The 144,179-nt window shown below is 41.5% G+C and overlaps 2 protein-coding genes and 1 pseudogene across 6 annotated transcripts; all 3 read right to left on the minus strand.

Annotated features, from left to right (window-relative positions):
• LOC100521431 (zinc finger protein 791-like) lies at positions 3,658-59,460 on the minus strand. 5 transcript variants are annotated; one of them, XM_021083733.1, is made up of 5 exons: positions 59,400-59,460; positions 34,657-34,766; positions 8,035-8,161; positions 7,787-7,847; positions 3,658-7,144 (listed from the first exon to the last, which is right to left on the minus strand). In XM_021083733.1, the coding sequence occupies exons 3-5, from the start codon at positions 8,066-8,068 to the stop codon at positions 5,494-5,496; spliced, it is 1,746 nt and encodes a 581-aa protein (XP_020939392.1). In that variant the 5' UTR covers positions 8,069-8,161; positions 34,657-34,766; positions 59,400-59,460; the 3' UTR covers positions 3,658-5,493. The 5 variants fall into 5 exon arrangements, with proteins under 5 accessions (XP_020939392.1, XP_020939391.1, XP_020939393.1 ...); XM_021083732.1 differs by lacking the exon at positions 59,400-59,460 and adding an exon at positions 46,157-47,336; XM_021083734.1 differs by lacking the exon at positions 34,657-34,766 and having other exon boundaries at positions 59,400-59,459.
• On the minus strand, positions 56,361-72,808 carry LOC110259337 (annotated as a pseudogene).
• Positions 86,770-106,613, minus strand: LOC100521069 (zinc finger protein 709-like). The gene is made up of 4 exons (XM_003354092.4): positions 106,279-106,613; positions 92,142-92,268; positions 91,880-91,940; positions 86,770-91,484 (listed from the first exon to the last, which is right to left on the minus strand). Exons 1-4 carry the CDS (start codon positions 106,279-106,281, stop codon positions 90,104-90,106), a joined length of 1,572 nt encoding a protein of 523 aa, XP_003354140.1. The 5' UTR covers positions 106,282-106,613; the 3' UTR covers positions 86,770-90,103.

The following is a 144,179-nucleotide window of genomic DNA, read 5'->3' on the forward strand; positions in this document are numbered from 1 at the left end:
TTGGGTATGGGGCTTGCTGCAGGCTTCCTGATGGGAGAGACTGTGCCTGCCCACTGGTAGGTGGAGCTGATTCTTATCCCTCTGGTGGGTGGAGCTTTGTGTCCGGTTGTGATTAGAGGCTTGGCTGTGTGCCTCAGGGTCTTTAGGCAGCCTATTTGCTGATGGATGTGGTTCTGTTCCCACCCGGTTTGTTATTTGACCTGAGGCTTCTCAGCCCTAATGGGCGGGGCTAGATTTTTCCAAAATGGCCATCTTTTAGAGGAGTTCATGCTGATTATTCTTGAGACCTTTTGCCTCCAATCTCCTTCCCCCACAACAAGCCACAGTCACCCCGTTTTCCCAGGAAATCCTTCAAGAACCACAGGCAGGTCTAACCCAGATTCCTGTGGAGCCTCTGCTTTGCTCTGGGACCCAGTGCACATGAAAGCCCATGTGTACCTTTCAAGAGTGGAGTCTGTTTCCCCAGTCCCGTGGAGCTCCTGTGCACAAGCCCTGCTGGCCCTCAATGCCAAATGCTCTGGGGGCTCCTCCTTCCAATGCCAGATACGCAGGCATGGGAATCTGATAGGACGCTCAGAACTCTCACTCCCATGAGTGAGTCTCTGCAATACAGTTACTTTCCCATTTGTGGGCTGCCCACCTGGAAGATATGGGGTTGCTTATATTGTGTAATTGCCCCTCCTACCAGCTTGATGTGGCCTCTGTCTTCTGGGGTAGAATACCTTTTTTTGATAGTTTTCAGTCTATTGTTGAAGGTTATTCAGCAGTTGGTTGTAATTTTGTTACTTTTATGAGAGAAGTTGAGCTCCAGTCCTCCTACTCTGCCATTTTAATCCCCTGCTCTTTGCATTTTAGAATGGAAGATTCTATTGGCATTTCTTCAAGTTCACTGATTCTTTTCTCAGACATTTCCAGTGTATTTATGAGCCCCCTAAAATGCATTTTTCACTTTTATTATGGTGTTTTCTGTTTTTTCCATTCCTTGTGATTTTCTTAGGGTTTCTGTCTCTGTTTACATTACCCATCTGTTTTTGTATGTTGTCCTCTCTTTCCATGAGAGCCTATAGTGTATTAATCGTGGCTGCTTTAAATTTCTGGTCTGATAATTCCAACATCTCTGCTAAATCTGAATCTGGTTCTTTGCTTGCTATCTCTTCAAACTTTATTTTCTTAAGTTTGGCCTTTTGATTTTTTGTTGAAAGCTTCACCTGATATTCCACATGAAAGGAACAGAGGGAAATAGGCCTTTACTGTAAGCTTTTGTATTTCTCTTTCTAGAGTTTAGGCTATGTTTACTACTTGCTGTAGGTGTCAAAGGCTGAAATATCCTTTTCAGTTGGGCACTGTTACAATGAACTGAGGGCCTGTGGGAGTGACTATATTGGCATAAATTTTTGGTATAGGAAGGCTTCTACTAATAAGCTACCAGTAAGCCTGATCACAATAAAGTAATGGATACTAAAGTCTTGTCTCTAAAAGGAAGAACTGGGAGTTCTCTTGTGGCACAGTGAGTTAAGGATCCAACATTGTCACTGCAGCAGTTTGGATTGCTGCTGTGGCATGAGTTCAATCCCTGGCCTGGGCTTGGCCAAAAAAAAAAAAATAGAATTATTTAGAAGACCATACATTAATTTCACAATGTTAGTAGCATGGTTTGTCTAAGTAGGCCATTCTGGTATTCTCTGAGGGCTGTGGTCTGGGGTTGTCAGGGAGATGGAAGTTCTACCATATGCTGTTTTAAAAGAGCCCAGTGTTGTGTATTTGAAGAAATGAATTGAACACAGCAAAAATGTCAGGACGCTGAAGGAAGGAGTATTTTGGGTTCTTACACTTTGCTTTTAGAAGTGGCACGTCTGGTGACGAGTAGTATATCTGTGCAAGTATCCATCATGATCAGAGCATGAGTAACTCCTGCAGAGGGGGTGAGGGATCCTATAAAGTGTTTGCCATCAGCTGTAGACAGCCCCACTCTTAGTCTGGAAAGTAAGCCCATCAATTTTATTGCCAGTGAAATTTTTTTAAAATGTAGAATAAACTGTATTAGTTAGCAGGTTAGCCAGGGTGGGGGCATGGGGGCTTGGCATCCTGTCTAGACCTTTAGTTCAGAGGCCTCTCAATGTTTTTATATTTTATGGGCTTACTAGGTTAAGGTTATAGCATCAGCTCTGAGGTGTAGGTGTCTCAGAAACTCATATCAATTGATTGGCTTGAGTATTGAAATGAGCCCCTGAAGCTTGAGGCTTATTATGTGCATGGATGTGTGTAACCTGGACTTATATTAGATAAGAAATTGTTCATGTTGGCATTGGTGAGACCAGACACCTGGACCATCGGCAATGGCCTGATAATCTGTAAAAAAAATATGCAGATGTGCTTGACTGTTGGCCAGGACGGCCTCTAGAGCTAGAATGATCTCCTGGAGTTTAATTGTGCCAATGTTGGGCTCCCTTCTTTGAACAGGGATGGCATTTTTAGGGACAGAAAGCAGCAGCTCTCCAGTGGACCTTTAGGAGTGCTTGCAGCATATGCCATCCATAGATATATGATCTCTCCTGGTCACTCAGGTGACCTCCTAAGGGTTTTCAAGGGGCCAGTGGGTCTAGAAAAAGGGAAAGTGTCTCAGAACCATTGCAGCAAACTGAGAACAGTGGAAACACGTCTTCCTGTTGATGGAATATGTCAGGAGGCCACGTTTTACCTTCTCTTCAAGTACTGGTATATTTACAATGAAATGGCCTCTGTGGGGAATCACACCTGGAGGGTACTGCCTTATGACTCAGGGCAGGTGGGCAGCCAGCTGCAAGTCTTCAGGGCCTCCATCTCAAGAAGGTCGTCTTTGCTTGGCAGTGGCTGTTCTACTTGTGTGCAGCTCCAGGCTGGGGAGCATAGTTTCTTGCACGAGAATGCCCTGGCCAATCTGTGGCCAGTGTGGGTCTTTAGACTCTGGGAGGCCGAGAGAGGTGGTTACTGATAAAACTTTATGACTATCATTATGGTCTATGGTTATCCTTATTATGATGATTCATTACACACCCTTATTTGAATACCATTGTGATTCTGGAAATTTTTGTCAAGAAAGCACCAACAAAACCATGATTGAAGTTTTTAATTAAGAAATGAGAAATCCATTTCATGATAAAAACTGTAATTATGAAAAAAATAAAATTTACCTGAGAAAAATATACAACACAGCAGTACTGATTCAAAATGTATAATGATTAAAAACAAAGTTGATCTAAAAATCCAAAAATGCAATGGGATATTTCAATATATCCTATTAGGAAATGGAAAAGATAATATTTGTCAGTATATAAGTTTTTGGAGTTAATAAAATATTTCTAAAAAAACCCTACAGAAGCATTTGACAAAAAATGAACATTGTTTTAAAATCATATACAATCAAACATAAGCAACTGTACTGAGTCATTATGTTCAGCCACGAGTAATTGGAAATATCAACTGTCTGATAAGAGGAAGGTGCTAATTCTCACATGGAAGGACTAGGTCACACACAGTGCAGTGGAGGAACACACTACAGGACTGCAAGGTTCCTTTTGACTGCACCACCATAATGTTGTAGTGGAGTCAGGACCAGTCACTAGCAATAGCAACGGAAGCAAGTGTTTACTACACAAATTATACCTTACACAAATATAATATAGAGAAGGGGGAAGTCAGTGCCTCAGAAAACATTCTCAACCACAGGACTTGCCAGAAAATCCAAACTGTGACAGATCTTTGCTGTGCAACTTATGGAGCAATCTGTGGACGTGTATGGGCCTGAGAAAATGGAAGTCATGTAGTTGGTGGTAATGAGGATACTTTAGATGGCAGGGCAAGGAATCAGGAAAATGGGCTGGAACCAGGTATATGTGAAACTCTATGTGGTTACTAAGGCCTTCTTCACTTTGCCTGTCAAATCTCATACAAGTAAGGCTAGTGGAGCAGTCTAATATGGAACCATGAAAAAAAACCCAGGTTCTAGAAGATATAGGTCACATTACCCATGTTGACATTAATACATCCCAGAAAAACATCTCCAATTCTACATTTTACTGTCCTGTCATAGGTCTCTTTCCTTTTCTTCTTGCAAATATAAAGACTTATTGGTCTATTACATACAATGTTACTACAAAATGAAGCAGTTTGAATGTTAATAACACTTTAAAAAGTAGCTAGAAGTGTGATATTTATATTTAATTCCATAGACTTGAAGCACTGAAAGAGCAGTAACCACATCAGTTATGTTCACTGTTGTATTTCCAGCATAGGCACAATATAAATAGAGGGATGGTTAATACCACTAGTTGATTTGAGTTACATCATATATAAGTAACCTACTTTTGCATTTTGGGTAAAAGATACCTTAAATGATGACATCAGAATAATGTAGGATTTTTTAATGCACTGTTGGGATGAAAAATGTTGCTTCAGTACAAAGATGCTGTAGCTATGAGTTTAAATCTAAGATAACTGAACTTGTAAACAGTGTGAAGTTGTTTCCTTTAAGCTTGATGTTAACAGGGGTCTCTTTTGATAATGTGAAGTCTATTGTGCAAATCAGATGGAATGACAAGAGTAAAAAGAAAAGATGTAAATACTAAGTCAAATGTGATTATATTCTATGATAAACTTTGCATACTTAAAATTTATGCCAACTATTTATTAGCAAGGAAAATAGAAGAAGGCTCTTTTGACAAAAGAAAAAGAAAGTTTTTCTAATGAAAGAGGAATATTTAGGAATTCCCATTGTGGCTTAGTGGGTTAAGAACCCGACTGGTACCCATGAGGATAGAGGTTTGATCCCTGGCTTCGCTCAGTGGGTTAAAGATCCTGAGTTGCTGTGAGCTGCAGCATAGGCAACAGATGCAGTTCAGATCTGGTGTTGCTATGGCCATGGTATAGGTTGGCAGCTGCAGCTCTGACTGAACCCCTAGCTGGGGAACTTCCACATGCCACAGGTGCAGCCCTTTTTTAAAAAAAAAAGTATATTTACAATGGGTAAGAAATATCTAGTACCCACCACCTGAAGTCAACAGGAAAACCCAACAAGTACAAAAGTGTCATTGTCACATGACCCCTTTATTTACAAAACAACTAAAAAATTATATATTTTGGCATATTCTATAATATCGGTGCATTACAATTATATTCCAGTTCACCCACAGATCCAATGATTTCAAAATGTAAAGACAAAAATTTGATAAGCTGATTTAAAGAAAAATACTACCTACTAAGCTTATGTACTACTGCTTAAAGAGTACTTACAGAATTATTTTAACTCAAAGTTCATTTGCAAAAATTAACAAGTAGAATCTATAATTAGAGATGAGCCACTGATAAAGATAATGTATTAACCTTTTTAAACATTTCCTTCATGTATATGAATTAATCTGATCAGGCTTTCCCATACTATTTACATTTATAGCATTTCTCTCCAGTAGTTTTCATGTAAGTTTGAAAACTCTCCTGTATTTATCAGTTACAATTTATCTATCCAGTGTGCATTCTCATGACATGTTTATGTAAGGATGTGGGCCAATTGAAGGCTTTCCCACAGTGCTTACATTCAAGAAGTTTCTCTCCAGTGTGAATTCTTTCATGGCTTCTGAATGAACTGGGTCGACTAAAGGCTTTTCCACAGTCTTTACATTTATACGGTTTCTCACCAGTGTGCACTCTCATGTGGCCTCTAAAGGTTGTGCGATAAATGAAGGCCTTCCCACATTCCTTACATTCATACGGTTTCTCTCCAGTATGAGTTCTTTCATGTACTTGAACATAACTGGAACAACTGAAGGCTTTACCACATATTTTACATTCATAGGGTTTCTCTCCTGTGTGAGTTCTTTCGTGTATTCGAAATGAACTCGGACAGTTAAATGCTTTCCCACATTCCTTACATTTATAAGGTCCATCTCCAGTGTGTGTCATCATGTGTCTTCGAAAGCTTGTGAGAGAAACGAATGCTTTGCCACATTCCTCACATTTATAGGGCTTCTCTCCAGTGTGAGTTCTTCCATGTATTTGCAAACCTAGAGGAGAACTGAAGGTTTTCCCACATTGCTTACATTCATAGGGTTTCTCTGCAGTGTGAGTCCTTTCATGTCTTCGAAAGGAAGTGGGACAGCTGAGGGCTTTACCACACAGCTTACATATATAGGGTTTCTCTCCAGTGTGAGTTCGCACGTGGACTTGAAAAGTGGTGAGCCAATGAAAGGCTTTTCCACATTCCTTACATTGATAAGGCTTCTCTCCAGTGTGAGTTCTTTCATGTGTTCGAAAGGAACTGGAACAACTGAAAGCTCTACCACATTGTTTACATTCATAGGGTTTTTCTCCAGTGTGAGATCTTTCATGTATTCTATATGAACTGGGACAATTGAATGCTTTCCCACAATCCTTACATTTGTAAGGTCCAACTCCAGTATGTGTTATCATATGTCTTTGAAAGCTTCCAAGAGAAATAAATGCTTTCCCACATTCCTTACAGTCGTAGGGTTTCTCTCCAGTATGGGTTCTTTCGTGTTTTCGAAGAGAACTGGGACAACTAAAGGCTTTACTACACTTTTTACATTCATAGGGTTTTTCTCCAGTGTGAGTCCTTGCATGACTTCGAAAGGAACTAGGACAACTGAGGGCTTTACCACACTGCTTACATTCATAGGGTTTCTCGCCTGTGTGAGTTCTTTCATGTGTTTGAAAGGTTTGATGGTATCGAAAGGCTTTTCCACATTGTTTACACTGATAGGGTTTCTCTCCAGTGTGAGTCCGTTCGTGTTTTCGAACAGACTGGCGATATCTAAAGGATTTCCCACATTCCTTACATTTATAGGATTTCTCTATACCATGATTACTTTCATGTTTTTGAAAAGGTTGGAGATAACTGAAGGCTTTTCCACATACCTTACATTTATAAGGCTTCTTTCCATATTCCTGATACTTGGATGGTTTGGGCACAATGTGAGATCTCACATGCCTATTAAGGGATGAACGACTCATGAAGACTTTTTCACACATACTGCACTCCCATGGTTTTACTGCAGTAGAATCCTTGTTCAGATTAAGATTTATAGTAAGGCTGAAGTCTTCTCCACATTGACTACCTTCTTCACTTTTACAGAGACTCTCTAATGTCTGACTCCTGTTAAAAAAAAAAAAAGATCAAAAGCACATTCATGATTTGTTAATGATTTTACAATTATAAATTTAATTATTTATTTTGCTTTTTAGGGCTGCACCTATGGCATATGAAGTTCCCAGTCAAGGGGTTGGTTGAATTGGAGCTGCAGCTGCAGGCACACACCACAGCCACAGCAATGTGGGATCTGAGCTACATCTGAGCTACATCTGCAACCTACACCACAGCTCATGGCTAGGGATTGAATCCTGATGGATACTAGTTGGGTTTGTTACTGCTGAGCCACAATGGGAACTCCCTAGTCATTTATTTAATAACTTTGTAATTATTAATGATTTTATAATTATTAGTAAACATTAGTATTACATTTTTACCATTTACAGGGAAGTTACAGATTTTTCAGTGACACCACTAGATCCTTAACCTTCTGAACTACCAGGGGAATCCTCCATATATTCAGTTTCTGAATAGGCTGCAAAGTAAACTATCTGGGAAACAATGAATGTTGCCTTTAAGAATGTATTTTTGGTAAAAATTTTAAGAGTAAGTTTGAAGCTGGTCTCTTTTTGCGTCTTACTGGTTTTTAAATTTTCATGACATAAGATTCCCTTGTGGGACAAGCTTCTCATTAAGAGTGCAACTCACCTCAGATTTCTTCCCTGGACTTTATACTGATCTTCTGTGTTATGATCCTCCCATTTTTTCCCTAAAATGCAAACCCCAAAAATCAGTAAACTGTGGAAAAAACTATTTCATAGGTCCACGAGGACCTTGGACCATGATTGATTTATTTATCAAAGTATTTCCCTTCCCCATTCCAAATCTTAGAACAACAATGATGAGCAAGAAACACCTGTATAATTGACAAAGTAAAGGAAGGTCATTATCCTTACCCACTGAGGCTAGGTTCCTCAAAGTCTCCCGCATCACATCTCGGTAGAGTTTCTTCTGTGAAGGACCCAGTAGAGCCCACTCCTCTGGGGTGAAGTTCACAGCCACATCCTCAAAGGCCACTGGTTCCTAAAACATCCCCAATATGTACATAAGATGAGTGAGATGTACAGTACTGGGAATCTAGAGTCCACTCATAAGAAGTTCACACATGATGCTGTTATCAAAAAAATATTCCATGACTTGATCATCAAAATTCTTACTCTCAATACATAACCACTTACCTCACAAATTTAACAGCATCATGAACATGTGTAAATTACTTCTACATTTTTACTGTCATCACTTAAAATGTTATTGTTCTTTAATGGCAGGGTCCAAAGCATGTTGGAGAAATGTGAGAAATACTATACAAATGATAGAAGTATTTCCATTTTAAGACCATCAGTTCCTTGTGAGAACCTCTTTCATCTCCTTTAATACCCATCATATCACACAGCACACCATGAAGCACATGGTCACATCTGCATGATGTTTTAATGGGGAAAAAAAACACAAGAATGAGAAGCTTTTTCTTCTATTCCTATCAACAAACATGATTGGCCAGGAGACTTATAAAAATATTTGACAGAGCCTCAATTATTCCCTTTGAGATTATCTCTGTCCTATTTTCATGAAGCTAGAGAGTTATTCACAAGTTAGTGCTCAGGCATGAGAAAGAGGACATGAAAAAGAAGGCATGAAAGCTTAGACTTCCACAAAATCCTATATGCATGGGCCTCAGAGCAGATTCTCACCATTTTTACCACATATATGTGCATATACTGAGAAGACAAGACGCTAGAAGAGTTCTTTGTGGCAAAACCACTGACAGTGTGCCCTGGACCTTGCTGACCTTGGGGAACTGAATGAGAACTGCAATTTGCAAGGGAGTTCACTGAAGACCACAATGGTTTGATGGTGAATATGCCTAACATTATAAAACACAAAGGGTTCAGAAGTGCCTTCCTCTAAAAGATCATAAAATTTCCCTTTCTCAGTTAGTTCCAAGAGGCAATGATTCTCAACCAGCCACTTGAGAGGCTGCCTTCCCACTTCTCTTATTTACATGCCCCCATGTGGTGCACAAGAACATGACAACCCAACCTCTGGGCAAGCGTAGCCACATAATTTCCCTAAACTCTGGTCTCTGAAAAAGATCACTAACCTATTAACTTCTACATGCAGGAGACAGAGAAAAAGCTCCCACAATTACAATAGCAGAATTTAACCATTCATTTAAGGAACAAAATAAGAAATACCCCCTTCTTGGTGAGTCCATGGAGTAAATGAGCTGCTTAGGTCAGCTGTAATTACTCTTTCTATGCTGATCTGTCACACTTGCTCTTAACAATGTCCTATTACGAAGCAGGCAGAAGAGAATTAACATTAGCAGACCCGAGACTGCTAATTCTTAGGAATGCCTGCTCACAATGTTTGTCCTCTGTTGGCATTTGGGAACCAGAGCGACCCCACCAACCTGACAGGAATGGGTCAGTGCCTCAACTGTTTACAGTATATTCCAAACTCTTCATTTTGAGTCTCAATTTTTGTTATGCCCAGCAGATTGTGTCTGTCATCTGCGCCCCCCCCCCCCATACTCTAGGTTTTGAGTCTCTAATGAGCTTCTCTGGAAAACAATATTTTACATGTGTTTTTACAACTTGCTGCATGTGGAACTGAGCCCATCCTCCATGATTACAGTTGGAAAAAACATCTGGAAACTTCCACTGGCTTCCCCCATAACAAATTTAATTAGGTACTAAACAAGAATGAATAATTAAATTTTTTTTGGCATGCCCATGGCATATGAAATTCCTGAACCAGGGATTGAATCTGAGCCATGGGTGCAACCTACATCACAGCTACAGCAACACAAGATCCTTAACCCACTGCTCCACCGCTAGAACTCCATAATGGGAAAATTTAAAAATTTTTGTTAGATAACATTAAAGGAGAATGAGATAAAGGAAAATACAAAATATGTTCTTAGAAATAGCCTAATGCCACCAAGATACTACCTCTCCCAAAATATATCTTTAACAAACTATCAAACCAGAAAATGCATTGTAGTCCCCTGTATTCCACAGACAATAGCCAATTCACTGTATATTTAAATGTGGAAGATGCAATTGGAACACTTTTAGAAGTCATAGGTAAAAGCTTCCTTGATCCCAAAAGAGGGAGAATTTTCTCATTTAGGAAGAACAAGCCCTAAAGCAAGAGCCTGACCAATTCAAACATTAAAACTAAGGAAGTTAAAGGACAAACAAGAGGAAGTTCCCCTGTGGCAGAGGTTAAAGATCCAGCTGCTGTGGCATGGGTTCAATACCCAGCCGAGGAACTTCTGTATGCTGAACATGCTGCCAAAAAAAAAAAAAAAAAAAATCACAGGAAATAGCAGTGGTGAGCATCAGTTGGCACTTCCTCCATTTGTGCATATTTCTAGCATTTGTTACCTGTGGCCATCAACACTTCAGGATTTTTTTTTTTTTTGCAGAAATTCCCATGTCCAGGCATCAAACTTGCATCATAGCAGCAACCCAAACTGCTGCAGAGATAACACTGGACCCTTAACTGCTGCACCACAAGAGAACTCCCCATTTCCTGTAAATCTGAACTTGATCTATGGCTTAGCAATTTTTCTTCCTGTCCAGAGAGTTTATTGTGTATTTGTACTTGGAGATCAATATAAAAATATAGAAGTTATCTTTAATAAGATTAAAAATTAAACTGGAAAAAGCCCAAATCCTATAACCACTGCAATGTAAAAGTACTTTGGATGACCTGCAGCCTCAGACACTAGGTAACATACTAAACACACTGTTACAAGGAACCAAGCAAAAAACTTCTTTCCCCCGTTTTTTTCCCTTTTTTTTTTTTATGTCTTTTTGCCATTTCTTGGGCTGCTTCAGCGGCATATGGAGGTTCCCAGGCTAGGGGTCTAATCGGGCTGTAGCTGCCAGCCTACGCCAGAGCCACAGCAACACAGGATCCGAGCTGCGTCTGTGACCTACATCACAGCTCACGGCAACACTGGATCATTAACCCACTGAGCAAGGCCAGGGATGGAACCCGAAACCTCATGGTTTCTAGTCGGATTCGTTAACCACTGCCACGACGGGAACTCCCCCTCCCCCCCCTTTTTTTTTTGCTTTTTAGGACTGCAACTGAAGCATATGGAGAAGGTTCCCAGGCTAGGGGTCCAATCGGAGCTAGAGTTGCTGGCCACAGCCACTGCAATGCAGGACCTAAGCCGCATCTGCGACCTACACCACAGTTCACAGCAATGCCGGATCCTTAACCCACAGAGAGAGGTTAGTGATCAAACCTGCAACCTCTTCATTCCTAGTCAGATTTGTTTCTGCTGCACCATGCTGGGAACTCCTTCCCCATTTTTTTTTTTTTTACAGCTGCACCTGAGGCACATGGAAGTTCTCAGGCTAGGGGTCCAACTGAAGCTGCAGCTACGGGCCTACACCACAGCCATGCCAGATTCGAGCTCTATCAGCAACCTATGCCACAGCTCTAGGCAACACCAGATCCTTAACCTACTGAGTGAGGCCAGGGATGGAACCCGCATCCTCATGGACAGAAACAACAGGAACCCCTCCCCCCCAAACATTCTGAATGTAATTTCATTAATACTCATTTATTGAAAAGTCAAAGCAGGCAAAACTAAAACAACACTGCGTAGTGAAAAGAAGAGATGGTAAAGGTCTGAGTAACTAAAGATCAACACAGATCATCTATGAAGCAAGATAGAGATGAATGAGGGACCAGAACATTGTGAGACTCTAAAGACTGCTCAAGGCCCACTTAAGAATCTTGATTATAAAATGTTTATATTGCTATTACTACTAAATCTTTCAATAAAACATTCTGTACATTCTCTTTGATAAAAAATAAAGAATTAATGAAGTCTGGAGAAGAAAGGAATTTTACTATTTGCCCTGTGATGTGGCAATCTGAGTTTTAATTCATAGATTTTGGCAGCAAAACTTGGTAACAAGACAAGTATATATTTTACTTTTTTATTTTTGTCTTTTTGCCATTCCTTGGGCCACTCCCGTGGCATATGGAGGTTCCCAGGCTAGGGGTCGAATGGGAGCTGTAGCCAACGGCCTACGCCAGAGCCACAACACAACAACGTGGGATCCGAGCCACATCTGCAACCTACACTACAGCTCACGGCAATGCCGGATTCTTAATCCACTGAACAAGGCCAGGGATTGAACCTGCAACCTCATGGTTCCTAGTCGGATTCATTAACCACTGAGCCACGACAGGAACTCCAAGACGAGCGTATATTTTAAAAGAATTGGTTTCATAATCTCACCTTCACTTTTTAAAAATAAAGGGTGACAGAGAGTTTCTGCTGTGGTGCAGTGGATAAGAATCTGAATGCATGGGACCTAATTGAGTTTATAGGCTTTTGCACAGCAAAGGAAACCATAAATAAACCTGAAAAGACAGGAGTTCCTGTCGGCTCAGCGGTAACGAACCTATCTAAGTATCCATGAGGACGTGGGTTTAATCTCTGTCCTTGCTCAGTGGGTTGAAGATCCAGCATTGCGGTGAGCTGTGGTGTAGGTCACAGACGCAGCTTGGATCCAGCATTGCTGTGGCTGCGGTGTAGGCTGGCAGCTACAGTTCCAACTCAACCCCTAGCCTGGGAACCTTTATATGCCTTGGGCGCGGCCCTTAAAAAAAAAACAACAACCTACAGAATGAGATAAAATAGTTGTAAACAATGCAGCTGACAAAGGTTTAATCTCCAAAATATACAAACAACTCACACAACTCAACAACAAAAAAGGCCAAACAACCCAATCAAAAAATGGCAGAAGACCTAAGTAGACATTTCTCCAAAGACCTATGGATGGCTACTAGGCAGGTGAAAAGATGTTCAACATCACTAATTATCAGAGAAATGCAAATCGAAACGATAGTGAGGTACCACTTCACACTCGTCAGAATGGTCATCATTAATAGTCTACAAACAACAAATGCTGGAAGGTATGGAGAAAAGGGAACCCTCCTCAGAGTTCCTGTTGTGGCTCAGCAGGTTAAGGACCTGATGTCTCTGATATGACTGATAAGGGATTAGTATCCAGAACATATAAATAGCTCATACAACTCAGTATAAAGAAAACAATAGGGAGTTCCCACTGTAGCTCAATAGTAACAAACCCAACTAATATTCATGAGGACTTGGGTTTGATCCCTGGCTTTGCTCAGTGGGTTAAGGATCTGGTGTTAGTTACCATGAGCTGTGGTGCAGGTTGCACTGCTGTGGGTGTTGTGTAAGCTGGCAGCTGCAGTTCCAATTTGACCCCTAACCTGGGAACTTCCATATGCCATGAGGGCGGCCCTTGTAAGACAAATAATCAAATAAGATAAAGTAAAATAAAAAATACCTGGTTTAAAAAATGGGCAAAAGACCTGAGTAGACATTTTTCCAAAAAAGACATAGAGATCATCAGCAGGCAGATGAAAAGATACTCATCACTAATCATCTGAGAAATGCAAATCGAAACAAGTCATCACCTCATACCTGTCAGAATGGCTACCATCAAAAAGACCACAAATAACAAATGGCAAGGATGTGGAGAAAAGGGAACTCTCACACACTGTTGGTAGGAATGTAAATTAGTGCAGGCACTATGGAAAACAGTATTGAGGTTTCTCAAAAAAACTAAAAATATGATCCAGAAACTCCACTTCTGGGTATATATCCAAAGAAAATGAACATACTATTTCAAAAAGATACAAGCATGGTAATATTCACAGCACCATTATTTATAATAGCCAAGATATGGAGGCAATCTAAGAGTCTATCAACAAATGAATGGATAAAGATGAGGTAAATATATGCAATGGAATACTTCTTGGCCATAAAAAAGTATAAAATTTTGCCAACTGCAACAACATGGATGGACCTGGAGGGCATTATGCTTAGTGAAGTTAAGTCAGAGAAAGACAAGTACCATACGACTTCACTTACATGTGGAATCTAAAAAACAAAAGAAACAAGTGAATATAACAAAACAGACTCATGGATACAATAAACTAGCAGTTACCAGTGCAGAGAAGAAAGTGGGGAGGGGAAAGATAGGGATAGGTGATTAAGAGGTACAAACTACTATGTGTAAAATAAACAATCTGCAAGGGTATATTGTACAGCAGAGGTAATATAGCCAATATTTGGTAAAAACTTTATATGCAGTATAATCTTGACTTACTAGTTTTTATATTTTAAACTGATATCATATTGTAAATCAACTATACCTAAAAAAAAAAAAAGCCAATGGTGAAAATACAATAATTGAAGTCAGATACTGTTATAGTATATTAAAAAAAAAGAAAACAAAAAACCAGTTATATGTTGTCTGTAATCAAGCTGCATTAACAATAAAGACAGATGGATTAAAAATAAGGGATGAAGGAGTTCCTGTCGTGGCGAAGCAGAAACGAATCTACTAGGAACCATGAGGTTTCAGGTTCAATCCCTGGCCTTGCTCAGCGGGTGAAGGATCCAGCACTGCTGCAAGCTTTGGCGTAGGTTGCAGATGTGGCTTGGATCCCAAGTTACTGTGGCATAGGCCAGCAGCTGCACCAGCAGCTGCACCTCCAATTCGACCCCTAGTCCAGGAACTTCCGTAAGCCCCTGGTACCCTAAAAAAAGAAAAAGAAAGAAAAAAAAAAAAAAACAAGTGGAATAGCTATATTACTTTCAGACAAAGCACAGGGATAAAGAAAAGCATTACATAATGATAAAGGGGTCAAGTCTCCAAGGAGATATAGCTATCTTCAGGGCTTATGTTTACAGCAATACAATGGTAAAATATATGTGGGGAAAAAAGGACAGAACTGCAAAAAAACAGATGAATCTACTAATATAATATATTGGACTTCAGTACTCCTCTATTAATGATGATGAGAACCGGCTAGAAAAAAATCAGGAAAACTATAGCTGAATTGAACGGTGCCCTCAAACAAGTGGACTCAACTGAAAACTGTGGAATACACCATCAAACAACAGCAGAATATACAATCTTCTCAAGTTAACATGGAAAATTCATGAAGACAGAACATATTACCAACATAAAACACATCTTAACCAATTTGAAACAAGGGAAATGATACAAAACATTCTCAGAGCACAAAGTCATTAATTTGGAAACCAACAACTGAAAATGGAAGTTCCCTTTTGGTACACTTGATTAAGGATCTGGCGTTGCTGCAGTTGTGGTGCAGGCTGCAACTTTGGAGCAAGGTTGATCCCTGGCCCAGGAACTTTCACAGCCCAAAAAAAGGGGGAAAAAAAAGAAAAAAATAGATACTGAAAACCCCTCAAATTAACAGTGCATGTCTAAATAATCCATGGATCAAAGAAGTCTCAACGACAATTAAAAATTATCTTGAATTGGAGTTTCTGTCATAGCTCAGTGCATTAAGAATCTAACTAGTATCCATGAGGATGAAGGGTTGATCACTGGCCTTGTTCGGGGGGTTAAGAATCCAGCATTGCTGCAAGCTGTGGCACAGGTTGCAGATGTGGCTCAGATCTGTCATTGCTGTGGCAAAGGTTGCCAGCTGCAGCTCTGATTTGATTCCTAAGCCTAGGAACTTCCATATGTTGCAGGTGTGGCCATAAAAAGAAACAAAAATTATCTTGAATTAAACGAAGAAAAAAAGTACAATTTACTGAAATTTGTGGAATGCAGCAAAAATAGGACCTAGAGGGAAATTTATGGCATTGACGGCACATACTTGAAGAGCTCTGTAATTAATGATCTAAGCCTTTTACCCTTCAAAACTAGAAAAAGAGCAAATTAAGTCCAAAGTAAGCAGGAAATCAGTGAGAGGAAATCAATGAAATTACAAGAAATCACTGAGAAAAATCAACAAAACCAAAAGCTGGTTTTTGAAAGGCTGAAGTTCAGAAATATCTATACAATCTGAGAACCAAAAAGAGAAAAGACAGGAATTATTAATATGAAGAATGAAAGGGGAGAAAGTGAAAATGTAAAAAGCATTTGACAAAACCCCAAATCCATTTATGATAGCACATTAGGAATAGAGAGGAACTTCATGAGAAAGACCATCTACAAAACCCCTGCAGTTAACACCACACTTAATGGTGAGAAATGAAATGCCTCCTGGTAGGATCAGGAGGCAGCGATGTCCCCTTCTCACTAGTCCTAGTCAATGCTGCACTGGAAGTCTAAGCTCTCACAATGAAGGAAATAAAAGGTACACGGAATGGGAAGAAATAAAACTGTCTTTTGGCACATATGCCATGATTATGGAGAAGAAATTCAATCATTAGGAGTTCCTGTTGTGGCTCAGAGGTAACAAACCTGACCAGTAACCATTAGGACACGGGTTCGATTCCTGGCCTTGCTCAGTGGGTTAAAGATCCAGCGTTGCCGTGAGCTGTGGCGCAGGTTGAAGACGAAGCTCAGATCTGGCGTTGCTGTGGCCGTGAAGTAGGATGGCGGCTACAGTTCCCATTCGATTCCTAACCTGGGAACCTCCATATGCCGCAAGTGCGGCCCCAAAACAGAGAACAAACACCAAAGGATAGAGAAGATGTGGAGCAAAAGGAACCCTCACTCATTGCTGGTGGGAATGGATATGGTATGCCTATTTTGGAAAACAGGCAGTTTCTTAAAATACTTAACCCATTCTTAACCATTACAGTCCCGCGGTCAGGGTTCTTTGTAATTTGCCAAATTACAAAGTTGCAAAGTTATGTTCATAAAACAAAAAACAGGAGTTCCTGTCGTGGTGCGGTGGTTGGCGAATCTGACTAGGAACCATGAGGTTGCGGGTTCGATCCCTGGCCTTGCTCAGTGGGTTAAGGATCCGGCGTTGCCGTGAGCTGTGGTGTAGGTTGCAGACGCGGCTCGGATCCCGCGTTGCTGTGGCTGTGGCGTAGGCCGGCGGCTGCAGCTCCGATTAAACCCCTAGCCTGGGAACCTCCATATGCTGTGGGAGTGGCCCTAGAAAAGGCAAAAAGACAATAAATAAAAAATAAAAAAATAAAACAAAAATAAAATAAAAAACAGGAATTCCCACTGTGGCTCAGCAGTAAAGAACCTAACTGGTATCCATGAAGATGTGAGTTTGATCCCTGGCCTTTCTCAGTGGGTTAAGGACCAAGCACTATCAAAAGCTGCTGCCTAGGTTACATATGTGGTTCGGATCTGGGGTGGCTGTGGCTGTAGCATAGGCCAGCAGCTACAACTCCAACTCGAACCCTAGCCTGGGAACTTCTATATGCCGTGGGTGCAGCCAAAAACAAAACTCAAAAACCCACCTGTGCACGAATTTTTATAAAAGCTTTCTTATGAGTGCCTAGACTGAAAGATAAACAAGATATCCTCCAGCAGGTGAATAGAGAAATAATTACTCCAACATCAATACAGTGAAATGTTATTCAGTGTTAAAAGGAAATGAAGTATCAAACTCAGAAGACATGGAGAAACCTTAAAATCATATTACTAAGTGAAAGCATCCAGTATTACTGGCTGTAATATTCCAAGCATAGTTCAGGAAAGGATAAAACTGTTAGACAATGAAAGATCTTTGGCTGCCAGGGCTTTGGGGGTAGGAGGGAGGAATGAATGAATAGATGGAGTACAGGGGACTTTAAGGGCATGAAAGTAGATTACATGATGTAGAAATGATTAACACAACTCATTTTATGTTGCCAGAGCCCAGGTCATTTACCTCAAGAGTTAACACCATGGTAAATTATACACTTTAATGCATTGGTTCATCAAATGTAACCAACTGTACCACGATAATACAAGATATAAAAAATTAGGGCAAACTGTGACAGCAGAGAGATTAAGTGGGAACTCTCTGTACTTTGTCATCAAGTTTTCTATAAACCTAAAGCTGCTGGAAAGAAAGGTAAAGTCTATTAGGAAAAAAAAAAAAAAAGATGAAGTCAGATACATTAACATCTTAGGTGACTGATGGCTGAAAGGTCATTTTTCAGTTAACTTATCTGAAGTTACTTCAGTGAGCCTTTTGGAGCTCTCATGAGGCCTGCACGCGAGAGGGTACTACACTGAGTGCCGTATTCCACAGCCCAGCACTGCATCATTTGAGAAGTGAAATGAGTGCCTTGGTTACTATCCAGTGCCCGGGATGCTGACATGGATACGAGTGGCCTGGTGAGGCCTCCTGTTGTGGCTTCAGTATATATACAGACAAGCACCTTGATTTACACTGTAGTATCTGTTAGGCAAGAGAGTCACAGGATTCTTTTACCACAAAGGGACAACTCTCTCTTTTTTTTTTTTGTCTTTTTGCCTTTTCTAGGGCTGCTTCCTGCAGCACATGGAGGTTCTCAGGCTAGGGGTCTAATCGGAACTGTAGCCATTGGCCTACACCACAGCCACAGTAACGCAGGATCCGAGCCATATCCGATACCTACACCACAGCTCACGGCAACGCTGGATCCTCAACCTACTGAGCAAGGCCAGGGATTGAACCCACAACCTCATGGTTTCTAGTCGGATTTATTAACCACTGTGCCACGACGGGAACTCCAAGGGGCAACTCTTAAGACAACCATCCAGGGGTCTGTAAACACACTGACAAAGCCAACTTGCTGGTCAGTGCTAAGACGAAAGCCTGGTGTTTGGTCAGTTGTGGACCACTGAGTCCCTTCCTTCATCAGGATGTCCAATGAAGAGATGGAAAGCAGCCACTCTGCCTGAGCTGGATCATATGTGAATGTGACCCTGTTGCCCCAAAGTCTTATGAATTCCATTGCTTCTCAGTCAGGGAACCTAAGGAACCCCCAGGGGATCTGGGAAGGGGGGGTGATCTCCTTCAGCACGAAGGCATGTGGCAAGAACTGAGGAGAGGGGAGGCCACCCTTCCTGTGGGTAATTATGGCTAAGGGCCCAGGTTTGGCTGTGTCTTGTCTCAAGGGGGTCTCCATACCTGGGCTGCGCTCCTGGGGTGTTAGTTACAGGCTCCAGGTCGTCATGGGAAGCTGGATGAGGGGTGACATGTTCAGGGCTATTTTTAGCATAGTTCTGGAAGAAGGGGTCACTGCAGCTCAAAAGGCAAACAGACTTGGGCCTAGGGAAGGAGTTAGAAGCCAATGGACAACTTAAGGCCATGATGGCTAACTCCAGAGGCACAAGAGGAGGTCACTAAAGCCTCTATTGGGAAGCAGTGTCTGATGAGACTAACAGGAGTCCTGCCTGTTAATTTGGCATTTTGACCAGAGTCCAGAGCCTTGTTTTTTTGCAGGACATTATTCAAGGTGGGCCAATTTGTAAGTAACATTCTAAGTGGGCTCAAATAGAACTCAATATTTTTTATATTGTGATGTCCTCAGAAGAGGATGCCATTAGTGTAATGTCATACCTTTGCTTCTGGAGCAAGGTGGCTACAGTTCACATCCTGCCTGCATAGAATGTGTGCAAAGTGGCAGTGGTGTTGTGGTTTCCTGAGGGTAACCAGGTTAAAGTGTTTTATGTCCCTTCACAGATGAAGGCCGACTGACAGGCTGTTGAAACAGGCATTGAACAGAACCAAATCTGTGAGAGCAGAATGTTTACCAGTTGCCGAGTGGCTAGAGTCAGTAATTTCCAAAATGCTGAGGATGGGGAAATAGGGGTTTATTTGGTGCAGTCATAGCCCCAAGTTTGCCGCAATCCAGTGTGAGGTGTCATTCATTCTTTCCAGATTTAAGAAGAACAGACCAAATAAAGCTATTAAAAGGAGAAGCACAGGAGATTAATCACTTCCTTACTAAACAGTTTGTACAATGATTTTCAATCCTCTGAAACCCTGTTTAATTTACACTGGGCCATATTAACTAATATAACTGGGAGGTAAGGTCAGTGAATCCCATTATCAACATAATATAGTAGTCCCGGGCATCCCCAGGACTGTTCGTTTTGGCGCAGCAGAAATGAATCTGACTAGGAACCAGGAAGTTGCAGATTCAGTCCCTGGCCTTGCTCAGTGGGTTAAAGATCCAGTGTTGTCATGAGCTGTGGTGTAGGTTGAAGGCGTGGCTCGGATCCTGTGTTGCTGTGGCTGTGGTGTAGGCCAGCAGCTGTAGCTCCGATTAGACCCCTGGCCTGGGAACCTGCATGTGCTGCGGGTGCGGCCCTAAAAAGACAAAAGACAAAAAAAAAAAATTAATGTAGTGGTCCCATTTATCAATATAACCTGAAAGTGGCAAAGACTAAATTAAAACTTCATTTATGGAGTTCTCTCATGGCTCAGGGTTAAGGATCTGGTGTTGTCACCACTGTGGCCCTGGTTACGGCTGTTGTATGGGTTAGTTCTCTGGCTTGCAACTCAAAAAATCTTTTTTCATTTAAGATTCACTAGATCAGACCTTTCCTCCTTGGTGTGGGCTGTTTTAGGACAGTGGGTGATAAGACCAAGGACAGTTTAAGACCATAGTTCTCATACAGTTTAGGCAAAATATGCTTATTAGTCTTGCATATAATATTTAGTAACTCCCCTAAGATTATCAGGGGCATCTTGCTTAAATTTAGTGGATCCCAGGTATAATTGTAATTTGAGCCCTAGGAGTTATTATTTGCATGAAAGTTTGAGAATTAGTGCAGCACAGCATATGGCAAAGTTAATTCAGAAACTAAGGTGTAGAGGGCCCAAAGTCAGGTGTGCTCATTCAGCTTTTTTGATTGTATACATTCTTTCCTTATATTTTGGATTTCCAGTTGGGTCCAATTGTGGACCTTTGTTTCAGAATTTTTTTTTCTTTTGTTCTCCACCTCCTGTCCTTCCCTGTTTTGTTTTTTGGTCACTCTATGTCTTTTGGGGGAGGGGGTGTCCTTTGATATTTATAAATTCTATTTCCAGAGAGCATCAGATCACTGTCACCAGGGTGAGAGGCCTCCTCCACAACATCTGGCTACTTTCTAAAGTCTAAGGGACCTGGGCTTAAGTCAGGTTTGCACTAATCCCTTGGCTGTGCCACATGGGTGCCATGGTACTGTCCCCTATAAACCCAAAGGTCAGGATCTTTGTTGCAATAAAGGCAGCGGCAGAAGAACTCAACGGTTTTTAGGAACTCTCTAGAATTAGGAGTGGGGACTCACCCTCCTTCTAATGACTGCCTTTCCCCTCTTCTCTTTTCTCTTTAATAACTGCTCTGCCAGGAACTACCATCCAACTGCCCAGCTCCTGCACAGGCTACAGTCACCCTCTCCCAGGTGTGCCTTGCATGTTTGGTCCAACCTTGGCACCATCACAGTTTCACTCTCACACGGAGATGAATCCCAGCAAACAGACAGATCCAGGACTAATCGAAGGAGAGCTCCAGTCCCATACTGCTGCTCCCAAATGCCTAAGAGTTTTTAAAATGACAATTCTGGATGGCTGGATCTAAAACTGAGGCTTGGTAGGTTAATAATGCAACAGAGGGTAGCAGAGTTCACAGCAGAGCCCCCAGCGCCGGCTACCATCAGTCAGCAGAGCAAGTCCCAGCAGGAGACAGGCCCACAGGTGATGGTCTTGTCTGGACATGCTGCTCAGTGGCAACTGCTATGGTCACCTGCAGAGCTATGGTTTGGGGCTGCTGCGCGTGTAGCAAACTCCCTCCCCACCCGGAGAGTTACGGATCACAGAATAGAGGTCTCAGGGCTGGCCTCTCAAGCACCTCTGAGATGGCTTCAGAAACCAAGAAAAGGAGCCTGGCCTGGGTGTTCACTGTGATTGCGGGGTGGGACTGAAGCAACAATTCTTGCCCAAGGGAGGGGCTTGTGTGGCCACAATCTCCTGCAATCTCTAGACAAAAGGAGACCCAGACTTCTCATCAGCATGTCCACAAGGAGAAGAGGGCAGTGTTAAAAAGAAACAAAAGGCCCCAAATGGAGCCATGTGTGCTAAGCCCATGTCACTAAGACTTAATACCTAACCTAACTGCAAATACAGCCTCCCCCAGAAATGTAATTTTAACCAGTCTGGAATTTCCTGGTCAGCACCAATGAGGTAATCTGCCACACAGGATTTTTCTATCCCTGAAAGGAAGATGAGATAACCCACTCTTTCCTTATCCCGACCCTCTTTTGCCCATACAAGCCTTCTGTTTGGAACACTCTCTGCTTGCTAGATGAGATGCTGTCTGATTCACCAATCACTTAATAAAGCTGATTAGACCTTTAAAATCTATGTGGATAATTTTTATTATTTAACAGACTGGTGAGGCTTAAACTGTGAGCAAACATCAGAAAATGTGGAATTTGACTACTCATTGTAAGGACAAAAGTGGGAAAGAAATATGCATTTGCAATTGCTTCTTTTTTGATAAAGAAATACCAAATCAAGATGCTCAAGAAACGACTGATACCTGTTATTTGGGGGTGACTGAAGCAAGAGCACCTGAGGGGCCAGGATATTCTGGAGTCTACTTTAGACCTTAACAGATTTTTGCTTACCTTCCCATTATTTGAAATAATCAAATAATCAAGTTAACTGAGTAATTTGCATAATCCATATTTTTCAATTTAATAGCCCCCCCCCCTTTTGCTTTTTAGGGCCACACCGGCAGCATATGAAGTTGAATGGGAGCTGCAGCTGCTTGGCCTACATCACAACCACAGCAAAGCAGGATCCAAGCTGCGTGTGCGACCTACACCGCAGCTCATGGCAACGCCAGATCCTTAACCCACTGAGCGAGGCCAGGGATCGAACCTGCAACCTCATGGATCCTAGTTGGGTTTGTTAACCACTGAGTCATGAAGGGAACTTCCAAGAGCCTTTACTTTTAGTTAACTTACTTTTGTTTTCAATTTAAAAAATTTTTTATTTTCTATAGATTCTAAGATTTATTCCTTTAAAGCTAAAGGTCATAAAAGTTTAAGTCATAAAAAATGAAAAATTTTGGAGTTCCCGTCATGGCACAGCAGAAACAAATCGGACTGGGAACCATGAGGTTGTGGGTTCGATCCCTGGCCTCGCTCAGTAGGTTAAGGATCTGGCGCTGCTGTGAGCTGTGGTGTAGGTCACAGACATGGCTCAGATCTGGCGTGGCTGTGGCTGTGGCTGGTGGCTACAGCTCCAATTAGACCCCTAGCCTGGGAACCTCCATATGCCGCAGGTGCAGCCCTCAAAAAGACAAAAAAAAAAAAAAAGTTTCTAAATCTCCTTCTAACTAAAATTAACAAGAAAGGCATCAGTCTCTCCTTATACTCACTCTGGGGGTTATTTCAGAAATATGTAATCTGTAATGCACTAGGAATTTGGGTCTAATCCATTAAATGTACTAGGATTTTCAATGATATATGTTAAGTTTTATATGGTTTTCTTCGTATCAATTACAGGAATTCGTTTGCTTCAGTAATATAGCACTTAAAATTTCAAAGCTCTCTTGGGGCATGCACATAAAAAAACCTGACCTACAAATGTAAAAACCACCTGAGCACTCAAATACACCCAGCTCATATCTTGAGGCTCTCTTGCCTAAAATGAATAAATACTGTTTGGTTCCAGAATTCCTTGCCTTACTCCCAATGTTTCTCTCAATATATTTAAAGCCTGGAAACTATAAATATACACTCAGAGTAAATAATCTCATAAACTATTAAGGGAAACTATAGGTAAGAATGCAGTATTCAATATATAAACATACACAAGGAAAGGGATGCAAACATTTGAATCAGTGAGATAAGCAGCTGCTTCCCCACAGTTTAGAAGAAAACCCACCTTCCCAAGCTTGAGGTCCAGACTCCTGTGGGGATACAACTCCTAGAGTGGGTCAATCCCTGGTGAAGGAGGGTAAGGACACCTGAGCAGCCACAGGAATGAACTCTGGAGGCTCCACCATAATGCAAACGCTCTCTCTTACAGGCTTCTTTTTTTATTTTATTTTATTTTTTTTTGTCTTTTTAGGGCTGTACCAGCAGCATATGGAAGTTCCCTTGCTAGGGGTTTAATCAGTTGCAGCTGCTGGCTCACATCACAGCCACAGCAATGCCAGATCTGAGCTTTGTCTGCAGCCTACAACACAGCTCATGCAATGCCAGATCCTTACCCACTGAGCAGGTCCAGGGATGGAACCTGAGTCCTCATGGGTACCAGTCAGGTTTGTAACCACTGGGCCACAAGGGGAACTCCCAGGCATTAGTTCTTTTAAGTTAGAAAACCCGGAGTTCCTGTCGTGGCTCAGTGGTTAATGAATCCAACTAGGAACCATGAGGTTGCAGGTTCGATCCCTGGCCTTCCTCGGTGGGTTAAGAATCCGGCGTTGCCGTGAGCTGTGGTGTAGGTTGCAGACGCGGCTCGAATCCCACGTTGCTGTGGCTCTGGTGTAGGCTGGCGGCTGCAGCTCTAATTAGACCCCTAACCTGGGAACCTCCATGTGCCACAGACGCAGCCCTAGAAATGGCAAAAAGAAAACCCTTGGCCAGGAAGTTCCTGTTGTGGCTCAGTGGTAACAAGCCTGACTAGTACCCACGAGGATGTGGATTCTACCCCTGGTCTTGCTCAGTGGATTAAGGGTCTGGCATTGCCACAAGCTGTGGCATAGGTCAGACATGGCTGGGATCTGGCTTTGCTGTGGCTGTGGTGCAAACCAGCAGCTATAGCTCTGATTTAACCCCTAGCTTGGGAACTTCCATATGCTGCAGGTGCGGCTCTAAAAAAACCAAAAGCAAGAAAAACACACACACAAAACTCTTGGCCAGATTCAACTTAAAGTTCTAACTTAAATGTACTCGGAAATTCATAAACTCTTGTCCAGGAGACAGGACTCCTCACCTTCACAGACTTTCTCAATATACTCAAATTACGGAGTGTACCTACACTCTGGGCACTGGGGATGCAGCTCAAACCTGTGTCTAGAAACAGGCCCAAGAAAACCACAGTTACAACCTCAGAAAGGGGGTCACTCCCCACCCCCATCCACTGTTCCCAGCTTTACAGGGCTCTGTATCTTCTCTCACTATAAAGGCTCCTTCCACAGTTGGTGTGAGCAGGCTCCCCAGGACAACAGAGTACTTTCCTGTGCAGGCTCAAGCAGGGGGTACTCAGCTTGGAAATATGGTGGTCTCTGCTCCTTACTGGGGTTGCCATGGACACCATTGATATTTTAAATGCCACAAACCCAGTTTGAATAATTCAGCCCAACCACTCTAATCCAGAATTTATGTGTAAAAGAGGGAAGAAAATTGTAAGGCATTTTTTCTAGCTCAAGAAAAAAATACACAAATATCTATTCCTTTCAGAAAATAAATGTCGGTTAATTATTATTTCCATGGCAAGAAAATGGAAATGATCATAACTGAAGAAAAAACCAGATCCTGAATGTTACTTAGTCACTCATGAGAAGAAAAAAAAAGGAAACAAAAGTGAAAATGAAAAAAGAAAAAAAAAATCAAGAAAAAAAGAAACTAATGGAATATTATAATGGAATATTTTTTTTCTGGAATTCACCTCTTCCCTTTGGAAGTAGTCTAGGTTCTCTTCCAAGATCTGCTGATCAGGTACATTTAAAGTTATTAAAAACGGAGACTTAAAGTGAATAAAGTCACAAACTCAGAGAGGGGCAGGGCTGACCTGGAACTGTGATGAAAAGACAGACCACCCAGGAGTCTCCAAATAGGAACGTCCACCCAAAGGGCTCAAATTGGATGTCTGTGCCCAGGAAAGACTGGGGGTGGGGGTGCAGAGACAGATTTAAGCAAAGTAGTATCACGTGGTTAATCTGATTTCCTCTCATTGAAAAATATACATAGACAAGTAAATCTTTAAAAGAGCCATTCATGAGTCTGTGGAGAAACGGTAAACAATTTACTGCGTAATTTGAAATGCATCACGGAGGACAAATAGTTAATAAGGAACCTCTAACTGAAAAGGAGAAGATGGCGTTTGGGAATGTGGGGAAAGATCTGGAAATTTAGGCATTTATTGCCTGCCCAAGGAAGAGCTGGGGTAGGGGTACACGGTGGTAAATTTATGACCCTCTTCAAACATTAGGAAAAGTGAGGGGGTTAAAAAGGAGTAGTCCCGGAGGAGAAAGGAGGGACTGTGGACCCCAGAGACCATAGCTCCTCCAGCGCAGGAACCTAGGATACTGAGTCACGACTGTCCCCTGATAACCATCCTGTGGTCTCCGCACCATCCAGAGGAGACCCGGTCGCAGCAGTGAAAGGAAAGGCCGCCCTAGGCTCCAACCGCTAGCGGAGCCCCTACAGTATGTGCCGCGCTGCCGGTGCACCCGGGTCTGAGAGTCCAGAGTTGACCGTGGGGAGGCCCGGGTCCCGCCACGGTTGGTCCCAACCGGTCCCTCCGCCCCGGTCTCCTGACACCTGGCCCCTAACTCACCATTTTTCGGTTTCTCAGCTTCCGGGTTATCCACCCCACGACTGTCGCGGCAAGTGCCGTTCACAGTGATACAGGATGCCGCGCAGCCACCGACCGCCTTTAACCGCACGGATCTACCGCGCGGGAGCGAAGAGGTCTGAGCGAACCGTCCACACCACCCACGCCCATCACTGGAGCGTCGCCCACACGTACGTAACCGGCGACACCCCTGATTGGACAGTTAGACGCAAGGCCCCGCCCTTCCTGCCTGAGTGACAGCAGGTTGGGGGTCGTGTCTTTGCGCTGACCTTGTCACGGCAGTGGGCCAGAACTGTCCCCTCCGCGGACACTGCATTGAACCATAAGGCCGCGACGCCCTCATGGAACTGTGACCCTTCTTCCCAAACGCGGACACTTATAAGGGACCTCACCATATGTAATGAGTCTGGCTCCACTTTGATCTTTGACCATTTCCAGTGGGAGATGCCCATCTATCCCTCCTTCCCCACCCCCACCCCCATTTGCTACTTTATAAAGTCCCCTGGCCTCAGCGGGGCTTGGCTGTGGTGGGAGGGTGAACCCCCCCACACACCGCAACAGTTCCCCCCTCCCCCAGAAGCCTCAGATGCCAGCGTGTGCGAAGCACTGGGGCAGAGAAGCCGGGAAACTTTTTCAGTGAAATTCCTTTAATACTTATTTGTTGAAAGGTTAAAGGAGGCAAGTTGAAAGACCGAGGCGGAGTGAAAAATAACAGACGGCGAAGGTATGAAGGATCAACAGAGGTTCAAAGCCATGACTGTGTGTGCGGCGGGGTGGGGATGAGTCAGGAATGGGAACGTCTGGACACTCTCACCACTGCCCACAGGCCATTTGTGAACCTTCAGGAAGATTCCAAGGATGTTTCTATTATTACTAAAACTTACCACAAAACATTCTGTATATTCTTTTTTGAATATAGTTGCTGATAAAAAATTTTAGGAAGATATTAAGGTTGAAAAAGAACATAATTTGTCTATGTTGGTTTGTCCTATAAAGTGGCAGTCTGGCAGCAAAAATTAGTAAGAAGCCAAGTGTCAACTGAGAAAGAATGAGTTACATAAATTCATCATCCCATGTAGTTTTTATAAACAAAGCACATTGCTATGAAGTAAGTAAAGTGTATTACAATATATATACACCATTTTATCTTTTCCATAATCCATAATCTTTAGAGACAGGTGGAACCTTGACTGCCACCCAAGATTTGGTTGAGTGGTGGAGACTAAACATCCATCCACTAGGAATATAGTAAAGGGTTCATTACTTGGACAACTGAGGTCTCTGGGGAGAGTGAGGCAGGCCTCTCGAGAAGGTGGGAAATGCTTTCAGAGAGCAAGGAAAGGAGCCTGCCTGGGTTTTTTTAAATTGAGGTTAGGGGGTGGGCTAGCATGGGGTTCACGCACAAAGCTCTTCTTATCACCCTGTACAGATGTGGGGCCCAGAGGGAAGAAGGAGGGGGTAAGCCTTTCACATGTTGTCAGTTGTCACATAATAGAAAATATACACACTGGTCTCTGTCCCTGGTTCCTGGCACATGGCTCTTAAGACCCTTGTCAATTCTTAAGGAATAAGAAGACAAAGAGCATTAAGATGGCGGAATAGAAGGACTGGAGCTCAACTTCTCTCCTAAAAACAACAAAATTCACAACTAAAGGCTGAGCAATCTCCACCAAAATGGACCGGAAACCTTAAAAAAGATATCCTACTCCAGAAGAAAAAGAGGAGGACACATCAAGAGGTAGGAGGGGCAATTTCATTATATAAACAACCCCATACCTCCCGGGTGGAAAGCTCCACAGACTGAAAACTAACTGGTTCACAGAGACTCACCTACAGGAGTGAGAGTTCTGGGCCCCACATCAAACCATCACGTGCGGGGATCCAGCACTGGGAGAAAGAGCCCTTGGAGCATCTGGCATTGAAGGCCAGTGGGGCTTGTGCACAGGAGCTCCACAAGACTGGGGGAAATGGAGACCCCATTCTTAAAAGGCACACACGGACTTTCACGTGCACTGGGTCCCAGGGCAGAGCTAGGTCTCCATAGGAATCTGGGTCAAACCTGACTACAGTTCTTGGAGGACATCCTGGGAAAAGAGGGGTGAATGTGGCTTGTTGTGAGGGAGGGACATTGAAGGCAAAGCTCCCGGGAATATTCAGCAGCTGCCTTTCTCTGGAGGGGGCCATTTTGGGAAAATCTGGCCCCACCTGTCAGTCAGCTGTTGAGAAGCCCCAGGGCAAACAACAATCTAGGTGGGATCACAGCCCCACCTCTCAGTAAACAGGCTACGTAAAGACCCCTCAGGCACACAGCTGCCTCTAACCCCTTCCAGAGACTAAGCCCTACCCACCAGAGGGATCTGAATCAGTTCCACCTACCAGTGGACAGGCATCAGCTCCTCTCATTAGGAAGCCTACAGCAAGCCCCCATGCAGACTTCAGCCACAAGGGGGGCAGACACCAGAAGTAAGAGAGGCTACAACTCTATTATTATCTGTAAAAAGGTCACCACACTAAAAACCTATAAAAATGAAAAGACAGAGAACTATTAACTCAGATGAGGGAGAAAGGAAAAAACCCCAGAAAATCAGCTAAGCGATGAGATTCTTAGCCTCCAGGAAAGACTTTAGGTTGTTGATGCTGAAGATGATGCAAGACATTGGAAATAAACTGGAGGCAAAGATGGATAACTTACGGGAAACACTGACCAAAGAGATACAAGATATAAAACTTAAACAAGAAGAGCTACAAAATACAGTAACTGAAATGAGAAGACAAGGAGCTTATTTTGTTCTACTAAAGTGACTCTGGTGGGGGCTCCTGGATGGGGGCTGTTCACCAGAAAGACCAAGCCATGCTTAGGAGCTTGGGATTTGTAACCCAACATCCCATCCTGAGAGGGGAGAGGGCCTGGAAATGGAGCTAATAATTGACCATGCTTATGTGAGGATGCCTCCGTTAAATCCTAATAACATGGGATCTGGAGAGCATTGAGATTGGTGAGTTTATCTGCATATAAGGAGGGTGATGCACCCCAACTCCATGGGGACCCTCCCAGGTCTCACCCTAGTATCACTTCATCTGGCTGTTCACCTATATCCTTTATCATATCCTTTGTTTTTATCTATTTATTTTTTTAGGGCTGCACCCTTGGCATATAGAGGTTCCCAGGCTAGGGGTCGAATCAGAGCTGCAGCTGCTGGCCTATGACACAGCAACAACAACATGGGATCCTTAACCCTCTGAGCAGAGCCAGGGATCAACCCACATCCTCATGGACACTAGTCAGGTTGGTTACTGCTGAGTTACAATGGGAACTCCCTATCATATCCTTTAATAAACTGGTCAATGTTATATTGTTTCCCCGAGTTCTGTGAGTAGTTCTAGTAAACAAAACCCAAGAAGGGGGTTGCAGGAACCTCTGACTTGTAGTGAAGTCAAACAGAAGTTGTGAGTTACAAGGAGATCCTGCTGAATAGCATTGAGAACTATGTCTAGATACTCATGTTGCAACAGAAGAAAGGGTGGGGGAAAAAACTGTAATTGCAATGTATACATCTAAGGATAACCTGACCCCCTTGCTGTACAGTGGGAAAATAAAATAAAAAAAAAAAGAAGTTGTGAGTTAACCTGGGGACCTACTCTTTGTGCCTGGCATCTGAAGTGGGGGATGGGGGTAGGGTAGTGGGCAACCTTGTGGGACTGAACCCTTCACCCGTGGAATCTGGTGTTACTTCCAGGGAGACCATGTTAGGTCGGAGTTAAACTGTAGGACACCCCGCTTGTGTCACAAAGAATTACTTATTGTGGGAAAAAAACCCTCACACATTTGGTGACCAGCAGTTTCAGAAGTGAAGTTTTCTGGGTAAGAGTAAGGGAGACACACAGGAGGAGAGAACTGGGTTTTTTCTACTCAGGAAGAATACTGAGTTTTCCCAACACATCAGTAGCCAAACATGAAAAAATGGAGTTCGTGTTGTGGCTCAGCACTTTGAGAACCCGACATAATGTTTGGGAGGATGTGCGTTTGGTCCCTGGCCTTGCCGCAAATTGTGGCATAGGTCACAGATATGGCTCAGATTTGGTGTTGCTGTGACTGTGTTGCAGGCCAGCAGCTGCAGCTCCAATTCAACCCCTGCCCCGGGAACTTCCATATGCTGCAGGTGCGGCTGTGAAAAAAAAAAAAAAAAAGTTGGAGACCTCTGGTTTCTGGTCTGACAGATAAAGAGGTTAAAAAATAACAGTCCCCTCCTCAACAAACAAACCAAACTTTTTGTAAAAAGCAAACACACACAAAAAATCAATGACTGGTCTAGATCTACCAAAGAACTGAGGTCATAGGGCAAATGGCTGTCTCCGAAACTGGAAAGCAACAGAGAAATAGCTATTTTGAAATATGCCCACAATATTCTTTTTTTTTTTTAAGCCACAGCAGTGACAATGCCAGATCCCTAACCCACTGAGCCACCAGGGAACTCCTATTCTAATCTTCCTAACTAGTTCTGTCCTCAAAAGAATCTGTTTCATTAGAGGCTAAGCAACTGGGATTCTGCCAGTGCCTAAATGACACAGAGGGAGGGAAATGGCCAAATGGAGTCTCCTCCAGCCTTTTTGCCTAACCTATTAGCAAATACTCAGTATGTTTTTCAAAACTACTCCAACTCTCCAACACCAACTGGGTGTCCTACAATTCAATTTTAACACAAACCAACCAGAGTTAACATCAGCATCCACAGTTGTAGGGTTCAATCCCATGAGACTGCCACCATGGCAGATGCCAGGTGCAAAAAGGGAAGGGGGCAGGCTACACAAATTTCTGCATGGCCCACTACAAATTCAGAGGGTCCCTGGATGGCATCTCATGTTTGTTAATTGGCTAGAACAACTCTGATAATTGTTCTATCAAGAAACATTAAGAAGATTAAACATTAAGAAAAGCACTTTAAGAATTCCCATTGTGGTTCAGTGGGTTAAGAACCCAACATGGTGTCTGTGAGGATGTGGGTTTGATCCCTGGCCTCACTCTGGGTTAAGGATCCAGCTTTGTCGTGAGCCGTGGTGTAGATCAGAAATTCGGCTCAGATCTGGCACTGCTGTGGCTGTGGCGTAGGCCAGCAGCTGCAGCTATGATTCCACCCCTAGCCTGGGAACTTCATATGCTGCCATAAAAAAACAAACAAACAGAAAAACACTTTATTATTACCAGTTTGTCATAAAAGATGATTTAAAAAAAAAGTCAGGAACAGCCAAGTGGAAAGGGGGCCCAGGGCAAAGCGGTGGTTGGGGGAGGGTGGGGGGTAGGGAGCTTCCATGCCCTCTCTAGGCACCCGGATGTGTCACTAAGTCAGATCTCTCTGAATTCCAGGCTCTAGGGGTTTAGATGGAGTTTCCTTCTTCAGGCCTGACTGACTAAAGCAAGGACCACTGGTATATAGCTCCATCTCTAGCCCCACTCTCCTCCCCAGAGGCCAGGCTGGGCTGAAAGTTCAATGCCTCTGGTGACCAACCCCCTACCCTGACCCCACCTAGGGGCCTGGAAACAGTTGCCTCTACAAGTAAGATGTTATCACGCTTATCATTTAAAGTCCAAGGGCTTGAGGAGGTCTTTGATAAGAACTGTGGACAAAGACCAAATATTTTTCTTATCATACCACAGGACACAGCTCAGGGACACAGGCTCGTGAAAATACAGAAACCGCCTCATGAGACTACAGAACTTTTCCTCTCCACCTGCAACATACCATTATGTCAACAAGACTCATGTTTAAGAATAGTAGAAAACACGAAAAGAACTGTATGTTTTAGAACTTAGATACAAATCTCTAAAGTACCCCAAAGACGACATGGGAGACAAAAGCCAGGACACCTGAGGATATTTTACCTCAGACAGCTACAAAAAAATTGTAAACACAGCCTGAATGCTAGTCAGATAAAGATAAAACCTCACCCTCAAAGCCCTGTTTACCTCTTTTTCACAGTTACTTTTCGCAGTACATCATGTCCAGTATTCAACAAAAAATTTCGAAGGCACAGTGAAGGACTTTTTAAAAAAACCCACATCTTCAGGAGCTAGGACCAGGCAAAGGCCCTGACTGAGATGTAGCAGGTTTTCGAGATTTATCAGACCAGATTTAAAGCAACTAACATGCTCTAACACAAATAGTGGAAGATATGCAAGAACGGATAGGTAATGAACACAAATATGGAAGCTCTAATAAAGAACCAAATGTGTAATGCAAGAAGTAAAAAACAGAACAGAAATGAACTATTCCTTTGATGGGGGGGAAACACATCAATACAGTGGAAATGTGAAAGGGAAATAATCACACACTGAGGAAGAGAAAATGTCGACAGAACGTCCAAAACTAAAAGAGATGAAAAGAACAAAAAAAAAATCCTCACTACAACCTGCCTTGTAAGAAATGCTACAGGGATTTCCTCAAGCTGAAGTGAAAAGATGTGAAAACACATGGAAGTAAAAAACTGGTCAAAGTAACTAAGAGTTGGTTGTTTGAAAAGATAAACCAATTGCCAAACCCTTAGCTAGCCTAAGAAAAAAGAGAGAAGATTCAGATAAGAAAATCAGAAATAAGGAGTTCCCGCTGTGGCGCAGCGGTTAACGAATCCGACTAGGAACCATGAGGTTTCGGGTTCGATCCTTGGCCTTACTCAGTGGGCTAAGGATCTGGCGTTGCTGTGAGCTGTGGTGTAGGCCGCAGACGCAGATGCGGCTCGGATCCCACGTTGCTGTGGCTCTGGCATAGGCTGGCGGCTACAGCTCCGATTCTACCCCTAGCCTGGGAACCTCCATATGCTGCAGGAAGCAGCCCTAAAAAAGGCAAAAAGACAAAATAATAATAATAATAATAATAAAATCAGAAATAAAACAGGAGAAATTATAAGGGGTACCACAGGAGTACGAGTCATAAAAGATTATTAAGAACAATTATACACTAATAAATGTGATAACCCAGAGGTATTAGATAAATTTTTAGAAACATACAACCTACTATGACTGAATCACAAAAACAGAAAATCTGAACAGCTAAGCAATGAATAAGGGGGTTGAGTCAGTAATCAAAACCCTCCCAACTGGAGTTCCCGTCCTGGCTCAGTGGTTAACGAATCTGACTAGGAACCATGAGGTTGTGGGTTCGATCCCTGGCCTTTGTTCGGTGGGTTGAGGATCCGGTGTTGCCGTGAGCTGTGGTGTAGGTTGCAGACTCGGTTCGGATCCCACGTTGCTGTGGCTCTGGCGTAGGCCGGTACCTACAGCTCCGATTCGACCCCTAGCCTGGGAACCTCCATATGCCGTGGGAGCGGCCCAAGAAATGGCAAAGACGACAAAAAAAAAAACAAAACCCTCCCAACAAAGGTGGCACAGACAGTGGGTTAAGCATTGCCACTGCTGTGGCTCAAGTTGGATACCTGGCCCTGGAGTTTCTGTATACTGCAGGCGCAGAAAAAAAAGGGCTGGGGAGGTGAAGGAGGGAAGGGGGTTGGGAGAAGGGAGGATAGGAGGATGGTCCGAGACCAGATGGCTTCCCTGGTGAATTCTACCAAACATTTAAAGAAGAATTAATACCAATTCTTTTCAAGCTCTTGAAACAACGTGGATAGAAGGGGACACTTCCAAACTAATTTTCATTCTTTTTTTTTTTTTTCCTTTTTAGGGCCACACCTTTGGCATATGGAAGTTCCCAGGCTAGGGGTCAGATCAGAGAGCTGCAGCTGCTGGCCTCCACCACAGCCACAGCAATGCTGGAACCAAGCTACATCTGTGACTGTGCACAGCTCATGGCAATGCTGGATCCTTAATCCCTGAGTGAGACCAGGGATTGAACCTACGTCCTCACAGACACTATGTTGGGTTCTTAACCCGCCAAGCCACAACAGGAACTCCTAGAAATAAAATTTATAAATGAGAATAAGTTGCTTTCCGAGCATTAAAACCACCTAGGAGATGCTATGCATGCTGGGACCGACAACAGCTATTTCTTCATGGTGTCAGGGAGAGAGGAGCCCCTGGGTTACCAAATAATTTTGAGGGATTTAACCAAGGTGTCAGGGCCTTACTTACGAGTGGGCTAATGACCCCATCCACTTTCCATGAGCTCCTGCTTTCAATATTTGTATGTCAATGTTATACAATAATTGTATTTACAGTATTTGTATTTGAATGTCAAATGAATTCCTTAGAGGAGACTGTCATTAATGTAACGTCGTACCTGTGCTCCTGGAGCAAGGTGGACGAAGCTTAGTCCTGTCTGCAGAGACCGTGTGCAGGTAAAGGTGTGTCACATCCCTTCAGAGGTGAAGACCAGCTGCAGGTGAGAGGCTGTTGAAATAATACCAATCTATGAGAGTAGGATGTTTACCAGTTACTGAGTGAAGGGAGCCAGCAATTTCAATAATGTTAGGGACAGGGAACAGGGGTTTGCATGGTGCAACCACAGCCTGGGGGTTGCCTTAATCCACTAGGAGGTGTCCTCCATTCTTTCTGCCAAATTCAACTGTGAAAAGGGGAAGCACTAGGAGTAATTACCTCTTCACTAAATAATTTTTTTTGGCCTCTCCCACGGCATGTGGAAGTTCCCAGGCCAGGGATCAAACCTGCACCACAGCAGCAACCTCAGGGCTGCAGTGACAATGCCAGACTCTTAGCCCACTTGCAACAAGGGAACTCCTTCACTAAATAATTTTGGTATAATGGTTTTTAGTCCTTCAAAGCCCTGTTTAATTTTACATTGGCCATATTATGTAATTTACCTGGGGGATAAGTCCTATTTTGTCAAGCCAATTTGGAATCAGCAAAAATGTTATTTCGTTTTAATTTACAAATCATTAGTCCAGAGTCTTCCTGTTCACTATAGGATGCTTTAGGACAAATGGGTCCTATGACCATGGGGTCTTTAGGAAAGAGAATAGTTGGCTGATGGTTAAGGTGAGACACATCTACCTGCCCCCTACTTTATTTTATTTTTTGGCTTTTTAGGGCTGCACCTGCGGCATATGGAGGTTCCCAGGCTAGGGGTCTAATTGGAGCTACAGCTGCCGGCCTACACCACACCCACACCAGATCCTTAACCCACTGAGTGAGGCCAGGGATTGAACCTGCAACCTCATGGTTCCTAGTTAGATTCATTTCCACTGCACCATGACAGAACTCCCTGTCCCCTATTTTATATTTAGTAACTCCTCTGAGATTATCAGGGTACCTGCTTAGGTTTAGTGGGGTCACAATACAGCCGTAATTTGAGACCCAGTATTGATTATTTGCACAAAGGTCTGTGCATCAGTGAAGTATAGCTGATGGCAAATTTAACTCAGAACCTATGTTGTAGGGGCTTCAGAAACCACACACTACCCCCTTTATCTTTTTTGTTGTGTAAGTTATTTTAGTATATTTCACATTTTCTGTTGGGTCAAATTGTGGACCTTTGTTTCAGTATTTTTTCATTTGCTTTCTCTCTCCTGTCTTTCCCTGTTTTGTTTTGTTCTTGGTCACTGTATGTACCTTGGGGGAGAGAGTGATCTCTCTACCCTGGTATTTATACATTTTTTCCTCCAGAGTGCCTCACATTAATGCCATCAGGATTGTGTGTGTGTGTGTGTATGTGGCGGGGGAGGGGGGGGATCTTGGGAGTTCCGATTGTGGCTCAGTGGGTTAAGAACCTGACATAGAGTCCATGAGGATGGGTTCGATCCCTGGCCTGGCTCAGTAGGTTAAGGATCTGGTGTTGCCACAAGCTGCAGCTTCAATTCGACCCCGGCCCAGGAACTTCCATACGCCACTTGTGTGCCTATAAAAAAAAAAAAAAAGAAAGAAAGAAAGGATTAGGGGTCTCTTTTGTGACAACTTCCTGCTTCATAGGGTTTAAAGACCCCAGGCTGACATCAGTTGGAACTAATGGAGGTTCCCAGGCTAGGGGTCCAGTCAGAGCCTCAGATGCCAGCCTACACCACAGCTATAGCAACACCAGATCCTCAACCCACTGAGCAAGGCCTAGTAGGATTTGTTTCCACTACGCCATGGTTCCTAGTGGGATTTGTTTCCACTGCGCCATGACGGGAACTCCTCGTTCTCTCCTTTAAAATGACTGTTCTTTCAGGAGCAATGCCCAATGGGTCCAACGCTTGCACAGCGTAGAGTCTGTCTCTGCCATCCCCACCCAGGGCATGTCAGGGGCCAACTCAGCCTCTGTCATAGCTTCTAACACAAAGATAAATCCTGGGACAGATAATGATCCAGAACTAATTTCAGGAGGGCTCCAATCCTGTACTGTGGTTCCTCAAAGCCTAGGAATTCTCAAAACTGCCAACTCTGGGGGCTGAACCTAAACTGAGGCTTGGTAGGTCAACAGTGCAACACAGGGCAGCAGAGCTCACAGCATGAGCTCCTCAGTGCCCAGCAGCCCCCAGCGCCGGCTGCCTTTGGACAGCAGAGCAGGTGAGCAAGTCTGTGCAGAAGACAGACCCATGGGTGGCGGTCATATCTGGACATGCTTGCTGCTCATGGGGCCAGCTGTTACAGTCAACAGCAGAGGTGGGTTCACATGCTGAGACTGATGCTAGTGGGTCATGCGAATATACACACACAGGGTAGGGAAAAGCCTATGACCCACATAATTGAGGTCTTAGTGGGAGGGCAGGGCTGGCTTCTCAAGCAGCTCTGAGATGGCTGCAGAAAGCAAGATAAGGAGCCTGGCCTGGGTTGGTATTGTGGCTAAGGGGTGTAGGGGTGTTAAAGTATCCAATGACACTTGTCAAAGAGAGTAAGGCAGATTTTAGGACAGGTACAGAGATCACTATGATGGGATTTCACAGTGGGTGGAACCTGAGATTGGGTTCAACTGGGAATACAGCCTGTACAGGTAGGAATTCATGGCCTGAGAGCAAGGTGGGGGGTGCTCAGTGGATGGAAAATTTCTAAGGGAAAAATCAGGGACTAGTAGGTCTGGATAAAGTGACCTAACAGGATTCTTATGAAAGTCAGGCCAAGGTGCTCACACATCACCTGAGGGATGGTGGGGGTGTAGGAACCTGGAAAGATATAGAAGGTGATCAGCTATGGGGGACAGGGGCTGGGCAGTTCTGGTTTAGGTAACTTAGCAGGGTTTCTGCTAAAGCTGGATTTTACAAGGAAGTCCACAGATGGACCCAAGAGAAGATTCAGGAGTGTGACTAAAGTTTGGTCAAGCAAACAACCTTTGTCAGGGGTGGGGCCAGGCCACGAGTTCTGTACATAGACAGGGGCTTGTGTAGCTGGAATGTGAAACTAATGCCCCAGGGATTACAGACTTTGTCATCAGCTTGTAAGTGTGGACACAAGGGGAAGAGAGGTGAGGCATAAGCCGTCAGCAAACATCAAAAAATGTGGAGTCTGCTGGTACACAGAGAATAGACGTGTGGTTGCCAAGGGGGACATGGGTGAGGGCAGGAGGGAGTGGGAGTTTAGGATTAGCAGAGGCAAACTATTAGATATAGAAATGGATAAACAAGATCCTGTAGCACTGGGGACCATATTCAATATCCTGTGATAAACCATCATGGAAAAAGAATATGGAGAGTTCCCGTCGTGGTGCAGCGGAAACAAATCTGACTAGGAACCATGAAGTTGTGGGTTCAATCCCTGGCCTTGCTCAGTGGGTTAAGGATCTGGCATTGCCGTGAGCTGTGGTGTAGGTTGCAGACACAGCTCGGATCCCACATTGCTGTGGCTATGGTGTAGGCGGGCAGCTACAGCTCCAAGTGGACCCTGAGCCTGGGAACCTCCATGTGCTGCAGGTGCGGCCCTAAAAAGACAAAAGACAAAAAAAAAAAGAATATGAAAAAGTATGTGTATGTGTGTATAAAACTTAATTGCTTGGCTGTACAGCAGATATTAACATTGTAAATCCACTATACCTCAATAAAATAAATTTTGAAAATGTGGAGTGGGTATGAAAACTATGTGCCTAGCCTGGGAACTTCCATATGCCACAGGTGCGGCCCTAAAAACCAAAATGAATTAATTAATTATATGTCAATAAAACTTTTTTTTTTTTTTTTGCTTTTTAGGGCCACATCTGTGGCATATGGAGGTTCCCAGGCTAGGGGTCAAACTGGAGCTGTAGCTGCTGACATACACCACAGCCACGCAAGATTCTTAACCCACTGAGCGAGGCCAGGGATCAAACCTGCAACCTCATAGTTCCTAGTCAGATTCGTTTCTGCTGCACCACGACGGGAACTCCGCAATAAAACTTAAAAAAAAAAAAAAAAAAAGGAAACACTAACAGGATGATCAACAAGTAATCAAGGAGTTCCTCCTGTGGCACAGTGGGTTAAGAATTCCCAATGGCTTGTTTTTATATAAAGAAACACTAACAGGAAGCTCAAGAAATGATCAGAACTGTGTAGGTGGCTGCTGAAAACAGCACTGGAGGAGACCGGGATAGGTGGGCAGTGACTTTTCTTAAGTTAGGCTTTTGTATCTCACAGGATTCTTGAGATTAAGCAGAGGAAAATATATGCACCATGTTTTACTACAGAACAGTCTTTTCTTTTTTTTTTTTTTAGGGCCGCACCTGAGGCATATGGAAATTCCCAGGCTAGGGGTTGAATAGGAGCTCCAGCTGCCAGCCTACACCACAGCCATAGCAACACCAGATCTGAGCTGAGTCTGCAACCTACACAGAAGCTTAGGGCAGCACTGGATCCTTAACCCACTGAGAGGGGTCGGGGTTTGAACTCGCATCCTCACGGATTCTAGGAGGGTTCGTTACCGCTGAGCCACTACGGGAACTCTGAAATTAAAGATTCTTTCATTTTAACTTTGGTATACAGGAAACCACTGTAAGATTTAGTTCCTTTCAATACTAATGGTTACAAAAGGATAAACCATACAAGATGAAAAATTTTAAATCCCTTGCTACAACAAGAAATGACAAGGTGCATCCTAGTCTGTGGTCCCCTGTATCTCACATGGTGGGGGAAGGGTATTTTCAGGAATAAACACATCATTATAATGTAACAAGGGTTTGGGTTTAGTCTTTTTTTTTTTTTTTTGGCTGCACCCACGGCATGTGGAAGTTCCTGGGGCCAGGGATCAAACCCAAGCCACGGCAATGACAGAGCCACAGCAGTGACAATGCCAGATCTTTATAACTTGCTGAGCCGCCAGGGAACTCATGGATTTAGTTCTTTCAGCACAGGAGAAGTTTCGTAAAATTTGATTAGCTTTCCTCACATCAATTAAAACAGGAATTCAATTGCTTTAGCCTTTGAAATATCAATATTCTCTAAGGACATGCACACGCTGAACACTGATATAAAAATGAAACAAACACGTAGCTGAAAATGTAAACACATTCATCTCCCACCTTGAGGTTCTCTCCCCTAAAAGGAACAAAGATTCTATTTAGTTCCACCATTTTCTTGCCTTACTGACATCCTCTCACTCAACTTACATTTTTAAGCTCAAGACACTGAAAATGCTATTTCTTCCACAAAGAATTAACTACAAAGTGCTAAGGAAAACTAGATCCAATGCACTTGCCAATGGATAAAAGAATCCAAAGGCTAGAAACAAATATTGGAATTGGCACAGATAACTGGCCAGCGTCCCCCAGGGCAGAAGAAGCCACATTTAGAAAGTTTGACACATGATAGGCTCGCCCCACTGAGATGGAACAGCTGGACAGGGTCAGTCCCTAGAGGAGGAGGGTGGGGACACCTTAGTAGCCACAGGAATGAACTCTGGGAGCCCCCCACATCCTCCTTTCCCCGGGGATTAATGGAAAATCTCCCCTTCTCAGGCTTCCATTATCACAGTGAGAAAACTCAGCAGGACTCAGGTTTTTCGGTTTTGTTTTTGTTTTTTTTTTTGTCTTTTGTCTTTTTAGGGCCGCACCGGTGGCATATGGAGATTCCCAGGCTAAGGGTCTAATCAGAGTTACAGCTGCCAACGTACACCACAGCCACAGCAACGGGGGATCCGAGCCACACCTGTGACCTACACCACTGCTCACAGCAACGCTGGATCCTTAACCCACTGAGTGAGGCCAGGAATTGAACCCGAAACCTCATGGTTCCTAGTTGGGTTCGTTTCCACCGCGCCACGATGGGAACTCCCCAGGACTCAGTTTTTTTGTTTTTATTTTTTGCGTTTTTAGGACTGCCCTTACAGCATATGGAAGTTCCCAGGCGAGGGGTCGGATCAGTGGTACAGCTGCCAGCCTACACCATAGCCACAGCAACACAGGATCCGAGCCACGTCTTCAACCTACACCACACTCACAGCAACACCAGATTGCTGACCCACTGAGCAAAGCCAGGGATCGAACCTGCATCCCCATGGATACTAATCGGATTAGTTTCTGCTGTGCCATAACAGGAACTCCTGGCAGGATTCAGTTTAAGGTTGATTCAAATAAACTTCCAAATTCATGAACCCTAACCCAGGACACAGAACAACTGACTGTCACAGACTTTCTCAGTGTAAACAATATACACTCTGAGGGCAGCTACACCTCGGACGCAAAACTCCAACCTAAGCCTAGAAACAGGCCCAAAGTGAACCACAGTTAAAACCTTGAAAGGGTATTGCCACACTCCATCTTCCCCCAAACCCCTTCTGTCGTGTGCACTTGCACCCCCAGCTTTCTAGGGCTCTGTAGCGTATCTCCCTATAAAGATTCCCTCGTGGGTATGAACAGGTAGGATACAGAGCTTGGTTCCCCAGGAAGAATCACCTGGGCCTTCAAGTACTTTCCTTTGCAGCCTCAAGGGGGCCTCACCTTGGGTTACTGACCTCAGGCTCTCCCAGTCACATTGCTTTGGATCATGCTAAAGATATTTTATTCTTTTTTTTCCTTTCCAGGGCCCCACCTGCAGCAAATGGAAGTTCCCAGGCTAGGGGTCAAATCAGAACTGCAGCTACTGGCCTCCAAGCCACATCTGCAATCTATGCCACAGTTTATAGCAACACCAGATTCTTAACCCACTGAGCAAGGCCAGGGATTGAACCCACATCCTCAGGGATACTAGTCGGATTCTTAACCTGCTGAGCCACAAAGGGAACTCCCTGATGATATTCTAAATGACACAGTGACTGAAGAATCCAGCAAAATCACACATACCTAGTGTTTAAGGAGAAAGGAGGGAAGAAAACTGCAAGGCATTTTTTGAATTCAACAGGAAAACCCCTAGGTATCTATTACTTTCAGAAAATAATGATATTCATTAATTATTATTCCCACAGCAAGAAACTGTTTAATAAACAAATAACTATATCTAAATAGCTGAAGCCTAAGCCCTGGAATTGCATTTGAACACCTCCCCCCCCAACAAAAACCCTAAAACAAAGAGACCTCAGAATATTACTACACTTGCTTAGGGAAGGAAGAGAAACAAGAATTTTTTTATGTTTTAACACATTCAATGTAATATAATGATATTTTCTTTTTTCTGAAATTCACCTATTTCTTGCCTCTTTGGAAATATTTTATACCATCTTTCAAGTTTCACTGATTACTTAAATTTTTAAGTTTTTTAAATAACTGAGGCTCACATAAATGAATAAATCTTTTCAGGGTGACAAACCTGGGGAGGGGCAGTGCTGACAGGTCAGATCACCCAGGAACATTTCCAAAGAGCAAACTCTACACAAGATGTCTGTGCCCAGGAAAGATCCTGGGAAGAGTGGCACAAGGATTTCACACAACTTAGTTTCAGGTGGTTATTCTCAGTTTTCTTCCTCTCATGGAAAATATCCACAGCTAAAATAAATCTTTAAAAAAAAACAAAACCTGAATTCCCACTGTGGCACAATGAGTTAAGAATCTGACTGCAGCAGCTCTGGTCGCTGTGGAGGTGTGGGTTCAATCCCCTGCCGTGGGTTAAAGGATCTAGCATTGCTGCAGTTGTGGCATAGGTCTCAGCTGTGGCTCAGATTCAGTCCCTGGCCAGGGAACTTCCATATGCTTCGGGTGTGGCCATAATATTAAAAAAAAAAAAAAAAAAAAAAAAAAAGGCGCCACCTTTAGCCTTCAAAAGAATCATTAGAAAAAGGATAATTAACATACAGGGGTGTGACACCTAATTACATAATTAATGCTCCAAAGCCCTTCTCTTCTCATAGGAGCTTTTAGTTCCATTATATGTATGCTGGATAACCACCTAAAATGCATTAAAAATGACCCCCAAAAAGAGACTTCAGGCCAACCTCTTGGCAAATGGTATAGTGTTAACATTTTTTTTGGTCTTTTTTTTTTTTAGGGCCACACTCACAGCATATGGAGGTTCCCAGACTAGGGGTTTTATTGGAGCTGTAGCCACCGGCCTATACCACAGCTCACGGCAACACTGGATCCTTAACCCACTGAGTGAGGCCAGGGATTAAACCTGTGTCCTCATGGATACTAGTCAGATTCGTTTCTGCTGAGCCACGACAGAAACTCCAACATTTTTTTTTTTTTAAACAGAATTAAACAAAAGTAATTTTACTCTCCAAACAACTGAGATCACTTACTATGCACAAATTTCAGAAGTTTTAAAATTTGATTTTGGAGAAAATGCAAAAATGAAACAATGTTATTTAAACTATGTCTAAATGAAGAAAGTATAAAGTCTAATTTTATTTTATTTTTTACGGCTGCACCTGTAGCATATGGAAATTCCCAGTCCAGGGACTGACTCCCAACCAGCTGCGGCCGTGGCAATGCTGGATCCTTTAACCCACTGTGCCAGGCTGGGGATCGAACCCAAGCCTCTGCAGCGACCCGAGCTGCAATAGTCAGATTCTTAAGTCACTGTGCCATGGTGGGAAATTTAAGGTCTATTTTTTTAGAAATTGAAATTTCAAATTTCATTTGAAGAGGTGGGGAAAGGCGTCCTTGGAAACAGTAGTTCTCATAATTCATTTCCCATTTAATGGTCACTGAACTGTCCTATTTCATGATCCCAGGGCTTTGGACAATCGTGGAAACTATTGTTTGCTGAGATAACATTGTGGACATTTAATTGGTCACATTAATAACAACATCTGCTATCAACTTTGGCAAGCTCAGAAACATGAGAAGTTCACACTAGCAGTTAGAATACAGTTTTAATTTTCTTTTGAATGAAAACAAAATCACTTTGCATTGTTAATTTGTAAATTGAGTTTGAACTAATCTGAATCTAGTTTCTCTTTAACTTCATCTTTCTAGGAACTCATTCCCTGTATACTTGCCAAACCTAGACTATTTGGTCAAATATGTTGCTGTAAAGATCTCAAAGGCTCCTCTCCTTTGTTTTTTATTTTTATTTTTATTTTTGTCTTTTTGCCATTTCTTGGGCCGCTCCTGCGGCATATGGAGGTTCCCAGGCTAGGGGTTGAATCGGAGCTGTAGCCACCGGCCTATGCCAGAGCCACAGCAACGCTGGATCCGAGCCGCGTCTGCAACCTACACCACAGCTCACGGCAACGCCAGATCGTCAACCCACTGAACAAGGGCAGGGACCGAACCTGCAACCTCATGGTTCCTAGTCGGATTCGTTAACCACTGTGCCACGACGGGAACTCCTGTTTTTTATTTATATTTTATGGCCACACCTGTGGCATATGGAAGTTCCTGAGCCAGGGACTGAATCCAAGCCACAGCTGAGACCTATACCATTGCTGTGGCAACAAGGGATCTTTTAACCTACTGTGTCAGGCTGGGGATTGAACCCAAGCCACCTCAGCCACCCTAGCTGCTATAGTCAGGTTCTTAACACACTGCACCAGAACAGGAACTCCTCCTCTCCTTTGTTTTTTTATTTAGCATGCTCACCTTTAAACTAAGCTTTCTGTGTATTCTTTTTTTATTTTCCCACTGTACTTTTTGTGTATTCTGATTTGATGCCATTTGTAACTGTGTTCCAGTGATCAAATCTCACTTGACTTGATTAACTGCTCATCCTTTTGGTTTTTTCTGTCCAAACTTAAGAGTTATTACCAATTTCTTAGTGTTACAAAGAATCCATTAGCCTAAATCAGTAAAATATTTGACATGTTCAGAACCTAAAATCCTGCCTCTCATTTCAGACCTAAAGCTGGCACACATGAAAAGGAGAGATTTTTTTTTTGTCTTTTGGTCTTTTTAGGGCTGAACCTATGGCATATGGAAGTTCCCAGGCTAGGGGTCTAATCGGAGCTGTTGCCGCTGGCCTACGCCATAGCCACAGCAATGCCAGATCCAAGCCGAGTCTGCGAGCTACACCATAGCTCACAGCAACGCCAGATCTTTAACCCACTGAGCAAGGCCAGGGGTCGAATCCAAAACCTCATGGTTCCTAGTCAGATTCGTTTCCGCTGCACCACTACGGGAACTCCGAGAACCATTTCATTTTAATATAGAGAAGAGAATACTTCACTCACTGTTTTCATTAGGTTACCAACCAGCAGGAGAGGTGATGAGCCACTATTTTTGTTTTTTCAGTGCAACACATTTTACCCTTTTATTTCTTTTTCCTGTTTAGAGCCACACCTGTGGCATATGGAGGTTCGAAGGCTAGGGGTTGAATCAGAGCTACAACTGCTGGCCTATACCATAGCTCACAGCAATGCCAGATCCTTAACCCACTGAGCAAGGCCAGGGATCGAACCTGCATCTGAAAGGATCCTAACTCATTAAGATTCATTAACTGCTGAGCCATGAAGGGCACACCACCCTTTTATTGCTATATAATGAATGTTTTTCTTTTAGAGTTCAATTGCTATTTCTGTAATTATCTTCAATTTCCATATGCTTATTGAATCATTGAAAAACTCATCTTTAAAATTCCATTTTATCCCTTATTTGTTAAACATATGAAAAGTACATATTTTAAATTGTTTTCAGGAGTTCCCACTGTGGCTCAGCAGGTTAAGAATTCAACATAGTGTCTGTGAAGATGTGGGTTCGATCCTTGGCCTTACTCAGTGGGTTAAGGATCTGGAGTTGCTGCAAGCCTCTGTGTAGGCTGTTGGCTGAAGATGTGGTTCGGACCCTGTGTTGCTGTGGCTGTGACGTAGGCCGACAGCTGCAGCTCAGATTCCACTCCTAGCCCATGCTAAGAAGGTCCATATTCCACAAGTGTGGTTTAAAAAAAAAAAGAAAAAAGAATCCGACTGCAAGCAGCTGGGGTCGCTGTGGAGGTGCAGGTCTGATTCCAGGCTAAGTGCCTGGGTTAAAGAATCTGGCAATTGCCAAAGCAGCTGCAGTTGGTTTCAAACCCTGGCCCAGAAACTTCAAATGCCTCACATGGCCATTAAAAAAAAAAAAAAAAAAAAAAAGCAAAAACCACTGATTTGCGGGTGTTTGAGAAAACCTGGAGAAAAAAAACTCATACTTTAAGAGATTAAAAAAAAAATGGGTTTGTTTGAAATGCAGCTGAAGCATGAGGGGACAAACAGTCGATAATGACCACAGTTCGAATCATGGAGCCACAGAGACGGAGTCAGGATTGTCAGTTGTTCTGGGGGGAAATGCGAGGCTGCAGGTGCAGAGCTGCCCAGAGAGGCCTCAGGCTTAAGTCACCGCCTGCAGTGACGGTACAGGACGCCCCAAGTCCCAGCTGCAGGCCTCGCCCCAAAGGCTGCGAGGCGGAGGGAATGAGGTCTGAGCGCCGCGCTGCGGTCTGCGGAATTGACTGCGCAGGTAGGCCCAGAGGGTAGGTCCTGCCAGGGCCGGTTCCGACTGTCACTCCTCCCTGTCCTGGGATACCTTGTCCAGCACTCACCATTTCCCCGCTTCTGGGATGCTCCGGCGTCACACCTTAAACTTCTACGACCCAAACAGCTCACGGCAGGAATAACGCTGCAGCTGACAAACCTGGGCCGCTTAAGGTCCGTTGCGACTTGACGCCAAATCTGGCCAGGAGGGTCCACGTGGTTTGTGGAGCATCGCCCAACCCACCTACCCCTGCTGCGTCCGTGATTGGACAATTCGCAAGCACCCGCCCCCTTTTCCTGAGTGAAGTAGGTCTGGAGGTCACGTGATTGATCCCACCAGCTTCTTTCCTTAAACGTGATTGTGTATCTTAGAGAGCGACGTTTGCTTTTAAAACCACACTTGTTCCTGGCCCTAGAAGATGTGGCCGTCTTCCTCAGATTTTTCAGAACGCGGGTACAGTGGTGTGCGCAGGGAATTCCAGAGTCAAATTCTAGAAGAACCAACATACTTGTCCAAAGCTAGAGGGTCGCCTGGGTCTGGCCAACTGGGACGATAGTTGGCATAGGCTCCGAAGCCACTCGTGGTACTGTGACCCTTGTTTACAAACACACTGAAAAATAACCTCACCACGTGTAATGAAGAGTCTAGCTCCATTTCAGTCTTTGTTGACAGGGTTGAGATGTCCACACATCTGCTTTTCCCCTTCCATACACGAGGTATTTAAGTTAATCTCCTGGCCTCCCAAGCACTTGACTCTGCTGAGAAATTTGAGCCGTGCAGCCCTCGCTTGGGAACAGGGACTCTTCTACCAGCCGTAAGTTGTAAGATGTGTTCAGTAATACTCAGTATACATTTTATCCTACAAGGAAATTTATTTTAATTTTGTAGTGTGTGCCTAGAGAGTTTGAAATGTAAATGGCTATGATATATTTAGGTCAATCCAGTTACTATTTTCACCAGTATAACAAAAACCAGCCAAAAGTTATGGAAATGTCGGATACCTGCAAACTTTTAATATTCTTAACACATTGGTTCAAAACTTCCAGTGCATTTATTTATCTTAATAGTTTTACTGAGGTAAAATACACATACCATACACTGCATCCCTTAAATGATTACAATTCAGTGGTTTTCAGTGTATTCACAGGTATGCGCAATCAGCACCACAATTTTTGAACATTACTCTCACTTCTAAAAGAAACCCCTGAAGGAGAGAGACAGTCTCATCGGGTTAAGGACCTGACATTGTCTCCCTGAGGATGCAGGTTCAATCCCTGGTTTTGCTCAGTGGGTTAAGGATCCAGCGTTGCCACAAGCTTTGGTGTAGGTAACAGATGATACTTGGATCCAGTGTGGCTGTGGCTGTGGCATAGCCTCAGCTGCAGCTCAGATTCAACCCCCACCCCACCCCACCCCCAGTAAGGGAACTTCCATATGATGCAGGTGGGCCATAAAAAGGAAAAAGAAAAAAAGAGAAACCCCTGCCCCCTTTAGAAGTTCTTCTCTATCTTCCTATCTTCCTCCAAGCTACAATTAGACAACCTCTAATCTTTGTTTCTGTAGATTTCCCTATTCTTCATTTACATATGAATGGACTCACATAATGTATTGTCTTTGTAATTGACTCTGGTTGCTTAGCATAACTTTTTCAAGAAACATGTATGCTGAGTTCCCTGATGGCCTAGTGGCTAAAAAAAATTTCAAAATTCAAACCAAAATAAACCATAAAAAAAGAAACATCTATGCTGTAGCATGTATGGATACCTATTTGTCTTTATGGCCAAATAATATTCTACTGTATGGATAAAACATATTTATTCACCCCTTAATGGATTTACTTTGTTCCTACGTTTTGGCTATTATGAATAATGTTGCAATAAACTTTCATGGAGAAGTTTTTGTTTAGACGTATTTTCATTTCTATTTGGCAGATTCCTAGGAATGAATTGATGAGTCTTAAGGTAATTCTAGGTTTAATTGCTAAGGAACTTTTCCCCAAAAGACTGTTTTCCAAAGTGGCTGCACCATTTTATATTCCCACCAGCAGTGGGTGAGTGTTCCAGTTTTTCCAAATCATCCACAAAACTTATTATCTCACTTTTTTTTTTTTTGTATTTTTTAGGGCAACACCTGGAATATGGAAGTTCCCAGTCTACTCAGAACCGAACTGCAGCTGCCAGCCTAAGCCACAGCCACAGCAATGCCAGATCTAAGCAATGCTGGATACTTACCCACTGAGTGAGGACAGGGCTTGAACGTACATCCTCATGGATACTAGATAAGTTCTTAACCTGCTAACCACAAAGGAACTCCTATCTCATGCTTTTAGTTCCAAGGCCAGGGATCAGATCAGAGCCACGGTCATGACCTAAGCCTCAGCTGAGGCAACAGTGGATCCTCAGCCCACTGTGCCAGGGATTGAGCCTGCAATGCAACGCTCCCAAGACTCCATGGATCCCACTGCAACACAGCAGGAATTCCTCTTTTATTCTAGCCATCCTAGTGGTTATGAAATATCTCATTGGGGTTTGGGGGGATTATTTTTGTTTTTTGTTTTTGGCTGCGCCCACAGCATATGGAACTTCCCAGACCAGGGATTGAATCCGAGTTGCAACGGTGACCTATGTCACAGCTGCAGCAAAGTGGGATCCTTAACCCACTGCACCATAGTGGGAACTCTCTCTCATTGAGGTTTTGATTTAAATTTTTTTTTTTTTTGGCTTTTTGGGGCCACACCTGCAGCACATGGAAGTTCCCAGACTAGGGGTCCAATCAGAGCTACAGCTGCCAGCCTACACACAGTGACATCAGATCTGAGCCGCATCTGCTACCTATACCACAGCTCATGGCAACGCTGGATCCCCATCCTACTGAGCGAGGCCAGGGATAGAACTGCAACCTCATGGTTCCTAGTCAGATTCATTTCCATTGTGCCATGGTGGGAACTCCTGATTTGAATTTCTTTGATGACTAATGATGTCCAGCATCCTTTAGTGTGCTCTTGACCATTTGTACATTTCCCTTTAAAAATGTCTATTTATGGAGATCTCATGTGGCACAGCAGGTTAAAGACCCAGTGTTGTCACTGCAGTGGCTTGGGTTTGATCCCCAGCTCAGGAACTTCCACATGCTGTGGACATGGCCACAAAATGTCTATCTACACTATTTTATATTTTAAAATTGGGCTATTTGATTTTTTATTATTGAGTTGCAGGAGTTCTTTATATATTTTCAATACAAATCCCTTACTAGTTGTTTTATTTGCAAAATTGTCTTCCATTCTATGGGTTGTGTTTTCACTCTCTTTCCTTAAAATTTTAACTTTTAACATATACTATAAAATTTATATCTTAGGGAGTTCCTGTTCTGATGCAGCTGGGGGTCACTGTGTAGCTTGCCACAGTGTTCGAATCCCAGCCCAGCACAGTAGGTTGCCACTGTGTAGGTTGCAGCTGCAGCGTGGATTCAATCCCTGGCCTGGAAACGTCCATATGCCACAGGTGTGGCCATAAAAAAGTTAAAAGTAAAAAGTTTACATCTTTTTTTTTTTTTTTTTGGTCTTTTGTCTTTTTGTTGTTGTTGTTGTTATTGTTGCTATTTCTTGGGCCGCTCCCACGGCATATGGAGGTTCCCAGGCTAGGGGTTGAATCGGAGCTGTAGCCACTGGCCTATGCCAGAGCCACAGCAACGCGGGATCCGAGCCGCGTCTGCAACCTACACCACAGCTCACGGCAATGCTGGATCGTTAACCCACTGAGCAAGGGCAGGGATCGAACCCGCAACCTCATGGTTCCTAGTCGGATTCGTTAACCACTGCACCACGATGGGAACTCCAAGTTTACATCTTAAATGTCCAGTCTAGTAGTGAGAGGTACATTGCCATTGGGAAATCAATCTCAGAAGTGTTTTCATCTTTTGAAACTGAAAATCCATATATATTAAACAACATCTCCCCATTTCCCCTTGCCCCAGCCCCTGGCAACCACCACTCTACTTTGTGTCTCTATGAATTTCACTATTCTAGATACTTCATACAAATGGTTTCATATACTAGTTGTCCTTTTTGCGACTGGCTTATTTCACTTAGCATGATGTCTTCAAGTTTTGCCCATGTTGCAGCGTATGTCAGAATTTCTTTCTAAATCTGAATAACATTCCATTGCATGTATAAACTAAATGTTATCCATTCATTTTTGATGGACATATGTGTTGCTACCACCTTTTGGCTCATGAATAATGCTCCTGGCATTCAATTTTGGGGGAGCATATACCCAGAAGTAATATTGCTGGATCACATGGTAACTTTGTATACAGTTTTTGAGGAACTGTCATACTGTCTTCTACACTGGCTGTACCATTTTACATTACCATAATAGTAAACCTGGGTCCCATTTTTTCCCTTTTTTAAAGTATATTTATTTAAAGGTTGTGTAATTTATGCTGTATAGCATGGTGATTCAGCTATGTATGTGTGTATATATATGCATATATACATTATTTTAATATATTCTTTTCCATTATAGTTTATCACAGGATATTGAATATAGTTCCCTGTGCTATGCAGTGGGACCTTACTTTTATCCATTCTATATATAATAGTTGGCATCTGCTAACCCCAAACTTCCACTTCATCCTCCCCGCCCCCCTCCCCTTGGTCTCAATGTGTTTTCAATTCCCGCCCCCCCCCTTTTTTGCTTTTTTTTGGGGGGGGGCCACATACAGCATACGGAAATTCTCAGGCTAGGGGTTGAATTGGAGCTGTAGCTGCTGGCGTGCATTCCCATAAAAGCTGCTCTTCCTTCCTTTCTCTTTTCCTTTTTTCTTTCCTTTCTTTCTTCTATTTTTAGGGCTGCACTCACAGCATACAGAAGTTCCCAGGATAGGGGTCAAATCAGAGCTCTGGCTGCTGGCCTACACCACAGCCACAGCAACACAGGATCATTAACCCACTGAGAGGGGCCACGGATCTAACCTGCATCCTCATGGATACTAGTTAGGTTTGTTACTGCTGAGGCACAATGGGAACTCCAAAAAGCTGCACTTTCAATATGAGATAAAAAGGTATTTCATAAAAAGTGCAAGGTTCCACACCTTCTAGTGTAGCTGCAGTGATGGCTTCTCAAATATCCTTCTCTCTTTATCTTTTATACAGTGGTCCTTATGCTGTGCCATTTAGCTTGAAATGGCAAGCAACTGCAAATGCAGACTTAAATCTACATACACACCAAGCAGGTCAACTTTTTTTTTTTTGTAATGTCATGATGTCATAGGGAAGAACCAATCTGACTCCATATTGGATCTGTTTCTTTTATTTTAACCTTTGTATTCTATTGTTTTTTTCTACAAGTTAATCACTGAAGAGATGTTGCCTACAAGCTTAAGGTATACATAATGCCCAATCCCCAGGAATCCTGCCTCCCATATAATGAGTATTAAACTAAAATACCTTTGTTTAGCTCATGGAAAGCATCCTGACCAGGCCTACCTGTGAATGGCTGCAGGGAGGAAGAAATTAACACACCCCCTTCAGGGTCCGACTGGAACCAGGAAATGTTTGACTTTCCCCTCTCCACTTTTAGTATCAAAGTAGCCTGAATTTTAATGCAAGGAAGATGGTTCTTTGGGACTAGTCTACCATCTTCTTGGTCTGCTGGTTTTCCAAACAAAATCACTATTCCTTGCCCCATCAACTGGTCTCTCAGTTTACTGGCCTGTCTTAGAATGAACAGTATAAGGTTGGAATTGGTAACAACTTTTCTCTGCTTCTTGGGAGCACTCCCAGCATCACTAGTAGCAATAAGATCGATGCCCTGATTAAAACAGCCAATGTAAACGCTGAACTTCTCAGGCTTGTTTCCAAAGGCTTTCGACAATGTCAACATCAGGAGCCTTGACTGCAGTATAGAGGCTGGTGGACCTGCCCCGGCAGCTGGCCCTGCCCCCCCACCACTGCTGTCTCAGCCGAGGAGAAGAAAGTGTGAGCAAAGAAAGAAGAATCTGAAGAGTCTGATGATGACATGGACTTTGGTCTTTTTGACTAAATCTCTTTTGTAACATGTTCAGTAAAAATAAATTCAAAAATAACCCAATTGAAAGACCTGAATAGACATTTTCCCAAAGAAGACATATGGATGGGTAACAGGCACATGAAAAGATGGTCAACATCATTAATTATTAGACAAATGGAAATCAAAACCAAAATGAGATATCACTTAATACCTGTCAGAATGGCCATTGGGGGAGTTCCCATTGTGGCTCAGTGGGTTAAGAAACTGACTAGAATCCATGGGGATGTAGGTTCCATCCCTGGCCTTGCTCAGTGGGTTAAGTATCCAGCAGTGTAGGTCAAAGATTCGGCTCAGATCCTGCATTGCTGTGGCTGTGGCATAGGCTGGCAACTGTAGCTCCAATTTGATCCCCTGCCTGGGAATTTCCATATGCTGCAGGTGCCGCCCTAAAAAGACAAAAAAAAAAAAAGAAAGAAAGAAAGAAAAAAAGAACTACCATATGATCTAGCAATTCCACTCCTGGGTATATATCCAGAAAAAAGGAAAACATTAATTTGAAAAGACACATGCACCCCAATGTTATAGTAGTACTATTTACTATAGTCAAGATATGGAAGCAACCCAAGTATCCATCAACAGATGTTCAGATAAAGAAGATATGATATAGAAGTTCCTGCTGGGATCAGTGGCATCTTGGAAGTGCTGGGATGCAGGTTTGATCCCAGTCCTGCACAGTGGGTAAAGGGTCTGGTGTTGCCACAGCTGTGGCTAAGATGTGACCCCTGGCTGGGAAGTCCATATGCCCCCAGATGGCCAAAAAGAAAAAAAAGAAGAAGAAGATGTGGCGTGTGTATGTATAAGATGGAATATTACTCAGCCATAAAAAATGAAATCCTGCCATTTGCAGCAATATGGATGGACCTAGAGAATATTGTGTCTAGGGGAAACGTCAAAGACAAATACTGTATGATATCACTTATATGTGGAATCTAAAAAATAATACAAGTGGAGTTCCCACTGTGGCTCAGCAGGTTAAGGACCTGATGTTGTCTCTGTGAAGATGTGGGTTTGATCCCTGACCTGGCTCAGTGGGTTAAGGATCCAGCATTGTCACAAGCTATGGTGTAGGCCTCAGCTATAGCTCCGATTTGACCCCTAGCCCGGGAACTTCCATGTGCTGTAAAAAGAAAAAAAAAACAAAAAACAAAAAAACAAGTGAATGCTTATAGCAAAACAGAAATAAGATTCACATATGTTGAAAACAAACTAGTAGTAGAGAGGAGAGGAGTGGAGAGGGGTAAATTAGGGGTATGGGATTGAAAGATATAAACTACTATGTATAAAACAGATAAAAAAGGATATATAGCAGAGGGAATTATAGACATTACCTTTTAATGGAGTATAATCTGTAAAAATACTGAAACCTATAAAAAGGTTGTACACCTGAAACTAATGTACTATGTAAATCAACTATGCCTTAAAAAAATAAAAGACTAGGTCCCTCAGCAAGAAAGACCTGATTTGAATAGTGGTCAGTCTTTGTCCCTTGCTCGGATGTGTCAGATGTGTATCTGACACTTTATCTAAACATGTATGCCTCAGTTGACTAAATGTGCTAAAGTAATTGAAGAGAACAGTTTAGTTGACCTAAGCCAATTTATTTCATACCTCAAGAGGCAGGCAGTCTCCATTCTCAAGAGTCCAGAGAGAAGTTCCTACTGTGGCACAGCAGGTTAAGGATTCTGAGTTGTCTCTGTGGCAGGGTGGGTTCAATCCCCAGCCCACTTCCGTGAGTTAAGGATTTGGTGTTGCTGCAGCTGTGGTGTAGGTCGAAGCTAATGCTTGGATTTGATCCCTGGCCTGGGAACTTCCATATGTTGAGAGTGCAGCCATTTAAGAAAAAAAAAAAAAAAAGAGTCCAGAGAACAGCAGCCAAGGAACAGGGCTGAAAGCTTTTGTAGAAGAAAGCATTCAGAAGTAATGAAAGAGTATTTGACTTAAGTTCATTTGCTGGGGTTGCATATCTGACCTTATGTAGAACAAAGAAATCATAGATTCTTGGCAGTTAGAGATTGGCTGGCTGGATGTACTGCATTTCTGGTCAAGTAGCGCACCAACAGGAACAGGAAAGTCATTTAAGTTTTGGTTGACTGATGTGACAGTTCCAAATTGGGTCTAGAAATTTATTTAAACAAAAGAGGTCATGAAAATATTACAGATTTGGCTAAGGAGTAAGTGAATTTGTATATTATAACTAAGCTACTGTATGGGAACACTTAAAAAAACATCAACCACACAGTAAGAAATGTTTAAATAAGGGAGAAAGGAAAAAAGCACTGGACTTGCCCACTGGACGGTAAATCAAGCCTTATTCTGCTGAATGGAAACATGCTGTTTGGTTATTGTGATGGGTCATAAGAAGATCAAGAAAACTTGATCATGGAGTTCCTACTTGGCACAGTGGGTTAAGGACCTGACTGTAGCAGCCTGGGTTGCTGCAGAGTCAAGGGAAAGAAAGAAAGAAAGAAAGAAAGAAAGAAAGAAAGAAAGAAAGAAAGAAAGAAAGAAAGAAAGGAAGGAAGGAAGGAAGGAAGGGAGAGAAAGAAAGAGCTTATTTAAAAAAAAACAAAAAGAAATAAAACTAATCATGTCTCTAAAAATGGCAAAATAGAACAAATACAAATAACAAAGATGACCAAATTCCAAACAATTATGATCACCACAGAATTTATATTTACCTCCTCACAGGATTCAATAGATAGCAACATCTTGCTTTATAAAATATCAAACTACCTAACACCAGTCCAAATTCTATAAGGGTGCTCAAAGCACACTCTTTCCTCTACACCTCCAGTCATCTATCCATTGCAGTCATGCTTATTAACAAGTCAATCATCTGGAAAATGTAGTTCCTAATACTACCCACAGGGGGTAACTCCAGCTCTAGATTTTGTTGCTCTATTATAGGCCTTTCTTTTTTTTTTTTTTTTTGTCGTTGTTGTTGCTATTTCTTGGGCCGCTCCCACGGCATATGGAGGTTCCCAGGCTAGAGGTTGAATCGGAGCTGTAGCCACCGGCCTATGCCAGAGCCACAGCAACGCGGGATCCGAGCCGCGTCTGCAACCTACACCACAGTTCACGGCAACGCCGGATCGTTAACCCACTGAGCAAGGGCAGGGACTGAACCCGCAACCTCATGGTTCCTAGTCGGATTCGTTAACCACTTCGCCACGACGGGAACTCCTATTATAGGCCTTTCTTAATTCAAAGTCTATCCCCCAAATTATAGTCAGAAGGAAGGACATAAAGGAAAATAATTCACAGGAAACTATATTTGTTCATAAATGAGGCATACATAAATATTTATTCAACCGTTTATTAGTATGGAAAATGGAAAAAGGCTCTTGTACTCTTCACCTCCTAAAAGGTGCTTTGTCAGTAAGAAAGATAAATATATATACTGGGCTAGGGATATCCAAGAATTGCCACAAGGCCATTAGTAAAATCCAAATACCAAACTGTCATTTTTTTTCAGTGGCCCCTTAACACAGAACAAATAAAACATTCTAAAACAATTTTAACATAATTACATTATTAGAAATACACTTTAGGAGTCCCCCCTTGTGGCTCTGCATTAACAAGCCTGACTAGTATCCATGAGATGCAGGTTCAATCTCTGGCCTGGCTCAATGGATTGGGGAACTGGTATTGCCAAGAGCTGTCGTGTAGGTCGCAGATGTGGCTCAGACCTGGTGTGGCTATGGCAAAGGCTGGCACAGCCCTAGCCCGGGAACTTCCATATGCCATGGGTGCAACCCTAAAAAAACAAAAAACAAAACAAAAGAGAAATACACTTCAATACAACTATGATCCAACAGGCTTCAAAAAAGAAAATGTTGGTGTTTCCATCATGGCTCAGCAGTTAACAGATCTGACTACCATCCATGAGGATGCAGGTTCAATCCCTGGCCTTTCCCAGTGGGTTAAGGATCCTGCGTTGCTGTGAGCTGTGGTGTAGGCCAGCAGCTACAGCTCCAATTTGACCCCTAGTCTGGGAATCTCCACATGCTGTGGGTGCAGCCCTAAAAAGAAAAAAATATATATATATTATTAACCAATTTAAAGAAAAAGCACTATCTATTAATCTTATGTACTACCATGGAAACATACGACTTGCAGAATCATTTCACCTCATATTCATTTCTGAGAGTAATTACTAGACATCCACAGTCCAATGATGCACTTTAAGAAAGAGGCTTGATAAACATAATAAATTTATAACTTTAATAGCAACTCTTTCCTGTTTTCTGAAACATTACACATAGATTAATTCCCATTAAGTTTCTCACGTTACTTAAATTCATATTTCTTTCCAGAGGGAGTTTTCACATGTAAAGATGCGGGACCACTTAAGTCTTTCCCAGGCTGTTTAATCCAAGAGGTCTTAACCACTGAGTCCTTGCATCCTTTTGGAGCTGCAATGACTGAAGGCTTTCCTACATTCTTTACATTCATACAGTGTCTCTCCAGGGTGCACTCTCACATGTTTTGTGACAAATGAAGGTTTTACCACAGTCTCTCCACTCTGATGTTTTTCATGTCTTCAAAACAAAACAAACAAAACTCTGATTAACCTCTGAAGGCTTTTCTACATTCCTTACAATTATAGGGTTTCTCTTCAGCACGAGTTCTTTCATTTGTCAGTAGGGAAGTGTTATTTCAGCAGGAGTTACCACATTGCTTACATTTACAAGGTTTCTTTTCTATGGGAGTCCTTTCATGTGCTTGCAAACTTTGAAAATATCTGAGGCCTTTTCCTTGTTTACACTGATAGGCTTTCTCTCCAGTGTGGACTCTTTCACGTTTTCACAGTGAAGTTGACCAACTAAGGGCTTTTCCATACTCCTTATTCACAGAATTTCTTCTCAGCATGAACTCTTTTGTGTGTTTGGAAAGACGTGTAATATCTGAAGGCTCTACCACACTGTTCACATTCATAGGGTTCCTCTCCAGTGTGCAATCTCATGTGTACTTTTAAGGTTTGGTGGTGGGAGAGGGCTTTCCCACATTCCTTGCATTCATAGGGTTTCTCTCCAGTGTGAGCTCTTCTGTGTGACTCTAAGCAATTGTAGTGACTGAAGGCTCTACCACACTGTTTACATTCGTAGGGTTTCTCTCCAGTGTGCAGTCTCATGTGTATTTTTAAGGTTTGGTGATGGGAGAGAGCTTTCCCACATTCCTTGCATTCAAAGGGTTTCTCTCCAGTATGAGTTCTTTTGTGTGACTGTAAGGAATTGTAGTAACTGAAGGCCTTACCACATTGTTTACATTCATAGGGTTTCTCCTCAGTGTGAATCCTTTGATGGACTCGAAAGGAACTCGGAGAAATGAATGCTCTCTCACATTCCTTACATTTATAAGGTCCATCTCCAGTGTGAGTGATCATGTGTGCTCGAAGGCTTGAGAGACCCCGGAAGGATCTCCCACATTCCTTACATTCATAAGGTTTTTCCCCGGTATGAATTCTTTCATGTTTTCGTAAAGAACTAGGACAACTGAAGGCTTTTCCACATTGCTTACATTCATAGGGTTTCTCTCCTGTGTGAGTCCTTTCATGTGTTCGAAAACTCTGATAATATCGAAGGAGTTTTCCACAATGTTTGCACTGATAGGGTTTCTCTCCACTGTGAATTGTTTCATGTGTTTGCAATGAAGAGGAACAATTAAAGGCTTTCCCACACTCCTTGCACATATATGGAGCAGCTCCACTGTGAGTTATCATGTGTCTTCGAAAGGCTGTGCTCCACATGAAGGCTTCCCCACATTCCTTACATATGTATGGTTTTTCTCCTGTGTGAATCCTTTCATGTGTCTGAAAGGATGCACGGGCATAGAATGCTTTTCCACATTCTTCACATTTATATTTTTTCTCTCTATTGTGATTTTTTTCATGGGCATTAAAAAATTGGAGATGGCGAAAGGTTTTACCACACTCCTTACAATTATATGGTCTCTCTCTGTATTTCTGATACTTGTATGGTTTAGGTTCAGTGTGACACTTCATGTGTCTACAGAGGGATGAGTGACATGTAAAGACCTTTCCACATGCATTGCATTCACGTGGTTTCTCTTTCATAGTTTTCTTGTTCAGAGTGAGATTTGGAATAAGGCTTAAGTTTTCTCCACATGGACTACTACCTTTACTTTCACAGAATCTCTCTACCATGTGACTTCTGTAAAAAATGAGGAATACATCATTAATGAGTTCTCTTTAACAGGGGTTTTGGAGTTCCCATGTGGCTCAGCAGGTTATGAAACTGACTAGTATCCATGAGGATGCTGATTTGATCTCTGGCCTCACTCAGTGGGTTAAGGATCTGGCATTGCCGTGAGCTGTGGTGTAGGCTGGCAGCTGCAGCTCTGATTCAACCCTTAGCCTGGGAATTTCCATATGTCATAGGGGTGGCCTTAAAAAGGAAAAAAAAATGTTTTTTGTTTGTCTGTTTTTTTTTCATTTTTGGCCATCCATAGCATATGAAGCTCCCAGGCCAGGGGTCAGACCCAAGCCACAGTCTTGACCTAAGTCACAGCTGTGGCAATGCCAGATCCTTAACCCACTGTGCCAGGCCAGGGATCTAACCTGCATCCCAGTGCTTTCAAGATGACATCAGTCCCGTTGTGTCACAGCGGGAGCTCCACTAATAATGTTATATTTAATAGTAGGATATTTGAAGTCTATTTTGATCATTTAGAGGCATAGTATAGGTTTTATGCCTTGATTAAATTGCTTCAAGCTGAATATAAGAAATGCTCTGCAAGGGGACTTCACTCTTTTTTTTTTTTTTTTTTTTTTTTTTTACTTTTTAGGGCCGCACCCGTGGCATATGGAGGTTCCTAGACTAGAGGTCAAATCGGAACTATAATTGCCGGCCTACACCATAGCAGTGCAGGATCCAAGCTGTGTCTGCAACCTACACCGCAGCTCACATCAATACCAGATCCTTAAAGGAGTGAGGCCAGGGATTGAACCCACAATCTCATGGTTCCTAGTCAGATTCATTCCTGCTGCACCACAAAGGGAACTCCCAAGACTGTGATATGTGCATAGTTTATTAAAACTGTTGAACTATTCTGCAAACACTGAACATCTATGTAACATAAGAAAGTAATTTTGGTGAAAACTATCTAAGAATAATTACATTTGAGCATGCATTTTTTTTCTTTTATTTCCTTCTGTTAACACAGCATAATATAACAGGACACTGACATGTGTTGCTACTTTATATTGTGGGTGGGACTTACCTTAGTTTCCTCCCCTGGTTTTTGTACTGTTCTTCAATGTCACAATCTTCCCATTTTCCCCCTAAATTGAAGGTCAAGAAAAATGATTTCAAAGTATTATAAGTTATAGAGAAATTCCTAGATTCTAAATCCTTTCTTTGTTGGCTTGACCTTGCCTAGTTTATTTACCTATATGCTGCATTTCCACATTCAGTATCTGGGAACAAGGAATATTTGTTCTTTAATTGACAAAGTGAAGGAAGGGGCTCTCCTTACCTATTGAGGCCAGGTTCCTCAAGGTTTCCTGCATCACATCCCTGTAGAGTTTCTTCTGTGAAGGATCCAGTAAAGCCCACTCTTCCAGGGTGAAGTTCACAGCCACATCTGCAATGGCCACTGAGTCCTAAAACATCCCAGATATATGTACAATAGGATGTATGAGACTGACAGCCCTGGACATTTATATTAGTTATAGGAAGGCTATGCATAATTCTATCATCTCTAAACATTTATTCTATGACTTGATCATCAGAAATTTACTTTCTGTCCACACTTACTTCCTCATAAGTTTTTTTTTTTGTCTTTTTTTTTTTTTAAGGCCACACCTGTGGCATATGGAAGTTCACAGGCTACAGGCTGAATTGGAGCGATAGCTGCTGGCTTACACTACAGCTATAGCAACACAGGATACAGGCCATGTCTGCGACCTACACCACTGCTCATGGCAATGCCAGATCCTTAACCCACTGATCAAGGTCAGGGATGGAACCCACATCTTCATGGATACTAGTTGGGTTCATAACCCACTGAGCCACAATAGGAACTCTCTCATAAGTTTAACAGCATCATGAGCACATGGAAATTATTTACACACTTTTATTGTGACCTCATCACATCTTATTTCTCACTTATTGCAGGGTCCAGAGCATGCTGGGAAATGACAGAAATGCTACACATATGAAACAAATATTAAGACCAGTGATTCCCTATGAGGAAAAAACTCTACCCTCTCCCTTCTTATGACACAAAATTTATAGCACACCATGAAGCAGAGTGTCAAATTTGCATAAAGTTTTATTAAATGAAGTTTTCTTATGGTCTAATGGTTAAGGACCCAGCATCACTGCTGTGGCTCAGGTTTAATCCCTGGCCCAGGGAACTTCTGTAAGCTGTAGGTGTGGCCAAAAAAAAAAAAAATACAAAACATAGTGAAGAACTAAAAGATTTATTTCTATCCCTATTACCAAATATGAGAGTCAAGGACACCTGTAGAAACCCAGCTTTTAATAAGGTCCAAATGGCTCTTTTGTCCCTGAAGTAATCCAGACCTTTAGAGGTAAAGTAGTGTGATGCACCTGGTGGGATGAAAATATACTTGTCAGGAAGTATGCTCTTAACTTGCATACTATTTATCACAGATTCAGTTTTCCCTTTCTTCTCTGATTTTTTTTCTTTTTAGGGCCAAACCCAAGGCATACGGAAGTTTCTAGGCTAGGGGTCCAATCTGAGCTATTGCTGCCAGCCTACGCCACAGCCGCAGAAACTTGGGAACCAAGCCATGTCTGTGACCTACATCACAGCTCACAGCAACACCAGATCCCCAGTCTATTAGGCAAGGCCAGGGATTGAACCTGTATCCTCATGGATACTAGTCAGATTCATTTCCACTGTGCCACAACAGGAACTCCTACAACCTCACTTCTGCACAAAAACTTGCAAGACTGCTTGTAGGCACTTACTTTATTCATAATTGGAAAGAGTTAAGCATTAAGCAAGATATCCTTCAAGAGTTGAATAGATAAATCAGTGGTATATCCATACCATGAAATACTGTTCAGTGATAAAAGGAAGTGCAGTATCAAGCCATGAAAATACATGGAGGATCCTTAAAAGTATACTGCCCTGTGAAAGAAGCCAATCTCACATGGCTATATACTGCATGATTTCAAGTAAATGGCACTCTGGAAAAGACAAAACTATACCTGAGATCAAGGTACAGATCTCAGGCTGTGAAGGATTTGAGGGTTGGAGGGAGGGATGAATGAATAGGTGGGGCATAAAAGATGTTTAGGGAAGTGAAACTACTGTATACGATACGGAAATGAAGGATACATGTCATTAAACATTTGCCAGACCCATAGATCTTATAATGCAGAGTCAAAGCTAATATGTCATGCACTTAAATTCACTGAGCAATTTAAATAAATGTAACACAGTCAAACAAGAAGTAAAAAAAAAATTGACATAATTCAACATCCTTTCAATACAAAACTTAACAAATTGGGTATAAAAGGAACATATTTCAACACAATAAAGGCCATATTTGACAAGTCCATATCTAACATTACATGCAACAGTGAAAGGTTGAAAGCTTTCCTGTGAAGACTAGGAATAAGACAAAGGTACCCACTCTCACTACTCCTATTCAAAATAGTACTGGAAGTCCTAGCTAGAGCAATTAGGCAAGAAAAAGAAATAAAAGGCATATGAATTGGAAAAGAAAAAAAAAAGTGTTTGCAGATGATATGATCTTAGAGATGAAAAATCCTAAAGACTTCATCCAAAAACTGTTAGAACTAGTAAACAAATTCAGTAAAATTGCAGGATACTGCAATTATTCCATAAAATTATCCCATAATATCAATTGTGTTTCCATACACCAACAATGAACTATTGGAAAAATAAATTGTTCTCTGAGTTAAAAAAAAAAAGTAGTCCAAAAATAGTGCAAACTGGAGTTCCCGTTGTGGCTCAGTGGTTAACGAATCCAACTAGGAACCATGAGGTTTCAGGGTTTGATCCCTGGCCTTGCTCAGTGGGTTAAGGATCCATCCAGCATTGCTGTAAGCTGTGGTGTAGGTTGCAGACATGGCTTGGATCCTGCGTTGCTGTGGCTCTGGTGTAGGCTGGTGGGCTACAGCTCTGATTAGACTCCTAGCCTGGGAACCTCCATATGCCACAGGTGCGGCCCTAGAAAAGGCAAAAAGACAAAAACGAAGACAAAAACAAAAACAAAAACCAAAACAGTGCAAAAACCAAAACAGTGCAAACTGTGTGAACATAGAGGGGTTATATGGGAATTTTCTATACTTTCCTATCAATTTTTCTCTAAACCTAAAACTACTTTAAAAAAAAAACCACCCTGAAGTATATTAGGAAAAAAAAGATAAAGAAAGGCATTACATTTCACCCCTGATGATTGACTGATGACTGGAACAGGACACCTTGGTTGAGCCGATTTGAATTTATTTGACAAGGTAGTATGGTGCTCCATGAGCCTGAGACCAGTAAGAGAGGTAATGCTTTCACTGAAGGCCATGTTGGACAGAATTGCACTGCATATTCTGAGAAGTGCCATGGTTATATCAATAGTGTCTGGGACTGCAATAGGGATGAGGAGTGTCTTGGTGAGACCATGCATTGTAGATCTAATGCAGATGAGAGTTAACCTTGATTATATTTTGGGTATCTCCTGAGTTCAGAGATTCCTTTAGTTATTTTACCACAAAGGGGCAACTCTTAAACAATCATCCAAAAGTCTGTGGATACAAGTAGATGAGGCCAATTTTTGGCCAGAAGTAAGATGACCGCCTCATATTTGGTTAGCTGTGTGACCCTGGGGTTTGGCCATCTATCAGGGACATCACAAGGGATGAAGAGTAGCAACTTTCCACTGAGCTCATCATGTAGGAATGCATATTTGCCGTCCTTAAACTCCCAAGGGAAGTCGCTGTCTGGGGGAGTGGTGACCTTTTCCAACACCAAAGCAACTTTCAATGGACTGAATAGAGAAAGGTTCACCCTCCTGCAGGAAGTGTAAGCCAGGACAGATCTGGCTCCATCATGTCACATGGTGGTGTGGGGAGGCCTGCTGACCCACCCGATGGATTGCTATTTCCAGGGTCAAAAGCATAATGGACAGTTCAGTGGAGGATCACATACTCAGCACTTGTGACAGCCTCTATTTTCAAGAGAGCTGAGTGCACAGTGATGATTGCAGTCCCTTGCACCAGAAGCCTATGGACAACTTAAGGCCATCACAGGTAACTCCAGGAGGCATGAAAGGTCATTGTAGCCTCTTTAATGAGGGATACTCCACAGGAAATAAAACTGCCTGTTGTATGGCAATTTTATCATAGTCTAGAGCCTTTTGTGGTAGGGGTCCCTCAAGGTGGGCCAGCTGCCAAGTAATAGTGAAAATGGGCTCAAGTAAAATTTGTAAATAAGGAATATGTTTTCTCCCCAACACTGTAAGAGCCTAGTAGATCTTGTGGGTGCTGAGAAGGACTACAGACATTTCTTCACCTTGTCAGGGTAATTACCAAAAAGAATTAAAAAACTTAACTGAGGGCCTCACATAGGTGTGGGTCAATGGTCCATACACTCTTTGTAAGATCTGTATGTCCTGAATAAGTACAAAGTGAAGTCCTCAGAGGAGGATGTCATTAGTATAATGTCATGCCTGTGTATGTGGAGCAAAGTACATGCAGTTCAGATCTTCCTGCAGAGACTAGGGGATGGCAAAGCTGCCAAGGTTCCCTGAGGGTAACCAGGTAAAGGTGTATTGTGGCCCTTCAGAGGGGAGGGCAACGGCAGCTGAGAGTTTGTTGAAATAGGCACTGAGGGAAACAAACTTACCAAACCTGTCAGAGAAGAATGTTTCCCAGACACTGAATGGATGGAGTCAGTTATTTTCATGCTGGGGACTAGGAATAAGGGCTTATTTGATGCAACCACAACTCAAGATTGTCAGTCCACTGTGAGGTGTCATTCATTCTTTCCAGGTTTAAGGACAAATCAAACAGGCTATTAAAATGATAAAATTGGGGAGTTCCTGTCATGGCTCAGTGGTTAACGAATCCAACTAGGAACCATGAGGTTGTGGGCTTGATCCCTGGCCTTGCTCAGAGGGTTAAGGATCCGGCATTGCTGTGAACTGTGCTGTAGGTCACAGACGCAGCTTAGATCTGGCATTGCTGTGGCTCTGGCATAGGCCTGTGGCCACAGGTCCGATTAGACCCCTAGCCTGGGAATCTCCATATGCTGCAGGAGCAGCCCTAGAAAAGGCAAAAAGACAAAAAATAAATTAAAATAAAAAAATAATAAAATTATAAAGTTCCCTTGTGGTGCAGGGGGTTGAGGATCCCACACTGCTACAACTGTGGTGCAGGTCAGAACTGTGTTGAGGGTTTAGTCACAGGCCTGGGAACTTCCACATGCTGTGGGTGAGGCCAGGAAAAAAAAAAAAAAAAAAAAAAAGGATAAAATTGGAGCCAATCACTTTGCCCTAAATATGTTTCTTATAATGGTTTTCAATAACTCAAGACCCCGTTTAATTTAAACTAGGCCATATTAACTAATTTAACTGATGGGTCAAGTCTATGGGGTTTCATTCTGTCTAGGCAATTTGGAAGTAGAGGACTTAATTTAATTTTACTTTATGAATCATGGGTTCAGAGCTTCCCTGCTCACTATGGAATATTTGGGGACAATGAGTGATATGACTATGAGGAATTTAGGAAAGATGAAAGTTCTGTTTAAGGCAATTTGTCCTTTCTATTATATTCAGTAATTCCCAAAAGATGATGAGGTAAATTTGCTTAAATTCAGTGGGATTCCCCAGGTATACCTGTAATTTGAAATTTAGTTTAAGTACATGAAGTTTTGTGAATTAGTACAGTACAGGAGATATTCTTTTTTTTTTTTTCCTTTTTAGGGCTGCACCCATGGCATATGGAGGTTCCAAGGCTAGAGGTCCAATTGGAGCTACAGCTGCCAGCCTACACCACAGCCATGGCAACATCAGATCCAGGCTGCGTCTGCCACCTACACCACAGCTCACAGCAATGCCAGATCCTTAACACATTGAGTGAGGCCAGAGATCAGACCGGCAACTTCATGGTTCCTAGTCAGATTCATTTCCACTTCGCCATGATGGGAAATCCTTAGATGTTCATATTAAATCAAACCCATATCATAGAGGACCAAAAGCCAAGCAGGTGCCTTCCACCTTTCTGCTCTGTAAATTCTTTTAGCATATTCTGGATTTACAACCGAGTGAAATTGTGGTCTTTTGTTTCAGTACTTTTTTTCTCTTGTTCCCTCCCTCTAGTCCTTCCTTGTCTTGTATTTTAGGTCACTGGATATACTTTGGAAGAATGGGTGTTTTCTTTACCCTTGTGTTGATCATTTTTTTCCTCTAGAGAGCCTCACACCAGCGCCATCAGTGTCAGAGGCCTCCTTCTTCATGACTGCTGGTTACTTACTAGAAATTAATTAAGTACGTAGGCTTGAATCAGGTTTTGTGTTTTTTGTTTGTTTGTTTGTTTTGCTTTTTAGGGCTACACCCTTGGCTGATTAAGTACATGAAGTTTTGTGAATTAATGCAGTACAGGAGATGTTCTCCCCCTCCCCCCCCTTTTAGGGCTGCACCCATAGCACATGGAGGTTCCCAGGCTAGGGGTCCAATCCGGCCTACACCACGAACACAGCAATGCCAGATCTGATCTGCGTCTGCAACCTACACCACAGCTCACGGCAACGCCGGATCCTTAACCCACTGAGCAAGGCCAGGGATTGAACCCGCAACCTCATGGTTCCTAGTCAGATTTGTTTCCACTGTGCCATGACGGGAACTCCTTGAATCAGTTTAAATGAATCCCTTTGCTGTGCCACAGTGAGGCTATATATGAGTAATGTCCACTGTAACTCAGAGGGTCAGGATCTTTGTTGCAGGAGAGTGGACTCAGCCTGCCACCTACTGGCTGCCTTTGCCCTCTCTTCTCTTTCTGAAATGACTGTTCTTTTCTGAGTGACCATTTGAGGGGCTCACCTTCTTCACAATGCATAATCGTCCACATACCCCCAAAGATTCCCATCGACCTCCCTCCAGGTCTGGGTGAACCCAGCCTCAGTCACACCCTCACTCCAAACACAGATAGGTTCCATCCAAGACATGGATCCAGGACCACTATAAGGAGGGCTCCATTCACATACTCCTAGTCCCAAAAGACAAAGAATTACAGAAATTGCCAACTTGGTATCCTTTGTAGCTAGAACCCAGGCATGGTGGGGTCAACAATGCCACACAGGGCAGCACAGTGCAGAACACAGGGAAAGCTCCCCAGCAAAGAGCAGCTCACAGAGCAGGAATCTCTAGCCTTTCTTATCAGCCTGTGCAGGTAAGATGCACCAGGGGGGAAAGGGAGGGGTGAGCTTGACTTTTTAGTTGTCAAACATCAAATACGTGGCTCCAGGCTACTCATTGTAAGAACAAACCCGGAGTTCCCCACGTGGCTCAGTGGTTAACAAATCCGACTAGGAACATGAGGTTGCGGGTTCAATCCCTGGCCTTGCTCAGTGGGTTAAGGATCCTGTGTTGCTGTGAGCTGTGGTGTATGTAGGTCACAGACGCAGCTCGGATCCCAAGTTGCCATGGCTCTGGGGAAGGCAGTGGCTACAGCTCCAATTAGACTCCTAGCCTGGGAACCTCCATATGCTGTGGGAGTGGCACTAGAAAAGGAAAAGACAAAAAATAAAAATAAAAAAAGAACAAACCCAAGTAAGAAAAACAAGGCATTTGCAATGCCTTGTTTTTATATAAAGAAACATTAACAGGAATGACTGGGTCACTTTGTTGTATAGCAGAAATTATCATAGCCTTGTAAATTAACTATGCTTCAAAAAAGACTTAAAAAAAAAAGAAACACCAACAGTATGATCAGCAAATAATCAAGGAGTTCCTGCTGTGGCACGGTGGGTTAAGAACCTGACTGCAATGGCTCAGGTCACGGCTGCAGCTGGGGTTCAATCCCTAGCCTGGGAATTTCCATATACTGAGGGTGCAGCCATAAAAAAAAATTAAGAAGTAATCAAAACTGGTTGAGGGTGGGTGTTATAAGAGCACAGGAGTGGAGCAGGATATGCGGGCATGGAATTTTAAGTTAGTTTCCTATCTTATCCGTATATTTAACCTTCACATGAATTATTGATTTAAAATCAGGAGAGAAATGTGTATACATTATATTTTCCCATGCTTAATTGTTATTTTAATTTTTTCTTTTAAAAATTAACTAACTTTTCTTTCTTTCTCAGCCCCGCTTGCAGCATATGGAAGTTCCCCAGCCAGGGATTGAATCCAAGCCGCAGCTGCAGCAACTTGGGATCCTTAAACCACTGCATGAGAGAATCTAATGAGTAGCCACCACAGAGACAAACTGGATCATTAACCCACTGTGCCACAGCAGGAACTCCTTAACTTTAACTTTTCTACACAGGAAACCACTCCAAGATTTAATCCTTTAAACACTAACAGATATAGGAGTTCCCGTTATGGCACAGTGGTTAACGAATCTGACTAGGAACCATGAGGTTGCAGGTTCAATCTCTGGCCTTGCTCAGTGGGTTAAGAATCTGGTGTTGCCGTGAGCTGTGGTGTGGGTCACAGACGTGGCTCGGATCCTGCGTTGCTGTGGCTCTGGCGTAGGCCGGCGGCTACAGCGCCGATTTGACCCCTAGCCTGGGAACCTCCATATGCTGCAGGAGCGGCCCTAGAAAAGGCAAAAAAAAAGACCAAACAAAAGCACTAACATATAAAACTGCACACCATTAAAGATTTACAAATCCTTTTCTAACTAAAAAGATAAGAGCATTGTAGTTTGTCCCTTCACTACAATTTACACTGGGGATACTTTCAGGAATGAGTAGCATAATATAAGTTAGGAGGTGCAATTGAACCCTGAAATAAACTAAGATTTTAAAAGATGTATATAAGCTTTGAAGTGTTTTCTTCATATCAACAAAAATATAAATTCAATGGCTTTTTCCTCACAGCCATTAAAATGAGAATTCATTTATGGAAATTCCTGCTGTGGGATCAGGGGCATCTTTGCTGTGCCAGGATGTAGGTTCAATCCTTAGCCCAGCACAGTGGGTTAAAGGATCCTGTCTTGGGCTGGGGCTAGGGAACTCTATATGCCGTGTGGCAGCCAAAAAAGATTAAAAAAAAAGAAAAAAGAAAAAAAAGAATTCATTTGCTCTAGGAACAGCATAGCCTTTTTAGGGCTGCACCGTGGCATATGGAGGTTGCCAGGCTAGGGATCAAATCGGTGCTGTAACTGCTAGCCTGTGCCACAGCCATAACAATGCCAGATCCGAGCCACATCTGTGACCTACACCACAGCTCATGGCAATGCCAGATCCTTAACCCATTGAGCGAGGCCAGGGATCAAACCTATGACCTCATGGATCCCAGTCAGATTTGTATCTGCTGAGCCATGATGGGAACTCTGGAACAGCATAGCCTTTTTATTTTTATTTATTTATTTATTTATTTGTTTGTTTGTTTGTTTGCTTTTTTTTTTAGAGTTGCACCAGTGGCATATGGAGGTTCCCAGGTTAGGAGTCGAATTGGAGCTGATGCTGCCGGCCTACACCACAGCCACGGCAATGCCAGATCCAAGCCTCGTCTGTGACCTACACCACAGCTCATAGCAATGCTGGATCCTTAACCCACTGAGCAAGGCCAGGGATCGAACCCACAACCTCATGGTTCCTAGTCGGATTCGTTAACCTCTGCGCCATGATGGGAACTCCAGCATAGCCTTTTTAAATGTCAAAGTTCTCTAGGGATAGGAAGACATTATGCTGAGTGAAATAAGTCAGACAGAGAATAAAAAATACTATATCACTTATATGTGGAATCTAAAAAATACAGCAAACTAGTGAATATAACAAAAAAGAAGCAGACTCACAGGTATAGAAAGCAAACTAGTGGTAATCAATGGGGAGAACGGAAGGAGGGGCAAAATAAGGATGGGGGAGGGAGTTCCCACTGAGGTGCAATGAGATCTTCAGCATCTTGGGAATTCGATCCTCAGCCTGGCATAGTGGGTTAAGGATCTGGTATTGCCGCAGCTCTGGCTTAGGTCAAAACTGAGGCTCACATCTGATCCCTGGCCAGGAACTCCATGTGCTGTCCATGTGCCTTGGGGAGGCCAAAAAGGGGGAAAAAAAAAAGATGAGGGGTGGGAGATACTAACTACTGAGTTTAAGATAGGCTTCAAAGATGTATTGTACAACATGGGGAATATAGCTAATGTTTTGAAATAACTGTAAATGTACTGTAACTTTTAAAAATTATGTAATAAATGCAATATATCTTTTTAAATGGAAAAAGCACCTGAGCACTTAAATATACCTCTTTTCCCTCAATGGAACAAAATTCTAGTTGTTTCCACAATTGTCTTTGTTTACTCACATCGTATTTCTCAATCAACTTACACATTAAAAGCCCTAAAGCAAATGGAAACTGGAATCAAAGCACTGCAATCTTTAGTTGAGAAGGGAATCCAAAGAAAGAAACAAAAGACCGGAATCAAAACAGTTAAGCAGGGAGTTCTCATTGTGGCTCAACGGAAACGAATCTGACTATTGCGGGTTCAACCCCTGGCCTCACTCAATGGGTTTAGGATACGGCATTGGCATGAGCTGTGGTGTAGGTCACAGACGCAGCTTGGGTCTGGTGTTGCTGTGGCTCTGTCGTAGGCCGGTAGCTGTAGCTCTGATTCGACCCCTAGCCTGGGAACTTCCATATGCTGTGTGTGCAGCCCTAAAAATAAGACAAAAAAGACAAAAGACAAAAAAAAAAAAAAAAAAAAAGACACACACACCCACACACACAAAAAAACAGGTAAGCAGCCTTCTTACTAGAGTTCAGAAGAAAAACCCACTTTTAGGAAGATGACCAAATTCCCAGATGTGAGTCTAAACACTCCTGGTTGAGACACAACCCCTAGAGTGGATTAGTCACAGGAGAAGGTCACCAGAGGAGCTAAAAGAATGAATTCCAGAAGCTTACCCTCTCTTGTAAGCAGGGAAGTGCTGCCTCCACTAGGTTCTAGTCTCCAAGTGAGCAGACTCTCAGCCTGACTCAGTCTAAGGTTCTGACCCCAATTCATAAAAACACCCTTTGTCCACGAGACAAAACTTGTGATCATGACAGATTCTCTCAATGTGCACAAATTACACAGAGTGCACAGGCACTGTGGATGCAACACTCAAACGTAATGTCTAGAAATGTCTAGGCCTAAGGAACCACAACTATGCCCTCAGAGAGGGAATCAAGCCCACAACTGGGCGCAGGTGCATCCCCAGCTTTCCGGGGCTCTGTAGCTTCTCTCAGTACAAAGTCTCCTTCCATGGAGGGTGTAAGCAGGTAGGACACCTGCAGGGGGAAGCTCCCCTGGAAGAAAAACCGGATCTGCAAGTCCTTCTCTTTACAGGTTCAAGGGAGCCTTAGCATGGATGACTGACTATAGGCCCCTACTCTGCACTGGAGTTGCCTTGGGACACAGTTCTTTTAACGGGACTCAAAGCTGGTGTTTGGACAGTCCAGCAAAATAATTAAACCTCATTGTTTATGTGGAAAGGAGGTAAGAAGATTATAAGGCATTGTTACTAGTGCAGCCAGAAAACCTCAAACATCTACTTCCAGAAAAAAGATGTCAGTTAATTATTATTTCCACAGCAAGAAACTGGTTTGTAAATAACTAATTGTACTTGAAAACTTGGTCTGCAAATATAGGCAGACACCTCACCATCTGGGAATTTCATGTGAAATCACTCAAAAGTAAAAAATAGTCGTCAGAAATTCACTACACATGCTCAGGGGAAGAAAAAAGAGAGATTAGAATTACCATGGAAGTTCCCAGGCCCTCCTAGCTGCAGCTAGAACCTACAGCCACAAGGTGGTGTCCTTTAACACGCTGTTCGGGCTGGGGATTGAATCCGTGACTCCGCAGTGACAGGAGCCACTGCAGTGAGATTCCTAACCACTGTGCCACAGCAGTAACTCAGAAGTTTGTTGCTGTTGTCTTTTTAGGGCCACACCTGTGGCGTATGGAGGTTCCCAGGGTAGGGGTCGAATCAGAGATGTAGCTGCTGGCCTACGCCACAGCCACAGCAAACGGCCAGATCTGAGCGGTGTCTACCACCTACACCACAGCTCACTGCAACCCCAGATCCTTAACCCACTGAGCGAGGCCAGGGATCGAACCTGCGTCCTTCTGGATACTAGTCAGACTCATTTCTGCTGAGCCACTAAGGGAACTTTTTTTTTTTTTAATTTTTAAATGGAATTGGAATATTTGATTTTTTTGCTGAAATTTACCACTTCTGTCTCTTTGGAAATATTTTATGCTGTCTTTCTGCTATATTGATTAAATACATTTTACCCTGGTTGAAAAACAGCGTTTAAGTACATGAATAAATCTTTTAAAGGTGATAATACCAGAAGGGTCAATGCTGACAGGACACATCATCTAGGAAAGTTTTAAAGAGGAACCTCCATCTTTAGGATGTCTGTGTCCAGGAAAGTCTGGGAGGGGAGGCACAAGGATTTGGAGTAACCTAGTACCAGGTGGTTATTCTCTGCTGTCTTCTTGTAGAAAATATGCACAGACCAGACTTTTTTTTTTTTTTTTGGAGCCATCCAGTGCTCTGGGGGCGGGTGGTGGTAAAACGATAAACAATTAAAATACTGCTCCGTTTGAAATGCACTAGGGAGGACAAATAGTTGATAATGATGCCGTGAATCAGAGAGGGAAAGTTGGTTTGGGGAATGTGGGGTGGACTCTGGAAATTCAGGGATTTACTGCCAGCCCTAGAAAGAGCTAGGCTGAGGGAACAGAGTCATGGACCTGAGACTCTGTTACCCAAATAACTGGAAATCTCCAGAGAAAAAGGGTGCCCTCGAGGAGAAAGACTAGGGACCACCAAAGACCAGCTCCTCCCACGCAGGAACCCCGGAGTCCGAGTCATGACTGTCCTCGTGAACGACCTAGGGGAGACGCGGGGCTGTGGGCCCAGAGCTGCCCAGAGAGGCTTCGGAGCCGAGGTCGTCGCGTGGTGTCGGGACAGGACGCCCAGGGTCCTGGCTGCCGGCCCCGCCCCCACGCTGCGTGCCTGAGGGGACTGAGGTCCGAGCGGTGCTGCCGGCAGACTCCGGTCCGCAGACTGCGGAGTTGACAGCGGGGAGGCCCGGGTCCCGCCCCTTCCCCTCCGGCTGGAACTCCGCACTCTAGAAATACACACTCACCATTTCTAGATTTCCTGAGTCTCTCTGAATGCTTCCTACGACTTCCACGACCAGGGCAGGTCACAGCGGGACAAACACTGAGGTAGTGCGTCCAGCGTCATTTAATGGTAGGAAACAGAATCGCTAGTGGGGCTAGTACGTTCTGTCTGGAACGGTGCGTCGCCTCACCCACCCACCCAAGCGGCTCCTCTGATTGGACAGTTCTCAAGGCCCTAGTGCCCGAGTGACAGCTGGGCGGGAGGACGTTTGGCTCTAGCTTCCGCCCACTGCGGGAGGGGAAGGGAGGGGTGGCGCGAACCTGAACCATCCTGACACGTTTGCATGGAAACAGAACTTTTTCCAGGCCTGGGGCTGCCTATCTTATAGCCGCCCAGCTGTTTGTGAACATAAGGGTACAGGGAATTTGTGATTGAGTTTCCAAGTGGAGCAAGTTAGAACGGAGCAAGAGGGTGGCCCAGGCAGGTGTAGGGCCAGGCTGCCAAAATGGCTTTTCTGTTCTCTGTACATCCCCTGCTCTACCAGTCCCTGCTTCACCTACATCCTACTCACAAGACTCACCCTCCCTCTTGATCATAGAGCCCAAACAGTAAATGCCTACCTGCTTGTCTCTGGCCCCAGCTAGTGATTGTTCCAATCTTTAGATCGGAACGTGTCCACTAACATAGTTTATCAAAGGAGGCTGTGCTCCTCTGATGGTTTCCCTGGTAAGTGATGAGCCAACCTGAGTTCAGTTCCTTCTATAACTAGTAACTCCCACCCAGGGAAGACTGCAGCCTTGTCCTGCCTGCCAACTGCGGGGGTGTAGCTCCAAGACCCTTTTGCTTTGGACTGTAAGATCTCCTGTCCATTAAACCATTAACGTCCCTGACTCTGGGCTCTTCCTTTGGTCTTGAGCCTGGACAATTTCAGGGCTTGCAAGCCTGCAGGGTGCAGCCCAACACCAGGCCACACTGGGACAAGAGGGTCTTCTCTCCTTTAGGGGGCAAGGGTTTGGTGTAAGGCTGGGAGGCTACTCATGGAACTGTGACCCTTTTTTAGAAACACAGAAACTGAAGTGCGACTTCACCATCTGTGATAGAGACTGGCTCCATTTTAATCTTTGATCCTTGACAGTGTTGAGCCTTCCACCCATCCCTGCCCCATCCCCACTCACTTGGTACTTAAGAGAAAGAATCTTAAGCACTTGGCTCTGGTGGAAGTTTGAACCCTATAACCCTACTTAGGCTCAAGGACTCTTTTCAGTCTAACCACAGGGTATGAGATGTGTATTCATTAAATTCTCAGTGTACATTTTATGCAGGAAAGACATTTATTTTAGATAATTCTTTACCTTTGTCCCTAGAGAATTTTGAAACAGAAATGATTATAACCCAGGACAGTTCATTCCTATTTTCATGAATATAAGGAAACAATAGGAGGTCCCTTGTGGCTCAGTGGGTTATGAACCTGACCAGTCAGAATCTACGAGGATGCAGTTGATCCCTGGCCTCACTCAGAGGGTTAAGAATCCTGCACTGCCGTGAGCTGTGGTGTAGGTCGCAGATGTGGTTTGGATTCCACATTGCTGTGACTGTGAGGTAGGCTGGCAACTGCAGCTCCGATTTGATCCCTAGCCTAGAAGCTTCCACGTGCTATGGGTAGTATGGCCCTATAAAAGAAAGAAAGAAGGAAATGAGGAAGGAAGGGATGGAAACAACAAATTGTTATGTAAACTTGGGATACACCAGAACATCTTTTCCCCTCCAGATTTGTTGACGTTATCACTGATTAATAAAATTGTCTATATTTACAGATTACAACGTGATGACTTGATATACATATATTGTATACTTGAAATCTGCTAAAACAGTGGATTAAAAGTTCTCACCACACAGGCAGGCATGCACACCAAAGTAACTATGGCGATAGATGTGTTAACCTGGAAACTAGTATGCCTAAAACGCACATATTATACATTGCACCACTTTTTTTTTTCTTTTTTAGGGCTGCACCCTTGGCATACGGAAATTCCCAGGTTAGGGGGTGAATTGGAGCTGCTGGCCTACACCATAACCACAGCAACTTGGGACCCGAGCTGTCTCTGTGACCTATACCACAGCTCATGGCAACACTGGATCCCCATCACACTGAGGCCAGGAATCGAACCTGCATCCTCATGCATACTAGTCAGATTCGTTTCCGCTGAGCCATGGTGGGAACTCCTTATCTCACTTTTTGATTCCAGCCATCCTAATTGTGAAGTGATATCTCCCTGAGGTTTTGGCTTGCAGTTCCTTGACGACTAATGATGTCTAGCATCTTGGTGGGTTTTGTTTGTTTGTTTTAGGGCAACATCTGCAGTTCCCAGGAAGTTTCCAGGCTAAGGGTTGAATTGGAACTACAGCTGCCAGCCTATGCCACAGGCATAGCCGTAGCTGAGTCTTCGACCTACGCCACATCCTTAACTCACAGAGGCAAGAGATCAAACTTCATTCTCATGGATCAAACTTCATCCTCATGGACACTATGCCAGGTTCTTAATTCGATAAACCACAAAGGGAGGAACTCTGATGTCTAACATTTTTTCATGTGCTCTTGGCCATTTGTATATCTTCCTTGGAAAAATGTGTGTTCAATCCTCTTAAAGTGACTCATTGGACTTTTTATAATTAAGTTATAAGAGACCTTTAGGGTTTTGTTTGTTTGTTTGTTGTTTGTTTGCCTTTTCCAGGGCTGCTCCTGCGGCATATGGAGGTTCCCAGGCTAGGGGTCGAATCAGAGCTGTAGCTGCCAGCCTACACCAGAGCCACAGCAACTCGGGATCCAAGCCGCGTCTTCCACTTACACCACAGCTCACAGCAACGCCAGGTCCCTAACCCACTGAGCAAGGCCAGGGATCGAACTCGCAACCTCATGGTTCCGAGTCGGATTCATTAACTACTGAGCCACGATGGGAATTCTGAGAACTTTAGATATTTTTGAGACAAGTTCCTTATCAGTTATCCAACTTGCAAAATTTCCCTCCATTCTTTGGGTTGTGTTTCTATTCTCTTGCTTTACCATTTTTTTTTTCCTTTTTTTTTTTTAGGGCCGCACTTGCAACATATGGAAGATCCCAGGCTAGGGGTCGAATTGGAGCTGCAGCTGCCAGCCTACACCCACAGCTCATGGCAACTCTGGATCCTCATCCCACTGAGCAAGGCCAAGGATCAAACTGGCATCTTCATGGATGCTAGTTGGGTTCATCACAACTGAGCCACTGCAGTTCCTGTCATGGCACAGCGGAAACAAATGTAACTAGGAACCATGAGGTTTCAGGTTCCATCCCTGACCTCGATCAGTGGGTTAAGGATCCGGTGTTGCCGTGAGCTGTGGTGTAGGTCGAAGACGTGGCTCAGATCTGGCATTGCTGTGGCTGTGGTGTAGGCCGGCAGCTATAGCTCCAATTAGACCTCTAGCCTGGGAACCTCCATGTGCCACAAGTGCAGCCCTAAAAAGCAAAAAAACCAAAAACCAAAAACCAAAACAAACATAAAAAATCACACCACTGAGCCACAACAGGAACTCCTGACTTAAAATTTTTACTTTTAATTGTGGTCATACCCACATGCCATAAAATTTCATTTTCAGCATTTTTAAAAATTATATAGTTCAGTAGTGGGAAGTAAACTGACATTGTGAAACTAACCTTCAACTGCTTTTGTCTTGTAAAACTGAAACTCTATACCCTTTAGAAAACTCATTACCCACTTTCCCCAGCCCCAGGCAACATCCAATCTATTTTTTATCTCTGTACATTTGTTGACTACGCTTAGTCCTCATGAAAATGGAGTCATACAGTGTTTAACCCTTTTCGACAGGCTGATTTCACTTAGCATAATGTCTCTAAGGTTCATCCATGTTGTAGCAGGTGTCTGAATTTACTTTCTTTTAAATCCCAAAATACTTCATTGTATATATTGTGCCAAGTTTTTTTCCTTTTTTTTTTGTCTTTTCTAGGGCCACACCCACAGCATATGGAGGTTCCCAGGCTAGGGGTCTAATCGGAGCTGTAGCTGCCAGCCTACGCTGCAGCCACAGCGACACCAGATCTGAGCCACATCTTTGACCTACACCACAGCTCATGGCAATGCTGGATCTCTAACCCACAGAGCAAGGCCAGGGATCGAACCTGCAACCTCATGGTTCCTAGTCGGATTCGTTAACCACTGAGCTACGACAGGAACTCCCATGCCAAGTTTTTCTGATCCATCCATCTGTTGATGGACATTTGGGTTATTTCTACCTTTTGGCTCTTGTGAATGATGCTAACAGACACACAGTGGGCATATATCTGTTAAAGTCCTGCTTTTGATTCTTTGGAGTAGTTACCCAGAGAAGAGTTGCTAGAACAAATGGTAACTCAGTTTCTAATTTTCAAGTGCTATGTTTTTTTGTTGTTATTTTTTATAAGCTAATTTTCTTTTCTGTTTATTATTTATTTTATGGCTGCACCCATGGCATATGGAAGTTCCTGGGCCAGGGACTGAATCAGTTGTGGCAATACCGGATCCTTTAACCCACTGTGCTAGGCCAGGGATTGAACCCATGCCTCTGTAGCAACCCAGAGAATGGAAGGCTTTGTGTATTTAGCATTTCCTGCATGAAGAATGTGGCAGTTTTTTTTTCCTCCCTAGTCTTCATGGTGAGAATTTGCTTGGGTCCCTTTAGGAAAAAATTCATGAGTTTGGCGGGGGCGGGGTTCCCTAGGACTAGACTCCTTAAAGCTTTTAACACTCAAGCTAGTCCAACCTCTGTCTCCAGAAATTCATTGTTAACAGTTTCTGTGTTCCTAGAGATTATGGACTCCAGTTGTTTGTCCTCCAGTGGTAATATTCTGTATTCACCTGTTTCTCATTTGGGGAGACTTTGTATGCCAGGTAATATCAAATACCTCAGAAATCTAAGAATAAGCATTGTGTTTCAGGTTTGTCAGTTATTTTCTTGTTGTGAAGACAAGAATGATCACTCTGAATTTTCACATAGCAGAACAGAAACCATCCGTTCACTTGTGTTGATCACTTGTGAGACTATACATTTTTACTTATTCATTCTACTGCTAGAGCCCATACAGGAAATCTCAAAGGTTTTCTTTTGTTACCAGTACATCTAAAAACATTACCAGGAGTTCCCACTGTGACTCAGTGGAAACAAATCTGACTAGTATCCATGAAGGCGCAATTTCAATCCCTGGCCTTGCTCAGTGGGTTAAGGATCTGGTGTTGCCATGAGCTTCGGTGTAGGTCTCAGACACAGCTCAGATCCTGCCTTACTGTGGCTGAGGCATAGGTCAGCGGCTACAGCTCTGATTAGACCCCTGGCTAGGAAACTTCCATATGCTGCAGGTGCAGCCGTAAAAAGAAAAGAGCTGGGAGGAGTTCCCTTGTGGCACGGTAGGTTAAGGATCTGCTTTGTCACTGCAGCTGCTCAGGTCATTGCTGTGGAGCAAGTTCAATCCCTGGCCTAGAAATTTCCATATGTTGTGGGCATGACAAAATAATAATAATAATAATAATAATAATAATAATAATGGAGTTGGGAGACCAGAAGGGAGAGTCTCACACTCTAGGACAAGAGCAGAGCCCAACTGGGCGGGGCGGGGGAGATTCCTCATATATGCATAAATCCTTTCATGGCAGTTTTCAGGTCAGGGATCGAATCTGAGCTGGAGTTTTGGCCTATGCCACAGCTGCAGCAATGCTGGATCCTTAACCCACTGTCCTGCGCTGGGCTGGGGATTGAACCAATGCCTCCACAGAGACAAACTGGATCATTAACCCACTGTGCCATGGTGGGAACTCTACTCCTTTTCATGTTCTTTTCCATTATGTTTTATTTTACTTATTTATTTTTTATTTTTTTTATTTTTATTTTTTGTCTTTTTGCCTTTTCTAGGGCTGCTCCCGCCGCATATGGAGGTTCCCAGGCTAGGGGTCTAATTGGAGCTGTAGCTGCCGGCCTACCCACAGCCACAGCAACATGGGATCCCAGCTGCGTCTTCGACCCACACCACAGCTCATGGCAATGCTGGATCCTTAACCCACTGAGCAAGGCCAGGGATCGAACCCGAAACCTCATCGTTCCTTGTTGGATTTGTTAACCACTGTGCCACAATGGGAACTCCTCCATTATGTTTTATTATAGGATATTGAATATAGTTCCCTGTGCTATAGAGTAGGGTCTTGTGTTTATCCATCTTATATATAATAGTTTGCCTTTGCTAATCCCAAATTCCCAACCCTTCACTCCCCTTCCTCCCACCTCTTGGCAACCACAAGTCTGTTCTCCATATGTGAGTCGAATAGACCCACCTTTGTTTGAGGAATATGTAGCCATCTATTTTTTTAGATCAACATGTGATTTAAATGATTTTTTTTCAATTTAAATGAATTTGAATACTGACTGAAAATTAATATTATGTGAACAGCACAATCAACATAATTACGATGACAATGCCTAAAGAAAATATTTGAATCCAGACACCCTAGGGTGCTGGAAATAGCCAGGCAAGTGTCAGTCAGCTTCCAGAATTCTGTTCAAATATTTTAGTAATGTAATTCTTATTTTAAGGTGCCATTTGTAGTATTCCTGAGACACCTTGCTAGGGTAGTGCACCCACATGTAGCCAGCAACCTTTTTAGGTGAGCAGAACTCCCCTTATTGACTAATAGCCAAAAGCTAAGTGGTCATCAGCCACAATGGCTGCCAAGTTTTCCTTCAAGAAAAACATTGTACTAGCTGTCTGCTACATATATTGAAAGCGTTTTGGACATTCATGATTGGCATTAATGATTTTTTTTGTTTGTTTTGGGCTGCACTCATGGCATGGAAGTTCCTAGGAAAGGGACTGAAATTGACCTGCAGCTTCAGCTTATACTGCAGCTGCAGCTTCAATTTATACTGCAGCTGCAGCAACACCAAATCCTTTAATCCACTGCACCAGGCCATGGATCTAACCTGCTCTTCTGCAGCAACAAAGCCTTGGCAGTCAGACTCATAACTCACTGGGCCACAGCAGGAACTCCTAATGAATTATGTGTTTGTTGAATGACATCATGTGTGCCCAGGCCAGTGCCAGTGACTTTTACTACGGTGAGCTCGTGAGTGCAAATGGTAGGAAAATAGCACATTCATGTTCAATGGGCTGGAGAGATTTTGAAGGAGGGTGCTCAAAATGAAATGCTGTCACACAAGGTACACAGACTAGAGATGTTAGGAGGAAGACCAGTGAGGGGGATATAACAGTGGTGACTAGGGTGCCCTATGACAAGAAACTGAAGACCTGCATGAGTGACAGTCTGACATAAGTATCTGGTATAGAAAAGCCTCTAGGAGTTCCTGCTGTGGCTCATAGGGTTAAGAACCTGACATAGAACCCATGAGGATGCAGGTTTGATCCCTAGCCTTACTTAGTGGGTTAAGGATCTGGCATGGCTGCAAGCTGCAGTGTAGGTCCCAGATGTTGCTAGGATCCTGCATTGCTGTGGCTGTGGCGGAGGCCAGCAGTTGCAGCTCCAATTAGAACCCTAGCCTGGGAACTTCCACCTGCTGCAGGTGCGGCCCTAAAATGAAAACAATTTAAAAAGAAGAAGAAAAATAAAAGCCTCTACTCATAAGGTGCCAGTAAGCATAATGATTGGAACAAGTCATTGGCCCCAAAGACTGGGGAATGAATCCAAGTAAAGCCTCAAATAGCAGGAAGCCTAACTCTAAGAAAGCAAGGTTCAAGTAGGCATTAAGATAACCTATGAGGGTTGGAAACTAGGGTTTTAAGAGAGGTACAAAGTCCACCAAACAACTTTTTCAAGAACCCAGACTTTGGTTTTTCACAATTCAGTTGATAATGTCACTAATACTTAGAATGTCTTAGCGAGTCCATTCATTTTGGTCTCAGTAGGTACACACCTGATAAGCAATAATCTAAATAAGTATTTGCTACATTAGAGCATAGCAAGTGGTCAGTAGAGGGAGTGAGGGGCCCTATAAAGTCTGTTTGCCAGCAGTTGTCAGGACCTCTTAGTCAAGGAAATGTGTCCATTGATTAGATTACTAGTGTTGTGTTTATTCATATCAGATCAATCACTAAATCAGCTATGGCAGAGGAGGGAAATCCTTTGAATTTTGGATAAACTTTATTTTTTTTAAATTTTTATTTTTTTTGTCTTTTTGCCTTTACCAGGGCTCCTCCTGCGGCATATGGAGGTTCCCAGGCTAGGGGTCTAATCAGAACTGCAGCTGCCAGCCTACACCAGAGCCACAGCAACATGGGATCCGAGCCACGTCTGCAACCTACACCACAGCTCACGGCAACACCAGATGCTTAACCCACTGAGCAAGGCCAGGGATTGAACCTGCAATCTCACGGTTCCTAGTCAGATTCGTTAACCACTGCGCCACGATGGGAACTCCTTGGATAAACTTTAGAAGTCTCTAAATAGTTGCGGATTGTGGGGGCTCATGAGGCCAAGGTTAATACCCTCAGATCCCAGGTGAAAGCGTGGTCAGAAATTCAAGTCAACTGATTGCCCTGAGCATTGAAATGAGCCTCTGTAGGTTGTTTAATATATGTGCAAAGTAAGGACTGGCACTGATTTGTACTCAGGTATCGTGAGGCAAGTGATTCTCCGAGTTCTTATGCCAAAGAAGGTGACCTTGGATAAAGAGCTGTTATTGGTGGATGAGATTTCTGGATCATTGGCAGTGGCCATTTATCTTTAACAGTGTGCTTATGAGTTCATTTCTTGGGCAGAGAATTCTCTTATTGTGGGCATGATGCCTAGGTTTTAACCAATCTGATGCCTGGGTCCAATCTTGATCAGGGATGTCCTGTTTGATTTATGGACAGCATCTCTTCAATGGAACCCATCAGAACTGGTTATGGCACACTGTCCATAAGAATATCAATTTCCTGGAGTTCCTGTTGTTGCTCAGGGTTAAGGACCTGACATTGTCTTTGCAGGTTCAACCCCTGGCCTTGCTCAGTGGGTTAAGGATCCGGCATTTCCACAAGTTGTGGCTTAGGTCACAGATGCAGCTCAGATCCCGGTGATGCTGTTGCTGTGGTGTAGGCTGCAGCTGCAGCTCTGACTTGACTCCTGACCTGGGAACTTCCATATGTAGCAGGTGCGGCCATAAAAAGAAAGAAAAAAAAAGAATATCAACTTTCTGCATTCATGTGCTCCCAAGTAACTCACAAAGTGGACAATGTGCCTAGAAAGTTGACCTCTTCCAGAACGATTGCGTCAATAAGATAATAGGGGGACTCACTTCCTTGTCTAGGTGGGATACGCCAGAGGCACAATTTTGGGCTCTATTCTGTAAGCACCAATGTGTGTTTGACAAAGAAACCTTTGGATAGAGAAGCTAAAGGCTTCTGCATTCATGACCAGCCCCAGGACCACTGTAGCCTTGCAGCCTTCCATGGCAGGTCCAAGTCCACCGACCAGAAGGCAGGCACCAGCCCCAGGATCCCCTGGGCACTGACCCCACCTATCAGCAGGCAGACACTAGCACCAGGACCATGGAAGTCCATAGCCCACAACCTGTTGTAGCAGGACACAGCCTACCCACCAGTGGACCAGCACCAGCCCTGGGACACCTCAGGCCCCCCAGCCAGCCAGCCAAGGATCCAGCCCCACCATCAGCTGGCTGACACAAGCTTTGGGAAATCCCAGACACTGCAGCTAGCTGTGCCAGCAACTGGTGCTACCTATCAGTGAGCCAACATCAGCTCCAGGATCCCCAGGGCCCTGCAGCCAGAGATCCTAGGACCCAGCTCCACCTACCAGTGAGCCAGCACTAGCCCTGGGACACCCCAGGCCCTGGTATCACCTACTGGCTCCAAGATACCTTTGACTTCACAGCCAGCCACAATGGGATCCAGCCCTGCTCACCAGTGGGCCAGCACCAGCTTTGGGACATGCCAGAACCCACAGCCAGCTGAGAGGAACCAGGCTCATACACTAGCAGATCCCAGAACCCTGGGCCCACAAACACCCACACTAGAATCCTGCTCCTCCCACCAGTGAGCCACCACTAGCCTGGGGAACCCTCGGGTTCAGCAACCAGCCACCTCATGATCCAGCTTTACCAAAGTGGTCTTCCAAGGCAGGAGCTGACAACCAACTAGACCAGGGGCCAGCCTGCCTACCTACTGCCTCATGGTAGTCAGCCAGCCATAACAGAAGGACACACACAACCCACAAAGGGAGCAGCCCTAGAGCATATGGCTCTGGTGACCAGAGGGGAGTGCACTGTTAAGACTCAGGACAGCTCCTAAAAATGTAACTTCTCCAAGGTCTGGAAACATAACCAACTTACTAATATAATAAAGACAGCAGATTAGGCAAAATTATGTGACAGAGGAACATGTTTCAAATGAAGGAACAAGATAAAACACCAGAAGAACTAAGTGGAGTGGAGATAGGCAATCTACCTGATAGAGTTCAAGGTTGTGATTGAAAAGATGATCAAGGAACTCAGAAGAAGAATGGATGAACAAAATGAGAAATTAGCAATGTTGATTGAGCATATTTTCATGGGCCTGTTGGCCATCTGTATGTCTTCTTTGGAGGGATGTTTATTTAGGTCTTCTGCCCAATTTTTGATTGGATTTTTTTGATATTGTGTTGTATGAGCTATTTGTATATTTTGAATATGAACCCCTGTTGGCCTTATCATTTGCAAATATTTTCTCCCATTCCATACATTGTCTTTTTGTTTTGTTGGTGGCTTCCTTTGCTGTGCAAAAGCTTTTAAGTTTGATTAGACCCCATTTGTTTATCCTTGCTTTTCTTTTGTCTTAGGAGACTGTTCTAAGAAGATATCGCTACGATTTATGTCTGAGAATGTTTTACCTATGTTCTCTTCTGAGAGGTTTTTGTTTGTCTTTTGTCTTTTTAGGGCCGCACCCTCGGATTATAGAGGTTCCCAGGCTAGGGATCTAATCTGAGCTGTTGCTGCTGGCCTATGCCAGATCCAAGCCGCGTCTGCGACCTATACCACAGCTCACAGCAATGCTGGATCCTTAACCCACCAAGTGAGACCAGGGATCGAATCTGCAATCTCATGGTTCCTAGTCGGATTTGTTTCTGCTGTGCCATGATGGGAACTCCTCTTCTGGGAGTTTTATTGTATCATGTCTTATATTTGGATCTTTAAAGCCTTTTGAGTTTATTTTTGTATAAGGTATGAGGGAGTGTTCTAATTTCATTGATTTACATATAGCTGTCCAGTTTTCCCAACACCGCTTGCTAAAGAAACTGAACTGTCTTTCCTCCATTGTATATTCTTGCCTCCTTTGTTGTAGATTGACTGTAGGTGTGTGGGTTTATCTCTGAACTCTATTCTGTTCCACTGATCTATATACATATTTACATCACACTTTTGATTACTGTACCTTTATAATATTGTCTGAGGTCTGGGAGGGTTATAACTCCAGCTCTGTTCTTTTTTCTCAGGATTGTTTTGTCAATCCTGGATCTTTTGTGGTTCCATATATATTTTAGGAATATTTGCTCTAGTTCTGTGAATAATGTCATGGCTATTTTGCTGGAGACTGCATTAAATCTGTAATGTAGACTGCTTTGGGTAGTATTGTCATGTTAACAATATTAATTCTTCCAATCCAGGATCATGGGATATTTTTCTGTTTCTTTGAATCATCTTCAATTTCCCTTATCAATGTTTTATAGCTTTCATAATATAGTTATTTTTTTTGACTTGATTTTTTTATTTTTTAAATTTCAGATTGACATTTTATTTATTCTACTCTATTTTGCCACACCCATAGTATGCAGAAGTTCCTGGGTCAGGGACTGAATCTGCACCACAGCATTCACAATGCCAGATCTTTAACCACTAGGTCACCAGGGAACTCCCACTGAAACAATTTTAAATGAGATTTCTTTAACTTTCTCTTTATTTATTAGTGTAAGGAAATGCAACATATTTCTATATATTTATTTTGTATACTGCTATTTTGGTGAATTCATTTAATTCTAATAGTTTTTTTGGGTGAAGATGTTAGGGTTCTCTATACAGAGTATCATGTCATCTGTAAAATAGGACAGTTCTGCCTCTTCCCTTTTAATTTGGAGACATCTATATATCTACATGTTATATAATTTTTTGTGTGCCTCATTGCTGTGGCTAGGACTTCCAATACTATGTTGCATAGAACTGGCGAGAGTGTGCATCGTTGTCTACTTCCTGAGTTAAGTGGGAAGGCTTTCAGCTTTCACCATTTATGCTGGATGTGGTTTCGTCATAAACGGCTTTTATTCTGAAGACATATATCCTCTCTATACCCACTTTGGTGAGAGATTTTATCACATATGGATGTTGAATTTTATCAAATGTTTTTTCTGCATCTATTGAGATGATCATATGGTTTTTGTCTACACTGATTGATTTGCATATATTGAATCATCTTTGTAACCCTAGCTAGATAAATCCAACTTGATCTGGTGTATGATCCTTTTTCTGTATTGTTGGATTTGGTTTGCTAGGGTCTTTTTTGTTTGTTTTTGTTTTATAAATGTTATTGAGAATTTTGCATCTACATTTATCAAAAATGTTGGCTTATTTTTTTTGTAGTGTCATCAGAGTGATGGTGGCTTCATAGAATGAATTTAGAAGTGTTCCCTCTTCTTCAGTCTTTTGGAATAGCTTGAGAAAGATGATTGTAATTTCTTTTTTGTATGTTTGGTAGAAATCCCCAGTGAAGGTATCCAGTCCTGGCCTTTGTTTGCAGTGAGGTTCTTTTTCTTTTCTTTTTTTTAAAATTATAGATTCTATTTCACTTGCAGTGATTGATTTGTTCAAATTAAGTTTTTTCTTTTTTAAAATCATTTTTATTTTTTTCCATTATAATTGGTTTACAGTGTCCTATCAATTTTCTACTGTACAGCAAAGTGACCCAGTCACACATACATAAACACATTCTTTTTCTCACATTATTCTCCATCATGCTCCATCATAAGTGACTAGACATAGTTCCCAGTGCTATACAGCAGGATCTCATTGCTTATCCATTTCATTTTTTATTTATTTTATTTTATTTTTTTGTCTTTTTGCTATTTCTTGGGCCGCTCCCGCGGCATATGGAGCTTCCCAGGCTAGGGGTCCAATCGGAGCTGTAGCCATCGGCCTACACCAGAGCCACAGCAACACAGGATCCGAGCCGCATCTGCAACCTACACCACAGCCCACGGCAACGCCGGATCGTTAACCCACTGAGCAAGGGCAGGGACTGAACCCGCAACCTCATGGTTCCTAGTCGGATTCATTAACCACTGCGCCACGATGGGAACTCCTGCTTATCCATTTCAAAAGCAATAGTTTGCATTTAGTAACCCCAGATTTCCAGTCCATCCTACTCCCTCCCCCTCAGCAACCAACATCTGTTCTCCAAGCCCATGAGTTTCTTTTCTGTGGAAAGGTTCATTTGCGCTATATATTAGATTCCAGATATAAGTGATATTATATGGTATTTGTCTTTATCTTTCTGACTTACTTCACTTGGTATGAGTCTCTAGTTCCATCCATGTTGCTGCATATAGAATTATTTTGTTCTTTTTTATAGCTGAGTAGTATTCCACTGTATATATATACCACACCTTCTTAATCCATTCGTCAATGGACATTTTGGTTGTTTCCATGTCTTGGCTATTGGGAATAGTGCTGTAATGAACATATGGGTGCACGTGTCTTTTTCAAAGAAAGTTTTGTCCAGATATATGCCCAAGAGTGGGATTGCTGGGTCATAAGGTAGTTCTGTATTTAGTTTTCTGAGGTACCTCCACACTGTTTTCCATAGTGGTTGTACCAACTTACATTCCCACCAAGAGTAAAGGAGGATTCCCTTTTCTCCACACCCTTTACTGCATTTATCTGTGGACTTATTAATGATGGCCATTCTGACTGGTTTAAGGTGGTACCTCATATGTTTTTCTTGATTCAATTTTGGCAGTCTATATGTTTTCTAGAAACTTGTCCATTTCTTCTAGGTTGTCCAATTTGTTGGCATATACTTGTTCATAGTATTCTTTTTTTGTATTTCTGTGGTATTAGTTGTTATCTTCTTGAACTTATTTTATTTGACTCCTCTCTTCTTGGTGTGTGTGGCTAGAGGTTTGGCAATTTTACCTTTTCAAAAACTGATATCTTAAAAAAATACAACTGATGTCTCAACTTTACTTGATCTTTATTTTTTTTTTTTCTACTGTACAGCATGGTGACCTGTTTCTATTATTTTTTGATGTGTGACGTCTTATGTTTTTTTTTGCCTGGCCCATGGCAGGTCAAGATTCCCAGGCCAGGGATGGAAACTACACCACAGAAACGGCTTAAGCCGCTGCAATGACAACACTGGATCCTCAACCTTCTGCACCACAGAACTCCTCATGTTTCCCTAAGAAATAGACTGTGTTTAATATTTGCTATAGTGGTGAGTGTCAGGGGCTTCAATATCCTCCAGTGTTCTTTTATCTTTCTCCATTGCTGTGTTTGGCTATCCCTAGAAATCATTTGCAGGTAGAGTCTGTGTCTTGCAGGGTTTTTTTTGTTTGTTTGTTTTTTGCTTTTTGGGCCACACCCACAGGATATGGAATTCCAAGGTAGTGGTTGAATCAGAGCTGCAGCTGCTGGCCTACACCACAGCCACAGCCACACCATATCTGAGCCTTGTCTGTGACCCACCACAGCTCACTGCAATGCTGGATCCTTAACCCAGTGAGCAAGGTCAGGAATCGAACCTGCATCCTCATGTATAATAGTCAGGTTTGCTGCCACTGAGCTACAATGGGAACTCCTTGCAGTTGTTTTAATCCACTGTTTACACACTGGAGTCCTGTTGATAGGGCAGTCAAGTGTGTGGTGGGAAAATATTCTCTTATATTAGGATTAAATCTGCTGTGTTTTAGTGGGACAGACTCCGTGGATTATGTATGTCAGAAGAGGTTCTTGGCTTTTACTCTTGTCAGATCAAAAAGCAAAGGGAGTTGTCTGACTGTTCTTTCTTCAATCACATAAGGCTTTGGAAAATTAGTTTTCCTTGAGGGATATCCTAAGGTACAGAGAACAGAATGCTTTGTGTGTATATCAAAGTGCTCCCGTGCACTATTGGTGGTATTTTTGTTTTTTTTTTTTTGCTTTTTAGGGCTGTGCCTGTGGCATATCGAAGTTCCCAGGCTAGGGGTCGAATCAGAGCTGCAGCTGCCAGCCTACACCACAGCCATAGTGATGCCAGCTCCTTAACCCACTGAATGAGGCCAGAGATCAAACTTGCATCCTCATGTATACCAGTCCAGTTCATAACCCACTGAGCCACAATGGGAACTACCTCCCATTTCCTGCATAGAACATGAGGCAATTTTTTCCTATCTTCACAGTGAGAACCCATTTGGGATTGTGGAAGAAAATTTAACATTTTTGGGGTTTTGGAAGACTGGCTTCCCTTAGAGCTTTTAACTCTCAAGCTAGTTTATACTGTGTATCCAGCAATTCTTCTATTATACTTTATGTGTTCTAGAAGTTGCTGGCTTCAGTGGCTTCTGCTTTCAGTAATTCCCTGTACCTCAACAAACCCTCATCTGGGGGGGAGGCACTAGTTTCACATATAACCTCAATTATCTCATGGGTCTAAGAAGATACGTGAACTTCTAGCTTGTTCAGCATTTTTTGTTCTAAAAATGAGGGAGTTCCTGTCGTGGCTCAGTGGAAACAAATCTGACTGGCGTTCATGAGGATGTGGGTTCAATCCCCAGCCTCACTCAGTGGGTTAAAGATCCAGCATTGCCATGAGCTGTGCTGTGGGCTGCAGACATGGCTTGGATCTGACATTGCTCTGGCTGTGGTGAAGGCTGGTGGCTGCAGCTTTAGTTTGACCCCTGGCCTAGGAACCTCCATATGCTGTGGGTGTGGCACTGAAAAGTCCAAAAAAAAAAAAAAAAAAAAAAGAGAGAGAGAGAGAGAGAATGAACAGAAACCATGCATTCACCTCTATTGTTCTGTTTTTCCCTTCTGAGTCTTTACAATTTTCAATTATTGATTTTACTGCTAGTAACCATGGGGTAGTTTCAAAGTTTTTCTTTTGTGACCAAGAATAAAGCATTATCATTGAGATCTTTGTATTTGGGTTTCTTTCCTCAACTTTCCTCCTTCCTAATTCAAAGTCTATTCATCAAATTATAATCAGAAAGAAAGACATAAAGCAAAGGCTCAAATATGAAAATAATAATGCACGGGAAAATATATTCTTTGATAAACATACATATATTTATTCAACTATTTGCTAGTATGGAAAATGGAAAAAGGCTCTCTACCTGTCACCCTTCAAAAAAGGAGCTCTGTCAGTAAGAAAGGTAGAATATATATAATAAACTAAAGACATCAAGGAACCTTCACAAGGCCACTAGGAAAATCCCAAGAAATACTACATTGTCATTTTTCAATGTCCACTTAACACAGAATAAAATGTTATTAAGAAAAATTACACCTGGAGTTCCTGTTGTGGCTCATCAGCTTAAGGACCCGACATTGTCTCTGTAATTATACAGGTTTGATCCTTGGCCTTGCTCAGTGGATTGAGGATCTGACATTGCTACAAGCTGTGGTGTAGACTGCAGATGCGGCTTGGATTCAGTGTTGCCATAGCTGTGGTGTAGGCCTCAGCTATGGCTTTTATTCGACCCCGATCCAGAAACTTCCATATGCCACAGGTTTGGCCATAAAAAGAAAAAAAAAATTAGCAGTTCTTGTTGTGGCTCTGCAGGTTAAGAACCCAAATAGCATCCATAAGGATGCAGGTCTGATCCCTGGCCTCACTCGGTGGGTTAAGGATCCAGTGTTGTCAAAAGCTATGGCATAGGCTGCAGATGTAGCCTGGATCTGGTATTGCTATGGCTATGGTGTAGACCAGCAGCTACAGTTCTGAGTCAATCCCTAGCCTGGGAACTTCCACATGTGATGGGTGCAGTCCTGAAAAGAAAAACAAAAAGAAAAGAGAAAAACAAAGTTAAACCTAACTCCTATTAGAAATACACTATAAAGTGCCCTGCTGGCCTACTGGGTCAAGGTTCCAGTATTGTCACTGATATGGCTTGCGCTTGATCCCTGGCCCAGGAACTTTTAAGTGCCATTGGCACCACCCCCCAAAAAAATACATTTCAATATCATTAACTCATTTAACCAAAAAGACCTACCTGTTAATTTTATGTATTATTGTTAAAAGGCAAATCAATGAATTACCTCACCTCAGTTCTCATTTTTTAAAGTAAATGGTAGATAGGTATCAAACATCAAACAAGCTACAAGGATATATGGTATAATAGGAATACAGCCAATATCTTACAGCAACTACAAATGGAGTATAACCTTTAAAAATTGTGACTCACCATATAGTACAACCGTGACTTATATAACATTGTACAGCAACTATACTTCAACAAAAAGTAATACTAATAAACATAATTTGTAAAAACCTACAGTCCAATGATGCACTTTAGAAAGGCTTAGCAAACAAAATATATTTAAACTTTCATAATTCTTTCACATCGAAAGTTTTCTCTAACTTTAATTTCCATCAAGCTTTCCAATGTTACCTATGCTTTTATTTCTTTTCCATGAAAGTTTTAACATGTAAGGATGGAGCCAGCTCAAGTCTTTTCTGATGCTGTTTACCTTCAAGATTATTTATCCAGTGGCTCCTTTTATGCTTTCGGAAGGAACTGGGACAACTAAAGGCTTTCCCACATTCTTCACATCTATATGGTTTCTCTCCAGTATGCAGTCTCACATGTCTCTGAAAATTTGTGTGACAAATGAAGGCTTTCCCACATTCATTACATTCAAAGGGTTTCTCTCCAGTATGAATTCTCTCATGTACTTGAACATAACTGGAACAACTGAAGCCTTTGCCACATATTTTACATTTATAAGGTTTTTCTCCAGTGTGAGTTCTTCTGTGTGATTGTAAGGAATAGAAATAACTGAAAGCTTTACCACACTGTTTACATTCATAGGGTTTCTCTCCAGTATGACTCCTTTCATGTATTTGAAATGAACTGGGAGAAAGGAATGTTTTCTCACACTCCTTACATTTATAAGGTCCTTCTCCAGTGTGAGTGATTGTGTGTGCTCGGAAGCTTGAAAGAGAAGTAAAGGCTTTCCCACATGCCTTACATTCATAGGGTTTCTCTCCTGTGTGGGTCCTTTCATGTGTTTGTAAGGAACTATGATATCTGTAGACTTTGCCGCATGCCTTACACTGATAGGGTTTCTCCCCAGTATGAATTCTTTCATGTCTTCGAAGAGAACTGGGGCAACTGAATGCTTTGGTACATTTTTTACATTCATACGGTTTCTCTCCACTGTGATTTCTTTCATGTATTTTGAAACCCAGATGAGAACTGAAAGTTTTACCACATAAGTTACATTGATAGGGTTTTTCTCCAGTGTGATTTCTTTCATGTATTTTTAAACCTCGAAGGGAAATATAGGCCCTACCACATTGCTTACATTCATAAAATTTCTCTACTGTGCCAGTTCTGCCATGTCTTTGATACCTATAGACTCTTCCAAATTGTTTACACTGATGGTGTTTCTCTTCAGTGTGACTTCTTCCATGCACGTGAAGGGAACTGAAACAAATGAAGACTTTCTCACATTCCTCACATTTATAAATTTTCTCTCCATTGTGGTTTCTTTCATGTTTTTTAAAACACTGGAGATAGCGGAATGCTTTCCCACATATCTTACATTTATATGGCTTCTCTCCATATTTCTGATACTCATATGGTTTAGGTTCCGTGTGACATCTCATGTGTCTATTAAGGGATGAATGATGCATGAATACTTCTCCACATGCACTGCATTCATGTGGTTTCACTCCAGTAGCTTTCTTCTTCAGACTTAGACTTGGAATAAGACTCAAGTTTCTTCCACATGGACTACTCTCTTTATTTGCACAGAATGCCTCAACCATGTGGCTTCTGTAAATAATGAGAAGCACATTATTAATGATTTATTGGTGATCTTATTTTATTTATTATGATTTATAGGAATAGTGTAGGGTTTCTCCTTTGTTTCACTTGTTAAAAATTGAATATACTGAATGCTCTGCAAAAGGACTTCACTGTTCTACTACTTAAACAGTAATACTCATACATAGGGTTTACTAATACCATTTCCAGGTGAAATATTTTGCCAACACTAAGCAACTATACCACATTTCAGAAAGTATTTTTGGGGAAAATTTTTTCTTTTGAAAATTTTCTCATAAATTAATTTGAAGAAGGGAATATTTGTTGTTTGCTTCTTTTTAAAATTTTGTAACATACTAGGATGCTCACATGAGGCACTGCTTCTTATTGTGACTATGACTCACCTTAGTTTACTCCCTTGGTTTTTGTGCTGATCTTCAATATCATGATCTTCCCATGTTTTCCCTAAAATGTAGACCCAGAAAAATAATTCCAAAGCATTAGAAGTTACAGAAAAATTATCAGATTCTAAGTCATATGCCTAGAGCATGTCTAGTTTACTCACCAACATTCTTCCCTTTCCACATTCCACATATTGGAACAACATTGATGGGCAAGAAAAACTCATTTTCGAACTGACAAAGTGAAGGAAGTTGTCATGCTTACCTATTGAGGCCAGATTCCTGAAGGTTTCCTGCATCACATATCTGTAGAGTTTCTTCTCCGAAGGAGCCAGTAAAGCCCACTCTTCCAGGGTGAAGTTCACAGCCACATCCTCAAAGACTACTGAGTCCTAAAACATCCCAAATAAAGGTAAAGCAGGATGTGTGAGACTGACATCCTGGATATCTATATTCCGTTTATAGGAAGATTATGTATGATTCTGTCATATCCATTTATCTATGACTTGATCATCAAAAACTTACTCTCTGTCCACATTTACTCTTCTGTAAGTTTAGCATCATCATGAACACACACAAATTATTTACACATTTTTACTGTGATCACATTACATCTTATATATCTCTAATGGCATGGTGTGCAGCATGCTGGGAAATGCTATATAAATAAAACAAATATTACTTATTTATTTACTTTTTAGGGCCACACCTGCGGCACATGGAAGTTCCCAGACTAGGAGTCGAATTGGAGCCACAGCTTATGGTAATGCTGCATCCTTAACCTACTGAGTGGGGCCAGGGATTGAACCTCCATGCTCATGGATACTAGTCGGGTTTATCACTGCTGAGCCACAATGGGAACTCCCAACAAATATTATCATTTTAAGACCACTGATTCCTTGAAAGAGAAATTCTTTCATCTTCTTCCTTATCACACATCATTTACAGCACTCCATGAGGCAAACGGTCCAATCTGCATGAGGTTTTAATAAATAAAAACACAGTGAAGAACTAGAAGCTTTCTATTCTAGTCCCATCACCCAACATAGAATCCAGGAAGCTGTAGAAATCAAACTTTTAAAAAGTTCAACTGGCCACATCATCCTAAAGTCTCCCAGGCCATTAGAAGTAATCAGATGCAGCAGCATGAATGTAAATATTCCTATAGGAAAGTGTTCTTTTAGCCTGTGTAATATTTATCACAGACACAATTTTTCCTTTCTTTCCCTGATTTGATGGGCAAAACATTATTTGGAACTCAGAGCTCAGACATGAGCAAGAGACATAACAATGTAGAATTAAAAAATAGCCAGGAGTTCCTGTCGTGGCTCAGTGGTTAACGAATCCGACTAGGAACCATGAGGTTGCGGGTTCGATCCCTGGCCTCGCTCAGTGGGTTGAGGATCTGGCGTTGCCATGAGCTGTGGTGTAGGTCACAGACTTGGCTTGGATCCCTTGTTGCTGTGGCTCTGGCGTAGGCTGGCAGCTATAGCTCTGATTAGACCCCCAGCCTGGGAACCTCCATATGCTGCAGGAGCGGCCTTAGAAAAGGCAAAAAAAGACAAAAAACAAAACAAAACAAAAACCTAAATTCATATGCCTCAGGCTGCTTCCAGCCATTTTCCATTACGCTTTGAGATAATGTGACAAAAGAGCTTTTCCAATCAATCCTGAACAATGCATCCTGGTCCCTGTTGCAGTTGAACAGCAGATTAAAAAGATGCAGACTGCAAGGAGTTCACAGAGGTCCGCAGTGGCTTGATGGTAAATTACCCCATAATTATAAAATACATAAAAATGTCAGCAGTGCTCGTCCCCCAAAAGAATAAAAAAAATATCCATTCTCCAATTTCAGGAAAAAGCTATGCCCAACCAGCCACTAGAGATGGTCCCAGGTCAACTTCTGGTCTGGAATTTAGGAAACTGAGAAGCCATCATTCTCAATCTCACAAAAAGAAAATGAAAACAATTTGAAATGAACAACTCTTAGATCCATGAATGCAATGAGGTTAAAGGGCAAACTAGTATCGCCAAAACTTGGAAAGAGAAAAGCAAGAGACGATTTTGAAATGCACCCCAAATTTTCTGTCCTTAACAAAGCCTATACTCAAAAAATAAACAAAAAAACCCCAATTTTACCAGAGTCTAAAGACAAAAAAGAACAAAAAAAAGGTAGAATACAACATCTACAAACCCTAAGACAATGTTCATGAACGGAATGTTTAAAATAGGAGTTTGGAGTTCCCATCGTGGCTCAGTGGTTAAGGAACCTGACTGGCATCCATGAGGATACAGGTTCAATTCCTGGCCTCATTTAGTGGGTTAAGGATCCGGTGATGCCATGAGCTGTGGTGTAGGTTGCATACATGGCTTGGATCCCAAATTGCTGTGGTCCTGGCATAGGATGGCAGCTACAGCTCTGACTGGACCCCTAGCCTGGGAACCTCCATATGCTATGGGTGTGGCCCTAAAAAGACAGAAAGCCACCCCCCCGAAAATAAAATAAAATAAAATAAAATAAAATAAAAATAAAATAAAATAGGAGTGGCACAGTGGGTTAAGCATCTGGCATTGTCACTGTAGCAGCCCAGGTCACTGCTGTGGTGTGAGTTGAATCCCTGGCCCAGGAACTTCTGCATCCTGTGGATATAGCCTCCATCCCCAAAAAAGAATGTTCAAAATACACATAATGGAAGTTCTCTGGTGGCCTAGTGGGTTAAGGATCCACCATTGTCACTGCTCTGATGTAGATTTGATTCTTAGCCCAGAACTTCTTCTGGATGCCACGGGCATAACCAAAAAAAAGATAAAATAAAATGAAATAAAATACACATAGTGATAACACCTGAAGGAAGAAACAGAAAAAATAAGTGAATTAATAAACACCAAAATTTCCTAAAATTAATGACAGACTGCAAACTGTAGATACAGGAAGCTCAATGAAAACATCAAAAACACAGGTGATCCTTCAACACCATGGGTTTAAACTGCATCAGTCCACCTATATGTGGATTTTTTTCAGTAACTATACAGTCACCCCTCCATATTCATGGATGTGGATCCCACGAATTTGGAGGGCCATCTATGGGACTTGAGCATCTATGGATTTCAGTACCAGGTTCTGGAACCAATCCCCCAAGGATATCAAGGGACAACTGTATATCATATTCAGACTAGTGCAAAATCAAAACCAAAGAGAATCAAAATCAATGAAAGAAGTCAGAGGAAAAAACACATCTTAGATATAGAGAAACAAAGATCTGAATTAATCAGACTTCTTTTCAGATGCTTTACAAATAAGAACAGAGTTTTGAAATAAAAAAAACCACTCTCCTAGAATTCTGTGTGAAGCAAAATCATTCTTCAAAACTAAGAATGAGGACCTTTTGAGACAAAAACTGAGGGAATTTGTCATTAGTACTCTTACTTTGAATGTTCAAAAATTTATCAGAAAAAATGTAAATGATAAAGGCGGAGGATTATAAAACCAATAAATGATGGTAAAATATCTTTAATATTTATCATAATTAATATAACAGATGGCACTTTGCTTAAAAATAATATTAACAATGTATTTGGCAATAATAAAATTAAAAGTAAGTTAAATGACAACAAAGTGACAAGGGACAGGGAAAAGGGAATTGGGAATAGTGTGGTATGAGTTACCTGAGTGGCCCATGAAGTGGTTGAGTGGTACAGACATACCTTGGAGTTACTTGGGGCTCAGTTCCAGACTGCTGCGATAAAGTGAATATTGCGATAAAGCAATTCACATGAATTTTTTGGTTTCCCAGTGCATGTCAAAGTTATGCTAACATACTGAAGGAGTTCCTGTCATGGCGCAGTGGTTAACGAATCCGACCTGGAACCATGAGGTTGCAGGTTCGATCCCTGGCCTTGCTCAGTGGGTTAAGGCTCCAGCGTTGCCGTGAGCTGTGGTGTAGGTTGCAGACGTGGCTCAGATCCTGCATTGCTGTGGTTCTGGTGTAGGCCGGTGGCTACAGCTCCGATTAGACCCCTAGCCTGGAAACCTCCATATGCCATGGGATTGGCCCAAGAAATGGCAAAAAGACCAAAAAAATAAAAACATTATACTGAAGTCTGTTAAACGTGTAATAGCAGTAACCCTAGAAAAATGAGCATATCTTAATTAAAAGATAATACTGTTCGAAAAATGGTGTCAATATAGATGTGCTTGAAGCAGGGTTGTCACAAATCTTCAATTTGTGAAAAACACAATTATCTGCAAAGTGAAATAAAGCAAAGCACAATAAAATGAGGTGTGCCTGTGCCTGAGAGAGGATGTGACAAAAGTTGTAAATGTACACTGAAAACTCAAGGGTGACCACAAAAAAAGGTGTTTTTTTTTTTTTTTTTAATGTGTTATTGGTAGACTACGAGAGGAGGAAAAAAAAAAGAATCAGGTAAATTGCTCAATTAAAGCCAGAGAAGGCACAGGGAGCTCCCTGGTGGTATAATCATTAGGACTTGGCACTTTCACTGCTATGGCCCTGGGTGCAATCCCTGGTCTGGGAACTGAGGTCCCATATCAAGCTGCTGCACATCATGGCCAAACAAACAATAAAAAAAGAAGGCAGGAAAGAGATGGAAGACAAAAAGAAACAAAAAACAAGGACAGGAAATAGAAAACAGTAACAGGTGTGGTACATATTCATCCAACCAGATGACTAACAACTTTAGTCATCAATGTTCTCGATATAGTTGAAAAACAGATACAAAAATATCAGATTTTAAAAATCACAGTTATATGTTATCTACAAACCTACTTTAAATATAAAGACTCAGATGAAAGGCAAAGGGATAGAGAAAAATGTCTCGGGCCAACACTAATGAAGGAGGGCCGGCACAGGTGTATGAATTTCAGACAATGCAGATTTCAGACTAAGGACAACTCAGAGATGAAGGACATTAACTACGATAAAGAAGGCCATTTGCCATGAAGGCACAACAATCCTACATATGTACATTCATAACAACAGAGGAGCAAAATATGTGAGGCAGGAGCTGATAAAATGTAAGGAGAAACAGGTGAATCCACTACTACAGTGGTAGACTTCAACACCCCAGTCATGAATTATAAACTCCAGCAGGAGAAAATCAGAAAGATCAGCACAATAAAACAACCAGATCTAACTGTAATCTATGGAATATTTAATGCAATAACAGCAGAACATAATTCTTCCTAAGTTCACATGGAACATTCACTGAGACATGCTACATTTTGTGACACAGAACATACCTTGACAAACTGAAAGGAAAAAAAAAAAACCCATACAAAATATACTCCTAGTCCACACAGACACATTCTAGGAATCAATAACAGGAAGACAGCCTGAAACCCTCCAAGTATATGGCAATTCAATAAGAGGCTCCTAATAATACCTGGTATTACAGAAGAAGTCTTCAGAGAAATTAAAAATTATTTAGAACTAAAAGAAATGAAAATACACCTTACCAAAGGTTGAGAGATACAGCATGACTAATGTTAGGAGGAAAGGTTAGGCTATCAAATAAATACACTAGGAAAAAAACAAAGACATAAATTCAATAATATAAGCATCTAACTGAGGAAACAATAAAAACAACAGCAAATTAAAATGAAAGTAAGCAGAAGAATAGAACCATTCAAAGCTAAAAAAGGAATCATCTTTGTGGGAAAGCAATAGAGAAAATTAACAAAATCAAAAGCTAGTTCTTGGAGGACTTCCTACCATTGCACAGTGGGTTAAGAATACAACTGCAGTGGATCAGAGGTGTGGGTTCGATCCTTAGTATGGCGCGGTGGGTTAAAAGGATCTAGATTTGCTGCAGCTGTGGTGTAGGTTGCAGCTGTGGCTCAGATTCAATTCCTGGCCTGGGAACTCCCATATGCTGTGCTCGTGGCCTTCAAAAAAAAAAAAAAGAAAAAAAAAAAAAAGCACCTAGTTCTTTGAAAGAATAATTTAATAAAAGTGATAAACATCTAGTCAAGATAACTAGTCAAAGAGAGAAACAGAAGTTATTTTACTTACTTTTCCTGTCTTTTTTTTAGGGCCAAATGTGGGGCATATGCAAGTTCCTAGGCTAGGGGTTAAATAGGAGCTGCAGCTGCCAGTCTATGCCACAGCCACAGAAACGTATGATCAGAGCTGAGTCTGTGACCTATACCACAGCTCACGGCAGTGCTGGAACCATAACCCACTGAGTGGGGGACTTTAACACCCCACTTACAGCAATGGACAGTTCAACCAGACAGAAAATCAATAAGGAAACACAGGCCCTGAATGAAGCATTAAACCAGATGGACTTAATAGATATTTATAGGACATTTCATCCAAAAGCAACAGAATACACATTCTTCTCAAGCGCACATGGAACATTCTCTAAGACAGATCACATCCTGGGCTACAAATCCAACCTCGGTAACTTTAAGAAAATTGAAATCATATCAAGCATCTTCTCCGACCACAATGCTATATGACTGGAAATCAACAAGAAAAAAAATGCAAAAAACACAAACACATAGAGACTCAACAACATGCTACTAAACAACCAATGGATCACTGAAGAAATCAAAGAGGAAATTAAAAAAATACCTAGACGCAAATGACAGCAAAGATACGACACTCCAAAACCTATGGGATGCAGCAAAAGCCGTTCTAAGAGGAAAGTTTATAGCAATACGAGCCCACCTCAGGAAACAAGAAAAAGCTCAAATAAACAAGCTAACTTTACATCTAAAGCAGCTCGAGAGAGAAGAACAGACAAGACCTAAAGTTAGTAGAAAGAAGGAAAGAAAGAAAGATCAGAGCAGAAATCAATGAAATAGAATCAAAGAAAACCACAGAAAAGATCAATGAAACAAAAAGCTGGTTCTTTGAAAAGATCAACAAAATTGAGAAACCCTTAGCCAGACTTATCAAGAAAAAAGGTGAGAGGACTCAAATCAATAAAATTAGAAATGAAAAAGGAGAAGTCACAATGGACATCCCAGAAATACAAAGGATCATAAGAGACTACTATATGCAACGATACGCCAATAAAATGGAAAACCTAGGAAAAATGGACAAATTCTTAGAAAGGTACAATCTTCCAAGACTAAACCAAGATGAAACAGAAAAGATGAATGGACCCATCACAAGAACTGAAATTGAAACTGTGATTAAAAAACTTCCAACAAACAGAAGTCCAGGACCAGATGGCTTCACAGGCGAATTCTATCAAACATTTAGAGAAGACCTAACACCTATCCCTCTGAAACTATTTCAAAAAATTGCAGAGGAAGGGATACTCCCAAACTCATTCTATGAAGCCACCATCACCCTGGTACCAAAACCAGACAAAGATTCCACAAAAAAAGAAAACTATAGGCCAATTTCACTGATGAACATCGATGCAAAAATCCTCAACAAAATACTAGCAAACCGCATCCAACAATACATTAAAAGGATTATACATCATGATCAAGTGGGATTTATCCCAGGGATGCAAGGGTTCTTCAATATCCACAAATCAATCAGTGTGATACACCACATTAACAATCTGAAGAATAAAAACCATATGATCCTCTCAATAGATACAGAAAAAAGCCTTTGACAAAATCCAACACCATTTCTGATAAAAACCCTTCAGAAAGTGGGCATAGAAGGAACCTACTTCAACATAACAGAGGCCATATATGACAAACCCACAGCTAACACCATTCTCAATGGTGAAAGGCTCAAAGAATTCCCGCTGAGATCAGGAATAAGACAAGGATGTCCACTCTCGCCTCTACTCTTCAACATAGTTCTGGAAGTCCTAGCCACAGCAATCAGAGAAGTAAAAGAAATAAAAGGAATCCAAATTGGAAAGGAAGAAGTAAAACTATCTCTATTTGCAGATGACATGATACTATACCTAGAGAATTCTAAAGACTCTACCAGGAAACTGTTAGAGCTCATCCACGAATTTGGCAAAGTCGCAGGATACAAAATCAATACACGGAAATCAACGGCATTTCTATATACTAACAATGAAGGAGCAGAAAGAGAAATTAGGGAAGCAATCCCATTTACCATCGCATCCAAAAGAATAAAATGCCTAGGAGTAAACCTACCTAAAGAGACAAAAGACCTGTACTCTGAAAACTATGAAAGAAATCAAAGATGACACAAATAGATGGAAAGACATACCGTGCTCTTGGATTGGAAGAGTCAATATTATCAAAACGACTATACTACCCAAGGCAATCTACAGATTCAATGCAATCCCTATGAAACCACCAAGGACATTTTTCACAGAACTCAAACAAAATATTTTAACGTTTGTTTGGAAGCACAAAAGACACAGAATAGCCAAAGACATCCTGAAAAAGAAAAATGGAGCTGGAGGAATCAGGCTCCTGGACTTCAGACTATACTACAAAGCAACAATCATCAAAACCGTATGGTACTGGCACAGAGACAGAAATATAGATCAGTGGAGCAGGATAGAAAGCCCAGAATTACACCCACACACCTATAGCCAACTAATCTATGACAAAGGAGGCAAGAATATACAGCAGAGAAAGGACAGCCTGTTCAATAAGTGGTGCTGGGAAAACTGGACAGTCACAGGTAAAAGAATGAAATTAGAAGACTCCCTAACACCATACACAAAAATGAACTCCAAATGGATTAAAGACCTAGATATAAGACCAGACACTATAAAACTCTTGGAGGAAAACATAGGCCAAACACTCTCTGGCATAAACAATAGCAACGTCTTCTCAGATCTACCTGTCAGAGTATTGACAACAAAAACAAAAATAAACAAATGGGACCTAATCAAACTGAAAAGTTTCTGCACAGCAAAGGAAACCCTAAACAAAATTAAAAGACAACCCACAGAATAGGAGAAAATCTTTGCAAATGAATCAACTGACGAGGGATTAATCTCCAAAATTTATAAACACCTCTTACTGCTCAATACCAAAAAACCAAACGACCCCATCAAAAAATGGGCAGAAGATCTAAACAGACAGTTCTCCAAAGAAGACATACGGATGGCCAAAAAACACATGAAAAGATGTTCAACATCACTCATTATTAGAGAAATGCATACCAAAACCACGATGAGGTACCACCTTACACCAGCCAGAATGGCCATCATCCAAAAGTCTACAGACGATAAGTGCTGGAGAGGGTGTGGAGAAAGAGGAACCCTAGTACACTGTTGGTGGGATTGTAAATTGGTGCAACTACTGTGGAAAACAGTATGGAGATTCCTCAGAAAACTAAACATAGAACTGCCATTTGATCCAGCAATCCCACTCCTGGGCATCTATCCAGAGAAAACCATGACTTGCAAAGACACATGTACTCCAATGTTCATTGCAGTACTATTTACAATAGCCAAGACATGGAAACCACCTAAACGTCCATGGACAGAAGAGTGGATCAAGAAGATGTGGTACATATACACAATGGAATATTACTCAGCCATTAAAAGGAACGCAGTACCAGCATTTTTAGCAACATGGATGGACCTAGAAATTATCATGCTAAGTGAAGTCAGCCATACAGTGAGACACCAACATGAAATGCTTTCACTGACATTTGGAATCTGAAAAAAGGACAGACCGAACTTCTTTGCAGAACAGATACTGACTCACAGACTTTGAAAAACTTATGGTTTCCAAAGGAGACAGGTTGGGGGTGGGGGGATGGGAAGGAAATCCTATAAAATTGGTTGTGATGATCATTGTACAATTATAAATGTAATAAATTCATTAAATAATCAAAAAATTGAACTTAAAAATAAGCAGCTAATTCTTTGAAAGTTTAATTTAAAATTGATAAACATCTAGTCAAGATAACTAGGCAAAGAGAGAAACAGAAGTTATTTTACTTTTCTTTTTCTTTTTTTAGGGATACATGTGGGGCATATACAAGTTCCCAGGCTAGGGGTTAAATAGGAGCTGCAGCTGCCACAGAAACACATGATCAGAGCCGAGTCTGTGACTTACACCACAGCTCATGGAAATGCTGGATCCCTAACCCACTGAATGGCATCAGGGATCAAACTTGCATCCTCATTGGTACTAGACAGATTTGTTACCACTGAGCCACAATAGGAACTCCTTACTACATATTGTTTAATTAAAATATAGTTGATTTGAAATATGATGCCAATTTCTGTTGTACTGCAAGGTGACTCAGTCCATACATATATACATACCTATGTATATAGTCTTTTAAAAATATTATTTTCCACCATGGTCTATTCCAGGAGATTGGATATAGTTCCCTGTGCTATACAGTAAGACCTTGTTGTTTTCCATTCTAAATGTAATAGTTTGTATCAACTAATCCCAAACTTCCAGTCCATCCTTCTCCCACCATTTCCCCCCTTGGCAACCACAAGTCTATTCTCTAGGAAGAAATTTTTTTTTTGTCTTTTTTTTTTTTTTTTTTGCTATTTCTTGGGCCGCTCCCGTGGCATATGGAGGTTCCCAGGCTAGGGGTCGAATCGGAGCTGTAGCCACTGGCCTACACCAGAGCCACAGCAACGCAGGATCCGAGCCGCATCTGCAACCTACACCACAGCTCACAGCAATGCCGGATCTTTAGCCCACTGAGCAAGGGCAGGGACCAAACCCGCAACCTCATGGTTCCTAGTCGGATTTGTTAACCACTGCGCCACGACGGGAATTCCGAAAGAAATTATTAATATCAGAAATGAAAGGAGGGAAATATAAAAAGATTCGATACAATCAAACATCCACTATGATAATAAACTAACAATAAAAGGGAACTCTCTGTTCTTAAACAAACAAACAAACAAACAAAAAAACAGAAAACTACAGCCACCACCTATAGCTAACATCATGCTTAACGGTGACAAACCACTTATGGTGTCACTTCACTTAATGGTGATAGTCAATGAACTATAAGAACAGGGCATGGAAGCATCTATTGAACATTGTACTGGAAGCTCTAGCCAATGAGTAAGACATGAAAAGGAAATAAAAGGTACAGAACTGGTTAAAGCAAGGAATAAAACTATCTTTGTCCTATATGATGTAATTGTCTATGATATCCGATAGCATCCACAATGAGGGATAACTCTGGGAACTAATAAGAGTGTACAGCAAGGCTGAAGGATATAAATGTCAATTGCTTTACTATAAACACCAAAAAATGTATTCAACTGATCTTTGGCAAAGAAGTAAAGACAATTCAATGGAAAAAAATAAAAAATCTTTTTTAATAGTTCAGGAAATAATGCATATCCACAAACAACACACACACATACACACAAAAGGAAGGTAAGCTCAAGCCCTTCACAAAAATTAACTCAAAATATATCACAGATCTTGGAGTTCCCATCGTGGCTCAGCAGTTATTGAACCTGACCAGCATCCATGAGGATGCAGGTTCGATCCCTGGCCTCGCTCACTGGGTTAAGGATCCAGCGTTGCTGTGAGCTGTGGTGTAGGTCACAGACTCAGCTTGGATCCTGTGTTGCTGTGGCTCTGGAGTATGCCGGAGGCTACAGCTCCGATTGGACCCCTAGCCTGGGAACCTCCATATGCTGTGACTGCGGCCCTAAAAGGACAAAAAGACACCCCCCCCAAAAAAATAGTTCACAGATCTAAATGTAAAATGTGGAAGTAAAACAGAAAAGTAAAAATTCCTAAATATAACATAAGAGAAAACAAATCCATTTTACTCATTAATAGGAAATTTCAGTTAACAGCAAAAAAAAAGGAAAAAAAATGACATTTTACTCATTAATATGAAAAACTCATACCCTGGAAAAGTGTTAAGAGAATGAAAAGACAAGACACAAACAAGGCTAAAATCTTTGTAAAACAAATACCTCATAAATGACTGGTATCCAAAATATGCAAAGAACTCTTAAACTGAACAGTGAAAACACCAACCAATTAAAAATGGGTTAAAGATCTGAAGAGACACCTCACTAAAGAAGACAGACAAGTGAGAAATCAGTAATTTGAAAACAAACTCAACATATGACTTTGGAGAATTACCAAAAAGAGAAAGAGAGAGAGAGAAAAAGAGGGTGAGGAGTAAGTAGGTCATTACACACACCTATTAAATGGCTAAAATGAAAACACTCAGAACACCAGATATAGCCAAGATATAAAGCTGCAGCTGATTCTCATTGCTGTTGGGAAGAGAATTTGGTATGCCTATGTTGGAAGACAGGAATTTTATGTCAAAACTAATTATATTCTTATACATACAGTAAGATCCAACAATCACACAGATCTTGGCATTGACCTAAATGAGTTGAAACCTTATGTGAGCAAAAAAATCTGCACATAAATGTTTGTATGCTCTTTATCCATAATTGGAAGGCATTAGAGTTAAGCAAGATATGGTTCAAGAGTCAAATGGATAAATAATAACTGGCATATCCATATGATAATATAGTGTCCAGTAAAAAAAGAAAAGAAATGAGGTTATCAAGCCATGAAAACACATGGAGGAAACATAAAAGCATATTGCTATGTGAAAAAAGCCAATGTGATAAGGCTACATACTGTGATTTCAAATGTAAGATATTCTGAAAAAGAAAATTACAAGCCAGTAAAAAGATCTTTGGTTGATAAGGATTTGGGGGTTGGAGGAAGGGATGGATGAATGAAAAAGTGCAGCATAACAGATTTGACAGAAGTGAAAATACTCTATATAATATAAAAATTATGGATATATAGCCACTAAACATCTACAACTCAGAACATCTAATGTAAACTGTGGACTTGAACACATAAATATTGGTCCAGTAATTGTTACAAATGTATTGCTGTAATAGAAGATGTAAAAAGTTGTGCAAACTATGTGGCTGCAGAGGTGTTATGTGAGAACTACTAAGGAAGAGAAGAATTACAGAACCACAATATTTAATAGATAAAGGAATCCTAAGGAAAGAAAAGCAAACATTTGAATCAGCTGAGATAAGCACACTGCCTCCCTACTGTTCAAAAAGAAAACCCACATTCAGAAAATTAAACATAAAATTATGGTCTAGACACTCCCAACTGGGACAGAACCTCTAGAAGTGAGTTAGTCGCTGGTGGAGAGGGGTAGGGACCTAAAAATGAACTCTGGCAGCTGCACAAACTCTTCTCTTGCCTGTTTCATGTGCAAGCCCTTCTTCCCCCCCCCCCCCCCCGTTTCTAATCTCTCAAGTGAGGAATTTCTCAGCAGGTTCCGACCCAAATGAACTCCCAAATTCATAAGCCCTTGTCACTGAGACAGAACAGCTGATCTTCCCAGACTTCTCAATGTGCACAAGTTACACTGACGTGCATCAGCATCATGGATGCAAGACTCAAATACCTCAGAAACTTATTACACATTCTCACGGGATGAAAAAATGAAACCACAATCCTTAACGAATGGAAGGGACTACTGTATTTTTGCCCAAATTCACTTTCTTGCCTCTTCGGAAATATCTTACACTGTCTTTCAAGCTCTATTAATTAGATTCATTTTACCTCTATTAAAAAACAGACACTTCAATAAGAGAATTAGTCATTTCAAGGTGACAAACCCAGAAGGGTCAGAGCTTACAGAACAGATCACCCAGTAAAATTTCAAAGAAGAATCTCGCCAAACGACTTGCCATAGGATGTCTGTTCCCAGGAAATAAACTTGGAGGAGAAATGATTTCACAAAGCGTGTTTCAGATGGTTATTTTTTGCCTTCCTCTCACATAAAATATCAACAGACCAAAAGTATAGTCACCCATTCTCTGTGGTAAAGGATAAACAGTTAAATACTGGGCCATGATGATTCAGTGTGGGGAAGAGAGCTTTGGCAATGCGGGAGCGATCTGGAAATTTAGGCATTTATTGCCAACCCTCCAAATGGGAAGCAGTGTCGTGGATTTGCGACCCTGTTTCCCAAACACCTGGAAAACTCAGGAGGTGAGTGGTCCCCCCGAGTGAAAACGAGGAGCTAGGAACCCAGAGACCACAGATCCTCCCACGCACGAAACTGGAGATACAGTCATGACTGTCCCCTGATGACCTTCCCAGTGGTCACCGCACAGTCGGGGGAGACGCGGGACTTCTGGCACAAAGCTGCCCGCGATGCTCTGGGGCTGAGGCCCAAGTTGCGGTGCGCAGTGATGGGAGAGACCGCCGAGGGTCCCAGGTGCCAACCCTGCCCCCATGCCGCGAGCGGGGGGATTAAGGTCCATGCGCCGCCCCTCCGCTGAATAATGTCTACTCTGCCTCCACGCCGCGAGCCGGGGGGATTAAGGTCCATGCGCCGCCCCCCCAGCTGAATAATGTCTACAGACTCCGTAGCTGACTGTAAGGAGGCGCAGGGCCAGCCATGGCCAGTTCCGGCCGGTTCCAGCCAGCCCCTCCTCTCCATCTCCGCAACCCGAGGCAGCCCACTCACCATTTCCAGGTTTCTTGGGTTTGTCTGAGTTCCTTCTAAAGACTCCCACCATCAGGGCAGGTCACTGCGCCACTGAGACTGCAGCAGAGCCACCAGCTCCAGCGAAGGGCACGTGACGGCCGACCCTGAAGTGGCCCCCAGTGAGAGAGGGCGTCCAAAACCGGAGCTTGCGTAACACCACGCATCCGACCGACCGGGGCTCCTGATTGGACAGACACATGCCACGCCCCCTATGGCTTGAGTGACAGTCCATTGGCTAAAGCGTTGTTTGTCCAATCAGCTGTGGCTTGTGAGCGGTTCCCGTTTCCACCTGGCCGGTTCGATTTTATCTTTTTTTTTTTTTTTTTTTTTTTTTTTTTTTTTTTTTTTTTTAGCGCCCGCACCCGCTGCAAATGGAAGTTGCCAGGCTAGGGGTCGAATGGAGCTGGAGCTGTAGTTCCAGGCCCACACCACAGCCAGAGCAACGTGAGATCCGAGCCATGTCTACGCACCACACCACAGCTCAAGGCAACGCAGGATCCTTAACCCACTGAATGAGGCCAGGGATCAAACCTGCGTCCTCCTGGATGCTAGTCAGATTCATTTTCTCAGAGCCAGGACAGGAGCTTCTGGCACGTTTGATTTTACACAGAACTTTTTATCTGGCCTGGGCAGACTCTGATATCTTCCCGTTCTTTTTGCTCTGGGAACTCCATGTGAGGTGATGGAGTTCTGATAAACTGGAAATTTTATATGCAGACGACTGCAAAACTCAGTGCATTATTTATTTGAACAGCGTTGTTAAGATGTAGGGCATATACTGTACATCCAGTTAAAACGTACATTTTAATGGTTTTCAATGTTTCTGTAGACATGGGCAATCATCACCATAGCCGACTTTGAATATTTTTCTCAAATGAACCTCAAAAGAAACTCCTCTGATCTTTAGCTTTCACTCTCAATATTCCCAACTTCCTCCCCCAATCTCTAGCCTTAAGCAACCACTAATCTCCTTTCTATCCCTGTAGATTTCCCTATTTGGAGCTTTCAAAGGAATGGAATTATATATGGTCTTTGTGATTGGCTTCAGTAACTTACCATAATTTTTTCAAGGGACAAGCATGTTGTAATATGTATTAATACTTAACCCATTTCTATGGCCAAATAATATTCCATTATCTATTCATCCACGAATGGACATTTAGTCTGTTTCCACTTTTTGGCTACTTTGAGTAACGTTGCTCTAAAATTCACATACAAGTTTTCTTTGAACATGTTTTCATTTGGGGGTAATTTCATAGATGGGTAATCGGTAAATCTGGGTTTAATATTTGATGAACTCCTAGACCACTTTCCAGAGTGGCTACACTATTTTGTATTTCCACCATAACTTATGAATCTTCAAATTTGTCCATATATTTTCAACAAAATTCAATACCTCAGTTTTTGAGGCTAGCCATCTGTGACGTAGAGTGGGATCTCATTGTGGTTTTGATCTGCATTTCTTTGATAACTAATCATGTCCAGCATCGTGTCATATATTTGACTCTCTTCCTTGGAAAGATGTGAAAATGTGAATTCAGTGACTTTGTAATATTTAAATTGAGTTGACTTTTATGATTAAGTTATCAGAGGTATTTAGGTATAATACATAATTTGCAAAATTCTTCCATTCTGTGGGTTGTGTACTCTCTTGCCTTAAAAGTTTTACTTTTAATTGTGCAATAATTAAAATGTAACATGCAATAAAATGTATATTTTCATCATTTTTAAATGACAGTTCAATATTTTGAAATATGTTAACAATGTGAAACCAATCTCCAGAACTATTTTTGTCCTCTAAAACTGTAACTCCATACCCATTAGACAACAACTTCTCATTCTCCCCATACCCTCGCCACCGGCAAAAACCATTCCACTTTTTGCTTTATTGATTTGACTATGTTAGGTACCCTCATACAAGTGGAATCATACAGTATTTGAACTTTTTTGACAGGCTGATTACGCTTAGCATAATGTCTTCAAGGCTCATCCATGTAATAAGTGTCAGATTTGCTTTCCTTTAAAAGCTTATTAACAATATTTTAATGTGTGTATTTGCCTCATTTCTTGGATCCAATATTACAGAGCTGGTAACTGTTCTGCACTTGATCTTGTACTATTCTGTAGGAGTCCTCTATCGAAGACAGCTAGGTAATGACAGTGATGTCATTGTCACATCTAGAGTTCTCAATGCTTTTTGTTTGTTTTTTGTCTTTTGTCTTTATGGGGCCGCACCCGAGGCATATGTAGGTTCCCAGGCTAGGGGTCGAATCGGAGCTGCTGCCGCCGGCCTACGCCACAGCCACAGCAACACCATATCCGAGCTGCGTCTGTGACCCATACCACAGCTCATAGCAACACCAGATCCTTAACCCATGAGTGAGGCCAGGGATCGAACCTGCAACCTCATGGTTCCTAATCGGATTCATTTCTGCTGCGCCAGGATGGGAACTCTTAGAGTTCTCAAGGTTAATGGCAATTGATTTATTTCCCTCTGAAGACTGATCATCATCCCCACAGGGTGTGGCATTGGTCAGGTGGCCCTCATGGTCATAGTCACAGAAAATTGTCCATCCTGTGTCATCATTTTTGGCACAAGGCCAAACACCAGGTTCTGTGTGGACACAACTTTGAGATCTTCATTGGCTCCCACTGTGAAGGTGATGATCTAGTTATTGGACAAAAGTAGGTGGTTGGGCATGCCACTGATGTCCCAATAGCTAAACTAAATCCAGTCTAGTCCACAGATAGAAAACAAACCTCAAAGACAGCCTACAGCACTGGGATCTAATATCCACAAAGGCGTATCACTGAAATTCGATTTTTCTCTCCACAATCATCCCTACCTCTATCAAAGACAACCATTTTCAGTTTCTGCTAAAATATTCCTCAACTGTTACTTGAGAAGCTGCTTCCAGCTGAGCTTCTTGGCCTGAGTTTGTGACTCCCTTCCTCAGCTACTAACCTCTTTTCTGTTTTACCTTTCACCAAACTGCTGTTAGTTATAGAAAGCTTAAAAAAGAGGAGAAAAAGGGTGCCCTTCAAATATGGAAAACAAAACACCAGAGGACCAGCAGTTTTCACATGAAGCCATATCATCTTTATCAGTTTTTCTAGCTCTTGTAACCAATTCTTTTGTAGTATATTTATTAATCAGACAGTTTTTTTTCATTAGAGTTTCAGATTAACCAGTTCAGTATTGTGATCTCAAAGTTATCAAAAATTTACATTCTACAGTATTTGTCAGGGTCCTTTCTGTGAATCTCTTTGAAGATGATGCACTTTTGCCTGCAGTTGATTATATATATCTTCTGAAGAAGGATCAAGAATAAAATGATAACCGTCTGAAGATGACAAAGACTTAAAAATAGCAGAGGGATCAGTTGAGAGTCCATTACAATGCACTGACAAAGAAACTTGATCATTTTTGTGGCATACAACACACAACATTTTAAGATAATAACTAGAAACATCATCATATTATATATTATACCAGGACATAATAGCTCTCCAGGAAGAGAGCTATATTAACATCTATATTAACACATCTTATTACTACTTATACAAGAAGTTATATAGTTTTTTTTTTTAAAAAACCTTAGTTCTTTGAGTAAGGAAGAATGTCTTCTCAAGTAATCAAAGATCTGATAAAAACAAATACAGAATTTTTGTTTTCTAGGCAGATTACATTAAAGTTTGTAAAAGCAAAGTCAAGACGCTGTTGGTATTGCTAAGAGAGCTCTCTAAAATGGAAATGAGAAGCTACTAGGAAATGTGACTTTTGCACATCTCAGCATGGATGGAATCTGAACTTTGACAATTTATTGTCTTTGTTGTTTTTTAGGGCCTCACTGGAGGCATATGGAAGTTCCCAGGCTAGGGGTAGAATCAGATCTACACCTGCTGGCCTACACCATAGCCACAGCAATGCAGGATCCGAGCCATGTCTGCAACCTACACCACAGCTCAGAGCAATGCCATATCCTTGACCCACTAAACAAGGCCAGGGATAGAACCCACATCCTCATGGATACTAGTCGGGTTGTTTCCATTGTACCACAACAGGAACTCCCACTTATTGTCTTAATGCAGTGATCTGGAACATCTTCCCAATGTTCCAGAAACTCAAGATACTTATCAGACCCTCACCCTAAAATAACTAGTGAAAACCTATCCCTTAAGGACAGATATTTACTTTGTGTCAAAGACAACCATCACTCTAGCAAGACAAACGTAACCTCATGGCTTTTGCTTTTATATGCCCCTGGCTCTTTCTCTTCCCCAGAAAAATTTGTTTTACCTGAATCACCGTCTTCTGAATCACAACTCCTATGAACTCAAATAAATGTTTTTCTGAATTAAAGCATTTTATATTTCTTAGTCAACAAGGTAAAGAAAAGAAAAAGTATTTGTACACAATTTCTTTTTAAAAATAGACCAAAAAATCCAATAAACCTTTGTCCTTTTTAAAAGACAAAACCAAATTCTAATTTTGCATCAGTATACTTTTGAGATTTAAATTCTCTTTTTTCCCCCTTTAGTCTCTGTGGGCAATAATTACATTGCAAAGACATGGTAAGATTTATAACTTCGAGGGATAGAGGAAGTATCCCAATCATAAAGAAGACAAACCAAGGGCCTAGCTGCATACAAATTGGATGTTACCTTTTAAGAGACACCTTGCACACTAATATGTCTTCTTGTACCCTCAGTCCCCAATAATCACACTGCGCTTATCCCGGGGGGGAAAAAAAAGATCTGGAAGCCTCTGAATCTATGAGACTACAAACAAAACCACAGCTAGGTTTTGACTAAAAGCTCATTAGGCACCTTTTCCTCAAGAGTATAGAACTTTTGCAGTGCAGCACTAAGAGTGAATGATCAACCTGCTTCAGCTGACCTACACTTTCAAGCATTCTATCTACCTGACCAAAAAAATCCTGGAATTTTCTTTCAGGCCGCTTCAACCTCAGTGGATTCATAATGCAAATTTTCTCTTTAAAAGTTTTGGAGTAATTGGAGTTCCCTTCATGGTGCAGCAGAAATGAACACAACTAGGAACCATGAGATTTCAGGTTTGATCCCTGGCCTCACTCAGTAGGTTAAGGATCTGGCATTGCCATGAGCTGTGGTGTAGGCTGCAGATGTGGCTCGGATGTGGCATGCTGTGGTTGTGGTGTAGGCCGGCAGCTGTAGATCTGATTAGACCCCTAGCCTGGGAACCTCCATATGCTGTGGGTATAACACAATCATAGTGGGGGACTTTAACACCCCACTTACAGCAATGGACAGTTCAACCAGACAGAAAATCAATAAGGAAACACAGGCCCTGAATGAAGCATTAAACCAGATGGACTTAATAGATATTTATAGGACATTTCATCCAAAAGCAACAGAATACACATTCTTCTCAAGCGCACATGGAACATTCTCTAAGACAGATCACATCCTGGGCTACAAATCCAACCTCGGTAACTTTAAGAAAATTGAAATCATATCAAGCATCTTCTCCGACCACAATGCTATATGACTGGAAATCAACAAGAAAAAAAATGCAAAAAACACAAACACATAGAGACTCAACAACATGCTACTAAACAACCAATGGATCACTGAAGAAATCAAAGAGGAAATTAAAAAAATACCTAGACGCAAATGACAGCAAAGATACGACACTCCAAAACCTATGGGATGCAGCAAAAGCCGTTCTAAGAGGAAAGTTTATAGCAATATGAGCCCACCTCAGGAAACAAGAAAAAGCTCAAATAAACAAGCTAACTTTACATCTAAAGCAGCTCGAGAGAGAAGAACAGACAAGACCTAAAGTTAGTAGAAAGAAGGAAAGAAAGAAAGATCAGAGCAGAAATCAATGAAATAGAATCAAAGAAAACCACAGAAAAGATCAATGAAACAAAAAGCTGGTTCTTTGAAAAGATCAACAAAATTGAGAAACCCTTAGCCAGACTTATCAAGAAAAAAGGTGAGAGGACTCAAATCAATAAAATTAGAAATGAAAAAGGAGAAGTCACAATGGACATCCCAGAAATACAAAGGATCATAAGAGACTACTATATGCAACGATACGCCAATAAAATGGAAAACCTAGGAAAAATGGACAAATTCTTAGAAAGGTACAATCTTCCAAGACTAAACCAAGATGAAACAGAAAAGATGAATGGACCCATCACAAGAACTGAAATTGAAACTGTGATTAAAAAACTTCCAACAAACAGAAGTCCAGGACCAGATGGCTTCACAGGCGAATTCTATCAAACATTTAGAGAAGACCTAACACCTATCCCTCTGAAACTATTTCAAAAAATTGCAGAGGAAGGGATACTCCCAAACTCATTCTATGAAGCCACCATCACCCTGGTACCAAAACCAGACAAAGATTCCACAAAAAAGAAAACTATAGGCCAATTTCACTGATGAACATCGATGCAAAAATCCTCAACAAAATACTAGCAAACCGCATCCAACAATACATTAAAAGGATTATACATCATGATCAAGTGGGATTTATCCCAGGGATGCAAGGGTTCTTCAATATCCACAAATCAATCAGTGTGATACACCACATTAACAATCTGAAGAATAAAAACCATATGATCCTCTCAATAGATACAGAAAAAAGCCTTTGACAAAATCCAACACCATTTCTGATAAAAACCCTTCAGAAAGTGGGCATAGAAGGAACCTACTTCAACATAACAGAGGCCATATATGACAAACCCACAGCTAACACCATTCTCAATGGTGAAAGGCTCAAAGAATTCCCGCTGAGATCAGGAATAAGACAAGGATGTCCACTCTCGCCTCTACTCTTCAACATAGTTCTGGAAGTCCTAGCCACAGCAATCAGAGAAGTAAAAGAAATAAAAGGAATCCAAATTGGAAAGGAAGAAGTAAAACTATCTCTATTTGCAGATGACATGATACTATACCTAGAGAATTCTAAAGACTCTACCAGGAAACTGTTAGAGCTCATCCACGAATTTGGCAAAGTCGCAGGATACAAAATCAATACACGGAAATCAACGGCATTTCTATATACTAACAATGAAGGAGCAGAAAGAGAAATTAGGGAAGCAATCCCATTTACCATCGCATCCAAAAGAATAAAATGCCTAGGAGTAAACCTACCTAAAGAGACAAAAGACCTGTACTCTGAAAACTATGAAAGAAATCAAAGATGACACAAATAGATGGAAAGACATACCGTGCTCTTGGATTGGAAGAGTCAATATTATCAAAACGACTATACTACCCAAGGCAATCTACAGATTCAATGCAATCCCTATGAAACCACCAAGGACATTTTTCACAGAACTCAAACAAAATATTTTAACGTTTGTTTGGAAGCACAAAAGACACAGAATAGCCAAAGACATCCTGAAAAAGAAAAATGGAGCTGGAGGAATCAGGCTCCTGGACTTCAGACTATACTACAAAGCAACAATCATCAAAACCGTATGGTACTGGCACAGAGACAGAAATATAGATCAGTGGAGCAGGATAGAAAGCCCAGAATTACACCCACACACCTATAGCCAACTAATCTATGACAAAGGAGGCAAGAATATACAGCAGAGAAAGGACAGCCTGTTCAATAAGTGGTGCTGGGAAAACTGGACAGTCACAGGTAAAAGAATGAAATTAGAAGACTCCCTAACACCATACACAAAAATGAACTCCAAATGGATTAAAGACCTAGATATAAGACCAGACACTATAAAACTCTTGGAGGAAAACATAGGCCAAACACTCTCTGGCATAAACAATAGCAACGTCTTCTCAGATCTACCTGTCAGAGTATTGACAACAAAAACAAAAATAAACAAATGGGACCTAATCAAACTGAAAAGTTTCTGCACAGCAAAGGAAACCCTAAACAAAATTAAAAGACAACCCACAGAATAGGAGAAAATCTTTGCAAATGAATCAACTGACGAGGGATTAATCTCCAAAATTTATAAACACCTCTTACTGCTCAATACCAAAAAACCAAACGACCCCATCAAAAAATGGGCAGAAGATCTAAACAGACAGTTCTCCAAAGAAGACATACGGATGGCCAAAAAACACATGAAAAGATGTTCAACATCACTCATTATTAGAGAAATGCATACCAAAACCACGATGAGGTACCACCTTACACCAGCCAGAATGGCCATCATCCAAAAGTCTACAGACGATAAGTGCTGGAGAGGGTGTGGAGAAAGAGGAACCCTAGTACACTGTTGGTGGGATTGTAAATTGGTGCAACTACTGTGGAAAACAGTATGGAGATTCCTCAGAAAACTAAACATAGAACTGCCATTTGATCCAGCAATCCCACTCCTGGGCATCTATCCAGAGAAAACCATGACTTGCAAAGACACATGTACTCCAATGTTCATTGCAGTACTATTTACAATAGCCAAGACATGGAAACCACCTAAACGTCCATGGACAGAAGAGTGGATCAAGAAGATGTGGTACATATACACAATGGAATATTACTCAGCCATTAAAAGGAACGCAGTACCAGCATTTTTAGCAACATGGATGGACCTAGAAATTATCATGCTAAGTGAAGTCAGCCATACAGTGAGACACCAACATGAAATGCTTTCACTGACATTTGGAATCTGAAAAAAGGACAGACCGAACTTCTTTGCAGAACAGATACTGACTCACAGACTTTGAAAAACTTATGGTTTCCAAAGGAGACAGGTTGGGGGTGGGGGGATGGGAAGGAAATCCTATAAAATTGGTTGTGATGATCATTGTACAATTATAAATGTAATAAATTCATTAAATAATCAAAAAATTGAACTTAAAAATAAGCAGCTAATTCTTTGAAAGTTTAATTTAAAATTGATAAACATCTAGTCAAGATAACTAGGCAAAGAGAGAAACAGAAGTTATTTTACTTTTCTTTTTCTTTTTTTTAGGGATACATGTGGGGCATATACAAGTTCCCAGGCTAGGGGTTAAATAGGAGCTGCAGCTGCCACAGAAACACATGATCAGAGCCGAGTCTGTGACTTACACCACAGCTCATGGAAATGCTGGATCCCTAACCCACTGAATGGCATCAGGGATCAAACTTGCATCCTCATTGGTACTAGACAGATTTGTTACCACTGAGCCACAATAGGAACTCCTTACTACATATTGTTTAATTAAAATATAGTTGATTTGAAATATGATGCCAATTTCTGTTGTACTGCAAGGTGACTCAGTCCATACATATATACATACCTATGTATATAGTCTTTTAAAAATATTATTTTCCACCATGGTCTATTCCAGGAGATTGGATATAGTTCCCTGTGCTATACAGTAAGACCTTGTTGTTTTCCATTCTAAATGTAATAGTTTGTATCAACTAATCCCAAACTTCCAGTCCATCCTTCTCCCACCATTTCCCCCCTTGGCAACCACAAGTCTATTCTCTAGGAAGAAATTTTTTTTTTGTCTTTTTTTTTTTTTTTTTTGCTATTTCTTGGGCCGCTCCCGTGGCATATGGAGGTTCCCAGGCTAGGGGTCGAATCGGAGCTGTAGCCACTGGCCTACACCAGAGCCACAGCAACGCAGGATCCGAGCCGCATCTGCAACCTACACCACAGCTCACAGCAATGCCGGATCTTTAGCCCACTGAGCAAGGGCAGGGACCAAACCCGCAACCTCATGGTTCCTAGTCGGATTTGTTAACCACTGCGCCACGACGGGAATTCCGAAAGAAATTATTAATATCAGAAATGAAAGGAGGGAAATATAAAAAGATTCGATACAATCAAACATCCACTATGATAATAAACTAACAATAAAAGGGAACTCTCTGTTCTTAAACAAACAAACAAACAAACAAAAAAACAGAAAACTACAGCCACCACCTATAGCTAACATCATGCTTAACGGTGACAAACCACTTATGGTGTCACTTCACTTAATGGTGATAGTCAATGAACTATAAGAACAGGGCATGGAAGCATCTATTGAACATTGTACTGGAAGCTCTAGCCAATGAGTAAGACATGAAAAGGAAATAAAAGGTACAGAACTGGTTAAAGCAAGGAATAAAACTATCTTTGTCCTATATGATGTAATTGTCTATGATATCCGATAGCATCCACAATGAGGGATAACTCTGGGAACTAATAAGAGTGTACAGCAAGGCTGAAGGATATAAATGTCAATTGCTTTACTATAAACACCAAAAAATGTATTCAACTGATCTTTGGCAAAGAAGTAAAGACAATTCAATGGAAAAAAATAAAAAATCTTTTTTAATAGTTCAGGAAATAATGCATATCCACAAACAACACACACACATACACACAAAAGGAAGGTAAGCTCAAGCCCTTCACAAAAATTAACTCAAAATATATCACAGATCTTGGAGTTCCCATCGTGGCTCAGCAGTTATTGAACCTGACCAGCATCCATGAGGATGCAGGTTCGATCCCTGGCCTCGCTCACTGGGTTAAGGATCCAGCGTTGCTGTGAGCTGTGGTGTAGGTCACAGACTCAGCTTGGATCCTGTGTTGCTGTGGCTCTGGAGTATGCCGGAGGCTACAGCTCCGATTGGACCCCTAGCCTGGGAACCTCCATATGCTGTGACTGCGGCCCTAAAAGGACAAAAAGACACCCCCCCCAAAAAAATAGTTCACAGATCTAAATGTAAAATGTGGAAGTAAAACAGAAAAGTAAAAATTCCTAAATATAACATAAGAGAAAACAAATCCATTTTACTCATTAATAGGAAATTTCAGTTAACAGCAAAAAAAAAGGAAAAAAAATGACATTTTACTCATTAATATGAAAAACTCATACCCTGGAAAAGTGTTAAGAGAATGAAAAGACAAGACACAAACAAGGCTAAAATCTTTGTAAAACAAATACCTCATAAATGACTGGTATCCAAAATATGCAAAGAACTCTTAAACTGAACAGTGAAAACACCAACCAATTAAAAATGGGTTAAAGATCTGAAGAGACACCTCACTAAAGAAGACAGACAAGTGAGAAATCAGTAATTTGAAAACAAACTCAACATATGACTTTGGAGAATTACCAAAAAGAGAAAGAGAGAGAGAGAAAAAGAGGGTGAGGAGTAAGTAGGTCATTACACACACCTATTAAATGGCTAAAATGAAAACACTCAGAACACCAGATATAGCCAAGATATAAAGCTGCAGCTGATTCTCATTGCTGTTGGGAAGAGAATTTGGTATGCCTATGTTGGAAGACAGGAATTTTATGTCAAAACTAATTATATTCTTATACATACAGTAAGATCCAACAATCACACAGATCTTGGCATTGACCTAAATGAGTTGAAACCTTATGTGAGCAAAAAAATCTGCACATAAATGTTTGTATGCTCTTTATCCATAATTGGAAGGCATTAGAGTTAAGCAAGATATGGTTCAAGAGTCAAATGGATAAATAATAACTGGCATATCCATATGATAATATAGTGTCCAGTAAAAAAGAAAAGAAATGAGGTTATCAAGCCATGAAAACACATGGAGGAAACATAAAAGCATATTGCTATGTGAAAAAAGCCAATGTGATAAGGCTACATACTGTGATTTCAAATGTAAGATATTCTGAAAAAGAAAATTACAAGCCAGTAAAAAGATCTTTGGTTGATAAGGATTTGGGGGTTGGAGGAAGGGATGGATGAATGAAAAAGTGCAGCATAACAGATTTGACAGAAGTGAAAATACTCTATATAATATAAAAATTATGGATATATAGCCACTAAACATCTACAACTCAGAACATCTAATGTAAACTGTGGACTTGAACACATAAATATTGGTCCAGTAATTGTTACAAATGTATTGCTGTAATAGAAGATGTAAAAAGTTGTGCAAACTATGTGGCTGCAGAGGTGTTATGTGAGAACTACTAAGGAAGAGAAGAATTACAGAACCACAATATTTAATAGATAAAGGAATCCTAAGGAAAGAAAAGCAAACATTTGAATCAGCTGAGATAAGCACACTGCCTCCCTACTGTTCAAAAAGAAAACCCACATTCAGAAAATTAAACATAAAATTATGGTCTAGACACTCCCAACTGGGACAGAACCTCTAGAAGTGAGTTAGTCGCTGGTGGAGAGGGGTAGGGACCTAAAAATGAACTCTGGCAGCTGCACAAACTCTTCTCTTGCCTGTTTCATGTGCAAGCCCTTCTTCCCCCCCCCCCCCCCGTTTCTAATCTCTCAAGTGAGGAATTTCTCAGCAGGTTCCGACCCAAATGAACTCCCAAATTCATAAGCCCTTGTCACTGAGACAGAACAGCTGATCTTCCCAGACTTCTCAATGTGCACAAGTTACACTGACGTGCATCAGCATCATGGATGCAAGACTCAAATACCTCAGAAACTTATTACACATTCTCACGGGATGAAAAAATGAAACCACAATCCTTAACGAATGGAAGGGACTACTGTATTTTTGCCCAAATTCACTTTCTTGCCTCTTCGGAAATATCTTACACTGTCTTTCAAGCTCTATTAATTAGATTCATTTTACCTCTATTAAAAAACAGACACTTCAATAAGAGAATTAGTCATTTCAAGGTGACAAACCCAGAAGGGTCAGAGCTTACAGAACAGATCACCCAGTAAAATTTCAAAGAAGAATCTCGCCAAACGACTTGCCATAGGATGTCTGTTCCCAGGAAATAAACTTGGAGGAGAAATGATTTCACAAAGCGTGTTTCAGATGGTTATTTTTTGCCTTCCTCTCACATAAAATATCAACAGACCAAAAGTATAGTCACCCATTCTCTGTGGTAAAGGATAAACAGTTAAATACTGGGCCATGATGATTCAGTGTGGGGAAGAGAGCTTTGGCAATGCGGGAGCGATCTGGAAATTTAGGCATTTATTGCCAACCCTCCAAATGGGAAGCAGTGTCGTGGATTTGCGACCCTGTTTCCCAAACACCTGGAAAACTCAGGAGGTGAGTGGTCCCCCGAGTGAAAACGAGGAGCTAGGAACCCAGAGACCACAGATCCTCCCACGCACGAAACTGGAGATACAGTCATGACTGTCCCCTGATGACCTTCCCAGTGGTCACCGCACAGTCGGGGGAGACGCGGGACTTCTGGCACAAAGCTGCCCGCGATGCTCTGGGGCTGAGGCCCAAGTTGCGGTGCGCAGTGATGGGAGAGACCGCCGAGGGTCCCAGGTGCCAACCCTGCCCCCATGCCGCGAGCGGGGGGATTAAGGTCCATGCGCCGCCCCTCCGCTGAATAATGTCTACTCTGCCTCCACGCCGCGAGCCGGGGGATTAAGGTCCATGCGCCGCCCCCCCAGCTGAATAATGTCTACAGACTCCGGAGCTGACTGTAAGGAGGCGCAGGGCCAGCCATGGCCAGTTCCGGCCGGTTCCAGCCAGCCCCTCCTCTCCATCTCCGCAACCCGAGGCAGCCCACTCACCATTTCCAGGTTTCTTGGGTTTGTCTGAGTTCCTTCTAAAGACTCCCACCATCAGGGCAGGTCACTGCGCCACTGAGACTGCAGCAGAGCCACCAGCTCCAGCGAAGGGCACGTGACGGCCGACCCTGAAGTGGCCCCAGTGAGAGAGGGCGTCCAAAACCGGAGCTTGCGTAACACCACGCATCCGACCGACCGGGGCTCCTGATTGGACAGACACATGCCACGCCCCCTATGGCTTGAGTGACAGTCCATTGGCTAAAGCGTTGTTTGTCCAATCAGCTGTGGCTTGTGAGCGGTTCCCGTTTCCACCTGGCCGGTTCGATTTTATCTTTTTTTTTTTTTTTTTTTTTTTTTTTTTTTTTTTTTTTTAGCGCCCGCACCCGCTGCAAATGGAAGTTGCCAGGCTAGGGGTCGAATGGAGCTGGAGCTGTAGTTCCAGGCCCACACCACAGCCAGAGCAACGTGAGATCCGAGCCATGTCTACGCACCACACCACAGCTCAAGGCAACGCAGGATCCTTAACCCACTGAATGAGGCCAGGGATCAAACCTGCGTCCTCCTGGATGCTAGTCAGATTCATTTTCTCAGAGCCAGGACAGGAGCTTCTGGCACGTTTGATTTTACACAGAACTTTTTATCTGGCCTGGGCAGACTCTGATATCTTCCCGTTCTTTTTGCTCTGGGAACTCCATGTGAGGTGATGGAGTTCTGATAAACTGGAAATTTTATATGCAGACGACTGCAAAACTCAGTGCATTATTTATTTGAACAGCGTTGTTAAGATGTAGGGCATATACTGTACATCCAGTTAAAACGTACATTTTAATGGTTTTCAATGTTTCTGTAGACATGGGCAATCATCACCATAGCCGACTTTGAATATTTTTCTCAAATGAACCTCAAAAGAAACTCCTCTGATCTTTAGCTTTCACTCTCAATATTCCCAACTTCCTCCCCCAATCTCTAGCCTTAAGCAACCACTAATCTCCTTTCTATCCCTGTAGATTTCCCTATTTGGAGCTTTCAAAGGAATGGAATTATATATGGTCTTTGTGATTGGCTTCAGTAACTTACCATAATTTTTTCAAGGGACAAGCATGTTGTAATATGTATTAATACTTAACCCATTTCTATGGCCAAATAATATTCCATTATCTATTCATCCACGAATGGACATTTAGTCTGTTTCCACTTTTTGGCTACTTTGAGTAACGTTGCTCTAAAATTCACATACAAGTTTTCTTTGAACATGTTTTCATTTGGGGGTAATTTCATAGATGGGTAATCGGTAAATCTGGGTTTAATATTTGATGAACTCCTAGACCACTTTCCAGAGTGGCTACACTATTTTGTATTTCCACCATAACTTATGAATCTTCAAATTTGTCCATATATTTTCAACAAAATTCAATACCTCAGTTTTTGAGGCTAGCCATCTGTGACGTAGAGTGGGATCTCATTGTGGTTTTGATCTGCATTTCTTTGATAACTAATCATGTCCAGCATCGTGTCATATATTGACTCTCTTCCTTGGAAAGATGTGAAAATGTGAATTCAGTGACTTTGTAATATTTAAATTGAGTTGACTTTTATGATTAAGTTATCAGAGGTATTTAGGTATAATACATAATTTGCAAAATTCTTCCATTCTGTGGGTTGTGTACTCTCTTGCCTTAAAAGTTTTACTTTTAATTGTGCAATAATTAAAATGTAACATGCAATAAAATGTATATTTTCATCATTTTTAAATGACAGTTCAATATTTTGAAATATGTTAACAATGTGAACCAATCTCCAGAACTATTTTTGTCCTCTAAAACTGTAACTCCATACCCATTAGACAACAACTTCTCATTCTCCCCATACCCTCGCCACCGGCAAAAACCATTCCACTTTTGCTTTATTGATTTGACTATGTTAGGTACCCTCATACAAGTGGAATCATACAGTATTTGAACTTTTTTGACAGGCTGATTACGCTTAGCATAATGTCTTCAAGGCTCATCCATGTAATAAGTGTCAGATTTGCTTTCCTTTAAAAGCTTATTAACAATATTTTAATGTGTGTATTTGCCTCATTTCTTGGATCCAATATTACAGAGCTGGTAACTGTTCTGCACTTGATCTTGTACTATTCTGTAGGAGTCCTCTATCGAAGACAGCTAGGTAATGACAGTGATTCATTGTCACATCTAGAGTTCTCCAATGCTTTTTGTTTGTTTTTTGTCTTTGTCTTTATGGGGCCGCACCGAGGCATATGTAGGTTCCCAGGCTAGGGTCGAATCGGAGCTGCTGCCGCCGGCCTACGCCACAGCCACAGCAACACCATATCCGAGCTGCGTCTGTGACCCATACCACAGCTCATAGCAACACCAGATCCTTAACCCATGAGTGAGGCCAGGGATCGAACCTGCAACCTCATGTTCCTAATCGATTCATTCTGCTGCGCCAGGATGGGAACTCTTAGAGTTCTCAAGGTTAATGGCAATTGATTTATTTCCCTCTGAAGACTGATCATCATCCCCACAGGGTGTGGCATTGGTCAGGTGGCCCTCATGGTCATATCACAGAAAATGTCCATCCTGTGTCATCATTTTTGGCACAAGGCCAAACACCAGGTTCTGTGTGGACACAACTTTGAGATCTTCATTGGCTCCCACTGTGAAGGTGATGATCTAGTTATTGGACAAAAGTAGGTGGTTGGGCATGCCACTGATGTCCCAATAGCTAAACTAAATCCAGTCTAGTCCACAGATAGAAAACAAACCTCAAAGACAGCCTACAGCACTGGGATCTAATATCCACAAAGGCGTATCACTGAAATTCGATTTTCTCTCCACAATCATCCCTACCTCTATCAAAGACAACCATTTTCAGTTTCTGCTAAAATATTCCTCAACTGTTACTTGAGAAGCTGCTTCCAGCTGAGCTTCTTGGCCTGAGTTTGTGACTCCCTTCCTCAGCTACTAACCTCTTTTCGTTTTACCTTTCACCAAACTGCTGTTAGTTATAGAAAGCTTAAAAAGAGGAGAAAAAGGGTGCCCTTCAAATATGGAAAACAAAACACCAGAGGACCAGCAGTTTTCACATGAAGCCATATCATCTTTATCAGTTTTTCTAGCTCTTGTAACCAATTCTTTGTAGTATATTTATTAATCAGACAGTTTTTTTTCATTAGAGTTTCAGATTAACCAGTTCAGTATTGTGATCTCAAAGTTATCAAAAATTTACATTCTACAGTATTTGTCAGGGTCCTTTCTGTGAATCTCTTTGAAGATGATGCACTTTTGCCTGCAGTTGATTATATATATCTTCTGAAGAAGGATCAAGAATAAAATGATAACCGTCTGAAGATGACAAAGACTTAAAAATAGCAGAGGATCAGTTGAGAGTCCATTACAATGCACTGACAAAGAAACTTGATCATTTTTGTGGCATACAACACACAACATTTTAAGATAATAACTAGAAACATCATCATATTATATATTATACCAGGACATAATAGCTCTCCAGGAAGAGAGCTATATTAACATCTATATTAACACATCTTATTACTACTTATACAAGAAGTTATATAGTTTTTTTTTTAAAAAACCTTAGTTCTTGAGTAAGGAAGAATGTCTTCTCAAGTAATCAAAGATCTGATAAAAACAAATACAGAATTTTTGTTTCTAGCAGATTACATTAAAGTTTGTAAAGCAAAGTCAAGACGCTGTTGGTATTGCTAAGAGAGCTCTCTAAAATGGAAATGAGAAGCTACTAGGAAATGTGACTTTTGCACATCTCAGCATGGATGGAATCTGAACTTTGACAATTTATTGTCTTTGTTGTTTTTTAGGGCCTCACTGGAGGCATATGGAAGTTCCCAGGCTAGGGGTAGAATCAGATCTACACCTGCTGGCCTACACCATAGCCACAGCAATGCAGGATCCGAGCCATGTCTGCAACCTACACCACAGCTCAGAGCAATGCCATATCCTTGACCCACTAAACAAGGCCAGGGATAGAACCCACATCCTCATGGATACTAGTCGGGTTGTTTCCATTGTACCACAACAGGAACTCCCACTTATTGTCTTAATGCAGTGATCTGGAACATCTTCCCAATGTTCCAGAAACTCAAGATACTTATCAGACCCTCACCCTAAAATAACTAGTGAAAACCTATCCCTTAAGGACAGATATTTACTTTGTGTCAAAGACAACCATCACTCTAGCAAGACAAACGTAACCTCATGGCTTTTGCTTTTATATGCCCCTGGCTCTTTCTCTTCCCCAGAAAAATTTGTTTTACCTGAATCACCGTCTTCTGAATCACAACTCCTATGAACTCAAATAAATGTTTTTCTGAATTAAAGCATTTTATATTTCTTAGTCAACAAGGTAAAGAAAAGAAAAAGTATTTGTACACAATTTCTTTTTAAAAATAGACCCAAAAAATCCAATAAACCTTTGTCCTTTTTAAAAGACAAAACCAAATTCTAATTTTGCATCAGTATACTTTTGAGATTTAAATTCTCTTTTTTCCCCCTTTAGTCTCTGTGGGCAATAATTACATTGCAAAGACATGGTAAGATTTATAACTTCGAGGGATAGAGGAAGTATCCCAATCATAAAGAAGACAAACCAAGGGCCTAGCTGCATACAAATTGGATGTTACCTTTTAAGAGACACCTTGCACACTAATATGTCTTCTTGTACCCTCAGTCCCCAATAATCACACTGCGCTTATCCCGGGGGGGAAAAAAAAGATCTGGAAGCCTCTGAATCTATGAGACTACAAACAAAACCACAGCTAGGTTTTGACTAAAAGCTCATTAGGCACCTTTTCCTCAAGAGTATAGAACTTTTGCAGTGCAGCACTAAGAGTGAATGATCAACCTGCTTCAGCTGACCTACACTTTCAAGCATTCTATCTACCTGACCAAAAAAATCCTGGAATTTTCTTTCAGGCCGCTTCAACCTCAGTGGATTCATAATGCAAATTTTCTCTTTAAAAGTTTTGGAGTAATTGGAGTTCCCTTCATGGTGCAGCAGAAATGAACACAACTAGGAACCATGAGATTTCAGGTTTGATCCCTGGCCTCACTCAGTAGGTTAAGGATCTGGCATTGCCATGAGCTGTGGTGTAGGCTGCAGATGTGGCTCGGATGTGGCATGCTGTGGTTGTGGTGTAGGCCGGCAGCTGTAGATCTGATTAGACCCCTAGCCTGGGAACCTCCATATGCTGTGGGTATAACACAATCATAGTGGGGGACTTTAACACCCCACTTACAGCAATGGACAGTTCAACCAGACAGAAAATCAATAAGAAACACAGCCCTGAATGAAGCATTAAACCAGATGACTTAATAGAATATTTATAGGACATTTCATCCAAAAGCAACAGAATACACATTCTTCTCAAGCGCACATGGAACATTCTCTAAACAGATCACATCCTGGCTACAAATCCAACCTCGTAACCTTTAAGGAAATTGAATCATATCAAAGCATCTTCTCCGACCACAATGCTATATGACTGGAAATCAACAAGAAAAAAATGCAAAAAACACAAAACACATAGAGACTCAACAACATGCTACTAAACAACCAATGGATCACTGAGAAATCAAAGAGGAAATTAAAAAATAACCTTAGACGCAAATGGACAGCAAAGATACGACACTCCAAAACCTATTGGGATGCAGCAAAAGCCGTTCTAAAGAGGAAAGTTTATAGCAATATGAGCCACCTCAGAAACAAGAAAAAGCTCAAATAAACAAGCTAACTTTACATCTAAAGCAGCTCGAGAGAGAAGAACAGACAAGACCTAAAGTTAGTAGAAAGAAGGAAAGAAAGAAAGATCAGAGCAGAAATCAATGAAATAGAATCAAAGAAAACCACAGAAAAGATCAATGAAACAAAAAGCTGGTTCTTTGAAAAGATCAACAAAATTGAGAAACCCTTAGCCAGACTTATCAAGAAAAAAGGTGAGAGGACTCAAATCAATAAAATTAGAAATGAAAAAGGAGAAGTCACAATGGACATCCCAGAAATACAAAGGATCATAAGAGACTACTATATGCAACGATACGCCAATAAAATGGAAAACCTAGGAAAAATGGACAAATTCTTAGAAAGGTACAATCTTCCAAGACTAAACCAAGATGAAACAGAAAAGATGAATGGACCCATCACAAGAACTGAAATTGAAACTGTGATTAAAAAACTTCCAACAAACAGAAGTCCAGGACCAGATGGCTTCACAGGCGAATTCTATCAAACATTTAGAGAAGACCTAACACCTATCCCTCTGAAACTATTTCAAAAAATTGCAGAGGAAGGGATACTCCCAAACTCATTCTATGAAGCCACCATCACCCTGGTACCAAAACCAGACAAAGATTCCACAAAAAAAGAAAACTATAGGCCAATTTCACTGATGAACATCGATGCAAAAATCCTCAACAAAATACTAGCAAACCGCATCCAACAATACATTAAAAGGATTATACATCATGATCAAGTGGATTTATCCCAGGGATGCAAGGGTTCTTCAATATCCACAAATCAATCAGTGTGATACACCACATTAACAATCTGAAGAATAAAAACCATATGATCCTCTCAATAGATACAGAAAAAAGCCTTTGACAAAATCCAACACCATTTCTGATAAAAACCCTTCAGAAAGTGGGCATAGAAGGAACCTACTTCAACATAACAGAGGCCATATATGACAAACCCACAGCTAACACCATTCTCAATGGTGAAAGGCTCAAAGAATTCCCGCTGAGATCAGGAATAAGACAAGGATGTCCACTCTCGCCTCTACTCTTCAACATAGTTCTGGAAGTCCTAGCCACAGCAATCAGAGAAGTAAAAGAAATAAAAGGAATCCAAATTGGAAAGGAAGAAGTAAAACTATCTCTATTTGCAGATGACATGATACTATACCTAGAGAATTCTAAAGACTCTACCAGGAAACTGTTAGAGCTCATCCACGAATTTGGCAAAGTCGCAGGATACAAAATCAATACACGGAAATCAACGGCATTTCTATATACTAACAATGAAGGAGCAGAAAGAGAAATTAGGGAAGCAATCCCATTTACCATCGCATCCAAAAGAATAAAATGCCTAGGAGTAAACCTACCTAAAGAGACAAAAGACCTGTACTCTGAAAACTATGAAAGAAATCAAAGATGACACAAATAGATGGAAAGACATACCGTGCTCTTGGATTGGAAGAGTCAATATTATCAAAACGACTATACTACCCAAGGCAATCTACAGATTCAATGCAATCCCTATGAAACCACCAAGGACATTTTTCACAGAACTCAAACAAAATATTTTAACGTTGTTTGGAAGCACAAAAGACACAGAATAGCCAAAACATCCTGAAAAAGAAAATGGAGCTGGAGGAATCAGGCTCCTGGACTTCAGACTATACTACAAAGCAACAATCATCAAAACCGTATGGTACTGGCACAGAGACAGAAATATAGATCAGTGGAGCAGGATAGAAAGCCCAGAATTACACCCACACACCTATAGCAACTAATCTATGACAAAGGAGGCAAGAATATACAGCAGAGAAAGGACAGCCTGTTCAATAAGTGGTGCTGGGAAAACTGGACAGTCACAGGTAAAAGAATGAAATTAGAAGACTCCCTAACACCATACACAAAATGAACTCCAAATGGATAAAGACCTAGATATAAGACCAGACACTATAAAACTCTTGGAGGAAAACATAGCCAAACACTCTCTGGCATAACAATAGCAACGTCTTCTCAGATCTACCTGTCAGAGTATGACAACAAAAACAAAAATAAACAAATGGACCTAATCAAACTGAAAAGTTTCTGCACAGCAAAGGAAACCCTAAACAAAATTAAAGACAACCCACAGAATAGGAGAAAATCTTTGCAATGAATCAACTGACGAGGATTAATCTCCAAAATTTATAAACACCTCTTACTGCTCAATACCAAAAACCAAACACCCCATCAAAAAATGGGCAGAAGATCTAAACAGACAGTTCTCCAAAGAAGACATACGGATGGCCAAAAAACACATGAAAAGATGTTCAACATCACTCATTATTAGAGAAATGCATACCAAAACCACGATGAGGTACCACCTTACACCAGCCAGAATGGCCATCATCCAAAAGTCTACAGACGATAAGTGCTGGAGAGGGTGTGGAGAAAGAGAACCCTAGTACACTGTTGGTGGGATTGTAAATTGGTGCAACTACTGTGGAAAACAGTATGGAGATTCCTCAGAAAACTAAACATAGAACTGCCATTGATCCAGCAATCCCACTCCTGGGCATCTATCCAGAGAAAACCATGACTTGCAAAGACACATGTACTCCAATGTTCATTGCAGTACTATTTACAATAGCCAAGACATGGAAACCACCTAAACGTCCATGGACAGAAGAGTGATCAAGAAGATTGGTACATATACACAATGGAATATTACTCAGCCATTAAAAGGAACGCAGACCAGCATTTTAGCACATGGATGACCTAAAATTATCATGCTAAGGAAGTCAGCCATACAGTGAGACACCAACATGAAATGCTTTCACTGACATTTGGAATCTGAAAAAAGGACAGGACCGAACTTCTTTGCAAACAGATACTGACTCACAGACTTTGAAAAACTTATGGTTCCAAAGGAGACAGGTTGGTGGGGGGATGGGAAGGAAATCCTATAAAATTGGTTGTGATGATCATTGTACAATTATAAATGTAATAAATTCATTAAATAATCAAAAAATTAACTTAAAAAAAGCACTAATTCTTTGAAAGTTAATTAAAATTGATAAACATCTAGTCAAGATAACTAGGCAAAGAGAGAAACAGAATATTTTACTTTTCTTTTTTTTTTTTAGATACATGTGGGGCATATACAATTCCCAGGCTAGGTTAAATAGGAGCTGCAGCTGCCACAGAAACACATGATCAGAGCCGAGTCTGGACTTACACCACAGCTCATGAAATGCTGGATCCCTAACCCACTGAATGGCATCAGGATCAAACTGCATCCTCATTGGTACTAGACAGATTTGTTACCACTGAGCCACAATAGGAAACTCCTTACTACATATTGTTTAATTAAAATATAGTTGATTTGAAATATGATGCCAATTTCTGTTGTACTGCAAGTGGACTCAGTCCAACATATATACATACCTAGTATATAGTCTTTTAAAAATATTATTTTCCACCATGGTCTATTCCAGGAGATTGGATATATTCCCTGCTATACAGTAAGACCTTGTTGTTTTCCATTCTAAATGTAATAGTTTGTATCAACTAATCCCAAACTTCCAGTCCATCCTTCTCCCACCATTTCCCCCCTTGCAACCACAAGTCTATTCTCTAGAAGAAATTTTTTTTTTGTCTTTTTTTTTTTTTTTTGCTATTTCTTGGCCGCTCCCTGGCATATGGAGTTTCCCAGGCTAGGGGATCGAATCGAGCTGTAGCCACTGGCCTACACCAGAGCCACAGCAACGCAGGATCCGAGCCCATCTGCAACCTACACCACAGCTCACAGCAATGCCGGGATCTTAGCCCACTGAGCAAGGCAGGGACCAAACCCGCAACCTCATGGTCCTAGTCGGATTTGTTAACCACTCGCCACGACGGAATTCCGAAAGAAATTATTAATATCAGAAATGAAAGGAGGGAAATATAAAAAGATTCATACAATCAAACACCACTATGATAATAAACTAACAATAAAAGGAACTCTCTGTTCTTAAACAAAAAAACAAAACAAACAAAAAACAGAAAACTACACCACCACTATAGCTAACATCATGCTTACGTGACAAACCACTTATGGTGTCACTTCACTAATGGTGATATCAATGAACTATAAGACAGGCATGGAAGCATCTATTGAACATTGTACTGAAGCTCTAGCCAATGAGTAAGACATAAAAGGAAAAAAGGTACAGAACTGGTTAGCAAGAATAAAACTATCTTTGTCCTATATATGTAATTGTCTATGATATCCGATAGCATCCACAATGAGGGATAACTCTGGGAACTAATAAGAGTGTACAGCAAGGCTGAAGGATATAAATGTCAATTGCTTTACTATAAACACCAAAAAATGTATTCAACTGATCTTGCAAAGAAGTAAAGACAATTCAATGGAAAAAATAAAAAAATCTTTTTAATAGTTCAGAAATAATGCATATCCACAAACAACACACACACATACACACAAAAGGAAGTAAGCTCAAGCCCTTCACAAAAATTAACTCAAAATATATCACAGATCTTGGAGTTCCCATCGTGGCTCAGCAGTTATTGAACCTGACCAGCATCCATGAGGATGCAGGTTCGATCCCTGGCCTCGCTCACTGGGTTAAGGATCCAGCGTTGCTGTGAGCTGTGGTGTAGGTCACAGACTCAGCTTGGATCCTGTGTTGCTGTGGCTCTGAGTATGCCGGAGGCTACAGCTCCGATTGGACCCCTAGCCTGAACCTCCATATGCTGTGACTGCGCCCTAAAAGGACAAAAAACACCCCCCCCAAAAAAAATAGTTCACAGATCTAAATGTAAAATGTGGAAGTAAAACAGAAAAGTAAAAATTCCTAAATATAACATAAGAGAAAACAAATCCATTTTACTCATTAATAGGAAATTTCAGTTAAGCAAAAAAAAGGAAAAAAAATGACATTTTACTCATTAATATGAAAAACTCATACCCTGGAAAAGTGTTAAGAGATGAAAAGACAAGACAACAAACAAGGCTAAAATCTTGTAAAAACAAATAACCTCATAAATGACTGTATCCAAAATATGCAAAGAACTCTTAAACTGAACAGTGAAAACACCAACCAATTAAAAATGGGGTTTAAACTGAAGAACACCTCACTAAAGAAGACAGACAAGTGAGGAAATCAGTAATTTGAAAAACAAACTCAACATATGACTTGGAGAATACCAAAAAGAGAAGAGAAGAGAAAAAAGATAAGTAAGTAGGTCATTACACACACCTATTAAATGGCTAAAATGAAAACACTCAGAACACCAGATATAGCCAAGATATAAAGCTGCAGCTGATCTCATTGCTTTGGGAAGAGGAATTTGGTATATGCCTATGTTGGAAGACAGGAATTTTATGTCAAAAACTAATTATATTCTTATACATACCAGTAAATCCAACAATCACACAGATCTTGGCATTGACCTAAATGAGTTAAAACCTTATGTGAGCAAAAAAAATCTGCACATAAATGTTGTATGCTCTTATCCATAATTGGAAGGCATTAGAGTTAAGCAAGATATGGTTCAAGATCAAATGGATAAATAATAACTGGCATATCCATATGATAATATAGTGTCCAGTAAAAAAAGAAAAGAAATGAGGTTATCAAGCCATGAAAAACACATGGAGGAAACTAAAAGCATATTGCTATGTGAAAAAAGCCAATGTGATAAGGCTACATACTGTGATTTCAAATGTAAGATATTCTGAAAAAGAAAATTACAAAGCCAGTAAAAGATCTTTTTATAAGATTTGGGGTTGGAGGAAGGATGGATGAATGAAAAGCAGCATAACAGATTGACAGAAGTTGAAAAATACTCTATATAATTATAAAAATTATGATATATAGCCACTAAACATCTACAACTCAGGACATCTAATGTAAACTTGGACTTAACACATAAATATTGGTCCAGTAATTGTTACAAATGTATTGCTGTAATAGAAATGTAAAAAGTTGTGCAAACTATGTGGCTGCAGATGGTGTATGTGAGAACTACTAAGGAAGAGAAGAATTATCCAGAACCACAATATTTAATAATAAAGGAATCTAAGGAAAGAAAAGCAAACATTTGAATCAGCTGAGATAAGCACACTGGCCTCCCTACTGTTTCAAAAAGGAAAACCCACATTCAGAAAATTAAACATTAAAATTATGTCTAGACACTCCCAACTGGACAAACCTCTAGAAGTGAGTTAGTCGCTGGTGGAGAGGGGTAGGGACCTAAAAATGAACTCTGGCAGCTGCACAAACTCTTCTCTTGCCTGTTTCATGTGCAAGCCCTTCTTCCCCCCCCCCCCCCCGTTTCTAATCTCTCAAGTGAGGAATTTCTCAGCAGGTTCCGACCCAAATGAACTCCCAAATTCATAAGCCCTTGTCACTGAGACAGAACAGCTGATCTTCCCAGACTTCTCAATGTGCACAAGTTACACTGACGTGCATCAGCATCATGGATGCAAGACTCAAATACCTCAGAAACTTATTACACATTCTCACGGGATGAAAAAATGAAACCACAATCCTTAACGAATGGAAGGGACTACTGTATTTTTGCCCAAATTCACTTTCTTGCCTCTTCGGAAATATCTTACACTGTCTTTCAAGCTCTATTAATTAGATTCATTTTACCTCTATTAAAAAACAGACACTTCAATAAGAGAATTAGTCATTTCAAGGTGACAAACCCAGAAGGGTCAGAGCTTACAGAACAGATCACCCAGTAAAATTTCAAAGAAGAATCTCGCCAAACGACTTGCCATAGGATGTCTGTTCCCAGGAAATAAACTTGGAGGAGAAATGATTTCACAAAGCGTGTTTCAGATGGTTATTTTTTGCCTTCCTCTCACATAAAATATCAACAGACCAAAAGTATAGTCACCCATTCTCTGTGGTAAAGGATAAACAGTTAAATACTGGGCCATGATGATTCAGTGTGGGGAAGAGAGCTTTGGCAATGCGGGAGCGATCTGGAAATTTAGGCATTTATTGCCAACCCTCCAAATGGGAAGCAGTGTCGTGGATTTGCGACCCTGTTTCCCAAACACCTGGAAAACTCAGGAGGTGAGTGGTCCCCCCGAGTGAAAACGAGGAGCTAGGAACCCAGAGACCACAGATCCTCCCACGCACGAAACTGGAGATACAGTCATGACTGTCCCCTGATGACCTTCCCAGTGGTCACCGCACAGTCGGGGAGACGCGGGACTTCTGGCACAAAGCTGCCCGCGATGCTCTGGGGCTGAGGCCCAAGTTGCGGTGCGCAGTGATGGGAGAGACCGCCGAGGGTCCCAGGTGCCAACCCTGCCCCCATGCCGCGAGCGGGGGATTAAGGTCCATGCGCCCCCCTCCGCTGAATAATGTCTACTCTGCCTCCACGCCGCGAGCCGGGGGATTAAGGTCCATGCGCCGCCCCCCCAGCTGAATAATGTCTACAGACTCCGGAGCTGACTGTAAGGAGGCGCAGGGCCAGCCATGGCCAGTTCCGGCCGGTTCCAGCCAGCCCCTCCTCTCCATCTCCGCAACCCGAGGCAGCCCACTCACCATTTCCAGGTTTCTTGGGTTTGTCTGAGTTCCTTCTAAAGACTCCCACCATCAGGGCAGGTCACTGCGCCACTGAGACTGCAGCAGAGCCACCAGCTCCAGCGAAGGGCACGTGACGGCCGACCCTGAAGTGGCCCCCAGTGAGAGAGGGCGTCCAAAACCGGAGCTTGCGTAACACCACGCATCCGACCGACCGGGCTCCTGATTGGACAGACACATGCCACGCCCCCTATGGCTTGAGTGACAGTCCATTGGCTAAAGCGTTGTTTGTCCAATCAGCTGTGGCTTGTGAGCGGTTCCCGTTTCCACCTGGCCGGTTCGATTTTATCTTTTTTTTTTTTTTTTTTTTTTTTTTTTTTTTTTTAGCGCCCGCACCCGCTGCAAATGGAAGTTGCCAGGCTAGGGTCGAATGGAGCTGGAGCTGTAGTTCCAGGCCCACACCACAGCCAGAGCAACGTGAGATCCGAGCCATGTCTACGCACCACACCACAGCTCAAGGCAACGCAGGATCCTTAACCCACTGAATGAGGCCAGGGATCAAACCTGCGTCCTCCTGGATGCTAGTCAGATTCATTTTCTCAGAGCCAGGACAGGAGCTTCTGGCACGTTTGATTTTACACAGAACTTTTTATCTGGCCTGGGCAGACTCTGATATCTTCCCGTTCTTTTGCTCTGGGAACTCCATGTGAGGTGATGGAGTTCTGATAAACTGGAAATTTTATATGCAGACGACTGCAAAACTCAGTGCATTATTTATTTGAACAGCGTTGTTAAGATGTAGGCATATACTGTACATCCAGTTAAAACGTACATTTAATGGTTTTCAATGTTTCTGTAGACATGGGCAATCATCACCATAGCCGACTTTGATATTTTTCTCAAATGAACCTCAAAAGAAACTCCTCTGATCTTTAGCTTTCACTCTCAATATTCCCAACTTCCTCCCCCAATCTCTAGCCTTAAGCAACCACTAATCTCCTTTCTATCCCTGTAGATTTCCCTATTTGGAGCTTTCAAAGGAATGGAATTATATATGGTCTTTGTGATTGGCTTCAGTAACTTACCATAATTTTTTCAAGGGACAAGCATGTTGTAATATGTATTAATACTTAACCCATTTCTATGGCCAAATAATATTCCATTATCTATTCATCCACGAATGGACATTTAGTCTGTTTCCACTTTTTGGCTACTTTGAGTAACGTTGCTCTAAAATTCACATACAAGTTTTCTTTGAACATGTTTTCATTTGGGGTAATTTCATAGATGGGTAATCGTAAATCTGGGTTTAATATTTGATGAACTCCTAGACCACTTTCCAGAGTGGCTACACTATTTTGTATTTCCACCATAACTTATGAATCTTCAAATTTGTCCATATATTTTCAACAAAATTCAATACCTCAGTTTTTGAGGCTAGCCATCTGTGACGTAGAGTGGATCTCATTGTGGTTTGATCTGCATTTCTTTGATAACTAATCATGTCCAGCATCGTGTCATATATTTGACTCTCTTCCTTGGAAAGATGTGAAAATGTGAATTCAGTGACTTTGTAATATTTAAATTGAGTTGACTTTTATGATTAAGTTATCAGAGGTATTTAGGTATAATACATAATTTGCAAAATTCTTCCATTCTGTGGGTTGTGTACTCTCTTGCCTTAAAAGTTTTACTTTTAATTGTGCAATAATTAAAATGTAACATGCAATAAAATGTATATTTTCATCATTTTTAAATGACAGTTCAATATTTTGAAATATGTTAACAATGTGAAACCAATCTCCAGAACTATTTTTGTCCTCTAAAACTGTAACTCCATACCCATTAGACAACAACTTCTCATTCTCCCCATACCCTCGCCACCGGCAAAAACCATTCCACTTTTTGCTTTATTGATTTGACTATGTTAGGTACCCTCATACAAGTGGAATCATACAGTATTTGAACTTTTTGACAGGCTGATTACGCTTAGCATAATGTCTTCAAGGCTCATCCATGTAATAAGTGTCAGATTTGCTTTCCTTTAAAAGCTTATTAACAATATTTTAATGTGTGTATTTGCCTCATTTCTTGGATCCAATATTACAGAGCTGGTAACTGTTCTGCACTTGATCTTGTACTATTCTGTAGGAGTCCTCTATCGAAGACAGCTAGGTAATGACAGGATTCATTTCAATTAGATTCTCAATGCTTTTGTTTGTTTTTTGTCTTTTGTTTATGGGCCGCACCCAGCATAGTAGTTCCAGGCTAGGGTCGAATCGGAGCTGCTGCCCCGGCACGCCACACCACAGCAACACATATCCGAGCTGCGTCTGTGACCCATACACAGCTCATAGCAACACCAAGACCTAACCCAGATGAGCAGATCGACCTGCACCTCATGTCCTAATCGATCATTTCTGCTGGCCAGGGGAACTTTAGATTCTCAAGTTAATGGCAATTGATTTTCCCTCGAAACTATCCATCATCCCACAGGTTGGACTTGGTCAGGTGCCTCATGGTCCATAAAAAAAAGTCACAGAAACCACTTGATCTAGTTATTGGACAAAAGTAGGTGGTTGGGCATGCCACTGATGTCCCAATAGCTAAACTAAATCCAGTCTAGTCCACAGATAGAAAACAAACCTCAAAGACAGCCTACAGCACTGGGATCTAATATCCACAAAGGCGTATCACTGAAATTCGATTTTTCTCTCCACAATCATCCCTACCTCTATCAAAGACAACCATTTTCAGTTTCTGCTAAAATATTCCTCAACTGTTACTTGAGAAGCTGCTTCCAGCTGAGCTTCTTGGCCTGAGTTTGTGACTCCTTCCTCAGCTACTAACCTCTTTTCTGTTTTACCTTTCACCAAACTGCTGTTAGTTATAGAAAGCTTAAAAAAGAGGAGAAAAAGGGTGCCCTTCAAATATGGAAAACAAAACACCAGAGACCAGCAGTTTTCACATGAAGCCATATCATCTTTATCAGTTTTCTAGCTCTTGTAACCAATTCTTTTGTAGTATATTTATTAATCAGACAGTTTTTTTCATTAGAGTTTCAGATTAACCAGTTCAGTATTGTGATCTCAAAGTTATCAAAAATTTACATTCTACAGTATTTGTCAGGGTCCTTTCTGTGAATCTCTTTGAAGATGATGCACTTTTGCCTGCAGTTGATATATATATCTTCTGAAGAAGGATCAAGAATAAAATGATAACCGTCTGAAGATGACAAAGACTTAAAAATAGCAGAGGATCAGTTGAGAGTCCATTACAATGCACTGACAAGAAACTTGATCATTTTTGTGGCATACAACACACAACATTTTAAGATAATAACTAGAAACATCATCATATTATATATTATACCAGGACATAATAGCTCTCCAGGAAGAGAGCTATATAACATCTATATTAACACATCTTATTACTACTTATACAAGAAGTTATATAGTTTTTTTTTTTTAAAAAACCTTAGTTCTTTGAGTAAGGAAGAATGTCTTCTCAAGTAATCAAAGATCTGATAAAAACAAATACAGAATTTTGTTTTCTAGGCAGATACATTAAAGTTTGTAAAAGCAAAGTCAAGACGCTGTTGGTATTGCTAAGAGACTCTCTAAAATGGAAATGAGAAGCTACTAGGAAATGTGACTTTTGCACATCTCAGCATGGATGGAATCTGAACTTTGACAATTTATTGTCTTTGTTGTTTTTAGGGCCTCACTGGAGGCATATGGAAGTTCCAGGCTAGGGTAGAATCAGATCTACACCTGCTGGCCTACACCATAGCCACAGCAATGCAGGATCCGAGCCATGTCTGCAACCTACACCACAGCTCAGAGCAATGCCATATCCTTGACCCACTAAACAAGGCCAGGGATAGAACCCACATCCTCATGGATACTAGTCGGTTGTTTCCATGTACCACAACAGGAACTCCCACTTATTGTCTTAATGCAGTGATCTGGAACATCTTCCCAATGTTCCAGAAACTCAAGATACTTATCAGACCCTCACCCTAAAATAACTAGTGAAAACCTATCCCTTAAGGACAGATATTTACTTTGTGTCAAAGACAACCATCACTCTAGCAAGACAAACGTAACCTCATGGCTTTTGCTTTTATATGCCCCTGGCTCTTTCTCTTCCCCAGAAAAATTTGTTTTACCTGAATCACCGTCTTCTGAATCACAACTCCTATGAACTCAAAATAAATGTTTTTCTGAATTAAAGCATTTTATATTTCTTAGTCAACAAGGTAAAGAAAAGAAAAAGTATTTGTACACAATTTCTTTTAAAAATAGACCAAAAAATCCAATAAACCTTTGTCCTTTTTAAAAGACAAAACCAAATTCTAATTTTGCATCAGTATACTTTTGAGATTTAAATTCTCTTTTTTCCCCTTTAGTCTCTGTGGGCAATAATTACATTGCAAAGACATGGTAAGATTTATAACTTCGAGGATAGAGGAAGTATCCCAATCATAAAGAAGACAAACCAAGGCCTAGCTGCATACAAATTGGATGTTACCTTTTAAGAGACACCTTGCACACTAATATGTCTTCTTGTACCCTCAGTCCCCAATAATCACACTGCGCTTACCCGGGGGGAAAAAAAAGATCTGAAGCCTCTGAATTCTATGAGACTACAAACAAAACCACAGCTAGGTTTTGACTAAAAGCTCATTAGGCACTTTTCCTCAAGAGTATAGAAACTTTTTGCAGTGCAGCAACTAAGAGGAATGATCAACCTGGCTTCAGCTGCCTACACTTTCAAGCATTCTTCTACCTGACCAAAAAAATCCTGGAATTTTCCTTTTCAGGCCCGCTCAACCTCAGTGGATTCATAATGCAAATTTTCTCTTTAAAAGTTTTGGAGTAATTGGAGTTTCCCTTCATGGTGCAGCAGAAATGAACACAACTAGAACCATGAGATTTCAGGTTGGATCCCTGGCCTCACTCAGTAGGTTAAGGATCTGGCATTGCCATAGCTGTGGGTAGGCTGCAGATGTGGCTCGGATGTGGCATGCTGTGGTTGTGTGTAGGCCGCAGCTTTTAACACCCCACTTACAGCAATGGACAGTTCAACCAGACAGAAAATCAATAAGGAAACACAGGCCCTGAATGAAGCATTAAACCAGATGGACTTAATAGATATTTATAGGACATTTCATCCAAAAGCAACAGAATACACATTCTTCTCAAGCGCACATGGAACATTCTCTAAGACAGATCACATCCTGGGCTACAAATCCAACCTCCGGTAACTTTAAGAAAATTGAAATCATATCAAGCATCTTCTCCGACCACAATGCTATATGACTGGAAATCAACAAGAAAAAAAATGCAAAAAACACAAACACATAGAGACTCAACAACATGCTACTAAACAACCAATGGATCACTGAAGAAATCAAAGAGGAAATTAAAAAAATACCTAGACGCAAATGACAGCAAAGATACGACACTCCAAAACCTATGGGATGCAGCAAAAGCCGTTCTAAGAGGAAAGTTTATAGCAATACGAGCCCACCTCAGGAAACAAGAAAAAGCTCAAATAAACAAGCTAACTTTACATCTAAAGCAGCTCGAGAGAGAAGAACAGACAAGACCTAAAGTTAGTAGAAAGAAGGAAAGAAAGAAAGATCAGAGCAGAAATCAATGAATAGAATCAAAGAAAACCACAGAAAAGATCAATGAAACAAAAAGCTGGTTCTTTGAAAAGATCAACAAAATTGAGAAACCCTTAGCCAGACTTATCAAGAAAAAAGGTGAGAGGACTCAAATCAATAAAATTAGAAATGAAAAAGGAGAAGTCACAATGGACATCCCAGAAATACAAAGGATCATAAGAGACTACTATATGCAACGATACGCCAATAAAATGGAAAACCTAGGAAAAATGGACAAATTCTTAGAAAGGTACAATCTTCCAAGACTAAACCAAGATGAAACAGAAAAGATGAATGGACCCATCACAAGAACTGAAATTGAAACTGTGATTAAAAAACTTCCAACAAACAGAAGTCCAGGACCAGATGGCTTCACAGGCGAATTCTATCAAACATTTAGAGAAGACCTAACACCTATCCCTCTGAAACTATTTCAAAAAATTGCAGAGGAAGGATACTCCCAAACTCATTCTATGAAGCCACCATCACCCTGGTACCAAAACCAGACAAAGATTCCACAAAAAAAGAAAACTATAGGCCAATTTCACTGATGAACATCGATGCAAAAATCCTCAACAAAATACTAGCAAACCGCATCCAACAATACATTAAAAGGATATACATCATGATCAAGTGGGATTTATCCCAGGGATGCAAGGGTTCTTCAATATCCACAAATCAATCAGTGTGATACACCACATTAACAATCTGAAGAATAAAAACCATATGATCCTCTCAATAGATACAGAAAAAAGCCTTTGACAAAATCCAACACCATTTCTGATAAAAACCCTTCAGAAAGTGGGCATAGAAGGAACCTACTTCAACATAACAGAGGCCATATATGACAAACCCACAGCTAACACCATTCTCAATGGTGAAAGGCTCAAAGAATTCCCGCTGAGATCAGGAATAAGACAAGGATGTCCACTCTCGCCTCTACTCTTCAACATAGTTCTGGAAGTCCTAGCCACAGCAATCAGAGAAGTAAAAGAAATAAAAGGAATCCAAATTGGAAAGGAAGAAGTAAAACTATCTCTATTTGCAGATGACATGATACTATACCTAGAGAATTCTAAAGACTCTACCAGGAAACTGTTAGAGCTCATCCACGAATTTGGCAAAGTCGCAGGATACAAAATCAATACACGGAAATCAACGGCATTTCTATATACTAACAATGAAGGAGCAGAAAGAGAAATTAGGGAAGCAATCCCATTTACCATCGCATCCAAAAGAATAAAATGCCTAGGAGTAAACCTACCTAAAGAGACAAAAGACCTGTACTCTGAAAACTATGAAAGAAATCAAAGATGACACAATAGATGGAAAGACATACCGTGCTCTTGGATTGGAAGAGTCAATATTATCAAAACGACTATACTACCCAAGGCAATCTACAGATTCAATGCAATCCCTATGAAACCACCAAGGACATTTTTCACAGAACTCAAACAAAATATTTTAACGTTTGTTTGGAAGCACAAAAGACACAGAATAGCCAAAGACATCCTGAAAAGAAAAATGGAGCTGGAGGAATCAGGCTCCTGGACTTCAGACTATACTACAAAGCAACAATCATCAAAACCGTATGGTACTGGCACAGAGACAGAAATATAGATCAGTGGAGCAGGATAGAAAGCCCAGAATTACACCCACACACCTATAGCCAACTAATCTATGACAAAGGAGGCAAGAATATACAGCAGAGAAAGGACAGCCTGTTCAATAAGTGGTGCTGGGAAAACTGGACAGTCACAGGTAAAAGAATGAAATTAGAAGACTCCCTAACACCATACACAAAAATGAACTCCAAATGGATTAAAGACCTAGATATAAGACCAGACACTATAAAACTCTTGGAGGAAAACATAGGCCAAACACTCTCTGGCATAAACAATAGCAACGTCTTCTCAGATCTACCTGTCAGAGTATTGACAACAAAAACAAAAATAAACAAATGGGACCTAATCAAACTGAAAAGTTTCTGCACAGCAAAGGAAACCCTAAACAAAATTAAAAGACAACCCACAGAATAGGAGAAAATCTTTGCAAATGAATCAACTGACGAGGGATTAATCTCCAAAATTTATAAACACCTCTTACTGCTCAATACCAAAAAACCAAACGACCCCATCAAAAAATGGGCAGAAGATCTAAACAGACAGTTCTCCAAAGAAGACATACGGATGGCCAAAAAACACATGAAAAGATGTTCAACATCACTCATTATTAGAGAAATGCATACCAAACCACGATGAGGTACCACCTTACACCAGCCAGAATGGCCATCATCCAAAAGTCTACAGACGATAAGTGCTGGAGAGGGTGTGGAGAAAGAGGAACCCTAGTACACTGTTGGTGGGATTGTAAATTGGTGCAACTACTGTGGAAAACAGTATGGAGATTCCTCAGAAAACTAAACATAGAACTGCCATTTGATCCAGCAATCCCACTCCTGGGCATCTATCCAGAGAAAACCATGACTTGCAAAGACACATGTACTCCAATGTTCATTGCAGTACTATTTACAATAGCCAAGACATGGAAACCACCTAAACGTCCATGGACAGAAGAGTGGATCAAGAAGATGTGGTACATATACACAATGGAATATTACTCAGCCATTAAAAGGAACGCAGTACCAGCATTTTAGCAACATGGATGGACCTAGAAATTATCATGCTAAGTGAAGTCAGCCATACAGTGAGACACCAACATGAAATGCTTTCACTGACATTTGGAATCTGAAAAAAGGACAGACCGAACTTCTTTGCAGAACAGATACTGACTCACAGACTTTGAAAAACTTATGGTTTCCAAAGGAGACAGGTTGGGGGTGGGGGATGGGAAGGAAATCCTATAAAATTGGTTGTGATGATCATTGTACAATTATAAATGTAATAAATTCATTAAATAATCAAAAAATTGAACTTAAAAATAAGCAGCTAATTCTTTGAAAGTTTAATTTAAAATTGATAAACATCTAGTCAAGATAACTAGGCAAAGAGAGAAACAGAAGTTATTTTACTTTTCTTTTTCTTTTTTTTAGGGATACATGTGGGGCATATACAAGTTCCCAGGCTAGGGGTTAAATAGGAGCTGCAGCTGCCACAGAAACACATGATCAGAGCCGAGTCTGTGACTTACACCACAGCTCATGGAAATGCTGGATCCCTAACCCACTGAATGGCATCAGGGATCAAACTTGCATCCTCATTGGTACTAGACAGATTTGTTACCACTGAGCCACAATAGGAACTCCTTACTACATATTGTTTAATTAAAATATAGTTGATTTGAAATATGATGCCAATTTCTGTTGTACTGCAAGGTGACTCAGTCCATACATATATACATACCTATGTATATAGTCTTTTAAAAATATTATTTTCCACCATGGTCTATTCCAGGAGATTGGATATAGTTCCCTGTGCTATACAGTAAGACCTTGTTGTTTTCCATTCTAAATGTAATAGTTTGTATCAACTAATCCCAAACTTCCAGTCCATCCTTCTCCCACCGTTTCCCCCCTTGGCAACCACAAGTCTATTCTCTAGGAAGAAATTTTTTTTTGTCTTTTTTTTTTTTTTTTTGCTATTTCTTGGGCCGCTCCCGTGGCATATGGAGGTTCCCAGGCTAGGGGTCGAATCGGAGCTGTAGCCACTGGCCTACACCAGAGCCACAGCAACGCAGGATCCGAGCCGCATCTGCAACCTACACCACAGCTCACAGCAATGCCGGATCTTTAGCCCACTGAGCAAGGGCAGGGACCAAACCCGCAACCTCATGGTTCCTAGTCGGATTTGTTAACCACTGCGCCACGACGGGAATTCCGAAAGAAATTATTAATATCAGAAATGAAAGGAGGGAAATATAAAAAGATTCGATACAATCAAACATCCACTATGATAATAAACTAACAATAAAAGGGAACTCTCTGTTCTTAAACAAACAAACAAACAAACAAAAAAACAGAAAACTACAGCCACCACCTATAGCTAACATCATGCTTAACGGTGACAAACCACTTATGGTGTCACTTCACTTAATGGTGATAGTCAATGAACTATAAGAACAGGGCATGGAAGCATCTATTGAACATTGTACTGGAAGCTCTAGCCAATGAGTAAGACATGAAAAGGAAATAAAAGGTACAGAACTGGTTAAAGCAAGGAATAAAACTATCTTTGTCCTATATGATGTAATTGTCTATGATATCCGATAGCATCCACAATGAGGGATAACTCTGGGAACTAATAAGAGTGTACAGCAAGGCTGAAGGATATAAATGTCAATTGCTTTACTATAAACACCAAAAAATGTATTCAACTGATCTTTGGCAAAGAAGTAAAGACAATTCAATGGAAAAAAATAAAAAATCTTTTTTAATAGTTCAGGAAATAATGCATATCCACAAACAACACACACACATACACACAAAAGGAAGGTAAGCTCAAGCCCTTCACAAAAATTAACTCAAAATATATCACAGATCTTGGAGTTCCCATCGTGGCTCAGCAGTTATTGAACCTGACCAGCATCCATGAGGATGCAGGTTCGATCCCTGGCCTCGCTCACTGGGTTAAGGATCCAGCGTTGCTGTGAGCTGTGGTGTAGGTCACAGACTCAGCTTGGATCCTGTGTTGCTGTGGCTCTGGAGTATGCCGGAGGCTACAGCTCCGATTGGACCCCTAGCCTGGGAACCTCCATATGCTGTGACTGCGGCCCTAAAAGGACAAAAAGACACCCCCCCCAAAAAAATAGTTCACAGATCTAAATGTAAAATGTGGAAGTAAAACAGAAAAGTAAAAATTCCTAAATATAACATAAGAGAAAACAAATCCATTTTACTCATTAATAGGAAATTTCAGTTAACAGCAAAAAAAAAGGAAAAAAAATGACATTTTACTCATTAATATGAAAAACTCATACCCTGGAAAAGTGTTAAGAGAATGAAAAGACAAGACACAAACAAGGCTAAAATCTTTGTAAAACAAATACCTCATAAATGACTGGTATCCAAAATATGCAAAGAACTCTTAAACTGAACAGTGAAAACACCAACCAATTAAAAATGGGTTAAAGATCTGAAGAGACACCTCACTAAAGAAGACAGACAAGTGAGAAATCAGTAATTTGAAAACAAACTCAACATATGACTTTGGAGAATTACCAAAAAGAGAAAGAGAGAGAGAGAAAAAGAGGGTGAGGAGTAAGTAGGTCATTACACACACCTATTAAATGGCTAAAATGAAAACACTCAGAACACCAGATATAGCCAAGATATAAAGCTGCAGCTGATTCTCATTGCTGTTGGGAAGAGAATTTGGTATGCCTATGTTGGAAGACAGGAATTTTATGTCAAAACTAATTATATTCTTATACATACAGTAAGATCCAACAATCACACAGATCTTGGCATTGACCTAAATGAGTTGAAACCTTATGTG

Source organism: Sus scrofa, chromosome 2 (genome assembly GCF_000003025.6).
Source record: "Sus scrofa isolate TJ Tabasco breed Duroc chromosome 2, Sscrofa11.1, whole genome shotgun sequence".
Lineage (NCBI taxonomy): Eukaryota > Metazoa > Chordata > Mammalia > Artiodactyla > Suidae > Sus > Sus scrofa.

Coding starts and splice junctions, on each gene's coding strand:
- LOC100521069 (XM_003354092.4), bottom strand. Junction 91,941..92,141: donor CAGGAATCTGGCCTCAATAG/GTAAGCATGACA, acceptor TCTACATTTTAG/GGAAAACATGGGAAGATCAT. Junction 91,485..91,879: donor AACCAAGGGAGTAAACTAAG/GTGAGTCATAGT, acceptor CATTATTTACAG/AAGCCACATGGTTGAGGCAT.
- LOC100521431 (XM_013990640.2), bottom strand. Junction 7,848..8,034: donor GAGGAACCTAGCCTCAGTGG/GTAAGGATAATG, acceptor TTTGCATTTTAG/GGAAAAAATGGGAGGATCAT. Junction 7,145..7,786: donor GTCCAGGGAAGAAATCTGAG/GTGAGTTGCACT, acceptor TTTTTTTAACAG/GAGTCAGACATTAGAGAGTC.